The 144,179-nt window shown below is 38.4% G+C and overlaps 1 protein-coding gene across 1 annotated transcript; it reads right to left on the reverse strand.

Moving 5' to 3' along the window:
• Window positions 1-56,816: 56,816 nt before the first annotated feature.
• On the reverse strand, window positions 56,817-91,072 carry LOC124170113 (oocyte zinc finger protein XlCOF6-like). Its single transcript, XM_046548794.1, has 10 exons — window positions 90,787-91,072; window positions 90,366-90,543; window positions 87,032-87,169; window positions 79,368-79,454; window positions 77,738-77,881; window positions 72,648-72,744; window positions 70,858-71,079; window positions 66,892-67,204; window positions 62,489-62,825; window positions 56,817-57,580 (listed from the first exon to the last, which is right to left on the reverse strand). Exons 2-10 carry the CDS (start codon window positions 90,498-90,500, stop codon window positions 56,867-56,869), a joined length of 2,187 nt encoding a protein of 728 aa, XP_046404750.1. The 5' UTR covers window positions 90,501-90,543; window positions 90,787-91,072; the 3' UTR covers window positions 56,817-56,866.
• Between the last annotated feature and the right edge of the window lie 53,107 nt (window positions 91,073-144,179).

Below are 144,179 nucleotides of genomic sequence, written 5' to 3' on the forward strand. Positions count from 1 at the left end.
TATCAGCTATCATGCTACCTGCTAGCATCCTGCGTCGTATCAGCGCTCAAAGCCTCGCTCCAAGGTCACCTCACTTGCGGCGACGGGAATCAGAACGACGTCACACGGAGTTTTCCCAGCATTCCTACATAGCCGTCGCGTTTTCGCGCGCTTGAAAATTTTCACTTTTCGTTTAATCGCGAAAAATAGGTATCGTCATTCAAAAATCTAGGATCGTTAAATGCGCACTCCAGGAGTAATAATCTTTCCATTTAGGCAATAAAAAATAATAGGAAACCATCCTATTATCGTCCGCGCAAACTGCAGCTGACGCAGAAATCATAACACCGACAAGACAAGGTATTGGACAGGAATTATTTAATTAGGCAGCAAAAGAAGATGTTAACTAACGTGAAAGCAAAAAGAGATGAGTCAAATAGCGCGACGTAAAACTACAATTCTACTTGAAGTACTATTAGTGTATCGTAGCAATGGTGTTCCTTCCCCGACCGCTGGAAACCACTAAAGTATCAGGGGTAAGGTTTGTTGCAATTTTTAATTTTAGTAATTTTCAAAGAGATTCCAAAAAAAGGCAAAACTTTTTCCGAAAAAAACCGAACATCACGTAGCTACCCAGTTCCTTCCAAATGAATGGCGACTTACGTTCCCTTGCATGGTGCTGCCATCATACGGCATTCGGTGAAGTAATAAGTTCGCTGAAACCATATAGCGATAATGGCAGAGCAAGATGTCAACAATATGTCGTTTGGGTTTTAGCCTTTACTGTCAACAATGAACATTGTCTCCCGATATTGAATGAAATAGACTTAGGACCGATCATCAGTATCTTTAGTGTAAGTTTACCATGCTGTGTCTTAAGCAAGGGCGTACCCAGGATCAAAGCTAGAGGGGGTTGCAAGCCATGATCTAGGGAGGGGAGGAAACCAAGTTATGACATTAGTTTATGAGTTAATTTCCTTGAAAAAATAGTTATATTTTAGTTACATATCTTATGCTAATACATATCATTTTTCGTTGGTTCAAAGACAATTTGTTGAATACCTTCGTTTCAATTCAGTACTGATTTTGCTCAAAGACTTTTTCAATTTTTTGCTACTAAGGGGGGGGGGGGCAGCCCTGCCTCCTCTGCCCCTCGCTGGGTACGCCCATGGTCTGAAGAAATTTGATACGAAATTTTGGCTATAAAAAACCCAAGAGAAAAGTGGCCTATTCCCGCTAGCTTACCTACAATGGCCAACGGCTTTGCGTGACCACCAATGATTTTAATAGTTTAATACTTAGACAACTGAATAAATACAATAACTTTCGTTAAATAAGTACACACACCCGCCAGATTTTCAGTAAAGGAACACCAGTGTATGCAAGATGGTGCTGTAAATTTGAGGACACTCTCCAACTGGTTAAACTAAATAGCAGTGAACTAAACTGAAAGATTTTTGGGATGAGAAAATAAAAGAAAAGTTCTATTTCGCACTCGTCCGACCGCACCTAGAATATGCAGCGATGTCATATGGGATACGGTACAGAAAGACTTAATTCGCGAACTGAATAAAATACAAAGGAAGACTGCGATGTAAGTCAAGAACTGCTGCGGGCGTACAGACAGCGTTACTCAGATGTTAAGCGAATTGGGCTGGGAGCCGTTGGAGACTCGGAGGCTGCGCGCTAGGCTTAGATTGCTTGAACAATTGAGAATGGATATCTTTAAGAGCGACACGGAGAACATAATATTAGAGCCACACTATATTTCCAGGTCCGATAGAAGCGATAAATTAAGAGAGATGTTTTGCAGAACGGATAAATATGGGAATTCGTTTTTCCCCCGAACCATAAAGGGCTTTAATAAATGTTTGGCGTAATTTCGTTAGATAATTTCCTTATTTTACGTGGAAAAGGCTGGTGTCATAACACCCCTGCCAAACCCCTATTGATGCATAACGTTAAATATAAACTTTTAGGCATTGTCGTCGCGTCAATTTTTGGATGAGCTTTCCTCTGAGAAAGCTAGCAACATCTGTCGGGAAACGTTGCATTCACCCAAAAATGGACGCGACGCAAAAGATATAACGAAGAATTGTCCCATTGTTTCGGCTTGCGGGGTATTATGTACACTCGAATTGAAAAATATCGCAACGAATTGCGATAGCGGCTCCACTTTCACCGCAGTTCGGAAATGGAGTTTTATTATTTTCAGAAGAATCTTTAGGAGGAAAATTTGTATAACATTCCCATCTCCGTAATATATTTAGCGCAACAACATTCCAGGAGAATTACCACGAGGTATATAGAAGAGAAAAAGTCAAGACTAACACTAAAATAGGGAAGCAAAAAGTGATAGAGGAGGTGGATGAATTCGGTTATTTGGGAAGCAAGATAATTAGCGACGGGAGAAGCAAGAAAGAAATTATCAGCAGAATAGCCCAGGCGAAGAGAACATTCCACCAAAAGAGAGACCTGCTTACAGCGGGAAACTTAAATATGGAAGTAAAGAAACAATTTATAAGAACCTACATTTGGAGTGTGCTCCTATACGGAAGTGAGGCATGGACAATGACCGCAGCGGAGAAAGCAAGGATAGAGGCTTTCGAAATGTGGTGCTACAGAAGAATGATGAAAATCAAATGGATCGACCGAGTTAGTATGGAGGAAGTCCTAAGAAGAGTAGGAGAGATGAGAAGCCTCATGATAACCTCAATAAGAAGACGGAACAATATATAAGATAAACCTTGAGACATGATGGCCTGATGAAGACAATTGCAGAGGCGCCGACTCCATGGGGCCTTTAGGGGGCCCGAGCCCCCTCAAAATTCGTAATGGGTGTTAGGAAAAATGTGTCAGGCTTGTCGATATTCCCCGGAGTGTCCAGATATCGAGATTCGATTTGTCAGAGTTTCCAATGTTGATCATATGACTCTTCTAAAATGCTTAAAAAACTTAAAACTCACTACTTATAAAATTTTCCGGGGCAAGATCCCCGGTTTGGGCCCCCCCAATATTTTTTGTAAGTCGGCATCCCTGGATAATTGTCATGGGAAGACGGCAAGAATGAAAAAGGTTAGATGGATGTGAAAGAGAAGAAATGCGTGGGTGTGGAAAGATAAGCTGATAAAACAATTGAGTGTATGGCTGCGTCAAAACAATCCTAGGAATTTTACGGAGGCTTCCGCGGTGAGTTGATTGGTGATGGTTTTCCGGGTTTACACCGCGTTGATTCATGTTTTGCGGACGACAGTTTCGGGCGCCTTCCCGCTCCCGTCTTCGGGTCCAAATGATTTGCAGATCTGTCATCCTTATTTATTTACAGCTAGTCAGGCGGATGTGGATTTTTTTGTTGTTGTTTTTTTTCCGCAAAACATTAATCAACGCAGTATAAACCCGGAAAACCATCACCAATCCTAGGATTATTGACCGGTGATGATGATGTCAAATGTTTAATACTACATGAATAAATGTGCAGCTCATGGTATATTAAAAAATATCCGCTGCCAGAACTTTTACTTTCTCTCGTAAAACGGCCCATCCGTTCAGTTATATTTTCTTTCGATTAACAATTTAGTCTCGTGATGGGACGTGAAGAACGCACAACATATTAAACGTCTTCGGCGAATCCACGGCAAATAGTATAACGTCATGTTACAATTTCGTTGGATTTTGTGATGCTAGGAGGCTGGTTCTCTCCCGTGCACTGAATTAAGAAAACAGCGGACTATTCCGTATTGCTAACAAAATATTTCAACGCGGAAAAACAAAATTTTCTATGAAAGTCATGAAATTGATGTTGAATAGCAGGCTTCCGTGAATTGAACAGTAGAAACTAATTATGAAAAAAATGTCGACTCCAAGAATCGAACCTGAGACTATCGGTCATAGCTCATGCCTTAACCACCTGGCTACATACCAAGGTTAGTTTGGAAGCTGTTTCTAAGGGCATACATTGCACATCATTTTGACGCCGACATTAAGAGACAGTCTTTGAGCCGTACAGTCAGAGGAGGCAGTTTGCTTTGAGTACCAACCTTTCTGGTTTTCACCGACCCCATCAGTAAAGTGGGGCTCGTGGGTGTCCACGTATTATCGAAAACGACATAGTTCTTAATAGTTAATAATGCATTCTCGTTCATGTGACTCAACGAAACGGCAATACCTGATATCGGATTATCTCCTCAACATCCACCACGGAATACCACAGAAAGATTTCTTCTGAGAGAAAAATAGATTCGACTGGCTGATTAGATGGCCTATGCATATCGAGACGGTCAGAAGACGTCCACGTTTATCTAATTAATTTACTAGTGGCCATTAAGAAGGGCCCTTAACAATCACAGTCTCGTCCTTGGATACCTGAAAACAAAACAACAGTCCTTGGCAACAATACAAATTATTATAAATCATTATAATTATCATTGGAAGCCTTCCTTTGGATACTCCTTCATATGCCTCAGCGAAACGAAAATACCTGATCATCTCCTCAGCATTCCCCCTTGGGAACAGGGGCGCAGCTAGGAATAAAGGCTGAGAGGGGGTTTAAGGTGCAACTAATACCAGCGTGTGTGGGGGTTTAGAATACCCACCAGGATAAGCGGTAGGTGCGAGATTAAAAAATTGCGGAATTTTAAATATATATGGTTCACAATGGTGAGTTTTACGACTTTCTGAGGGATATTGTTTTATTAATCCTTACACTATTCTATTAGCAATATCAATCCAATTAAGTAAAATGGATTAAACTTATAAATTTCTCTGAGCTCTTGGGGGGAGGGGGTTTAACCCCAAACCCCGCCCCCCCTTGCTGCGTCACTACTTCGGAAGACCACAGAAAGAATTCTTCTGAGAGAACAAGACATTGGACTAGCCAGGGGTGCCGACTTACAAAAAATATTGGGGGGGGTCCAAACCGAGGACCTTGCCCTGGTAAATTTTATAAGTAGTGAATTTTAAGTTTTTCAAGCATTTTAGAAGTGTCATATGATCAACATTAAAACCCTGATAACTCGAATCTCGATATCTGGACACTCCGGGGAAAATTGACTAGCCTGACACATTTTTTCCTCACATCTGTAACGAGTTTTTGGGGGGGCTCGGGCCCCCTAAATGCCCCATGGAGTCGGCGCCACTGGGACTAGCAGATTCAATGGGTTACGAATGTATAGGTGGATAAGTCAGAAGCTATCCACGGTTATCTAATTAATTTATTGGTGATTATTAACACTTTGAGTTCCGGCTGCTAATTTTTAAGCCCTACTGAAAAATCCAGCCATTTTTACTAAATTCGTACATTTTTTAAAACATTAGTATCAAAAACATATTTATATCGAGTTGTATTTCAGTAAAAATGGACTTTTCTCTTCTTTATGAATGAGTTGAATAACATTTATTGCTAATTTTTAAATATATACTTTAACAATGAAAATCTACAGTTTTTTTTTAATAAAAAAAGTCGCAACATATGATGTACCGCCATAACATGCATAATACGTTTTTTATAACGCTCAATTTTAACTATTTAAAACTTGGATGTCATAAAAAAGCATTGTTCCAAGCAAAGCATTATAAATCCTGGATGACAAAATGGGTCACTGCACCGTCAACGAACGGTTCTTTCCGCAAAAGAGTTTTCTCACAAAGTGGCCCAAGATAAGGATGCCGGTAGCTACAGAGGACTTTTCGTCCTCAAGACATTAAGAGTACTCTTTTTCCATGGAAATTTGAAATTCATTTGAAATTCCCTCATCTCTTAGGACTTGTTTACACGGAACAGCGACCCAAACGAGTTAATGTCTAAATGAACGAATGTGCGTGAATGGACACGAAAGTGCATCGCATGGATAACCACACAACTTTTGTGAATGCATTATTAGAAGATAGAACTCTTATATTTTGGTCCATTCATTCGGAGAAGTGCTTTTTTTCTCAGACGACGTGAAAAAATATCCTTTGTTTACCGTGTTACTATGGTAGATGCGACCACGAGAAGAAAATATAGAAAATAGACTGAAAAAGAGATATATTTAAAATGTCATTCTCTCCTCGTACAATTAATGATAACTACGGTGTCTCGATCAATAAAATGAATGGCAAAATGAATCGCTAGGACGACTCGTTGAATGTTTATCCATTTTTATACCCTTGAATGGATATGTTACGTGAATAAATAGCCGTTGATATGGTTTTCGCTTTGCGTGATTAGTGTTATATTTTGTGTTGATACCTACGTAATATTTTTATGACCGTGTGGTGTGCATGTGGATACGTCTTGAATGCTGGATATCAGCGATTGGTCCAATAATAAAAAATAAAAACTGATTAGGCTTGGATCGCGTGGATATTCCGTCAAAACCTTAGAGTAGACAAAAGACAACTTTCCTTGAATGTCCTTCATCTCGTTCCTTAGAAAGAAATACCGTCAATATAGGATATCTACCTATTTTTCCACAAAGCGATAGCGGAGATACAAATTTGGCAGAGATACTTTCTTTTCTACAATAGTACACAGCGTATAAGGCCGTCATTGGAAGTGATAATGAGGAAGTGTTGAGAGAAGCAGGAAACAATGGAAGTATTTTAAAAAAACCTTAAGAAGAAGACGGGATAATTTCATCTGCCACACCATCTACATCTGGATATACGTACTACCCCGCAGGGCCAACTGAAAGGCGTGTGGCAGAGGGTGTTAGGACACCAGCCATTCACGCATAAAAAGGAAATGCTTTAACGAAATAACGACTAGCATTTATTAAAGTCCTTTATTGCTCGGGGGAAAAACGAATTCGCATATCTATCCGTTCGGCAAAATATCTCTCTTAATTTATCGATTCTATCAGAGCTTGAAATATAGTGGGGCTCTAATAATTATTATGTTCTCCGTATCGCACTTAAAGATATCCATTCTCAATTCTTCAAGCAATCTAAGCCTGACGCGCAGCCTCCGAGTCACCAGCGGCTCCCAGCCTAATTCGCTCAACATCTGAATAACGCTGTCTGAACGCCCGTATCAGCTTTTTGACGAACCGCGCAGCCTTCCTTTGTAATTTATTCAGTTCGCGAATTAATTCTTTCTCCACCGTATCCCATATGATATCGCTGCATATTCTAGATGCAGTCGGACGAGTGCGAAATAGCACCTTTCTTTTATTTTCTCATCCAAAAATCTTCCCACAATACGCTTGACGAATCCTGATGAAGACAATCGTCAAAGTACAAAAAAATGGAAAAGACGTGAAAATGAAGTCCCCGAATGAGTTACATAAGGCAAGTAATTAAGAGAAAGAAAAGGGGAATAAATACGTGAATGTGAATTGAATTGTTATTAGTGAAGTAAGCGCAGAGGAGATTAGAGGCAAAATAATCTTTGGATCTTCTTCACAACGATACCTAGCATATGAATGATCATTGATGATGATAATATCATGATAATTATTGAGGAATTCAGAATAATTCTTCATCCTTCTGTATTCTCTAAGGGAAATGTTGAAGAATGAATCAGAAATCACTCTGATAACATCTTTCATTAGGACTATTCTTTTCGTTATCCAATTCTACGTTCAAATACCAATAAAAATCATTTCTCGTTACGGCGTCTAAATTTTGGGATTCTATCCCTGAGGGCTTAAAACAGAAAGGCTTCAGTCATGCATTGAAATATAAATTACTCCAGCCTCTAAGCAATACAGAGGTACAACATTAACCTCTGCTTAACACTAGGAGGACGGGAGTTTCGCGCTACCTAGAAGGACGGCTAGGGGTCATTTGACCCCTAAAATGTATTTTGGAATAAAACGCCTAATTTTCAACCAATATTCAGTTTAATCGTATTAATTGTTGAATCAGTTCATTAAAAACACAATTTAACATTATTAAATATTATTTCCATCGTCAAAAGTTAATAACAATTATTTTAAAGAATCATGAATTAAACCGTAATCTAGTAGTCGATTGCAAATCTAATAATGAAAATATATACACTCAATACAAAAGTTGTGTTACATGTTTGAACAATAGGGGTACTGGGTTTACAAAATTTGCATAAATTTTTTTAAAACTTATTACTTTGTTATAAATCTCAGACAGACAGTATTTTTTCAGCGCTGTTTCCACAAAATATATTTTTGCGCTGAATGCGTTCATTGGACGATTTATAAATCTACACACTAACCCACAAGCCGCTTAAAAGCGTGTGGCAGAGGGTGTTACCACACCAGGCATTTGCACTTGAAAAGGAATTTGGAAAATGGAAAGGAAATTGGTGCAATGATTCAATTTGATGGTATTTGGCACCTTTTTCTTTTTTGTGCCCGTGGAATTATGGCTGTTGGATTTGGAGACGTGTAAATAAATTGATACGTACTATCCATCATATCTACTCCCACTTTGTTTTTATTATGAAATAGGATGGTCTCTGGTATTCTTTTATTCGTTTCGGAAATAGTGTCGTCTAAGATCATGCTGCTGAGTGAAAGTGCATTATTGTTCTAGTTTGCCTGATTCTACCTAAGAGTATGGCCTAAGGTAATATTGAACACTCGCGTTGAATGGATTACATGGCTATTTTAGGGGTCATGGATATTTTCGCATCACGGCTGTTTTTTTCAGATCGTCCATGCAAGAGAAGTTTTCCATTTTTTTATGACTTTCTGCCTGCTGGATGGATGGAAAATAATTGTTACAAGTTACATTTATTCCTGAATTCTTGTATGTTACGGTCACTTTAGTAGCTATTTATTTCCCCAACGCTTGATTTGATGGCCAATAATCATCTTTGCCACAATATGGAAATTCATTTAGGGTGTATTTTCATTTCACATCTGTCAAAACCCAGTACTCGATTCCAAATCTGTCTGGTTTATTCGGAATTTACCTCATAAAAGGACAGCTGCATTTTGTTGGATAGAGCTGTGCATTTGCTATCATGCCAAAGTCGCCATCAGATTCACTATCTTGGACTTCGTCGCTTCCATCACACGCAGATGTTGAAGGATTGGTCAGAATGTCCTTGAACTGATGTTTACAATTCACTTCCAGACTGATCTTCAATATTCCCTACAGCTATTTGAATCGCGACGATTCTCTTCTCTTGATATATTTCTCGACTTCTTACTTTCTTCCTCGACTCACTACTGATATGCATGCAAAAAAATCTACAAACGGAAGCGCATTATGGTAGAATCCTCTCCAGTTGCATTGGAGGTATAGAGAGCTGGAGAGCAATAGAAATTCATACAAAAGGACAAAATTTTCATAAGTAACGCTAATTGCCATTCGAAAGGCAGGGACTCAACCGCCAACCGTTTCCTGATTCGTATCTTCCATGAAATTGCAGTAATGCTTCTTTTTCGACCTACGTGCGGATTGCAAGGGTAGAATTTACAGTAGAATTTTAGTCCACCCAATTCCTCCGCTCTCTCAGAAAGAGACAGGATTTTTCCCCAAGACACAGCGTGCAGTCAACCCGCCCCAAACCCCGACGGGGTCAGGCGGCACTAATGCTGGACACACGGCAAAGGGGCTAGGTCAAGTGACAGTGCCGTCAGGCCAGAAAAATGAAAGTTATGCGTAAACCTGATGAGTCGATATTGAAAATAATGTCTCTAAGAGCTCTGAATCTTGGACGACGGAAAAAAAATTCTTGGGATACGTGGCGATTTTCCAGTGTGGGTAATACAATATCATTGAACAATAAATAAAACAAAATTAAATTATCATAATTACATGAATTTATGCAAATCAAGGATTGAAAAGGTTTTATTTCCCTTTGCTGCCCAAAAAATATCGGAAGATTGTGCACAACAAGTCGCTATGCCTAAGTTTTCGAATACAGATAGGAGCCCTCGGGACGAAACTGGCATTGAACCGGGTACTTCCATATTCAAAATGAAGTAAATCATCTACCACACTAGCCTCTTGCTGATTATATTATATACATGGCACTAAAGTGCCCACGGGCAAGAAAATAGCGCGAAAACCAGTTGTGGGTCAAATGACCCCTAGCCGTCCTTCTAGGTATAACACGTCATAAAAATTTAAAACAAAACATTATTGTTGAATTTTCACTAATTTATCAAAATATAGACCAAAATGAACAAAGTCAAGAAGTTTCAAAATTAAAAAAAATATTTTAATAAGAGAAAAATAAATTTGAATTCTGAAAATGGGTCAAATGACCCCTGCCGTCCTTCTAGTGTTAACAAAACACAACCTACAGATCTCATACGTGCGGCTAAACTACAATCTTTGCTTCTTTGTTATCTTATTTTAATTTATTCATCGTACTGTTATATCGTTATTACTTCTATGGGTTCTTACGAGAGTTCTCAGAGCTTAATTAAAATAAAATATTTAAATAACAATGCCTACTTAGTTCAATTCGATGTGCACTCCTCAGAGTAAGGATTGGGGTAGAGGGCGCTTTCAGGCTGCGCAGTAGCAGATTCTTGTAGTCAACATGGTTACCACGTGATCGTGGGAAGTAGTGCGGGAATCCCTTGTGGGAAGAATTGTGGGAAGTGTGGGATGTATATGCTGTATATGCGGGATCTTGACTACATGCGCAGTAGCCAAAGTGCACTCTCCCCCATCCTTACTCTGAGGTGCACTCTTACGTCGCTAAACAACGAATGTCTGTTTATTTTAAACGTAATAACTTGCATGGCAACAAAGGAAAATGACAAAAATAAAATAAAAAACAATAAAATAACTAAACCAACCCATATAAAAATATAATTATCTCGCCACACTTGGATTTGATTGTTCGTGCATGTACCTAATGATCTTTTTGGTGAGGCTATCATTGTAAATTGAGCTTTACTTCAAGGGTGATGGCCGGAGCATAAATAATATATTCTATATTCTATTCTATGCTGAAAAGATCTCATCAAAATCGCTATCATCTGTCTAGAGACTGCTTTTTGTCTTCGAGAACTTTCAGAGTCGTTAGATCGAAGGAGTTGGTTTGGACTTGGAGTGAATTGGCACAAAAGAAAAGTGAAAGTGCGACGCATCGAAAGATATATGAGCAGAGCGAGAAAGCGATGAAATGGAAGTCGAATGGAACGCCTATTATACTAATAAGCACATCGACAGCACCTCTTTTTTTACCGACTATACCACGAATTAAGCTTGGAGTGGGGCATAGACAGGGTTTATTCCGTCTCGACTTTAGGTGGCATTTGAACTTCCTTCATCTCGTTTTATTAGAAATAAATAGCGTCAGAAAGGAAACCAATTTCCCCCCATGGCGATAGCGGTGGCACGGATTTCTTTAGATACTTTTTTCCTCAATAGTCGATAGGATATAAGGCCCTCGCTGATATCAGATTGTAGCAGTCGCTTACGGATATGACACTCGAAAGAATATATAATTGATAAGCATCACTAGAGGATTAACTGATCTATATTAAGGTGGCTGATGCATGTTATTACTTCTATGGGTTCTTACGAGAGTTCTCAGAGCTTAATTAAAATAAAATATTTAAATAACAATGCCTACTTAGTTCAATTCGATGTGCACTCTTATGTCGCTAAACAACGAATGTCTGTTTATTTTAAACGTAATAACTTGCATAGCAACAAAGGAAAATGACCAATATGAAATAAAAAACGATAAAATAATGAAAGAAAACCATATAAAAATATAATTATCACGCCACACTTGTGTTTGATTGTTTGTATATGTACCTAATGATCTTTTTGGTGAGGCTATCATTGTAAATTGAGTTTTACTTCAAGGGTGATGGCTGGAGCATAAATAATATATTCTATATTCTATTCTATGCTGAAAGGATCTCATCAATATCGCTATTATCATTCTGGAGACTGCTTTTCGACTTCCAACACTTTCAGAGTCGAGAATGCGAAGCAGTGGGTTTGAAATAGGAGTGAATTGGCACGAAAGAAAAGTGAAAGTGCGACGCATCGAAAGATATATGAGCAGGGCGAGAAAGCGATGAAATGGAAGTCGAATAGAACGCCTATTATACTAATAAATACATCGACAGTACCTATTTTTTTACCGACTATACCACGAATTAGGCTTGGAGTGGGGCATAGACAGGGCATATTCCGTCTCGACTTTACGTGGCATTTGAACATCCTTCATCTCGTTTTATTAGAAAGAAATAGCGTCAGAATGGAAACCAATTTCCCCCCATGGCGATAGCGGTGGCACGGATTTCTTTAGATACTTTTTTCCTCAATAGTTGATAGGATATAAGGCCCTCGCTGACATCAGATTGTAGCAGTCGCTTACGGATATGACACTCGAAAGAATATATAATTGATAAGCATCACTAGAGGATTAACTGATCTATATTAAGATGGCTGATGCATGAAGGAAGCCGATTGGAAGGTTCTGCAGTAAATAAACGAACTGAATAAAAATGAAATAGTCTGCAAAACAGTAAGGCAGTAAATAAACGGCGTGTAAAGAGTTGTTTGGGAAGAAAATTGCATAATAAATATTATAATTCTATCAACAGTTGGAAATCAATCGCAATTCTACACTCTTATCGACTTGAGTAGCGAACACAGAAGAAAGTCAATGGGCGCAAAAGAAATTTTGAGCTTCCTTAACTTTTGTCGTATTGAGCAATAATCAAGCCACATGAATTTATTTTATTTTTACTGATTTTAAACATATACAAGACAAACACATCCTATGATATAAAAAATGTTACAATTGTGGTTCTGCAATGTTAGGCAAAGCGGGCGGACAGGTAACGGGAGGGGGTTTGCCATAGGACTACTGATGGTTGGTGGTTGGGTATAAGGAAAGAGGAAAAGGAATAAGCCTGTGTTTTATAGACTTAGAAAGGCTTTCGATAGGGTAATTTGGAAGAAACTGATGGAAATTATGAAGATGAAGAAAGTAGACAAGAAGGAAAGACGACTGATAAGTGAATAGGGTGGTTTCCTATTATTTTTTAATTGCCTAAATCGAAAGATTATTACTCCTGGAGTACGTATTTCACGCTCTTAGAATTTCGAATGACGATATATATTTTTCGCGATTAAACGAAAAGTGTAAAATTTTCAAGCGCGCAAAAACGCGACGGCTAAGTATGAATGATGGGAAAAGTCCGTGTGACGTATTTCTGGTTCCAGCTGTCGCCGCGTGAGGTGACCTTGGGGCGAGTTTTTGAGCGCTGATACGATGCAGGATGCTAGCAGGCAGCGCTTGGCTTAAATGTGGATTATTATTCCCCTATCAAACGAAGGAAACTTTCCGACCTTAGGCAGTTTCAATAGGTGATTATTAAGAGATGTTTCCCTGAGCTCTGTGCCTCATGCACGCATTGGTAATCTCAGACGGTGTAAAACTCCCATCTACTCATATAGAAACTAGGTCCCTGTGACGTCTCGTGGAGTGGCATCGCACGGGCGCCAATCTGGCCTTTTTCAAATGCGGTTAAAATTGACCATTGCCATTCGTCTAAACTGGGATTTCTAAAACCAAATAATTGGTACCTATGTTATGAATACATTAATGGTGGGTAAGGAATAGCAATCAATGCCTTTATATCGTTTTCTTTTGATGAAGGAAACTACTCTATTGTCTGATCAAGTCATGATTATCCATGATGACAGTTTCTTTGTGGAGGTTCGTTGGTTTGCAGTGCAGAATTGTATTTTGTCATGGTGCGAGGCAGACGTCACAGGTATCCACGGTGACCGCTCCTGAGACAAATGCTGGGAGGGGCACACACTGACGGGGGGGTTAAAATTTTTGAATATTTTGTGTATTTTAGCGAGTTTTTCAGGTAATCTAGAGTCTACTAATACACACAACAATCGCTAACACCAAAACACTATGAATCACTAACTCTATTAAATCAACTACAACTAGGCCTATTCACATAAAAACAATTTACACATAGGTAATAAATCAACTGGTCACCAAAACAAGGTATTCTGCAACACACCAAGATTATACGGCCGCTGGCCGGCGCGGCGATGTCATCTCACTAGATACGTCGCTCTGCGCATGCTCCGACGGCGTCCCAAGACTCCCACAAGGCACATGCTTAGACGCTTTATAGCACCAGCAGCCCCCAACACTACCACTATATAATATATAACTGCATGTTAATATGGATTGTGACGTTCCGGTCAGCGCCCCACGGTAACAAATTAAAACTTCTCGCGATATTTTTTCGTGTTTTTCCTATTGTTTCGATGTATGCGATTGAAAAAAACACTTAGGTTAATTAGATGTATAATTATACTTGAATGCGTATTTATTTTTTTCCCTTTTCAAATCTTTGGGAGGGGCGGCGTCCGAGAGTCCTTATACAGGCAAGCCGCCACTGGGTATCCGTCCACTTTACGCACAGCAACACGGGGCGAGGCACCTTTTTAGCACTGCTATTTTACCGACAAGCACACGGACACGGCTCGCGTCGAATTGTGCAATGCGAACACCTCGTAGCGAGCGACCCCGGTACCCACAGTCCGAGGCAAAGACGAGTGTTCGCAGCGAGACTGTGGATAGCGGCCTAACGGCGAAGGACCATCACCACATCACAGCGGAGAGAAAGGAATTCGTGGCTGGAGTCGAAGAAGTGGAATTGAAAGCAAACAAGAAATTATCATCACATTTAGGTGCGACTCGTTGGACGATTCATTAGACTAAGTTACCGTAGGGATAACAGCGTAATCTTCCCTCATAGTTCACATGTACGGGAAGGGTTGCGACCTCGATGTTGGATTAAGATAATAATTAGGTGCAGTAGCTTAAGTAATACGTCTGTTCTACCTTTAAATTCTTACATGATCTGAGTTCAGACCGGTTTTAAGCCAGGTCGGTTTCTATCCCCAATTTAATATCAGTTATTAGTACGAAAGGACCATAATTGAAAAATATTTTTTATGTTTTGAATTTAATTACTATTTTGGCAGAAAAGTGCTATGGATTTAGAATTCATCTATGTAGGTTAATTTCCTACAAATAGTACTTGTATTTAAATGATATTATTTTAAGATTTTTAGGAGGAAGGGAAATTCCTGTAGATATACGGTGTTTCATTAATGTGAAAATAGTTGTATTTGATATACCTAAAAATAAAAATATTAATTGTCTGATGTCAGAGGTTAGTTTAAATTGAAAATATTAGTTTTGGAGACTAATGATGAATATAATTATTTACATTTCTTTTTATTAAAGCTTATTTTTCTGAGAAAAAAGATATTTGTGATGCATTAGCATGACACTATGAATAGCTTACTTAACTTACAGCCTTTTAAATAAACCTATCCCTCTTGTAACCTCCCACTGCGACCTAGGTGTGATCTTTGATGACAAATTAAAATTTCATGATCACATTTCTCTGATCGTGAAGAGAGCAATGGCCATTGTTATGGTATGCTATATCGACTAACAGACCTTCACGACCCTACCGTTTTAAGAACAGTTTTTTTTCGGATGCATTCTCCCCATACTAGAATACTGCTCACCAGTTTGGTAGGCCTGCCCCACTACTATAAGCATGCTCAACCGCCCTGTAAACTTCTTTCTTGCTGTTGCCCGCCATCGAATCCCCACACTCAGATATTACGCCCGTAACGCTATCCTTTCCTCCCTCAGGATATCTAAAATAAAAAGCCGCCGTGTCTTATCTGAACTCATGTTTCTGCGTAGAATCTTTAGCGGTTCTCTGCGGACAAACGAAATTCTCCCTCTTTTCCGTTTTCATATTCCTCCTCGCCCCTTACAAAACGACTCTCTGCTTCACATTCCGCGATTCCGTCTTTCCATCTCTCAACGCTCTCCGTTCTACCTAATCCCCTCCTTGTTTAACTCCATAGCTTCAAAAATCCCTTCCGTGGACCTTTTTTCCTCTGCTACTAGTTACGAATCCACCTCAAAATGCCATCTGAATAATTTACAATTGTCTAATCAATAGTGCCACTTCTTATGTTTAAAAATTTTGTTTTCTGTTAATTTTTACTTTTTGTGCTATTTTTTGTTATCTTTGAGGTATTATTTATTTAATGAACAGCCTATTTAGAGGCCTTTGTGCCGTTTTTGGTGATGAAATAAATAAATAAATGCTTCCCTAAAATATATATCGTAGTTTGTGTTCGACGCAGAATCTCAGAATGCGGAATAACAGTTTAGATATGGACCCAACGGTGTAGCTCGACTTTGCGTAAAGTTTCTGACATAAAAAACATTAAAAGAGGACCGAAAAAATCCTGCCCACAAAACGTGAGACAATACAGCGGCAAGCCACAATTAATTCCAGTTCTCTCTCCAATGCAGTGGTTCCTTCTACACAAAACTATAGCAAATGAGAGGCAGGCACAAGCATACCACAATTAATTCCATGTCGCCCATGACCTACTGTTATACCATTTCTTGTAATTGACAGATGATTCTCATCAGTAGACTATAGGGGGGGGATCGGCGGATGTAATACCCCCCTCCAAAACCCTCGGAGAAATCAAAAAATTGTATTAAAATCAGTTCTGGATTCAATACATAATAATTGTATCTAATTCAAGTTAAATTTTAAGTGCCACAATGATGTAAAATGCATTTTCAAGCTGTTAATTTTCAAAACTTTTCCTGAAATACCCGTTTCCTGGGGGGGGGGGGCTGTATCCCCCAATAACCCCCTCTCCTGTCCCCCCAAAGCTAATTCCTATAGTTACGCCACTGATTCTCGCGATTGTGCCATGGCAACCAACAAATAAACAACCGGCAGCCCAGCAAGGTCAACTTGGGTTCATAGCACGCAGGAAACGAATCTATTAAATGGCGGAATGAAATAGGAAGACGTTCTGCCACTCTGTTATTACACTGGAGAATAATAAAATACGTTACTGTGACATCTAATAAAGCATAGCGTAAACAAAAAAAATCCTATCCATTTTAAGAGAAATCTCCAAGTGAAAATCAGCGTTGGTGTCCAGACAAAAGGTCTGTTCACACCATACATTAACACGAACGAGTTCATAAATGTCTGTTTGCGTGAATGACTTTCGTGGACCGGAACGGAACATAAATACTAATGCACGAACCAAATTAGAACAGGTACTATTTTCAGTACATGCGTTCGCACAAGTTAAACGGTGTATTTCGTGTTAATTCACACATTCATGCATGCAAACATTAACTCGAGCATGTAAATTTATTGTGTGAACAGGCCTTGAGAAGAAATTCCCTGAACCTTTTTTAATTTTTCATAACTAAGCAACAACAATGAAACTGTGACATGGATTAAACTGAAACTGTAACAGCTGACAAGTCAAGAACGATGCTTACAGGGGAAAAAATAATTTCTGATATTAGGAGTGCCATCTCTCGGAAATTCTAAGGAATTATCGAACGACCCTCGCATTTGTAATCCATAACTCATTTTTTAGTTGCAAGATTTCGTTTCGTAACTAAGTCATTTAACTTTAAATGAGAAAAATCATATGTAATATACAGTAAAACCTCTATGTAGTGAACCTTTTTACATTGAATTTGAATTAAAAGAGATCACATCGTTTTCTCCCGAATCATGGTAAAAATCACGTGACAGCGCTCGCTTTTTGTAATTTTTAGATGATAAATATATGTTCACTAATACATGCATGTTTGTTTAAACACATAAATATAATTGTTAAGAAGCCAGTAGTGCCTTTCATTTCCGAGGGATATGAAAAAAATGGTGTCTATCACCGAAACCTCTCTATAGTGAACCTCCAAACATCAAATTGCCCAAATTGTGGTCCCTCCATTACGATGTAAGGAGGTTTTACTGTATGTAGATGTGATACATTGGTAAACAAACCAACATCATAATTTTATATCCGTATTATTGACACGCTATCCCCGTTCAGTTGAACAAATCATTCCAATCTGTAAAATCTGGTTTAGATAAACAACAGAAAACGCCTTAGGTTTAAATACTTCTCAGACTTCGAAACTACGAAACTTTCTTCGTGTTGATAAAATATTTAAAAATTAATTTAATGTGCGTAATGTTAGTAATCAATTAAAGTGCAATGCACATTTTTTCATATTTCATTTCTTTCTCAATTTTTCGGATGAAATACAAATATTGTACAAACGCCCAAAATTTCAAAATCGAAAACTGAGGGTTTACGAGGCTCTATCTTTTAATTTTCGCCTGAATTCGAGGAATTTGCCGTTGAAATGGATGAGGAGGATTAAACCGTGATGCATCGCACGTGAAAATAATAATAGTTATAGTGGCACCGATATAGGGGAAAGGAAAATGTGAATTGTGAGATGAAGTGCTCCAAAAAGCCATAGCGAATTCTGCGTGTCCATTTCACACCATTCATCCTTGAACCAAACCACCTTGATCCACTTCCTCTTTCTTAAACGATCGCTGATAATTTCTCTCTTAATTTTAAAGAATGAACCGAGTTTTCATCTCGGGAAGTGACCGTCTCATAGCAACTCATTCGAAAAGTACAATTTCTTCAGCTCAACGGAATCATAGGGTAGTTTCCTTCAACAAAGAAAACGAAAGGCATTGATTGCGATTCGACAGCCACCATTAGTGTATTCATAATATACAAGTTATTTGGTTTTAGAAATCCCACTTTAGACGAATGGCAATGGTCAATTTTAACCTCATTTGAAAAAGGCCAGATTGGCGCCCATGCGATGCCACTCCACGTGACGTCACAGGGACCTAGTTTCTATACGAGAGGATAGGAGTTTTACATCGTCTGAGCTTACCAATGCATGCACGAGGCACAGAGCTCAGTGAAACATCTCTTAATAATCAAACATTAAAACTGCCTATGGTCGGAAAGTTTCCTCCGTTTGATAAGGTATTTATAAACCTTATTTAAGCCAAGCGCTACCAGCTAGCATGGTACTCTGCTACCTGCTAGCATTCTGCGTCGTATCAGCGCTCAGAGCCTCGACCCATGGTCACCTCACAATGCGGCATCGGGAACCAGAATGACGTCACACGGGCTTTTCCCATCATTCATTATCGATTGAGTTGCAAACATCATGATCTAGGGATATCATTATATTTTCAAAATCGAGTGTATCTGGCTATTTATTGAGTAATGTCCATAATATGAGTAGAGATTTTTATCAACAGAAATTTGACAGTAGCAAGGACAAATTACAACCTGTGCCTCTTCCCCTGCTTATTTCCACTCTTTGAATAAACTTGCTTGGAAATAAATGTGTTGACCCAGATTGAGTCATTAATTTTAAAAAAATTAGTCGCTAAAAATTCTGTGTTAATTTTTTTTATTACTATATCTATTATGTTGATGTTATCACTTGACCTTTCACAAAATAAAAAAAAAATACAATTAGCTCAAATTCGATTCCCCCCTATAAGTTCAGGGCATCAAATGCGCGTGAAGTAATCCTACTCAGCTACGGAGCCAAATACACATTCCGTGTTCACGGTGAGTCCAAATTTGAATCTAAAGAGGGGGAACAACCTCGCCACGGAGCCCAAATGAAACTGTCCATACGGCCAAAACGTGTGCGTGGACGTGAGTTTCCTCAGTGTATTCCATCTGCTTGGGCTATTGCGCCTGTAGTTTGACTCCTGTCTCGCTATCCCAAACGCCCCCGCGTCCGTCCTCGTCGGCTCTTGTCGGCGTACTGGTGAGAGATGCAGGCTACCTCATGTGCCAACCTTCCAAGTTTTTACCGACCCTACCACATCAGTTAAGTGGGGCTAGTGGGTGCCTACATACTTTTGAAAACGATAGTGCCATCATATGCTCCGGAAAAATTTTTTTTCGCAGAAACTTGAATCTCCAACTTCAAATTGCTGCCGTGAAAAATAATCTGCATTGCCACTTAGCCAACTCACTCACTGATTTCAGTAGTGTTTCATTACGAACTTTCCCAAGTCTCAAAGTGCCGTGAAGGCTAAGGATGCAGGTTGCTTCATGAGCCAGCCTTCCAATTTTTTAACCAACCCGGCCCCATCAGTTAAGTGGGTCTTGTAAATGTCTACATTTTACTGAAAACAATGGAGCAATCAGGTAACACGAAAAATAACGTGATGGACAAGAATAACTGTCTCGAATATTTCCCAAATTCTTCTTGAAATGAGATTTTGTTTCGAATGACGATATCCGTGGAATACAAAATGAATTTTCGTCATGAAAAATTTTATAACGAGAGCAGCAGGGCCGTCTTAAGGTCATCGTATGCATTTTCAAAGTCGTAGGCCCTCCCCCAATTCATTTTTAATATTTTTCGAAAATGCACCCACAGTTCTTTGCGATTTGAAATCTAAATGAACTTTCCGCATTGTTAATTATTCTATGCAAACTCTATGCAGTGATGACGTAGTGATTCCGGTGTTACATCATGCGCTTCGCATACGTTGTTTATTATCAAACGTGTGCTTCTTTCTTCTTAAAAAATTTAAAGTAAGTTTCCTTTTCTAAACTCAAATCGATAAAAACGTATCTTCGGTCAGGGATGGGACAAACACGACTATCCTCCCTGGCATTACTTTCATTTGAAAAGGATTTGATGAGGGAAATGACATTGGAGGACGTCATATGGGACTTTGCTAAGACAGAGAGCCGAAAAGTTATCATACTGTAATTTACAGATCTACAGCACTGCAGCTTGACTTGCTCAGGTGCTCATCTCACACGGTTATATATATAGTTACTTTAATACAAACATTATTAAATTTTACAGGCATGCTGAACTTATTTTCACTTTATGTTCTGGCTTTCGTAGGACCTTGAAAAGTCCGTAGGCCCTAGGCTCAGTGTCTACTGTGCCTAATTGATGAAGCGGCCGTGGGAAGCAGTGGTCAATATTCGTTAAAGAGGGTAAGAAAAATATGTTCCTGCCATCTTATGTCTCAGAAACAAATTCATCGGAGAGGTTCGAATCATCCGACTTCATATTGCTATATCCTCTAATTAACCGCCAAACCAACATACTGTGTGTACTCATATAGTGTCTCATTACGAGCTTTCCTAAGTCATGCAAGGGAAGGAACCAGTTCTCTCTTGTTTATGGAGAAAACTGACTTATAATACACAGTGGCATCATTTGCAGTTAACTTTTAATTTCTTTCTATTACGTAAATATTCAGTTGAAAACGTTCTCCTAATGTTTAAGTCATCGTGGTTACTAAGACGACCTTACGTATTGTTGAGGGCGAATGAGCGAGTTGTGCGCCCATTCGGCCCATTTCAATGACATTTTGAGTGTTTTTTTTTTGCTTTTTTAGCAACTTATGGACCCAATACTAGAACAAACGTGACAGAAATAAGTTCCCACCCCCCTAATTACCCGCTTAATTAATTGTCACCAACTTAACTTAATTGTCTCAACTTAACACCAAGCCAACATACGCACTGATTCATATAGTGTCTCATTACGAGCTTTCCTAAGTCATGCAAGGGAAGGAACCAGTTCTCTCTTATTTATGAAGAAAACTGACTTTTAACACACAGTGGCATCATTTGCAGTTATGTTGCGGCGGATATTTGATACGTACGAGGGGCATATGGAAAAATAGCGTTCAAACAGCGTTTTACGTTCGATGCGATATCTAATCACGAGGAGAATATTTTTTCCATTTAGAATGTCTACCAAACAACACACGATGAAAGAGTACAACAAGGCCGTAACCAAAGGGGGGGACTAAGGGGGATTGATCCCCCCCCCCCGAAATGAAAAAAATTAAATAGATACTTTATGCTCGCTTGGTGCTCACACGACGATATTATATAGTGGTGCAGGGACATCTAGTAGTCCAATGCGACTTAAATCAATAGTTATCTAAGCGAATTTGTTGGTGCAGTGTGTGTAGTTGTAGTGCAGTGCGTGAAATAACAGTGTTGTGAATTAGTAGAGAGGTGAGTGACTTATGAGCCTCCTGAGGGACCGCAGAATTGACATCGACACCGAGGAGTTAATTCATTTGGTCGCTGCAAAAAAAGATAGAAGGTTAAGTTCAATTTTATTATAATGTTTTTATATTTTCCTGTAAGGGTTTATAATAAATTTGTATATTTCACCGTGTACGATATTTTATTTATGCTATAAAAATAATTTTATGTTTGTCTACTATTCAATAAACCCCCCGAAAATATTTTCTGGCTACGGCCTTTGAGTACAATAAACAGAAGTCAAATAAATAGTTCTTAAGATAAGATACCACAAATCTTCGGTCAGTATCCTCCACTTCGATCTGATTTCTGAAGTCCGTAATACGAGACAAAATATCTTAGCCTACAATTACGTAATCGATCAAACTTCCTCCCACCGCTGTCTAAAAAATCGATTCTTTTAAACCAATAACACTGATTTATAGCAAAAGCGTGAATCAACTGTGGCTGATTAAATCAATCAATCGCTGTTCAGACTGCTTTCACACTCTCCGTCATAGCCAACGCGTGCTTGCCCATTGCTAATTCGTGGGTTGAACTCTCGCAGCTATATGAACTATTGTTTCGGCCTGCGACTCGATCAAGTAAAAAGTGAACTCTGTTTTTTTACATTGCGCAAAACCATGATACCAAACAGATAAATAAATTCAGAAAATATCGATGAGTTCATCGTCTATATCATTTCTACTGTATAGATACCTTTTTCTCAACTTATACGCAACCAAACTCAACAAATGAGGTACCAAAATGCATATAATTTTTCAGAAATCATGCGACGGCATATCTTACTTCCTAAATATTGCTATTGTTACCTAAAATTGGTTTTTAAATAATTTAAAAAAAAGAAAAAAACTGTAAATATTCCTGGCGTTAACGTCAAACAAACTGATACATTTGTTCACTTGCAACAATATCTCGCATTCTTCAAATAACTTTTACCAAAATGCGGCTGATTCCACATTCAAGTCTCCTGTTGATACATAAGTATGAGTCATCGTGTGCGTTTAACAGAGGATAGTGTAATTACTTCCAATGTTGTGTTTAAAGAGGTCCTCTGACCTCAATTTGTACATGAACATTCCAATTAAATTTGTTCATAAGACCCTGCCTTTTTTCCTGCATTTTAAAATTAGCAACGCGCCTATCCCTCTGTGGACCTGCATTGAAAAGAGTGGGGAAGCCCGCTCGTGTTATTTACACCAACAGCATTGATTACAGAGGTTTACAAACAGAGTGGGGAAATGAATCCGATTCGATTTGAAAGCATGATGAATCCGTTGTGTGCAAGTATATATATCAGTAGTTTGGGGTGCAGCAATTTTTATAGTGAAAGCGTTGCAGTCGCCGAATGCAGCACTACGCAAACACTAACTTCCCTATCGTGTTTCGATTGTCGCATGTCCTTTCCCCTCGGCGTCGCATTAACCCATTGGTGCACAAAGTTATTTTTCTCAAATATTCATTTCAAAAGTAATTCTTCCGGTTAATGAGGTTCATTTTAACTTATTTCTGAAATTTTTAAAATCGATAATTTAAATAATACAGCCCCTCCGATATATCGGACCAGGGTCGCAGCTAAGAATTAAGGCTAGGGGGGGGGGGGGGGGTTTCAGGCGCAACTAATACTAGGGTGGCTTGGGGTTATTGCATAGCTGCCAGGGTAAGCGGGAGGTGCGGAGGCCTTCCGCCGGAAAAAATTAAGATAAATGGTTCAAAAATGGTAATTTTTACCTCTGAGGGATATTTTATTAATCCTCACACTATTCTATGAGGAATATTAATCCAATTAAGTAATATAGATTAAACTTAAAAATTTCTGTGAGCTCTGGGGGGGGGGGGGTTTATCCCCCAAACCCCCCCCCTCTCGCTGCGACACTGTATCGGACTGTCAGTTTTCAGGCTTGATTACAGATCCAAAATAGTGCGGGAAAACTTGATAATATAGAAAATATAAAAAGATCAACCTTTAGGAAGAAAAATGAGATAAAATTTTTCAACATACTACTGAGCAAAATACTACAGTAAAAAATTTACCCCGTGCGGGTGACTGAAAATTCTTTCTATGCCATTCCTCATATGAATGCTTCTCAAGTCGATGAATTCAAAGAGTCAACTAAAGTATTAGCGGGCGGTGAAGAGATAGACATCCATTTGAACTTAACGTAGTATCAAAATGTAATGCAAGCCAATTGGACCCCAGAAAAAAATTAAATACGCGCCCCCTACACATCGGACGCTGTTCACTATTGGGTTAAGTTACTCATTGGCCAGATAATAATCGGCACGGTATCCATTGGCGATGGGCGTCCCGATTGCCGTGTGAACAGCTGACTGTCATTACGTTTCTGCATGGTCAAAATGGTTGCTTCGATTGTAATTCATCATCAATTTGAAAGAAGTTCATTGCCCAAAGTGCATACTCTTGAAAAATGTTCGGAAGCGGTGCAGAAAATTTACTGCTCGCCGTCTCATCGTTCACGAAATTCAGTGGAATAGGGTGGTTTCCTAATATTTTTTTACTTTGCCTAAATCCAAAGTTTATTACTCCTGGAACACGCATTTCACGCTTTTAAGTTTTTTTAATGACGACATCTATTTTTCGCGATTAAATGAAAAGTGAAAAATTTCAAGCGCGCGAAAAAACGCGACGGCTGTGTATGAATGATGGGAAAAGTCCGTGTGACGTATTTCTGGTTCCAGCTGTCGGCCTATTAGGTGACCTTGGTGCGAGGCTTTGAGCGCTGATACGACACAGGCTACCAGCAGGTAGCAGAGTACCCTGCTAGCAGGTAGCGCTTGTATTAAATTAGGATTATTAATACCCTATCAAACGAAGAAAACTTTCCGACCTTAGGCAATTTTAATGGGTGATTATTAAGAGATGTTTCCCTGAGCTCTGTGCCTCATGCATGCATTGGTAATCTCAATGTAAAACTCCTATCTACTCGTATAGAAACTAGGTCCCTGTGACGTCACGGAGTGGCATAGCATGGGCGCCAATCTGGCCTATTTCAAATGAGGATAGAATTAGCCATTAAAATTCGTCTAAACTGGGATTTATAAAACCAAATAACTTGTAAATTATGAATACACTAATGTTGGGTAACGTATCGCAATCAATGCCTTTCGTTTTCTTTGATGACGGAAACTACCTTATTCTCAAATCATCGGGCAAAATCATTGGTTTACGTCTTCTGTGTCAGAAAGTGTGTCCTGCTGATCTATTTCATGGCCAAGGATACAAAAGTCCACCACGCGAGGCACTATGCGACTCCAAGAAAAGTTCTTAAGGGTAATCCAGAAGGAATACTGCGGAATTTTGACAAAAGGCGTTCGATTGCGCCAATCCACAAGGTGTGATTTCCACAAGGGACAAGGATGTGGTCGTGTTAAATTTCAAGGTACTTTAGTGAGCCTCCAAAAGGCCCTAAGTACACGAGACTCAAGCCAGGTGACCAAATTAGAACTTATGTAGTATTAGCAGCATGTGCAACAACACGCAATAGCAATGCCTTGGAAGGAATAGTATGACAAATATTCTCTTAAATATGACGACCTTTTTTTAGTTGTATATATATTCGGTGGCTTGCTGGATAAATTTTCTTTTGCAAAGGCATAGGAAAGACTCCATCAAACATTATTCACGGGATAATTAAGATATTAAAACAAACTTCTTCATTGGATTGGGATTTTTATAAACTCAAACTAAAAAATAGACAAATACCCGCAATGGAAGATCATTCATCGGATGAAAACAATATAACAAATTCTATTCTCTGATAGATATACTATGAAATCAGACACTCATTTCTTATTCGCAAGATGCTGATTCGCAACTCAGTCTTTTGAACTTCAAAGGACAAACCTTTCACAGAAAGGCACAAATTATAGATATATGTAAAGCGTTACTCATTTCTATTATCTAAATATTGGTTCGTAACTAAGTCTATCGAACTTAAAACGGCACAAAATGTACGTCACAGAGGTAGGTGTAATAAAGTTATAAGCAAATTAGCATCATTATTTTATGAATGCATTATTAATAAAAAATTCCCGCGCATGAAATAAGTTGAGAATAAAAAATCATTTCAACCTAAAGGTAGGTATTATAAAAAAACAACAGAAAACGCTCACGGTAAATATTTACCAGATTTCTAAATAACGTGGCCACCATCATAATAATTATAGTCTTGACATGCCATGCATAATGTATACACATATAATACTTATCTATTCGCAAACAAAATATTCACTATCATTTTTCCTGTTTCTATGAAGAAATTCCTGAATAGTTTTGTGTGTTGTATACTGATGCATGGATATGATTGCGGACACTAAGACCGATATGGTTAACATAAGTAACCAAATTTAAACTTGCTGGAATTTAATTTTTGAGGCTATAAGTGCAAGAAAAAGGTGGACCTAAAGAAAACTAACTGAGCAAATACCAAATGACGTCCAATTTGTAACATAATTTATAAAAAAATATGAAAATGAGAATGTATTTGATTTAACGCAATCACCGCCTAAAAAAGTGGACGAAGCTAAAAATCTCAGAACCGTTTTCATTGCGATAGTAACCAAAGCAAAGGTATCCATGGGCCACAAAACAAAAAAATAAATATCTAAACAAATTAATAAAGAGCATTGTTGTACGATAAATACGGGAGTATATACGCATATCCCAACTGAAAGCACAATTCATCTGTCACTCACACAGGCAATACATCACGACAAAGAATATTATAGAAGAATTTAACTATTAAAAAAACAAATGACGATTGTGAACTTCGTACGTAAAAGTTTTTGCGGTATGACTTATGTGCACTTCGAACTATAGAAAGAAAAATGAAGAAATGTTTGAAAATGAAGTTATGTTTGCAGTCATGGCATCTACTCCAAAACAACCTTTAAAAGAACACACAAAGACCTAAACCCACCATTCTTTGGAACCAGCAAAGCTTCTCGAAAGACTAAAATCCAGTCGATTAACTGTGAAGGTCAGCGTTTCTTTATCACAGAGGTGTAAGCAACCAAGTTAGAATCATTTGAATCGCATTTTCAACCATATTTAGCAGAACATTGTGTTTTCTTTTCTTATTATGCAGGCAATCAAAGGGGGCAAGTCGTGCGGAATTTATATAACGAATATTTGAGGCAGAGCCCTGAAGAAATTAGGATTCGTCAACCGTATTGTGGGAAGATTTTATCGGATGAGAAAGTAAAAGAAAGGTGCTATTTCCGTCTCGTACGACCGAACCTTGAATATGCAGCGAGCGTATGGGATCCCGTGCAGAAAGACTTAATCCGCGAACTGAATGAAATACAAAGGAAGGCTGCGCGGTTCGTAAAAAAACTGCTACGGGCGTACAGACAGTGTTACCCAGATGTTAAGTGAATTAGGCTGGGAGCCGCTGAAGACTCGGAGGCTGCGCGCTAGGCTTAGATTGCTTGAACAATTGAGAATGGATATCTTTTAGAGCGACACGGAGAACATAATATTAGAGCCACACTATATTTCCAGCTCCGGTAGAAACGATAAAATTAAGAGAGATATTTTGCCGAAAATATAGGTATGAGAGTTCTCTTATCTTCCGAACCACTAAGGAGTTTAATAAATGCCAGTCGCAATTTTGTTTGATCACTTAATTTTAAATTTAAGCGGCTGGTGTCCTAACACCCTCTGCCACCCGCATTTTTAGCATAACAGCAGAGAAAATAATAGTTTAAGAGAAAGCAAAATTCATCTGCCACTTACTCAGGCCACACCTCTTCATTAAGAGTACTATAGAAGAAATAATTCGTAGAGAAAAAAATGACGTTTGAGAATTCCATACGTAAAAGTGTTTGCAATAGATGTGAGATTCAAACCCAACAATAAAACGAAAGAAATGTTTGAAAATGCAGTTAAGTTTGGAGTCATGTCTGCACCAACAAGGTCGACCTTCAAAAGAAGTAGGACATAAACCAACCAGTCTTTCGAACCGGCAAAGCTTTGCGAAAGACTAAAATTCAAGCCAAGACATCTGAAGGTCATCGTCTCTCTATTTCGTAAAGTAGTAAGCAGACAAGTTATCTTCATTCCATCGTACTCTCAACCGTATATTTTGCTGAACATTATGTTGACTTTTTTATTGCGGAGGCAATTAACTCCAAATCTGGATTTTGCGACGCAAGAATGCCCGTTTGAATGACTTCGTAAAAATATAAAGTAACGGTAGGTGTCTCGTAGGGTAAATGAAAACAGCTGAATAGGTTGTTTGGGAGTTAACCTTGTATATCTATGGCAAGGATCTCCTAATGACAAAGAATTCTTTAACTTATTTAATAACAGAATTCATTCGGAAGAAGTATAAGTTATGTTAGGAGTCTTTACCATGATTTTAAACATACAATAGAGATCGAAGCAAGAACATATGAAAAGGTAATTCCTTTGCAAAGAAGGGAGTTCATTAAAGGCTAATGAGTAGGTTTTCAGTAAATGCAAACTAGACAAGACTATTTAAATTACTTTATCACTATTCAAAATTTCATCGAATAAAAGAAGGCGAATCAATAAGTAGCATTGAGGCATAAACGTGTTAAATGTCACCAAGGAAACAATCCACTGTTCCCAAATAATAACAACGGCGAAATGAATAAAGCCAATCCTTCACCAAGTGCAAACACACCCAGAAGATCACTCATAAAGCCCATTCATAAGACGCTAATATCAATGACGAATACTCAAGTGTAGATCAAGTTATAGAAGCCACTAAGTGGTAAAATGATTAATTTTGAAACAAATTAACTATGCAATGGGAAATTGTAAAAAAAACCGTCACCTCCATCTTGAGATCTACACAAAAAAAAACCTAAACGCATAAAACGATCTATCGATCTTATTTATTATTTTCCCTGTTATAGTTTCTAATAATTCCATTTACGGAGGAACAAGCCAAAGAAAAATAAAATCTTCAGTTCGTAGACAAAAGAATACAATCCCGTGCAAATAAAAAACAATTGCTTCAATTTCAAGTAAATATTAGCACACCATTGGCAACTTTTTCGCATATAACATAATGAAGCATTGTGTAATAGTTAAAAATAAATGAAATCCACTTACCATTTCTCCCCTCAGGATCTCTCTTCGACGTAATATAATTCCCAGAAATTCCACTCGTATAACTGACACTGCACTATTTTCACACGGAAACAATTTACTGGAAATAATAACAAATAGACACATATTAACATAATGCTATCATCAAGCAAAATCCAAGAGTACAAGATCCGAATGATTAAATATTATCGCAGCAACGTCCGCCTATTGTGAACACGGAAAAGTTTATATCGGAAAGTAAAAATTAGTGAAAAATGATAGTTAATCCACGTAATTATTCATTTTAATTCTTATTAATTGCAACAGTCGTGTGATTCACCGGTAAAGAAGAGAAAGTTAGCGAAGAAAACTTGAGAAGTCTTTTGTCGGTTGAATTCAAACGAAATATCCGAATTACTACGATAAATTTAAGCGATCACAACTGCTTTCCGACGACACAAAGGAGAGAGACGTCTACTTCAAATATCAACGCGAAATATATTTTGTAATGAGTCAAGTGAGATCTCATCATAATGTCTCGTGACTGAAAACATCTGGGTGTAGCAGTCGGCGGTCAAATGGGGCAGCCTTGCGAGAATTCCATCACGTCGGTGACAAGCCCCATAAAAACTCGGAATACTCTTGCGGCAATATCTTCGAAGACGAGAATGGTAGATAATAACAATCGCTTAAACCAAACCATGGGGGACGAATTCCTTCACGTAAGCTATTCTCAAAACCTCTTAAAGAAATCACCGTAGTAGTAAGAACGTTTACCCTTGTGGAGAAGTAGTTCGTAAGCAATTCACATATTATCGCAATCAGGACTAATTAATCAGAATCCGCCTTAGCGAAAATAAGATCGCAATATAACGAATGGATCGCTGCAACGGACAATTTACGAACATCTGATGTGCGAAACATTCTGACGACATTACTGAAAGTATATCACTAGACATGGAAGTCAATTTATGAACAATTCAGACGTATCTCCTTTTGCAATAGCAATCGAACTCGTGAAAGCGAATAGGCGGTGAATGTAAGGGAAAAATTGGAAATCGAAAAAAGAAAATATATCCCCAATAAAGTCCTATCGTTTGGCAGGAACCATGGAAACACACAAATCACTGGCGAATAAATCACGAATACGCTACCTTCAAACCTTTGAGGTTCTTTGCCAAGGGTAATAAAAATAATCATAGGCGGGATAAATCACAATAAAGCAAAGAAAATCACGAATTATCATAAGCACTAATAAAAGCAGATTCACTGATATCTTAAACACTAAAATGATATAGCAATGACATGAAAAACACGGGGACACTAAAAACTTATTAATGGCTTGCTTACTTACGTCTTAACTCCACGGCGGTCAGCAGAAAACTGAGAAGGATTGGAGCTCCGAGGCTGCGATTCGTCACCTGAGTGAAGGACATTTATGACGTCACGAAAATTTGAGTCTCATTTATTTCGAGAAAAATATAAAATTAGAGTACCAGTGTTCAGCAAATAAGTGATATTCAATTTAAATTAATTTTTAAATGTAATATTTTTGAATAAATTTATTTTATATAAGTTGAAAAACTATTACGCCACTTTTTGATCAACGATTTCGAACACCGATTGGCTTTTGTTTTCCTGACGTCACGTCTGCTTTCCTTGTGTGGCGCAACAAGTTGGGTATATTCAGTGTCTGTGCCCAATTTGACTCTCCGACGGTTTTTAAATGCTCTTTTCAACTCCTCATTCCAATTTCAAATCCTCCCCACCTCCTGGCTACATCAACGGACAACTGTTTCTAACTCCATTGACATCTGTATTACGACCCAATGGATGCACGCATGCAGCGACGTGACTATTCTTCGTGCACGCAGAGTTTGCTGGAGAAATTTAAAAACAGTGAAATAGCGTGCGCATGAGAGGTCAGAGTTGGAAGAAAACCTGGTGCAAAGAGCGGCTTGGTGGGACGACATTAACGTGATTGGCAGTGTTTGGGTCCGTGAGTAAAATATTATTATTAATGTGTATTATCATTATAATTGCCATCGTATAATATGCATTCCATTGCTTGATTCGTCGTTTTTTGGCAGATTTCCATCAAAACACATCAATACGGTCAACTGATGGAATCTTATGATTCAATTTGCTGCACTTTTTCACTCGACAACTCATCACAAATATCTGGCCGCCCTGCGTTTTATCAGCGGGAAAATCGTTTTCCCTCCGAACGGTATTTCTTTCTTAAGGCACATTTAAACGGTACATTAACACGTACGAGTTAATGCGTGAATGCTTGAACGAATTCGGTCGACATGAACGGAACATGTACGAATGAATGAACCAAATAAGAACAAGTTCTATTATCTAAACATGCATTCGTTTAAGTTTGGGTGTTTACACGTGACATTTTCGTGTTTATTCACGCGTTCAAATACACTCAGACATTAACGACTCTAAATGGTTCATGTCCCGTGTAAACAGGATGTAATTGTCGTTCTCTTGTGTGCATTTTTTTCAGGTAAGTAAATACTTCATCGCCGTTTTTCCGGAAAATAATGCTGAGGTTGATCTGCTTTACTGCCTACAGAGAATTGGGAGTACGGAATGAGCTGTTCAAGTGGTATATCCTCTCCATGTTTACGTCTCTCCATAGCAACCTTCCGTTTGAGGCAGCCATTGAGTGAGCGATGACAATATAATTATATTCTCGTAATCTCCCTCAAATATAGTTCCACGCCCCACCGCAATTGCTCAATGGCGCCCTATGAGCTGCTATGTCAATAGTCATCCCTCATTAATATCCCATAAACTTATCGAGTTGCATTGTATGGATTAACGAAATTGTTTTTCACAATTCAGTCCCATAATATATTACAAGTACTTTATTCAATTTATCGGATTACCTTCCTGAATCTCAGCAATATTTATTCCACGTAAAACATGTACTCACTTATTAACATTTTAGATTACCATTACTTTGTTTAATCATCTTATGAATATATTTCTAGCAAGTGATGTAGATAACGATAATCCAGCTACCGGTGTCGTGCAAGGTCTAATACTTATGTCTACATCCAAAAACCTTTCTAATGCTGTATTTATTCTTTGGTGTGATTTTGCAGTGACACTGTACCAATCGTTTTCCTGGGCATTGATCCTGGTGTTCGTCTGGGCTGCTGTCAAAGATATGAGAAATAAGCAAGGATGGTGTCGGCATTTGGTACGAATATGGCATCGGAGCAGAAATTCTCGGGAAGTAATTGTTAACACGTGAGTAAAAAAATGGAATTTTTATTTGATATTGCAATCTACACAGGGGTGGTTCCATCAAGTGACGCCAAAATCAGTTGATTTTATTCTTAATATCTTAGGCGGAAAGAGTTGCAAACCTGTATGTCAATAAACGTCATAAACTCTAATAATTCAGACCGAGAAATTACATATCAAGAGGGGGTTTTCCTCAATTAAGGCATAGCAACAGGTGATCCGCGTGTTGACAAAAAGTGCTATCAAAAAATAAAAAAAATTAACATTGCGCATTTGCGACTTCGTTTCATTGACCAAACAGAAATAAAACAAAACTTTTAAAGAAGCGAATAATAAAATGAAATAACGCCCCCGGATTGGCTCGAACCACCAACCTTTCGCTTGAGAGCTGAACGCACTAGCCGATTTCGCCACGGAGGGGATGCAGGAAGAGGATTTCTATTGGTCTAATAATAAGGTTTTGTTTAGGTGATACCTTACTTTCGCTTGATTAAAATTAGATAGAAAATATAGTGTCCCTAAAAATTTTCCTAGAATTTCAGAAGGGGTAAATACCATGACTTTTTTCGTATATAGTCCCGTTCACACTAAACGTTAGTATAAATCAGTAAGTCAGTGGTAAGAAGTGGATTTTATAGTATAATTATGCTACACATTGGCGATAAAGAATTCTAAATACACTCATTGTGGTTAATAAAACAAATAAAATTTTATTCCCACAAGCAAGAGTATAGATAAATATAATATAATTAGTTTTTAAAATGAAAATTATCCTTACTTGCTTATTTATTTGTATTTGGAGCCATCGGACACTTTCCACAAGAAATAAGCCATCTCATAAGTTCCGATAATCGTTTGATACTTCCTTCCGTAACTTATTTAATGTTAACCCAACAAGCTACACAATACAACACAATCACCACAAGGTGCTTCCGCACGTACACCATAGAACACACTTGACACTATATGCACCATGCGCTAATCCAGTGATTTCCATATTCGCAATATTTTATAAATCCACATTCACCAATGCACTTATTCACTTTGCACCACGAAAGATTAACATCTTATAAAAGTGTAAAACACTTCCTTCATTTTATCAGAACACGGGAATAATTTCTTCACTAGACAGAAAAGGAACACTCGGGAATAGAAGTCAACACTCTCGTCACACGATAACCCAGCAACTGAACGATATTCAGAGTCGCTTCGCATAGTCGATGCGATATTTTTTCTCTGAATTGCGTCATGCCGAAGGCATAAAGACTCACGATCTCTTCCTACGGTTTGTACGTGACCACAGTTCACTGCAATTTAAGCCCGCAAGCGTTGAATAAAATGCGGCCAGCCGAACGGCAGTGATTCCATCATGTTAACCGCGAGAGTGAATAAAATTAGCGATCATTCACGATGACGTCTTACGGGATCTTCAGTGATTCTTTGGGTATGTGTAATGCTAATCTACGCACCTCAGTGATTGTAATCTATTCTAGGGTTAACATTTACCTCATGTTTAGTAAAGTTTCGAAATATCTATGCTTAAAACTTCGAAATAATAGTGAATAATGGAATAAATAGCATTCGACATTCTCATTAGAACCATTCCTGCACATTTGCATGCCTATAAGCTCCCCACAAACAAACACAAATTCGAAATCGCAGGCGTAATGCCGCTTTCATGCAGAGAATATAAAATTTACGAACGGATTTTTCTTGGACGACACAGCGAGCTGAACGACTGAGGCTATTCACGATGTCTACGTATACAGAATCCAGAGAAATCTTTCCCTTTGAGTTCATTGGCAAATAAGTTTCCATACGGAGCGAAGGATAAAATGTCAGACCTCGCTGCGGCATGCGATAGCGTAGACTCAAATTCAAAAGCATAAATGAGAGACAAGGACTCATATATACAAACAATTGAACAGCGATCGCCACATTTCGCCATCAGATGTAGCGTATAGCTTTAACCCCTTCGATTAATTTTCCGAATATCCCACATAGCACTAAATATCTTCTAGATGTCTAGAAAATATCTTCAATGTCTTGGATACTTTAAATAATATGTCCTACTTTATCACGCCTAGAATATTCTTGTGTCGCACAGTAGGGACCAGGGAGTTCGCACTTCACCTACCACCCTAGAAATATTAAAACACGTTTAATTTGATTCATAAAAGAAAAAAAATTATTAATTTTCATATTTGTGGGGGGGTCCAGGAGTCCGAACCCCCCCTGAAATATAAAAGCATATTTACTTTGCTTCATAAAAAAGAGAAAAAAATGAAAAATCATCAAATTTTATATTTCGTTGGGGAGGGGTCCCTTCGACTAACTGCCCCCCCCCCCCGAAATCCGAAATATGAAAACACATTCACTTTGCCTCATAAAAGGAAAATTTGTAAAAGTCATCAATTTTTATATTTCGGGGGGCCCAGTGGGTCCGGACCCCCCCCCCCCAATTATAAAAACATAAATTTTAAAAAAATTAATTTGAAATTTTAGGAGGGGAAGTGGGGGGGAACCGGACCCCCCAGACCCACCCACTCGCTATTCCTCTAATTGAGGCTCTGTAATACACACAATAAAACGATCATAATGATTAACTGTGCTTAAAATTCTTGCCTAATTTTAAACCATCTGGGTGAGGGGTACGTGCCCCCTTGCCCCCCATAAATCCTCCTATGTTGGCCGGGATCATTAGCGAATCATTTACCCTGAATTTTCCCAATGGATCCAATTTGAATATGAATGTCTAGAAAATATCTTTTCAAAGATATCTCGTAGATATAGGAAAATCGGACATTTAGATATCTACAAATATCTAGAAGATATCTCAAGATATTTTCTAGACATCTTTAAGATATTTTTTGCCATGTGGGATCGTGCTGCTATTATATATTTATTTTTTTCTGTGGTTCTCTTTCAAATGGTATTTAATGGAATGATATTTTGTAATTTGTAATAAACGTATAACCGTGAAATAAAATGTGATCATTAAACATGGAGAACACAGATATCGCTACTCGAATGAAATCATTTTAATCCTTCCAATGCATGTGATGCTTCATGAAATATGAAGTTATTTATGTATGCTATGAATCATAGGCGGATCCAGGGGAGGGGGCACGGGGGCACGTGCCCCCCCCCCCCAGACCCTTAAAAATATGATAGATTTTTAATACGGTCCCATTATAATTTCGTTCGTTTTGTATAACAAGGTATCCTTGTGCCCCCCCCTGAACAAAATCCTGGATCCGCCCCTGCTATGAATGTTTTAACGCTTTTAAGTTTCTAAATAATTATATTTTCCTCAAAATACTGCTAAACTTATGAAAATCCGATGAAGAAATACACTCGAGATGGCATCACAAGTTCATGACGAGCTAAACTCTTCATTACTGCGCAAAGGGGTGTAATACTTTTTTTTAAATTTAGCGAAACGGTCATTTTTCCACTATCATTGATGCGATCATTGGAGCGTTCATTTTAGCCTGTCCCTCGAATAGGATTGAAAAAAATGATAGATTCATTCAGGCTTTCGTAAAAAAACCACAAGAATGGAAGGATTATAAAAACTCTGCGAAAGAAATCCCGAAATAATAAATTTTCACCTGCGAACATCAGTGGCCTCCATTTCAATCGTAAACTCATTGACGATTTTTTTTCGCGATAACTCCGCGTGGACTCATTTTAGGAGGAAAGAAACTTTTTAATGATTAATTATATTAACCATAAAACAGTAGCGCCGACTACATGGGGCCTTTAGGGGGCCCGAGCCCCCCCAAAAATTCGTTATAGATATGAGGAAAAAATGTGTCAGGCTTGTCGATATTCTCCGGGGTGTCCAGATATCGAGATTCGAGTGATCAGGGTTCTAATGTTGATCATATGACTCTTCTAAAAACCTTAAAAAACTTAAAACCCACTACTTATTAAATTTACCGGGGAAATGTCCCCGGTTTGGGTCTTCCCAATATTTTTTTTAAGTCGGCACCCCTGCCATAAAAAACCTTCATCAATTTAATCACCGCGGAAGCCTCCGTAAAAGTTAACTCATTGCTACGCCACGGCGAACTTTCCACTTTCAAAATTGCCATAAAAAGTGTTTTTGGTTCTCTTGGATATAACACAATTACTAATAACACTTATTTTTTACAGAGCGCGAACCGGGACAGATTGATTGTTAAATGTAAGCAACAGATGGACCAATCGGATAGATATTGTGGAGTGTATTTATTGAAAAACAGCGATTGCAATGGTGTATACGTGTTGCAGACAGGAATAAGTTTTGAAATCAGGAAGAAAGAACATTTAAGTCCTTACAAAAATAACAACGACGAAAAAAGTAATTTCGCTAAGCATTTAATTTGAAACTGCCATAGGAACGATTTTAATATGAATATTTTAAATTGGTCTCTAAACAGAGTAGTTAGAAATTTTAAAAATTATTGAAATTCAGGACAGTACTCTTATGAATGAATATAATTGAATATATATATATATGAATGAATTACCCATCCTTTTCACTTATTCTGGCGTCCGTTATAAAATCACGTAACTAGGGAACAAGAATAAGATAAACAAATCATAATTTGCGCCTGAATATGATGTGATAATAGGGTTGTTCAAGCCTATCAAAACGGTCTAAAAAAACGAATGTATATCACTTCTGATGTAATTTCATTTTGATTGGGATGAATGACAGATGCGTTGAAAAAGTAATGATGGAATTATTAGCAATCAAAATTCGAACAATTTTAAACGCCGCCAAAAACGGTCGGCCATCTTGAAATAGAGGTGATGACGACACAAGCCTGTACGGCTGGCCTGTACCCTCGATCGCTCGATGCCAAGCTGAGTACTCTGCATGCCGACTGGACATTTGCCAAGGTTATTCCTTATTTTGAAATGGCCTATGTTGTGCATGAAGCTTCCGGATGGATCAAGGCGACATGAAATCCATTCTTCAAGTTAGGCAGGCAATGTATGTAGCGTTGACAGGAATTGAAAGTTTTGTATTGCTGCATTTGCTAGGAAACTACGTGCAGTGAACTTTCATTGTGCTTCTAGTGCAAGTGAACACAATTTGTGCCCTTAATGTACCCCTAAGTGAATGATTGCATATAGACGATGAAGTAAAGAGTGAAGTGAGTTGTGAATGTAACTGCTTCGACGAAATTATTTATTTCTTCCATGCTAGTTCAATCAACCCTATACATTTCGATCTAAGGTATCTAACTATTGCCTAGGGGATATTTTTCATATTTGAGCTAGTTGTGCTTTAGGGATACATCGAACGCATATTAATTTTCAATCGTTTGTTCGCTTCTAAGTTCCGTTTGATTTTATTACCTATTCATTTTGAGCATTCACGAGTGTTTATATTTCACGAATTTCGTTGCGCTGTTGTTTGTTTTTGTTTTGGTCATATTTTGGTTACGGTAAGAGTACGGGTAAGAGTAATAGTGAAATTCGAAGTTTTTTGATGTTACAATAACCGGTTTAGCTATTTGTTTCAGCCTATTCATTTCATTGTCCTCGAAATGTCAATGTGAAATAACGTAAACTGATTCTAAGTCGTTAGTGAGAAGTGAGGTGTGGAGAATCTTTCGAACTTCAAGGAGTGCAAATTCTTTTAGCGTGTGCATAGTGATTGGAAAACCGATTATCATGTTTTATTAGTGTTTTATATTTATTGTGAGTCAAGTTTTTCATTGAATCAGTTGATTCGGAATATATTCGAATAATTCGTATCAAAAAGACAACTCGTGAAATGTGTACGTTGTAGTGCTATTTATGATATGATGAGCAATAAATATGTACAAGTAAGGGTAATTTTGCTTATTATTACTCTTATGAAAGGATAAATTTGGATTTTCTTTAAACATTGATCTGGCGGCAGACGCTGGAGATCTTGAAAAAAAGTGGAATAACCCTGCTGAGCCACTTAAACAACACTGCAGTAGGGCATCTACAGGCTTGTGACGTCACACATCAATTCAAGATGGAAGTAGGGCTTTTTGGCGTAACGTAAAATTTGTCACTGTTTAAAGCCTTCTCTAAACATGTACAATTAAGAAAATAGCATAATATTATTGTCATTGCTCCTTCTGAAGCACGATCTTTCGATTTCTTAAATAAAAAAAATATGGTGAACAACCCTATTCATTGAAACCCGGGTCGTGCTCTCTAACTAAGAAGAGGTATGAGTAATGGGGCGGTTTCCTATTATTTTTTTATTGCCTAAATCGAATGATCATTACACCTGGAGTACGTATTTTACGCTTTTAGATTTTGGAATGACGATATCTATTTTTCGCGAGTACACGAAAAGTGAAAATTTTCAAGCGCGCGAAAACGCGACGGCTAAGTAGGAATGCCGGGAAAAACTCCGCGTGACGTCGTTCTGCTTCCCGCTGCCACAAGTGAGGTGACCTTGGGGCGAGGCTCTGAGTGCTGATACGACGCAGTATCCTAGCAGAGTACCCAGCTAGCAGGTAGCGCTTGGCTTAAATGAGGATTATTAATACCATATCAAACGAAGGAAACTTTCCGACCTTAGACAGTTTAAATAGGTGATTATTAAGAGATGTTTCCCTGAGCTCTGTGCCTCATGCATGCATTGGTAATCTCAGACGATGTAAAACTCCTATCCTCTCGTGTAGAAACTAGGTCCCTGTGACGTCAAGTGGAGTGGAATCGCATGGGCGCCAATCTGGCCTTTTTCAAATGAGGTTAAAATTGACCATTAACATTCGTCTAAACTGGGATTTCTAAAAGCAAATTATTTGTATATTATGAATACACTAATGGTGGGTAACGGATCGCAATCAATGCCTTTCGTTTTCTCTGATGATGGAAACTACCCTATTGTTTAATATCCAAGAAAACTTATGATGGAATACCACAAAGTTAATCAAGACCCTACAAACACAAAAAGGATCAAATCTGTATTTTAGGGAGATTTCATAATACATCAAATCTAGATTTCCAAATCCTTTTTAAATACGGATTAAATCTGTTTCCGAAGTTTCTGTGCCACTAGCGGCGCTAGCGTCGGTGACGTAATTTTGCAAAATGGCCGAAACATTAGTGATGAAGTGTGAAAGTGTGTTTTGTTATTGTTACTAAACGACTAGATTTGACCGACACGAGCTGCATGTGGTTTATTTGCTCCATTGCCTGTTATATTTTTCCTTAATATCCATCGATTGCATAAGTATCGTATTTGCACCTCACAGTAACCTGGATCTTCCGTATGTAGTGAACTTTATCATTCAATATACATGTATAGTTTTTTAAAAACCATATTCCATTACGTTGGTGCACATTTATCTATTACGTTGGTTCATTATGAGCTTCATTTTATGACTGTATCGTAATGTTTCAATTTGTAAAGTGCCTCTGAAAATAGTAACGAGGGATGGTCTTGGCAACAAAAACGACGAGGAGAAATTTTTCGTTTCTCAATGTTATTCAGTGGGCTTATTGAACCCTGAAGTCTGAACTCCGTTTCCATAATTCCCTTCAGATTCCTTCTTTTGAACCTGGTTTCTCCATTAACTTTATTCATACTAAGCCCATGGTTGAACTGTGCTTTTAGTGTCCTCAGGTATGTTAACTTCAATGGCTTTGTTATTATGTACCTGCTTTCTAACTGAACCTTGCAATATAAAAATTTTATCTTTCTCTCCCTAAAAATTCACTAGAGTGACCGTTATTGGGCCCATGGTTGAACTGTGACTTCAATGGGCTCACTTATATTGACTTAAATGGCTTTGTTTTTATGAATCTGCTTTCTATCTTAACCTTGTATTATAAGCATTTAACTCTGCCGTGAGTGTCGTCATGTTTGTTGATTTCAATGCCTTTGTTTTTATTGATCTGCTTTCTCCCTGAACTAGTACTTTAAAAATTTATTTTATATTGACTGCAAAGCCTTTCACTTTATCCACCTGCCACTTTTCTATGTAGTATATTGTGTTTATCTTTCCTCCCTTTCTGGCTGCGGCAGGCCAGTGCAAGGGACAGGAGGAGGCAAATGATGCTCAACATCAATTAGATTCATAGTAATTTGGAATTCATAGGGGTAATCGCACCAGTGAATGTCCACTTTAGAAGTTAAATTACAAATTTTGATTTTAGACGAATGAAATGTCGTCTAATTGCCCCAGTATAGAATTTTCTTAGTCTTGAAGGTTCATGTGTGAAATTAATACCTTTCTTCTCGGTGTAAATGGATAACGATCAAAAGTACAGCGATGAAAGGAAATACTCGTAAAAAACCCAATGAATGTCCACAAAATCCAGTGAATGGCCACAGGTAGTACCAATGAAAGTCCAAGCCAATGAAAATCATCACTAAGTCATGAACTAAATCATTTTATTCAGAAGTTCAAACAGCTTCGATTAGTATTCAACAATTATATCATTCCAACTTTAAAATTTCCACTCAAGATTAATTTTAAAATTATTAAATAATTTAAAAAACATGATATTATTATATTATGATAAGTATTGATACATAAGTTTGCTGAATGAAATCTGGATATTGTCAATAATTATTTTTTTGTTTTTTGGTGGCTATTTCTTGCTGAATGTTCTTACATGATCTTTTAGTGCTCTTCGGCTGTTTCGGTTCGGGGAGATGGAGAACGGAATTTTCGACATTCTCTTTATCCTCTAGCATTTTAATTTTCAAAGCTAGAGCTTCTGCTCGGGCCTGCAATTTCCTTTTCGTTTGTTGGTCCTTTTCCTTTCTCTTGGCTGTGCGCTCTTCTTGGAGAATTCTTTTCCTCTCTTTTTCGTCAGCCTCTTTTTGCATTTCCTCTTCTCTTAGTTCTTTAAACTGTTTTGATGTTATAGCATATATGGGTTTATTCTTTGCTTTTCTTTTTCGGTCACTTGTAGCAATGCGTGGGAAACTCAGGTGTTTGCTCCAAATTGTCTCATACTCTTTTTTCTTGAAAGTTACCTGATTCGAACGAGATTCTAAAGGGGTTAGTTCTTCTTCTGAGGTCTCATAAGTGTCTATTTCGGGTGAATCTGGACACGGGACATTGAAATTCTGAGGCTGATGTCGACCATTTTTCAAATTGTATTCGACGGGGGCCACGTCATTGTCGGTATAACATTCATCATTTGAGGTATTTGGAACCGCCGAAAGTAAGGAGTCTTGGTTCTTTTCTGGAAAACCCTCGAAGATCACTTGTGTCGGGTTTTCCTCAATTATGAGGGTCTCAAGCACACCTGTCTTACATGAAAGAGATATCTCGCCGTTATTCTGGAGATTCTCATAATTTTCAATTGGGATACTATTAAGGCTATCAAAAATCGTGTCATCATAAGTCGAAGACCTGGTTGTGGGGTCATCAATGGGTTGCTCCTGTGGGCGGGTAATTTCAGTTAAACTATTCGTCTTGTGTTTGAATCTCTTCCAGATGTTGTACAAAACTGTTTGGGATGGAGGATTTTTCCCTGATTTTTCAGCATTTTGAAATAGTTGTAAAATATCTGGTGGGATGTCGGCTTCAATTTCTTTAAAGACTGAGGTTCCCTCACCAGCACTATCAATTGAATTTTGGTCAGGTGCATAAGCAATTGTTCTGTGTCTGTTCGACATACACTTGGAGTAATCTGGACGGTTTGGATTGAACGGAAAAATACCACAAGTTTCAAATGATTTTCTTATGAGATCGGGTTTCATTGCTGAATCATAGGCTATCTTGAATAATGGAGCGAAATTTATTTTGGTAATTGGTTTTGTGGACTCTTGGGTGTGTTTTATCACCGTTTCTTTCCTAGCTTTCTTGAGGGGTCGGAATATGCCAACATCACATGGCTGCATAATATGAGAGGCGTTCGCTGGCAAGCAGAATAAAATAATTTTGTTTTTCACACAAAAATCATGTAAGTCTAAGTTTATGTGCGAACTATGGCCATCAAACAGCAACAGAACAGGGAATTTCACCCCCTTTGCTTCTGGCTCAGGTTTGAAGGCATTCGCAATGAACTCATAAAAAGTAGCACTGGTCATCCATCCACTATCACTTTTTCCAATAACAAAATTTTCAGGCATTGATGCGGCTATATCTCGAGGGATTTTCTTGAAGGATATACCACCATCGGAGATATGTCTTGTCCAGACGCGGAAAAGGTACAAAGAGCCGTGATGGACTTTTTCTCTTGACCCGATTCAATTGCATAGATATTTCTTGTCCCCTTTTCCGCTAAGACTTTGCCAGATTTTGGGCACAGCTGGACTCCCGTTTCATCTAAATTAAGAATGCGCTCAGGATCGGATAGAATATCGTCGCAGCCCTCTTCCACTAGGAACGATTTTAATTCGAAAAACCACGTCCTTAATGTTTCCTCAGTAACAGCTGCACGAGCTTTTGATAGTATTTGTGCATACCTGAAGCTTATTTGGGGATGTCGTTTAAGAAAAAGCTTCATCCATTTCACTCCTGGTCGGTCATTCGTGAATGGATTTTGTCGTCCAGTATCTTGCATAATCCTTTGCACCGCATCTTTCACATCGTTAGTACGTACTGGGTAGCCTATTTTAGCTTTTTCTAATATCCACTTTTCAATTCTTGACTCCTCTTGGTCCGTTAAAATACTTGGGGTCCCATTTTTCTATGGCTGGGCACCTTTTCATTTATTTTATTGAGAAGTGTCGACTTCGGAACTGCATATTGCTTGGCAGCCTTATTTGCACTCAGTGATCCCGCCCGTACTGCTGCCACTGCATTTTCCAATTCTTTTTCGGTATATCGAAATCTTGAGTAGGGCCTTTTCTTATTAACTGCTTCCGCCATGCTACAGAAAGCGAAAATATTCTAAATTAAGATCCAGAAGTTCGGTGGTAAACAATCATATCTACCCCCAGAAAATCGGGACATTCACTGGTTTTCTACGCGTTCCAGTAAATGAACGAAATGGACATTTACTGGTATTTCCGCTTATAGCCGATACCATTAAGGTGTCTGCCAAATTTTAAATGTAATAATTATATATTTTTAAGATTAAACATACCTGAATGAGCTTCAAGTAGCAAGCAATCAAATACAAACAACGCTATCACCTAGTAACCAGCGTAAATATTTTGGCGAAGAAAATACTTGGTAACCTCTTGTCCACTCTTGTCTTTATCGACTTTTCAAATGCCTCTCGATCATTGAAATGCCACGCACTTGTTTTGGAGATCAAAATAATGTTGTTATAAACTTCCAGACGTTCAAAAACAGAATGAGAATATATTGGGTAATATTATAAGAAACCAATTTACCCAATTACTACGAGAAATAAACGTGTAAATCTTTTTGCATAGAAGATTCACTTCAGCCGGACATTCATTGGTGCATGGACAAAGACTGGTGCGATTACCCTATATAATGTTAATAAAAATACTTGTGATTTTTTAATAAAGCATCAATTACTCTATCTCATGTTTTTAATCCATATTATTAACCTTTTTCCTCAAGTCAGTGTATTATTGCGAAGTGGTTACTTAATGTATTTTTCCACCTAAAAATCTATGACATTGATAAGGGCACATTAAAAGCTAATTGAATTAATAAATTATTAATTTCACTTTAATTTGAAATGCTTGGAATTTGTATGTGATATAAATAGATATTTGTACCTTTTTAATAAAATATCAATTATTATGAGTCATGTTTTCTCAATCTCAAAATAAACAATCTTTTTCCTTTAAGTCAGTTTATTATTGCATAGTGGTTAGTTAATTTTTAAAGATTTTGCTTATTGGGTGCTTGATATTATAATTCTTGTTGGAGTTAAGGGGTGAATAGGTAGAGATCTTATTGTGGTGGTCAGAGGGTTTTCCCTTTAGGGAAGCTTCCTCAATATTTTTCATTAATTGTAACGCAAAGGTTCCTTGACAAAAGTTCAAATGAAAAGCAGTACTATAATGTATCCCTGGAAAATCTAGATACTGGAATCTGTATTTAATCCCTGAAAAATCTGTAGCGTGGGGCGAGATATTTCATGTATTAAATCTGGTAATAATATGAGAAAAAGAGGACATAGCAACACCTTTGCAACAGATTAAATCTAGATATTATTGAGATTTCGTGGATTTCAAAATACGAGTTTTATACAGATTTAGTCCTTTCTGTGTTTGTAGGGGAGTTGGTGAATTTTGTTGAGTGTTATTGCACAAGTGGCCAAATATTGGCCTTTACTTTTGAATTCAGCACCTTTTCTAATAATTGGACTGAAAATAAAATCGGTGGAAAGTGTATTTGCTTTCAAGTCGAGACACTACCAAATCAGTAAACTCCCGTGGCTAATTGTTATCTGGTCGGGCGGCTGCCACTATGCTATATCCCATCCATAAAGGAAAAGGCGCAAGTTCGCGATAGATTTTTCTTCTGAAATATATAGCAAAGATTTAGGTCTTTCTTGGCAAACAAACAAACTTCTTCATTGGATTGGGATCACTATGCTACTTCATGAAAAAGATAGTAAAAAAATAGAAAACGTTTCACTGTTTAATTATTTATTATATGAAAAACTCATTAAAATCAATATATTTTTACGCATAATTCTTAAGATACGTTAATTCTTTCAGAAATTATGCTTAAAAATTTATAGAAAACAAGATTATCGACTCACTAGCGAAAGTAAAAGACTCGATTTTTGCGTAAATTCCGATTGGAATTTTTTCTATTATTTCTTCTTATTTTTTAACGGCTTCTGGTGTTTTTATGGGGGAACCAAATATTTAAATAGCGATAGTTCCTTAATCTTTACACAATATATTATCAGACTAAACCATTTTTGCTTTCCAAAAAAAAATGAGAAAATTTACGGTTTTGTGAAGGTTTTTTTTTTTATTTCCGCCACCACTGTTAACCGTAGAGGGGTGGATTGGCATGATCTATGGTAAAAAATATTTACATTTTGGCCAAAAATTATAATTGTATTTCGTATATACGTATATTAGGGCGATATAGTAACTTTACTTTTCTGATGCTGTCAACGTCCAAGCCTCGCTTCCATAGAGAAACATACTCTATATGTAGCATCTAATTAATTGTTTCCGTAATCCTATTTAGTATCGCCGTAGGCTTCATCAATTAGGCACATTAGGAAGGGCGGCTTCATCAATTAGGCACAGTAGGCACTGTGCCTATAGGGCCTACGAAAGCCAGAACATAAAGTGAAAACAAGTTCAGCATGCCAGTAAAATTTAATAATGTTTGTATTATAGTAACTGTATATAACCGATTTCGTGCTTTCCCGGCGAATGGACTTGGTGAAGAGTTCTCGGGATCGCCACCGGGTCAGGAACTCCATATCTGTCAACGTTTCGATGTCCTCATGAGGCTCATTCACAGCCCTGAGGACGATGACCAAGTCGGACATCGAATCGTTGGCAGATATGGAGTTCCTGACCCGGTGGCGATCCCGAGAACTCTTCACCAAATGTATATAACCGTGTGAGATGAGCACCTGAGCAAGTCAAGCTGCAGTGCCGTAGATCTGTAAATTACAGTTTGTTAACTTTTCGGCTCTTTGTCTTAGAGAAGTCACGTATGACGTCCTCAAATGTCATTTCCCTCATCAAATCCTTTTCAGTAGAAAGTAATGCCAGGGAGGATAGTCGTGTTTGTCCCATCCTTGACCGAAGATACGTTTTTATCGATTTGAGTTCAGAAAAGGAAACTTACTTTAAATTTTTTTAAGAAGAAAGAAGCACTCGATTAACAATAAACAACGAATGCGAAGCGCATGATGTAACACCGGAATTACAACATCATCACTGCATTGAGTCTGCATAGAATAATTAAAAATGCGGAAAGTTCATTTAGATTTCAAATCGCAAAGAAGTGCGAGTGCATTTTCGAAAAATATTAAAAATGAAGTCGGGGAGGGCCTACGACTTTGAAAGTGCCTACGATGACCTTAAGACGGCCCTGGCCGTATCTAATATAAAAACTTCTTTTAATTTCTGTGAACGCTTCGAATAATTCCCTTCATACCTTCTGGGTGTACCTTTCCTCGAAATATCGCAGCAAAGGAACGGTTAGATCAGAATACGAGGGCCGTTTCTTTTTTAAACCTCCGATAATTCAGCAAAAACAGAATACAAGCGACATGCGGGTACTGCGCAGATAGGGAAACTGCACGTCCTCCGCACCACTCGTTCAAGTCATTTCCGACCGTAAGTTGTTAGTTTGATGTTACTATAGCAACCTAATTAACCCTTTGCGCTGTATTGACGAGCGTATATCGTCATCGAATTTTAATAATTTTAGCACTATTTAGAGGAACAATATAATTATTTTGAAAGCTAAAAAATTTTAAAACGTGCGTAGTATGTATAAATAATTAGTACTCCATGCAAAATGATGCATTGGATTGGATTTAAATGATTTTATTCAAATAGCGATAGCTGAGTTCTTCATGTTTAATGATTGCATTTTATTCGACGTGGTTCTACGTTTATTACAAATTACAAAATATCATTCCGTAAACTACCATTTGAAAAAGAACCACAGGAAAAACTAAATAGGGAATAGGAGCACGATATAAGGAAAATTATTCATCGAAATGGAAGGGGTTATAAGTACACTGCATCGATTGAATCTCCCGCCAGGCGTGCACTGCGGAGAGACAGAAAACTCAGCAAATGGCTTCAGCGTTGACTTCCCTTGGCCTTTTTGCAATACTTTCCCGATTTGATTTCGGCGGAAAGTCTTTTTAATTAATCTCCTGTGCTAGGCTATCAGAGACGGATACGGCCCGATCGCTCGAGTTCGAAAATATCCCTCGGAAATTTGTAAAACTCACCATTTTGAACCATCTTTTATATTATTTCTACTGTATAGATACCTTTTTCTCAACATATACGCAACCAAACTCTACAAATGAGGTAGCAAGATGCACAGAATTTATCAGAGAACATGCGACAGCATATCTTACTTCCTATGTAATCCTATTGTTTCCTAAAATTGGTTTTTAAATAATTAAAAAAACAAAAACAAAGCAAAAACCGGTAAATATTCCTGAAGTTAACGGCGCACAAACTGGTACATTTGTTCATTTGCAACAATATCTCGCATTCTTCAAATAGCTTTTATCAAAATGCGGCTGATTCCACATTCAAATCTCCTGTTGATACGTAAGTATGAGTCATCATTTGCGTTTAAAAGAGGATAGTGTAATTACTTCCAATGCTGTGTTTAAAGAGGTCCTCTGACCTCAATTTGTACGTGAACATTACAATTAAAGTAAATACCTCATATACAGACTGTCCCAAGGGTCGTGTGTCATTTTTGACCCCTAATATTAGTAACTTTACATCGAGCAATATTCATCAAAAGACTCTGCCTTTTTATTCTACATTTTAAAATTAGCAACGTGCCTATCCCTCTGTGGACCTGCATTGAAAAGAGCGGGGGAAGCCCGCTGGGAGCGGGCGCATCACGCTCGTAGTTACTTTAATATAAACATTATTAAATTTTAATGGCATGCTGAAGTTATTTTCACTTTATGTTCTTGCTTTCGTAGGCCCTTGAATAGTCCGTAGGCTCTAGGCACAGTGTCTACTGTGCACAATTGATAAAGCGGCCCTGACCTGGCCGGAAACCGGTAGGTTCTGGGTTCGTGTCCCAGTCAGGTAGCAATTTTAAACCTCTGGTATCTGGCTTTTCCATACACCACAGCACCGTTGTCCTAGTACTTTTTCTATTACAACCAGCGTGATGCGCCCGCTCCCAGCGGGTTTCCCCCGCTCTTTTCAATGCAGGTCCACAGAGGGATAGGCGCGTTGCTAATTTTAAAATGTAGAAAAAAAAGGCAGGATCTTATGTACAAATTTAATTGGAATGTTCATGAAGAAATTGAGGTCATAGGACCTCTTTAAACACAACATTGGAAGTAATTACACTATCCTCTGTTAATACTTGTTTAGCGTTTTCCTTAATATTTACAAAAATATTTTGAAAAGATCTTATCCTAGAGAATGCTGCATAAAGTTGGCCATGAGAGAATACAGGGTCAGACAGGAATTAAGCCAGCTCTTTGCAAAGTCTGACCCTGAGCCTTGTTAATAGTCATCGCGTAGGAAACCTTAATGGGAAATTGTCTGCGAGTCAAATTAAAAGGCATGGTGGGATCCGACGGCGTTAACTGTATTCTTGGGATGAGGACAATCTTGCCGGAATCAATATATTTTTTTTTAATCGATAATTTTTTTAATTTATTAAAACCAATTTAACACTAGAATGCCAGGCCATTATTATATGAATAAAAAAAAGGGCCGCAAAGTATTATGGACGATTACTTATGAAATGTTGACAGCCTCATAAATATCTGTTAATTAAGGATACCTGCTATAATACTATAGGAGATATTTGATGGTATCGATCTTCTATATTATTTCTTTTATAGATACCTTTTTCTCGCAACCAAACTCTACAAATGAGGTACCAAAATGCACAGAATTTATCAAAGAACATGCGACGGCATATCTTACTTCCTAAATATTGCTATTGTTTCCTAAAATATGTTGTTAAATAATAAAAAAAACAAAAACCGGTAAATATTCCTGACGTTAACGGCGCACAAACTGATACATTTGTTCATTTGCAACAATATCTCGCATTCTTTAAATAACTTTCATCAAAATGCGGCTGATTCCACATTCAAGTCTCCTGTTGATACGTAAGTATGAGTTGTGTGCGTTTAACAGAGGATAGTGTAATTACTTCCAATGTTGTGTTTAAAGAGGTCCTCTGACCTCAATTTGTACATGAACATTCCAATTAAATTTGTACATAAGTACCTGCCTATATTTTCTACATTTTAAAATTAGAAACGTGCCTATCCCTCTGTGGACATGCATTGAAAAGAGCGGGGGAAGCCCGCGCTGGGAGCAGGCGCAGCACGCTCGTTTATCTTAAAATTCCGCAATGTATATTAATCTCGCACTTACCGCTTATCCTGGTGGGTATTCCATACCCCCGGTATTACAATAGATTCCGGTTGATTGGAACATATCGGGACTTGTGCAATATCCTGTATATGGGTATAAACAAACGTTGAAATGATAGATAGAAGACTAAATAATGTTTATAATGCTACATAAGTTTGTTAAACTATTAATTTGATAAATAAATCAGCGAGTTTTGTTGATTTATTATCATTTTCAATAATTATAACAATTTAGTTAAAAATACTTTTCACTGCCTCGGGCGACGCTGAATGATTGTCTTTTACAAATTCCTATTGAAGAAAAGTCCTATCCTCTTGTGGATAGTATAACAACAAGAGCTTTCAAAATAGGGCAAGTACAGGAACATTTGTGAAAAAAAAGAGTAAATCAAAATAGGAAAATATAAAAAATAGTATTCTGAAAACAAAAAAGTTTAATTTCGTCGCGAGTGTAGAGTCTATATCGCCGACTCATGTCCCAATAAAGCGGCATGCTGTCCCAATTTAGCGGAGAATACTCTGGGATATTCCTCTATTGGGTCCTGTTCTTCAAGATCTGCCCCAATTAAGCGGCTGCCCCAAGTAACCACTGGACCCATTAAACGGAATCTACTGTAGTTAAACCTATACCCCCCCAACCAGCCTTAATTCCTAGCTGCGTCCCTGCTCCGCACCACGAGAAAGAAGAGTCTCTTGGGTCTCAGCACGTACAGCAGTCATGCTAAGACGAAAACTCCGCCGTCTCAAAAGATTGAAGTAGTTATTCTTATTATTTTTTTAATATCATTTAGCAACACCTGTGACTCAGTTATTACATACACAAAAGTCCGTTGTCAAAAAATATTCCACGAATATCCCATAATGATTGGCAACAGGGGCGCAGCGTTTTAAGGCAAGGTGGGGGTTTCAGGCAAACCTAATACTGGGGTGCATTGGGGTGCAGCATACCCTCCAGGGTAATCCGGAATTGCGGGGGGCCCTCCGCCAGAAAAAATTTAAGATAAATGGTTCAAAATGTTGAGTTTTACGGCCTTCTGAGGGATATTTTGTTAATCCTCACACTATTTTCTAAGCGATAGAAATCCAATTGAGTAAAATAGATTTAACTTAAAAATTTCTCTTAGCTCTGGGGTGGGAGGGGTTATCCCCCTGGTTCGCAATATCCCTGGGACGAAATAGGAATATATGGGGATCAAAATGGGATATTCCTGGAATATCCTCTGCTGTGAGGGTCGGTGGAATAGCGTGGACAAAACCGATCTTCTTTGGGATGGACTTTCCGCCTGAATGCTCTATACAACAAGGGGGGAGATATCTTCGGTCCTTAAAAAGGGCCTTTAGCGATCGAGAAGGCACACGTAGGGATGAAGAATATTTTTGAATTAGTCTTTAGGAGAAGAAATGGATTGCCGAATAAAAAGTGTAGGGTGCCATTAAAAAAGACATACCGCTGTTCATATCTTTGTAAATAACAAAGCTACAAGGAAGGCAATCATGCTGATTAATGTCCCCCTGACGGCTTACGAACATTTGCTCGACAACATTTTTGAATTTGCATCTGGACAAAAAGTTATTTCGGGTGGTCAAGATAAATGGGAGACACTGTATTAGGCTAGACAAAATATATAAAACAGAAAGAAAATGCTTAAGTTCAATACTGAATATAAGATGGGGAACAGAGGATTATGACAACGAAAGAATATATAAAAAAGCTGGGATTCAAAACATACAATTACTAATAAGAGAACATTGCAAAACATACTATGAAGAACTAAAAAATAATGACGAAATAACAATCAAAAACTTAGCAACAACTAAAAATGGTACTCGGGACAAACATACAAGGTCCTGTTTGCAGATATAGGCCGGGGTAGCCATAAAAAAGGGAAATAAAGGAAGATGGAACATTGCAAAAAATCGGTGTGACAGCAGAGAAAAGCTGTTTTTAACAGTAAGACACACAGAAAAGACATTCAGGCCTGAGGATGGAGTACGACTCGTACCTCAAAACGTCGGCAGCCATGAAGGAGATAACCGCGTGGAGCACGAGAACAGCCTTCACTACCAGCACACGTCGGGGAAGCATCAGACCTTTTCTCTCATGAACACATTGTCAAAACAGAAAAATATTTAAGTATTGCCTACATTTACATGAAACAATAGGTGTTATAAGATAATTTTCTGTCCCAATTTTTACGTCATAAAATCCACGCTGATAATTGTTTACCGGTTTAGTGCCGTGTCGACCCATTTTTGGTGGATGAAAATTTCGAGTACGTTCCAGCAAATCCCGTATTTGGGTCCATATGATCTGAAAAGCAGCAATTCTTTGTATACAGGGTGTCCCATTTATCTTGACCAACCGAAATAACTTTTTGTCCAGATGCAAATTCAAAAATGTGTCAAGCAAATGTTCATTAGCCGTCAGGGGGACATTAATCAGCATGATTGCCTTCCTTGTAGCTTTCTTATTTACAAAGATATGAACAGGACGAGTTATAGGAGAGAAAATGAATTGCCGAATAGAAAATATAGGGTGCCATTTTAAAAAGACATACCGCTGTTCATATCTTAGTAAATAACAAAGCTACAAGGGAGGCAATCATGCTGATTAATGTCCCCCCGACGGCTAATGAACATTAGAACACCCTTTATTAGGCTAGTGAGGCACACGCTGATTTTCTGGGTTTGAATTCCATAGTTGGAAGAGCTGTTAGAAAGATGAATTAGGTAGAGGATAGCAGTCCTTCCCATTAAAAAAACCTGTGCTCCCAAGAAGCAATAACACATTAAATGCTATTAATTTCAGCTGTGCAATGAAAAATAAATCATTTTCTACAGCATATTAAAAACAAATGATACACAATGTAAGTACATAATATGTGAAAGGATTTCGGGTAGGTAACAGAAAAAATGATTCCTATACGTACACATTCGAAATACTTGTTTATTTAGCAATCACCAACTTCACAATATAATTTTCCACACGCAGGACTGTAAAAAACACACACACCACACATTTGACAAAGAGATGAAAAAATATACATTGATTTCTCACAAGGCAATGAATGGCTTTTGAAATCCATTATCACTCTTTCATTTGACTAGCAGCATAGAATTCTCGCTAAAAACAGTGTTACCCTGGAAACCGAATAAACAGCACTTCAGAAATTTGGGATACCTTAAAATTTTACTTCGATATTAAGCACTGTCTGCCCATTACGAGTCCATAAAACACTTGGCTTCATTGACTTACACACATTTTTATAAGTTTAAGAGATTTGAGGGACAGTTACACGATGGAGCCATACATGCTCTAGAGCAGCCAAGCTCTGTTTAATCGAAATACAGTAAACTCTTGATTATACGAAGCAGGATTTTACGAAGTTTTCGATTATACGAAGTGATATTGCGAAAAGCCTATGGAAAATACATGGCGCTATTCGATTATACGAAGTTTCGATTTTACGAAATATTTTGAAATTACGAAACTCGATTTTACGAAGTGCCAATTTTCCGGTCCCACTGACTTCATATAATCGAGAGTTTACTGTATACTGAACAACAAAAGAATTTTGAGTGCGATTAGAGTAGAGATACAATTTCAGATTGAATGTGAGTGAAATGAACGGACTATTACATGCTGGGAGGAACATTTAATGCTATTAAGTAATCTGTGAAATAACTTAACCCCTTTACTGGGGAGCGCATCTCTAGACCTGCACCGAGGACGTTCGTGAAACGGGGAGCACGTCTGAAGACGCACTATAGAAAAAGATTTTTCCTTCACTGGGCAAAGCGTCTAGAAACGCAATTCTTTCTTGCCTATGCTCTGCATGGGTCTGACATCTAGCGTGATTTTTTTTAAAACTTGGTTCTCATATCTGCAGATTGCACACATTTTTTTAAATTTGAGAGATTTGAGGGATAGTTACATGACGGAGGCATACATGCTCTAGAGCAGCCAATCTCTGTTTAATCGAAATGTATTGAACAACAAAAAAGAATTTTGAGTGCGATAAGTGTACAGATACAATGGACTATTACATGCTGGGAAGAAGATGTTAAGCTATAAAGTAATCCGTGAAATAACTTAAGAGACAACATACGTTACCAATTTTAAAGATTATGTAGCGTGGAATAAATCTACAAGGTCCTTTCAAAGGCCGTTTTACACGGGGGCACGGAATCCCGCAGGTTAGAACTGCATTAATTTCTAAAATGGCGTGCAACTGTGCAAATGCATGAACGAAATTAGAACAGGGGCTATTTTTCCATCTCGCATCCACGCATTCTCGCATGTGTTCTAGCAATTCACCGCTTTTTCACAACGCAATTTTGACGGTGCCTTCGTACGTACGTCAGATTGTGCAAGTACGTGCCCCTGTGAAAAATGGGCTTCACAAAATGGTTTTCATTTTGATAACCAAAGACTTCCTCTGTAATCATTCATATCCCATTCAAATTAAATACGTTTTAAATAAAGCTCAAAAAAAAAAACAAATATATTATACCCTTTGGAAAAAAATTCCTTGGGTTGTAACACTACTCTCTCCAGTATAAGAACGACTTTATTTTTACACCTAATAATTTAAAAATAAACTAAAAAAAAACATGCGAGCTTTGCTCGTGACAAAGCGCAATAAACAGCAGCAATACTCAGGTGACATCTATGAATTTTACTGCGAAAGTCTACGTTCGAAGCTTTCTTTTTTCTGATTTTAACACTAGGTACATAATAGTCACCTGTGAGCCAACCGCAGTTCTATGACAATGGTAAGAAAAATTAGGGGTGGTCTCCAACACCCATTGTTATAGTTGGTAGGGCAGTCACTTTGAGATTGAAATAATTAGAATATCGAAGAAGAGGATAGTGTTCATTTAAAGGAAAAATATCTGTGAACAGTTGCATTTCAGCTTCTTTGAATTACAGTCTTTAGTTACAAAATCAAAGAAAAAAGCACATGAAATAAACAGGGTCGTGGTGACCACGTGCATTCAAAACCTTTCACGCCAACTTTCCAATCACCGTTTATGTCTGAATATAGTCCCCCCCTTTTTTTCAAAAATGCCTTTGGTAAAAGTAAAGGGGGGGACTATATTCAAAGGCATCTTTTTAACTTTTCCCGAAAGTGAAGTTTCAAAATTAGGGGGGGGGGGGGGGACTAAATTCAGAGGGGGACTTTATTCGGAGAAATACAGTAATTAAAAAACTACCAAACCCCACGCTACTTTTCAAATTAACTCAGCCAGGTTCAACAATATTTTTTCAATAAATCCAATTGCCTATTATGGGAACTGGAATTTCACGCTCGTTAATTCATGGTCCATATTTTCATAAAATGGCTTTAACGCACCACTCACAAAGCCAGTATGCTGCTATCAGTATTTATATAAATAATTAAATAAACTATTAGTATTTCTTTGGTCAGTTAAGTCAAGCATCAACTCCTAAAGGAAAAAACCATAGGCACATTTCAATTTTATAATTCTGCTTTGGTATCGTAAAGTTAGGCCACTTTCATTCAAAATAAATACTTATAATCTCTATTTGGCTTCAGGAACATGATTGCCCATTGTTTCAGGTGGTGACCTAGATTGATTTTCATTCACCCTGGTATTCATTCTATGACTTCCCCTCCCTAGACGCCACGCAACACTCACCCTGACTATCAGCTTGCACAAGTGCCGACGCAAAATTTATAGAGGATATATATATTTAAAAGAGGATATCATATCGTTCAGTATAATTTTTCCATCATAGGGAGCAACACTTTTGCTGGAAATATTGGTAATACCCACAATATTTTCTTTGAAGCAATAAAACAATTAAAATCGTATTTAAATGTATCATTTCCAGATTAAAAAAATAACGTTAACATTACTATTTCCATTAGTTTTTTCCATAAAGTGATAAAGTCTGAACGGGTTTTCGCTACAGTACTGACAAAGAGCAAAGAAATATGGGAAACATGTAGGTGTGTTGCGGGAAGATATCACAAGTTTTACAGGATACTTAAAAATTTTAATTTCAAATTTTTAACAAATGAAGGATTATTTTTTAAAAAAAAAGGGTGAAAAAATGTACCAGGCATCACAAATCATAAGATCACGTCGTTAAAATAATAATAAAAAAATATAAATTTTTGCCTAAAATTCAGCCATAATTTTCTTCAACAAACGGTCAGCACGGAATGTGTTAATTTTAATAATGAATCGCTTTCACCAAGTTATGCCTCAATCAATTTAGTAAATTTGTTATTTTGACCATCGGAGGTCAAAAAATCAACAATACAAATCCATTAATTGACATGGTTACGGTTTTCGGTCATGAGGAAACCGGAAATAACACTTTTATTTAAGAAAATTTGACCGTTGACCCAGTAAGGTCACAGTCAAGAAGAATAGGAAATGGGTTACCAACAAACGTGTCGATCCATGGGTTTTAAAGGCTACCCACATCAGTTTTGCACTTCATTTAACAGTACTGTTGATTTTTTGACCTTTTTTGAATATTAATGTGAAAGCAAAAAGTTCTTCTATTTAATTTTTAACACTTTCGAGACGGAGGAGTTTTTGTCTTAGCATGACTGCTGTACTGAGCCCCAAGAGACTCTTCTTTCTCGTGGTACGGAGCATTTTTGGAGGGCATTCGTTAAGAAGGTTCTCGCTGAACCTTTTACGACCCCTCCACGCAGGGACTCCGCATTATCTCGGACTCCGAGAGTATTTGTGCTCCCTCCTTACCGAGTTTACGACCATACCTGCTGCATTGGTTCGCTGTCAACTTATGTATTGCTTATGTGTATTTAGCACATGGATAATTGTTGCTTAAACGTAAATTGCAGACTTTGAAATGAATTCCTCTTTCTAAGGCCAATATTAACGCATTTAATGCAGCAACAATTTCCATGTTGATTTTTATACATAACTCCAGATATAAGTTAATACTTATCGTAGAATTTTGTTTAAAAATTTTAAAAGCTGCTCAAAAGACAAATAATTCAATTCTTAGTTTATTTTTTATGAGAAATGAACAAATATTTATTTCGAAAACTGACTGGATACACCATTGTATGACCGCTGTCCCGTACTGCTGAGAGGAGTTATAAAAGACGAAGGGTCCGGATACCTGCTCCCGGATTCCGAGGGTAAATCCTAAACCCCGCAGGGTTGGATCCCGAGACAAAGACGACGTAAACCCGTGACCGTCCTAAAAGGGGGAGAGCTAGAAAACGTACTTATACGGCTTTCATTCTCATGGCCAGGAAAATCTCACACATATATATACGGCCGTCTCCCAGATCAGGAAACGTCCACATGTATATATACATTTATAGTAGGGAAAAGGTTAAGAATTTACTAAAATTAGTGGTCAAAAATGACCTAAAAATGACTTGGGCAACCTTTAAATCCCATGGATCGACACCTTTGTTGGTAACCTATTTCCTATTCTTATTGACTGTGACCTTACTGAGTCAATGGTCTTAATTTTCGTGAATAAAAGTGTTATTTCCGGTTTCCTCATGTCCAAAAACCGTAACCGTGTCAGTTAATGGAACCGCATTGTTGATTTCTTGACCTCTGAAGGTCAAAATAACGAATTTACTAAATTTATTGTTTAAGGCCCAACTTGGTGAAAGCGATTCATTATTAAAATTAAAAAGAAGAACTCTGACAGTCTGCGTACTATTCGCTGTCGTCTGAAGTGCCAGATGATCGGTCCCCAACTCCCCCACCCCCTCCCCCGTGCTTCTTCTTCATGTGGTCCAGGTAGTAATACTTGTTCACCGTCTTCAAGTTGCACTGCTTGCAGCTGAACGTCTCGCGATTGCCCGAGTGCAGCTTGCGGTGAGTGCTTAGATTGCTTGCTTTGTTGAAGGCCTTCCCGCACACCTCACACTTAAAAGGCTTCAGATCCGTGTGCGTTATCTCGTGCGCCTTCAGGATCGCATTCAGGCGAAACGCCTTTGGGCACAGGCCGCACTTGAACGGTCTCTCCTCCGCCCCGGATCTGTGGTCGTTGCGCACGTGGTTCGTGAGGCACGCCTTCGTCTTGTACCGCTTGTCGCACTGAGCGCACGAAAACCCCTTGCCGCTCGAGTGCGTTTCCATGTGCTTTTGGAGGGAGCCCTTGGTCGTGAAGGTCTTTGCGCACGTGTCGCAGCTGAAGGGCCGTTCTCTGGCGTGGACCGCCCTCATGTGATGGATCAGGTTGGACGAGACCGAGAAGTGCTTACCGCACACACGGCATTCGTGTGGTTTGACTCCGGTGTGGGATCGGGTGTGGAGTCGGAGGTCACTCTTCGTCTTGAACGCCTTGGGACAAGAGGCACACTGGAACGCCCTCTCCCCCGTGTGGATCAGAACGTGACTGTCCCTCAGCGTCTCCAGCGTGAACTCCTGTCGAATGAAAATCCACAAGAATACTTGATTACACTATATTCAGTAAATTGGAACGTTACCAAAATGGTGAGACTGTTACGCAGAGCTGCATACTACAGCTGTAAAGTACACTCGCGTTAATACTAACAACGTTATTACGAATTCCTCGTTATTACGAGGTTCTCGTTATTTCGAAGTGGCTACTTATGACGGTGATTGGAACAATACAAATCGGAATTGATCACTTGGTAGAGAAATAGGGCAATCATCACGTGACGGTTCCTCAGCCTCTCCAGCAGAAACTCCTGTAGAATAAAAATCCACAAGAATACTTGATTACACGACACTCCGTAAATTGGGGCGACACCAAAATGGTGAGACTGTTACGTAGTGCTGCATACTAAAGCTGAACGGTAGACTCTCGTTAATACTGACAACGTTATTACGAATTCCTCGTTATTACGAAGTCGCTTCTAATGACGAAAGGAAAGAAAAAAAATTTCAAGATACAGAAATAATATGCCATGCCAACAATTACTGGGACCGTGTCGTAAAGGAGGCAGTGGAAATCAGACTTGAGAAGAGAAAAATGAACAGAGACGCCGGCTTCCATCTGAGCAATGCGTGGAAAACAGCCCTGAAAATAAACTGAAGGGGGAGAGGACACGCATTGGCCCGACCGTCGACCAATCAGAGCCCACCTGAACCCAATGCAAAGGTATATAAGAAGGACACATTTTGGCTAATCCATTCACCCTGAATACGATGGCAGACTTAGCCTTCGAAACTTCAGTGCAGAAAAACCCTGGGACCTGAAAACATACTAAAGCTGTACAGTAGACTCTCGTTAATATTAAGTCATTACGAATGCCTCGTTATTACGAAGTCGCTTCTAATGACGAAAGGAAAGAAAAAAAAAACATTTCTAGATACAGAAATCCTCCCCGTAGAGGTTCCAAATTTTAGTTTTAAGGTTTTCGCAGCGATTAGATGCACTATTATAATTCATTTTCGGGTGTACGTCTGCGTGCTTAATATTTAACTCAACGTTTCGTTCCACTTACTGGGAACGTCGTCAGGAGAGTGAAAATATAAATATCTATCGTACCGTTGGAAAAACTGGTCCATTGTTGTCAGGGTATTTAAAAAAGTAATCAGGAACGACGGACCGGATTGCTCGCATCCTTGGAAAAGCCAACGTTGAAACCAGGTTTGGCACGTTGAGGAAGATCATAGACCTACTTCCATCCGTCATTGATGCTATTCCCCCATTACAAATGGAAGGCATATATGAGATTCCGTGTTCATGTGGGTCTAGTTACATCGGACAGACCATACGGAAGATAGTGACAAGGCTGAAAGAGCATGAAAGGGCGCTGAAGGCAAGGCAATGGGAAACTTCAGCTGTCGCCGATCATTTTATGTCGGGGCCAGGACACAAGATCCTCCTGGATGAGGCCAAATCCATTGCAAGAAAATCTGCATATTATCCACGGCTTATTAGAGAGGCGATAGAAATTTCTAAACGACCTATGAATTTTAACAGGGATGGTGGATATAATTTAAGCCATGTGTGGAAGAGATACATTTCGAAAATTTAATAACAATATTCCACTTTTCATCTTCCTTTTTATAGTAGATGTTTAAAGAAGTTGGCTTTTATTTTATTTTTATTTACTTTTTTAAATACCCTGACAACAATGGACCAGTTTTTCCAACGGTACGATAGATGTTTATATTTTCATTCTCCTGACGACGTTCCCAGTAAGTGGAACGAAACGTTGAGTTAAATATTAAGCACGCAGACGTACACCCGAAAATGAATTCTAATAGTGCATCTAATCGCTGCGAAAACCTTAAAACTAAAATTCCAGAGAAAGTAATTAAATTCTTCAGATACCCAAGAGTCAATACAACAGCCATTCTTCACATCACAGGATTATTCCATTTTTAGTAAATTTCATGCATTGTACAGCTATTTTGATTGATTTAACATTACTTTTAATTTTTGTGAATGACAAATTTAGCCATTAAAACTTGTTTTTGTCGAGTTTATCTAACTAATGAAAGCAGTGTTTCGAAGCACAGATTCCTCCTTAAATGGCGGTTTTCACACACACGTCAGATAACCTGTGCTTTATTTTGGCCTTCCCAATGCCTCGATTGGCATTTTTTGAGGAGGTATAAAAAAGTATACAATAAAACCTCTTTACATCGCAATGGAGGGGACCAAAATTTGGGCAATTTGACGAATGGAGGTTCTCTATAGAGAGGTTTTAGTGATGGGCACCATTTTATCATATCCTTCACATATGAAAAGCACTAATGTCTTTCAAACCATTATACAGTAGATTCCGTTCAATGGGTCCACCGGTTACTTGGGGCAGCTGCTTAATTGGGGCAGATCTTGAAGGACAGAATCCAATAGAGGAATATCCTCAGAATACAATTTTTTTAAATATTTTCCTCCTTTGATTTACCCTTATTTTTCACAAATGTTCCTACTGTTGCCCTATTTTGAAAGCTGTTATTTTTATACTATGCACAAGAGGATAGGACTTTTCTAGTTTTCTAGACTTTTCTCTAATACGACTTAGAAAAAGACATTAATTCAGCGTCGCCCGAGGATGTGAAAAATATTTTTAACGAAATTGTTGTAATTCTTAAAAATGACAATAAATTAGCTAAACTCGCTGATTTATTAATCAAATTAACAGTTTAATAAACTTATGTTGCATTATAAACATTCTTTAGTCTTCTTACTATCATTTCAACGTTTTTTTACGGCCATATACAGGATAGTTCGCCTAATTGGGGCAGCCGCTTAATTCGGGCAAAGTGCACAAATCCTGATATGTCCCAATTAAACGGAATGTACTGTATTTATGAGTTTAAACAGACATGCATGCATCAGTGAACATATACATATATATTATTGAATAATTACAGAAAGCGAACGCTATCGCATGATTTTAACCATGATTCGAGTGAAAAGGATGTGATCTCTCTCAATTCAACAGTAACTTAAAATGATTAGGACAGTTGGATACGTTTTTTCTTATTCACTCTTAGGTATGCTCTCATATTGAACAAAATGGCCACAACTAATGATTAACGTGAAAATTATAGCATATTTTAAGGTGTATAAGAAAAATAAGGGTGAAACATTTATTGCTGAAAATGTCATTCCAAGCACGTTATCAAAGCTGCATTAATGGTCTCTAGTTGTCTCGGTACGATTTGCGGAGGTAGTTAACGTGTCTCGGGGGTGTCTCCTTGGTTTGATAAGTGGAGGATTTTACGAGATATAGAGGTTCACCACAGAGAGGTTTGCCTATAAATTTACATGTAAATCCAACGGGACCGTACAGGACTCGAACTTCATCTGAGAAAATGCATGGCAGTATGTTTCTTGCGGAATTCGTCCAACTCTAACCATGTTTATGCAGTGGATGGTATTAACATAAAGACAACAGACAAAGTGAAATACCTGGGAGTTACAATAACCTCGAACCTCACGTGGGGAACACATAAAGAATATTTGCGGCACAGCCCTGAAGAAATTAGGATTCGTCAAGCGTATTGTGGGAAGATTTTCGGATGAGAAAGTGAAAGAAAGGTGCTATTTTGCTCTCGTCTGACCGCACCTTGAATATGCAGTGAGCTTATGGGATCCGGTGCAGAAAGACTTAATCCACGAACTGAATATAATACAAAGGAAGGCTGCGCATTTCGTCAAAAACTGCTACGGGCGTACAGACAGTGTTATTCAGATGTTAAGCGAATTAGGCTGGGAGCCGTTGGAGACTCGGAGGCTGCGCGCTAGGCTTAGATTGCTTGAACAATTGAGAATGGATATCTTTAAGAGCGACACAGAGAACATAATATTAGAGCCACACTACATTTCCAGATCCGATAGAAGCGATAAATTAAGAGAGATGTTTTGCCCAACGGATAGATATGGGAATTTGTTTTTCCCCCGAACCATAAAGGACTTCAATAAACGCTACTACCAACCTCGTTAGAGTACAGGCGGTCCCCGAGTTTCGTACACAATGCGTTCCCAAAAACTTGTACGAAAGTCGAATGTACGAAAGTCGAACCAATGACTTCCATATTAATTAGAGGTTACGTTCCAAAAGAGCGGAATATACTTACTAAAACCTTTTTTTTCTCAGAATTCATTTCAATTGACTTAATTTTAATAATATGTTAATAAAACTCCTCAAATCATCTAATTTCTTTCGAAAATATGCAGAAAATGCAAATAAAAGTTTAAAAAACAAGAACTCCGTTGGCTATCGAGTGAAACTTACTTACTTATCGAGTGAAGTAAAGTGTGGAATAAAACGTAGTTATTTTATTTCATTCAAGTTTGAATTACTCTAATTTATAGGAAATATACAATTAGAAGAAGTAAAAAATTTACAATATGCTGACATTTCAATAACATGATAAAATTCTCAAAAAGATGATGCGATGAGTCCAAGAGACTCACCTTGCCCGCATTAGGGTTAAGATATCCAAGACATTGAAGATATTTTCCAGTTATCCAGAAGATATTTTGTGCTATGTGGGCTGGTGATGTGTCAAATAGTACCTTAGTAATACATGATCATCTCGAATACGTACTCCAGGAATAATACGATATCGTATTACTCACAATAAGCAGAAATAAGCACATTTGAATCCCAGCGCCGCCAGATTTATTAATAGAAGCACAAATAGTAATTAATAAACACGGACAACTTTGCTAATCTTACAACAAAACAGAGTAGCCAGAGGCAAATACGTACTGAATGAATTAATAATTTAGCAAATAGTTTGAACTATCACTAATCAAAACTGAATAGTTGTCAACTAATAAAATAAAATGTGTGACTCCTTTCGTTCGTATTAGGGTTAATGAACAAGCATTGCGCTTACCTTTGGGCAATGGGGACACTTGTACGTGACTCCACTGTGTAGCTTCATGTGGATACGCAAGGCATTCATCGTGTTGTACTCCTTCCCGCAGTCTGCGCACTTGAAGTCGCGCAGGTCTTCGTGCGTTGCGCGGTGACACTTGAGGTGGTCCGCCCGCTTGAACTTCTGCGCGCAAACATCGCAGCTGAAACTCCTCTCCTCCGAGTGAACGGACAGCACGTGGGCGCGCAAGTTGTCCTTCTGCGAGAACCGCGCCGGACAACGGGTGCACGCAAAGGGCTTCAATCCCTTGTGGACAGCATCAACGTGCAGCCGCATCGTACGCTTGCGGGTAAACCTTTGAAGCAAATGAATCATCAAATGAGATAGGGCATTGGTAAATGAGATTTACAATAGAGTGGTTTCCTATAATGTATTTTTTATTGCCTAGATCGAAAGATTATTACTCCTACAGTACTCATTTCATGATATTAGATTTTTAAATGATGATATCTATTTTTCGCGATTAAATGAAAAGTGAAAATTTTCAAGCGCACGAAAACGCAAAGGCTAAGTATGAATGCTGGGAAAAGACCGTGTGAAATCATTCATATTCAGGCTGCTGCCATGTGAGGCCACCTTGGTGCGAGGCTATGAGCATCGATACGACGAAGGCTGCTAGCAGGTAGCAGAGTACACTGCTATCTGGTAGCGCTTGAATTAAATAAGGATTATTAATACCTTATCAAACGAAGAAAACTTTCCAACCATAGGCAGTTTTAATGGGTGATTATTAAGAGATGTTTCCCTGAGCTCTGTGCCTCATGCATGAATTAGTAATCTCAGACGATGTAAAACTCCCATCTACTCGTATGGAATCTAGGTCCTTGTGACGTCACGTGGAGTGGCATCGCATGGGCGCCAATCTGGCCTTTTTAAAATGAGGTTAAAATTCAACGTTAACATTCGTCTAAACTGGGATTTGTGAAACCAAATAATTTGTATTATATGAATACACTAATCGTGGGTAGGGAATCGCAATCAATGCCTTTCGTTTTCTTTTGATGAAGGAAACTACCCTACCGACTGATCGAGTCATCATTATCCATGATGACAGTTTCGTTGTGGAGGTTCGTTGGTTTGCAGTGCAGAATTGTGTCTTGTATTGGGACGATGCAGACCTCACAGGTATCCACAGTGGCGGCTCTTGAGTCAAACGCTGGGAGAGGCACACTCCACCGGGGGGTTGACATTTTTGAATATTTTGTGTATTTTCATGAGTTTTTCAGTCAAACTAGAGACCACTAATACAGAAAACAATCACTAACACTAAAACACTAACTAACTCGATTTAATCAGCTACAACTAGGCCTATTCACATTAAAACAACTCATGCATGCATTGGTAATCTCAGACGATGTAAAACTGCTATCTACTCGTGTAGAAACTAGGTCCCTGTGACGTCACGTGGAGTGGCATTGCATGGGTGCCAATCTGGCCTTTTTCTAATGAGGTTAAAATTGACCATTTAACATTCGTCTAAACTGGGATTTCTAAAACCAAATAATTTGTACATTATGAATGCACTAATGGTGGGTAACGAATCGCAATCAATGCCTTTCCTTTTCTTTGATGAAGGAAACTGCCCTATTAACTTCTTTTCCGTTCTTTTCTCGATAACCCATGATTCTGCTCCATAAATAAGGATAGGTCTTGTTATGGTCTTATAAATTCTCAGTTTGGTTCCGATGGATAACATATTTGATGTGAGCAGTTAGTCATGGTCAATAGCAAAGGAGAAAATGAGTCCTATCAATATAAATTCATATCGATATATGTATTTTCATTAGGAATCGTTACCCTCCAAAATTATTTACATGTGTGCATTGAGCTTTTCTTTCTTACCAAATTATTAAAATTTATATTCTCGTAACTAAATAAATAAGTCAGAAAAAGGGCTGTGTATCGAATGCACGCCTGGATCGATAATAACTTCGGATGTAATATTTGTGACCTCTGTGATAAGGATAAAATTCTTAAATTTCATATAAAGAAAGTATCAGCGCTCATTGCCTCGCCCCAAGGTCACCTAACTTGCAGCAGCGGGAACCAGAACGACGTCACATGGAGATTTGCCGGCATTCACGCTTACCCGTTGCGTTTTTGCGCGCTTGAAAATTTTCACTTTTCATTCAATCGCGAAAAACAGATATGGTCATTTGAAAATCTGAAAGTGTGAAATACGTACTCCAGGAGTAATAATCTTTGTATTTAGGCAATAAAAAAATAATAGGAAACCACCCTAATGTTAGAGAGGTCATTCTGGAACCTTTGTAAGTGAGATACCTCTAAGAGCAAGAAAAAAGTGACGGTCCCTTGAACTATGAATTATCAAGGTTTGACTGTAGATGGTTTAACACATTTTACTTCGACATTCGACAAAAAAAGACATTCATTCAGCGTCGCCGGAGGCTGTGAAAAATATTTTAAACTAAATTGTTATATCTCTTAAAAATGATAATAAATTAACTAAACTCACTGATTTATTAATCAAATTAATATTTCAATAAACTGGTGTTGCATTGTAAATATTCTTTAGTCTTCTTTCTACCATTACAAAGTTTTTTATGCCAAGAGAGTTCGCCTAATTGGGGCAGCCGCTTAGTTGGGGCAAAGTGCACAAGTTCCAACATGTCCCAATTAACCGGAATCTACTGTATTATAAATAAACAATTACATTAGAGAACTTAGGTAGGACTTGCACATATGCTTGTACTATGGGGAATTCTATTCCAATGTACTATTCAGTATCCTTTTCTGGGGCACTTCCCATCATGCAACAAATATTTTTAAAATACAAAAAAGAGCTGTTCGTCTAATGGCTAAAGAGCCCTACAATGCCCCATGCCGACCTATTTTTAGAAAACTAAATATTCTCCCTATTCCTTGTATCTATATTCTATCTGCTGTTATCTACATCCATAGAAACCTGTCATCTTTTTCTAAAAATCGAGACCCTCACCAACATTTCACAAGAAGCCATAATGACTTGCATGTAGATTATGCCCCGACCACAAAATGTTTACATGGATTGAGAAGGATGGGAATTCTTCTCCACAATCATCTACCATTATCTTTTAAATCGCTGAATGACAAATCTTTTAAAAGACAAGTGAAAGATCTTCTGCTTAATAAGCTGTATTACAATGTCAATGAGTTTTTTGCTGATCCCTTGTAATGTTTACTTTGATTTAATGTTAATTATTGTTTTGGTGTTGGAATGCTGTCTGCTTTGTAAATAGTTTCTACTATTATTATTCTTGACGTGCCTTATATTGTGTACAAACCTTGTAACTCAATCGCTGGGCAAATAAATATATTATTATTATTATTATTATGCATTTAATCCATGTAGGTGGCGGAGGATGTTATCAGGAAGTGTTAATCGTCGTTGAGAATAAGGCACCTGAATGGGATCCCCTTTGGAGTGCATGGATGATCGCATCTGTTCACCTCGAGAACGTCTTCGACTCACAACGTCTTCACGAATGTCTTACACAATGTCTGTCATACCCTTTTTCTGAACTGACGGCGGGTGACGATGCTTTGGATATCTCTACGCGATGCTTGAGGCAAAAATACTCGGATCTCGGAACAAGTAATAGAAAGCAGACTACATTAAACTAATTTTTTAAAGAGAATTCCAACTTTAGAATATAAAAATCTGCTTGTAATAAACTTTAACACTAGAACCGCCGAACTTTCCAAGCCCACCAAAACTGTGGCATGGGACGTTTTTGTCCCATTGACAAAATACGTTGATCCTGTCATGTTTAAGTATAATTGACGGTTTTTTTGTGGTTTGTGTGAACAAAATACGTGTTTAGGTAATGTTTAAAACGTTTTATTAAGTATAACTAGGAATACAGTAAACTTATTTTGATGTGTTTGTTGCAATCTCAGACCTGCAGACGTACCGGGCAGAGGTGATGCGGCCGGCACTGCGTGAGTAGGCGGCCGGCGCAGTGCACAGATTATTCCCTTCTGCGCTTCTAACTGGCAGAATAACGATATCTGTGCATCGATCCACTTCGTAATAAACTGTAATTACGCTAAATACAAAATAAGTGTAGAAAAAAAACTGAAATTGTATGTTTTCCCCACATGGAACAAAAAAGTCCCATCCTGCGGTTCAAGGTAAATCGTCGTTTTTCTCGCAAACCGAACATCACACAATATTTTCGATACAGTTCGAAAGAGCATAAAAAAAGAGTAAAATCCAGTTACTTTCAAATGGATTAAACCTGTAGTGCATGAATGGGAAACATTTGCAAAGGGCGATGGGACAAAAAAAGTCCCGTCCGTGGTTCTAATCTTAATAAATAAATAAAAAGAAAGGAAAGTGACTTGGAGAGACCTCTTACCGTTTTCCGCACTCTTCACATTCGAAGGGACTCTCCTTTGTGCCTTTTGCATGCACATGCTTCGCGTGGAGCCTCACCTCGCATGCCGTGCTGAACTTGCGTCCACACTCGGAGCACGCAAAGTTGCGCAGGTTGAGGTGTAACCGCATGATGTGCGATTTGAGGTTAGCTTTCTGCTTGAAGACCCTCTTGCAGTGATCGCAAATGAACCTCAGGTGCGTCTTGTATACGTGCTTGGTCAAATCCTTGCGGCTAGAGAACACGCAGTCACAATCTGCGCAAGGGAAGCTGCCAACACCTCCTGGGCCACCTGCTGAATGAATAGATTGTCATTTGTTAGTAACAAAAAAACTGTTGGATTTTAACAGTTGCCATAGGACTTTCTACAGTTACTGCTGAATTTTAATAGTTACTGTTGGATTTTAACAGTTACTGTTGGATTTTAACAATTACTGTTGGATTGTCTACAGTTACTGTTGAATTTTAACAATTACTGATGAATTTTAACAATTACTGTTGGATTTTAACAGTTACTGTTGGATTTTAACAGTTACTGTTGGATTTTAACAATTGCCATAGGACTTTCTACAGTTACTGTTGAATTTTAATAGTTACTGTTGGATTTTAATAGTTACTGTTAGATTTTAACAGTTACTGTTGGATTTTAAAAGTAACTGTTGGATTTTCAACAGTTCCAGTTGGATTTTAACAGTTACTGTTGGATTTTAACAATTGCCTTGGGACTTCCTACAGTTACTGTTGAATTTTAATAGTTACTGTTGGATTTCAATAGTTACTGTTAGATTTTAACAGTTACCGTTGGATTTTAACAATTACTGTTGGATATTAACAGTTTCTGTTGAATTTTAACAGTTAATGTTGGATTTTCTACAGTTACTGTTGGATTTTCTCCAGTTACTGTTGGATTTTCTCCAGTTAGTGTTGGATTTTCAACAGTTCCTGTTGGATTTCAACAAATTCTGTTGGACTTCAGTAGTTACTGCTGGGTTTCATCAGTCACTTTTGGATTTTCTACAGTTACTGATGGATTCAACTGCGGTCCCACTTAACTGTTGAAATTTTCAACAGTTTTTAAACAGTTTTTTCGTTAAGGGTAATTAGGGATGCGTTGAATCTGCAATTTTCACGAATACAATCCAAAATCAAATCTTTGAGGGATTTGAATCAAGTCTTTGACTCCATATCCACGGAATTCTTAAAAATTCACCGAGAGCATGAATGTACAAGGGCGTATTGAAAAGTAAGTTGAATTGAAACTAGAAGCTTTTACGTGGCAGAAGGGCTCCATATTAATAATGAAAAACACTTTGTTACTTCCACAAAATTCACAGAGATTCCATTTTAGTACCGGTTTCAGCTATTACACCATTTTCAAATACCTAGAATAAAATTTTATACATACAGTGAGTCCTCGTCTATTTGTCACTTACCATTCCTGAAAAATGTGACGATAAGCGAAATGACGTTAATCGAAGCATAATATCCCATAAGAAACAATGTAAAAAGTGAATATCAGCTCCTAGACCTCACAATTCCTAGGCGAAAAAAATATTATCGTGTCATATCTGGGGCACTTTTTTACGGTGGGAATGCCGAACTATTGCATAAATATGAGTTCCTGTCTTCATCGATGGCAATTGCAGTGGTGACGTAAATCTTTCTCCATTTTTGTATCTTCCCGCATTTGCTTTTCGGCTTCGCTATGGTGGTCGCCCGGGCGAGCGTCGCCTGGGCATCATCATCGCTGAAACATCGTCACAGTTACAGGAACCAAAATTATTTTGAGCTCGGCGAAAAAAGTGGCGACAAAAACTCAGAGTTCTACTCGGAAAAATTCCTTGAAATCACTTTTTAGGTTCCTGAAAACCATTATGTCAAGTAAAACCTTGCGTACCTACCTAAGAATTTATTCTGCAGAAATTTTTGCTAAAACCGTAATTGCAATTAAGAATAAGCACACCGTTTTACACTTTATTTAGACTGACTGTATTACCACACACAAAACGAACAACCTGCAACGCCCGCCGCTTCGCCTTTTTTTTCGTGCGAAATTTAAAATACTTGACGTTATCGCGAAGCGAAGGTGCGATAAACGAATGACGGTCTCAAAATTTTCGTGACGTTATCGCGAAATGACGTTAAACGGGGTGACGTAGAACGAGGACTCACTGTATGTAGCTATGAAGAGATTAGTGGATAGGAGAGAGAAATGGAGAGCTGCGTCAAACCAATCTTAGGATTGTTGACTAATGATGATGATGATAATAACATATTGTTTGTTTTAGGTAAATTATGAACACTGCAAGACATTTAAGTGAAAGTTTGGCTTATCCGTGATTTTCCGATTATCCGTGCGTCCTCTCCCATCATTAGCCCGGATAATCCAGAGTTTACTGTAGTTTTATCTGTACAGTAAAACCTCTTTACATCGTAATGGAAGGGACCATAATTTGGGCAATTTGATGTATGGAGGTTCACTATAGAGAGGTTTTAGTGATAGGCACCATTTTTTCATATCCTTTGAATGTGAATATATGAAAGGCACTCCTGTCTTTTAAACCATTATATTTATGTGATTAAACACACATGCATGCATCGGTGAACATATACATACAAATATATATTTGAATAATTAAAGAAAGCGAGCGCTATCGCATGATTTTAACCATGATTCGAGAGAAAACCATGTGATCTCTCTCAATTCAACAGTCAATTAAAATGATTTGGACAGTTGGATATGTTTTTTTCTTATTTACTGTTAGGTATGCTCTCATATTGAACAAAATGGCCAAACTAATGATTAACCTTAAAATTACAGCATAATAAAGGTCTACAATAAGAAAAAAAGAGTGAAACATTTATTGCTGAAAATATCATTCCATGCACGTAATCACGGCTGCATTAATTTGTTGTCTTGGCATGATTTGTGGAGGTAGTTAGGCCGTCTCGGAGGTATCTCCTCGGTATGATAAGTGGAGGTGTTACTGTATTTGTTAAGATTGTACAAGATTCAATATGTATTTTTTGTATTTGGCTGCTACTTTTGTATCTATGTGTGCTGCCCCCTTGTGGATGTATCTGTAAGCGGTGTTTGTGGCGCCTCCATGCGGTGGCATCAGTGCATTAAGTGCAGTTCAGTTTGTGGTGTAAAATCTGACGTGTGCAGTTGTTGTTTCAAGCGTTCCTTAAGATTCCCTGCAATTGGCACAGTATTCAAAAAGTTGATTTTATATAAGAGGCATTAAATTCAACAGTATTTTGTTGGGATGGTGCTGGGACCACACAAAGACGTTTCACTGTACCCAAAAACAAAAAGGAGTTCATAAGTGACATTCCAGCGTTCAGAGTGCAGTAGACTCAAAAGTTAGATACATACGTGTGGTTTTTTTGAAACCAGGCCTTACATGGAGTATTAATAATATGAGTAAAACCATGTTATCGCCGCTAAAAAGATCCCTTACTGGCTAATAAAGCTCTCATTGAGTCTGGGAAGCACTCTAAAATAACAGAATAAGTGCATAAATAATAATATATTGTTTGTTTTACATAAATTAAGAATATTACAAGACATTTGAGTGAAAGATTGGGTTATCAATGTTTTCAAATTATTTGTGCCGCGTATCCCCATCTTTAGATAATATATCTATATTATCCATGCATCTATTTGTTGCCCTTAATAGTCCTAAATTTCTTAAGTCTGATGACGACCTAAACTCGTCATTGTGTGATTTGGCATCAGAAGTTCATGACAAGATATACTCGTCATTGCAGCGCAAGGGCAGCTATAATTTTGTTATAATGAATACTTCATTATTCCGAATATTTCGTTATACTGGCGTTCCTTATAAAGACATTTCACTGTACCAAAAAAAAAAAAAAAAAAAAAGGAGTTCATGAGTGACATTCCAGCGTTCTGAGTTCAGAGTGCAGTAGACTCAAAGATACCTTTTGATTTCTGGTTGGAAGGCCTCGCCACTCCAGTTTTTCTCCCACCAGCCTCCTCATCAATCCTCCCCTCCCCTCCCAACGGAGACTTCTCGCGTTTCCTCTTCGCTCCACGCTGCGCCTCTTCCTTAGATGGCAGCACTGCTTTGCCGCCTGCACCCGCATCGCCTTTAGAATGAGATCGCAACGCTATGCTGGGAGAGGGAGTGGCCGCGTAAGCGTCTGCAAACGAAAAGAAAACGGACATAGCGCTCAACAATTTCATTCACACACTCAATCACAAGTGTTTCACCCTGTCGCATTTACTCGACCAACTTAGAATTACAACCTATTTCAGCATTGAAAAACACTTTGTGACTTTCACCATTTGTACATAAACATAGTTGCGAATTGTCTGTATGTTAACGGCGGTCTGCAACGAGTGACTCTTTTGTATTTCTTTTCATTTTTTCTTTTCTTTCATGAATCTAATGTCATGCTGAACTTGTAAAAGTTGTACAATAATTTTCTCATGTGCCACAAGGCCCACAAAATAAACGAATTTATTATTATTATTATAAATACCAATGAAAAATAAAATGCGGACAGGTTAATATGCATATACGCTTGGGTGGATGTTGACAGCAGCAGAGAAGTCAAGAGTGGAAGCAACCGGAATATGGTGATAATGAAGAATGAAGGCAAAATAGATATAAAGGGAGGGAAAGTGGGGCACTTGAAAAATAACAACAATTTCATAATTAAGTACAACAAAAATTTATTCATACTTACAGCTTGGAATACAAGCATAGAAGTAAGGAAACAATTCATCAGATGCTACATATGGCAGGGGCGCAGCTAGGAATTAAGGCTGGGGGGGGAGGTGGTTAAGGTGCAACTAATACCGTGATGTGTGGGGGTATGAAATACCCACCAGGATAAGCAGTAGGTGCGAGATTAATGAATTGAGGAAATTTAAAGATAAACGGTTCAAAACATGGTGAGTTTTTCGGCTTTCTGAGGGATATTTTATTAATCCTTACACTATTCAATCAGTAATATCAATCCAATTGAGTAAAATGGATTCAACTTTAAAATTTCTCTGAGCTCTGGGGGGGAGGTGAGGTTTTATCCCCCAAAATACCCCCTTGCTGCGCCACTGACATATGGAGCATGTTTCTCTATGAAAGTGAGGCTTGGACGTTGACAACAGCAGAGAAGTCCAGAGTGGAAGCATTTGAAATGCGGTGCTACCGAAGAATGATGAAGATAAAATGGATTGACAGTGTAGGTAACGAGAAAGTGCTAAGAAGACTGGGAGAAGAGAGAAGCCTCCTAAAAACCTTGAGCTGAAGACCTTAGTTGGCGGCATTTTGAGGCACGATGGCCTGATTAAAACAATCTTAGAAGGGCAAGGGATGGCCCCGCATGAGTTATTTAGGACAGGTTATTATAAATGATACGTAAAAGAAAAGAAATATTTAGCTATTCAATAATATTCAATAGTGCATCTATTCATCGGACACTACTTACTATACTACGCAGTTCATGAGTCCACTGCCATCATTCATTGAAATTCTTTCACGGCTCATTTACGGTTGAGTGGAAACCATGAAATACGTTATATGGGAAATTTCGTTATACGGGACGGAAAATAATTTCGATATAATGAATGCCTCATTATACTGAATACTTCGTTATACTGGAGTTCGTTATAAAGACATTTCACTATACCCAAATAAAAAAAGGAGTTCATTAGTGACATTCCAGGGTTCTGAGTTCAGAGACCATCATTCTTTGGTTGTACACACCGGTGGCTGAAGCGACACTGTTTTCCCCTCCAGTTGAGTCTGCGGGCTGAGTCTCTTCATCGGAGGCATCCCGTTGCGAAGAACTTTCATCCGCTGACTGAAAACAAAACAAACAACTAAGAGAAAGAACCTTTAGGCCCGTATTCTTGGTCGACCCTGTAGGGCGAACCAACCCTGGATACGTCATCAGCCCCTTACATAAACCGATCTCGTCCTACATAAGTCACATCAAGCCCTACTGCTCAAGGCTGTTTTTGGAACTAAACAGGCCCTACTTGATGTAGGGTACCCGAACCAGCCCTACACCCTACAAAAACATGCCGGCCAAAGTTCGTCTGCAGATCACTTCGATTTAAGAATTCACGTTACAATGGATATTACGGGAGACGAGATCACACGAACCATATTAAATTGTACAGTTACACAATAGGGTAGTTTCCTTCATCAAAGAAAACGATAGGCATTGATTGCGATTCGTTACCCACCATTAGTGTATTCATAATACACAAATTATTTGGTTTTAGAAATACCGGTTTAGACGAATGGCAAGGGTCAAATTTTATCCTCATTTGAAAAAGGCCAGATTGGCGCCCATGCGATTCCACTCCGCGTGACGTCACAGGGACCTAGTTTCTACACGAGAGGATAGGAGTTATACATCGTCTGAGGTTACCAATGCATGCATGAGGCACAGAGCTCAGGGAAACATGTCTTAATAATCACTTAATTAAACTGGCTAAGGTCGGAAAGTTTTCTTCGTTTGATAAGGTATTAATAAACCTTTTTTAAGCCAAGCGCTACCATTCAGCAAGGTACTCAGCTATCCGCCAGCATCCTGCGTCCTATCAGCGCTCAGAGCCTCGATCAAGGTCACTTCACAAGGAGAGAGGGGGAACCAGAAATGCGTCGCACGGACTTTCCTACTTACGCGTCGCGTTTTTGCGCGCTTGAAAATTTTCACTTTTCATTTAATCGCGAAAAATAGATATCGTCATTTAAAAATCTAAAAGCGCGAAATACGTACTCCAGGAGTAATAATCTTTCGTTTTAGGCAATAAAAAAATAATAGGAAACCACCCTATTGAAAGGTACTACCACATTATACCCATCCAGTGAAATAAATAATAAAATTGGCTAAAGTATAATAAGTTAAATATATTGGTATACATCACCTTGTTTCTGTGGATATATACATTAATATTTATCACCTTTTGCACTTGGTACGCTTTTGAGAAACCAATATCGTTTACATACAACCATAAAAAACATATGTTGATGTAGACTTTCCCGGGGTGGTGCAGCATGCGTAGCAAGGTTTTCGGGTTAACCTCCGCATCGTTTCATCTTCATGACGACAGTGGATGTTATCGCTATTTCGATATCTTCTCTTATGAGTCCGGGAAAGTAATGCTTTTCACTGTCGATAATTTTTGCACTTTCAAAGTCCACATTCTGTGTTGGTCCTTCCCACTTTCAAAAGGGAGGACAGCTACTCGCTCTCAAACACTTGGAAGAGATACTTACCCAAACGGACCAATCAGAACGCTCCTAGCCCAAACCCAGGTCTATATAAGACGGGCAAAAACCTGCATCAATTACTTTGTACCTGAAGACGCCAGCTGCAAAGCCGGCGAAAGTGTCGTCTTGAAGATGAATCGACGCGGAGGTCAACCCGAAAACCTTGCTATGCATAGAAAACATAGTTTCATGACAAGATGAGTCTACTTTTGACTTGATATGAGAGTATTTGCAGTGATAATTAATGTACCGACACGACATGGCAGACAGCACCGATTGCTTGTTTACCTTGAACCGTTGCCCTAACAATGCACCCTAAATTATTGGACGTTTTTTTTTAGTTTCATAGTTAGGTCACATTACGCAACCAGAATGGAAAACTGGTGCTATGCCATCATCTACATCATTTCAGAGAACTTGACTGTTTTCAACGGGAAAAAACATCTTTAAATGCATGACTACTATCTTTAGAGATATTTTAAACTATAAATGTTTATATAAATAAGGTTTTCTAAGGCTAACAACAGGAATGTCTAAGGTTTATTGTAAATTCGATACCTAACACCTATGCTACCGGGAACACATCTTCCCAACGATAAAATGGTCTCAAATAGTGAAAATTAATTAGTGCAAAAACCCCTAGGAACTAGACCCTTGCACTTAGCGAGGGTTGATTGTATAAAAGTGAAGCAGGCTTCCCACTGTATCTAAATCATAAGATTCACGTTTTTTTCCAGGTTTTCACAGTCTAAATGTCGTCAAATTCATGGGGTGTCGATTAAGCCATTTTTGGCAGAAATATTGATCACTTAAACAACCACTGGCTGCACACGTTTACCAAAATTTTAACAAACGTGACAGATGCTGTAAATGCAAATGCAGCAATGAAAGTGCTATCTCTCCTGATGTCGCATATTGTTCGCAAAATTCCGGGCCGGCTAAAGGGTGTGTAGTGAGTGGGAAAATTAGAGGGACCAGGTTGCCCCAGAAGTTGAGACGTGTCTGAATTTTCGAATCACTTCTTAAAAAAAAAAAAAAACACACTCCTATACATCTACATTCACTTCGCACTACTCAAAAATTACAAAATACAAAAGGGTAGGTTTCCTTCCTCAAAGTAAACGAAAGGCATTGATTGCGATTCGTTACCCACCATTAGTGTATTCATAGCATACAAGTTATTTCGTTTTAGAAATACCGGTTTAGACGAATGGCAATGGACAAATTTTATCCTCATTTGAAAAGGGCCAGATTGGCGCCCATGCGATGCCACTCCACGTGACGTCATAGGGTCCTAGTTTCTATACAAGAAGATTAGCGTTGATACGACGCAGGCTGCTAGCGGGTTGCTGAGTACCCTGCTGGCTGGTAGCGCTTGGCTTAAATAAGGATTATTAATACCTTATCAAACGAGGAAAACTTTCCGACCTTAGCCAGTTTTAATAAGTGATTATTAAGACATGTTTCCCTGAGCACTGCGCCTCATGCATGCATTGGTAACCTCAGACGATGCATAACTCCTATCCTCTCGTGTAGAAACTAGGTCCCTGTGACGTCATGCGGAGTGGAATCGCATGGGCGCCAATTTGGCCTTTTTCAAATGAGGATAAAATTTGACCCATGCCATTCGTCTAAACCGGTATTTCAAAAACCAAATAATTTGTGTACTATGAATGCACTAATGGTGGGTAACGAATCGCAATCAATGCCTTTCGTTTTCTTTTAATGAAGGAAACTACCCTTTTCATCTGGATCACCTATTTTAAAGTATAATAGATCGAAATTTATATTTTTCATTTTCGAATGATATTTGAAGTCTGATGATAATAAAAATGTGCAGAGAGCGAGTTTTCCGGTGAAAAAAAAGTTTCTTATAACTACGTGCAGAGAGCAGTTTTTTTAATGTAACTTTTTTCATAGACTAACAAGCGTCTGCGTCAATAATAAAAATTTAGACACATTCGCATTTGTATAGCCCAGTTTCATCAACGCAACCCTTGAGAAGGTTGAAACTTGCTTGGCATAAGCTGCCACGGCATCCAGGCAGACTTGACAAGTTGCGTTCGGCCGCCACCGTGCACCTGCCTGGCTGCTCTGGTATGTAAGGCCGCAATTAACACGAATAGGGCAAACTAAGGGCAGTAACTCGGCAAAATCTATAGGAAATTACCATAATATACTATATTTTTCGAATTAAGACCCTCCCCCCCCCTAAATCGCATTTGAGCGAGGGTCAGGGGTTCACCTAGGGGTCTCAAATTTTTCAGGCCTTATTTTTGATCGGTCCCACAACTTTTTTTCACTGGGCTAGATGGATTTGAAAAAAAATTGATTTGAAAAAAAAATGGATTTTTTCCGATCCGCCCTAGTATACAGTATAATACAGTGTACAGTTGGGCTTATTGTTGTTTTTTTCAATTGCCTTTTCAGTGCAGTCCCCACGACGGATTACCCTCTCGGATATGTGGAGTGTGCATGGAGAAACTGGCCGACTTCAAGACGTTCAAGAAAACGTGCATCATCTCACGCATCAAGCTGCTGCAGTTGCAGATGAACGTTGGGCTGATTGTGAGTGCATGTCACTGCTTTCCATGCCTCAGCTGCGGAAAGTGTGCATCGGAAAGCCCATCAGGAGTTAGGGCTAAGAATGCTACTCATGTACACTTGAGGACCTCAAATCTGGAATCCTGAAACCCAGAAAACCAGAAATCCAGAATGGCTCACGGCTTACTTGGCTACACAATAGGGTGGTTTCCTATTATTTTTTTATTGCCTTAATCGAAAGATTATTACTCCTGGAGTACGTATTTCACGCTTTTAGATTTTTAAAAGACTATATCTATTTTTCGCGATTAAATGAAAAGTGAACATTTTCAAGCGCACGAAAACGCGACGCATAAGTAGGAATGATGGGAAATCGCTCCGTCTGGCTCCCGCTGCCGCCCTGCGAGGTGACCTTGAAGCGAGGTGAAGCGCTGATACGATGCAGGCTGCTAGCGGGTAACTGAGTACCCTGTTGGCTGGTAGCGCTTGGCTTAAATAAGGATTATTAATACCTTATCAAACGAGGAAAACTTTCCGACCTTAGCCAGTTTTAATAGGTGATTATTAAGACATGTTTCCCTGAGCTCTGTGCCTCATGCATGCATTGGTAACCTCAGACGATGTATAACTCCTATCCTCTCGTATAGAAACTAGGTCCCTGTGACGTCACGTGGAGTGGCATTGTATGGGCGCCAATCTGGCCCTTTTCAAATGAGGATAAAAATGGACCATTGCCATTCGTCTATACCGGATTTGTCAAACGAAATAATTTGTATATTATGAATGCACTAATGGTGGGTAACGAATCGCAATCAATGCCTTTTGTTTCCTTTGATGAAGGAAACTACCCTATTCTTAAATTTTAATGACGGCAATGCCTCAGATATATAGAGATCCCACCTGTTAGAAGGAATAAGAATCGATGGAATCTGAATCGAGTATCGGGAATTGATTTGAAGGAATTGGACTTGGAATCGGAATCGAAAAAAAGCGGAATCGACTCATCCCTTGCCCTGATACACATTTACCTCTGGTTCACTCTCCACAGCCTCGCTGCATTCCAAATCGTCAGGCGTGGATTCTTCTCCAGACGACGGTTCCTCCACTTTGATCCCCACGTCTGCTGCATTAGGCAACAATCCCACGTCACCCTTCTCTGTCTTCACACAAAACTGAAAAAGATTCCATCCATCGCACATTAGCGGGGAGCTAAAATAATTGAGTTTACTGCATTGCAAGCTATCAAGCACACAGACCAATTCAGGTGTGCAACCAAACAAAGCAGATAATTCCACACATGATTCCGCATTTTCGTGGGAAATTTCACAAAATTCCAGGTTAATCTTGCGTGATTATGGCATTAGATAAAAAATTTTAAAACACCCAAATGTTACTTCAAAATTTTAAAATGATATTTTACTCATGTATTTACCAGGACAAGGGATTTGTTAGTTAACACATATTGTCTATGAATATTGTGTGTTTACTGCAATGAATAAGAATATTAAAACATCGAAAATTACTTCAATATTTAAAAAATAATATTATACTTATGTATTTACCACGACAATGGATTGGTTAGTTAACGCATATTGTATACAAATATTATGTATTTACTTTAAGTATCATGCGTTTAAGAATTTTGAAACACCCATATTTACTTCAATACTTTTTTAAAATATTCATATTTATGAATCTACAAGGACAATGTATAGGTTTGTTAACACAAAAAACTGTATATACATCTTACAATATTACTGCAATGAACAAGAATTTTAAAATACCCATATTTACTTCAATGCTTTTCAATAATGTTATATTTAAATTCATTTACAAGCACAAGAAATAGGTTAGTTAGCACACAGCATATTTAAAATTTAAATTCATTCATTGCAAACCAAGAAACTGCTTTGCCCCTTAGCAAAAAAACGGTTGGATTTTAACAATTACTGTTGGATTTTAACAGTTACCGTTGCATTTCAACAGTTACCGTTGGATTTTAACATTTACTGTTGGATTTTCTACAGTTACTGTTGGATTTTAACTGTTACTGTTGGATTTTCTACAGTTGCTGTTCGATTTTAACAGTTACTGTTGGATTTTCTACAGTTACTGTTGGATTTTAACAGTAAGTGTTGGATTTTCCACAGTTTTTTGTTGGATTTCAACAATTACTGTTAGACTTCAGCAGTCACTGTTGGGTTTCATTAGTCACTGTTGGATTTTCTATGGTTACTGTTGAGTTTCAACAGTTACTGTTCAGTTTCAACAGTTACTGTTGGATTCAACAGTGGTCCCAAATAACTGTTGAAAATTTCAAGTTTTTTTTAAACAGTTTTTTCACTAAGGGTAATGTTAGAAATTTAATACCTCTGAAGGTTTCCTGGTTCCAACGCTAAACTCTGGAGAAATAAACGATAAGAATTTGAGGGAAAATAGAACGCGGATCACATCCAAATTTGTAGGATTTGCATGAGCCGCATTTTTCTCACTGGCATTTCCAGGAAAAAGGCGTGAGGCTTAAATAGGATAACTCATGTCTCATACCACAGGGATGAAAAATTCACCCACAATTCCCGATTTCCCCAGTTGCCGGACACCCTAAGTGAATCTATTTCCAGATGAATAGGGATGAACGCAACAAAAAGCACCACTCACCTCACTCAGAACGCTTTCACTCAATTTCCGCCCATCAGTCTCATCTTCATCAAACAGCATCACATCATCATCAATTGGTTCCTTGATCTGAAAGTATGCACAAATAATAATAATATACATACTACATACATTGAAAGCTTATAAAAATGATTCCCTAAAACTAAAGTACAGTACACACTCGATTATCGTAGTGGGCTAATGATGAGGAGAAATGGCACAAATATTCGGAAAACACGGATAACCCAAACTTTCACCTTAATGTCTAGTTATGTTCATGATTTACTTAAAACATACAATATTTTATTATTCATGCAGTTATTCTGTTATTTTAGAGTGCTTCCCAGACTCAATGAGAGCTTCCTTCGCCAGTTCGCGAACTTTTTAGCAGCGACAACAAGGTTTTACTCGTATTATTAATCCTCCATGTAAGTCCTGGTTTCGAAAACCACGCAACCGTGGCTGCGTGATCACGGATAGAGAAAAGTAGTCAGCACGAATGCTTAAAAACAACTGCTTGACGTCGGAAACTACACTGTCAGGCACCACGCCATGTAGTTGCATCTCACACAAGTTGCCCGGGTTGTAACTGCTGCGGGACGTGTATCCGTGATCACGGAGCGCGGTCGTGCACTGAGAGGCTTGGAAAACAGGAATACAGTGCTCCCGTGAATGCAGCTAGGGTGCAATCGCTTCCGTTTTACGAAGGGGATTCTAACAGAAATAAAAAGCCTGGTGTACCCTAGTATCAATGAAGTAATGCCAATGATTTTGTGTCTTGTTTTATTTTTTTTATAGAGATTAGTAACGAGGAAGTCCTAAGAAGAGTGGGAGAGAAGAGAAGCCTCATGAAAACCTTAACGAGAAGACGGAACAACCTTATAGGCCACATCTTGAGACATTATGGCCTGATGAAGACAATCGTCGAGGGACAAGTGGAAGGCAAGGACGGAAAAGGAAGACCTCGAGCAAAATATACGGAACAAGTAAAGAAGGATGTGAAAGAGAAGAAATATGTAGGTGTGAAAAGATTAGCTGATAGGAGAATAGAGTGGAGAGCTGCGTCAAACCAATCCTAGGATTGTTGACCAGTGATGATGATGGTGATAGAGATTGTGGAAAATATTAAGCGAGAGTGAAATAAATGCACGGATAATCTGCAACACGGATAAAGCGCAGCCGGATATTCGGGAGTGTGCTGTATTCGGCTTTAGTCTCCCGGGTAAAGAACGTCCTGCCGAATATTTTCATCGTTAGCGGCAAAAGGGTTAAACACGTTTTATTCCTATTAAGCGTCGGCTCAACGGAACATTTAGCCCTTAACCATTGATGTGAAATATTTGATACACTACCAGTGACGTGCGGTCTGGGAGACCGCAATAAAACAAAAATTCGTAAAACATTGCAAAGTCATTTTTATTGCTTAGTTTACTGTTTCTTAGACTTCTCAAGACTCGTATTCGAGTAATTCGCGTAAAGTTTCAGTCATTTGCCGAGGTCCCCAAGCGTCGCAAGACCATCTTCCGCTCGTTTGTGCAGCCTAGCCCAAGAAAATGTACAAGGTGAAAGGACAGGCATCTTCAGAAGCCAAGCTGACTGCATATGCTTCACTATGCGAGTACTGAGCACCAGTATTTACTGCAATGCTTGTGAAAAAACCGTGAGTATCAATACAACTTTTGAATCTGATGACTTCAGTAATCATAATTATTATCTTAAGAATTTTTTAGCATTCCCGAATAAGTCAAAATTGTTAGATAAATCTTTTACTGTACATAGTGTGTGTTTTTAATTATAATTCTTTATAAAAATACAAAGACCTTATTTTGAGCTATGCTGATAAATTAACTTTAAAAGTACCGTATAAGCTTGTGTAAGAGGCGCACCCCTATTTTGAGGATCGAAGCTATAAAGAAAAAAAATTTTGGGACATTTTTTTATCCTATCGTGCGGTGTTGCAGACCTGTATGCCTGGAATTTCGACAGTTATCGAAATGTCCTCTTTCAGTACTATTTGAAAGAGTAAATTTTGATAACTGCGGCGGCATAAGAGGGAGTAGAAAGAGTTCCGATCCTCTCTTTGCATACGCCATCGCTCTACGTTGCTTGTCCTACTCACGAACAATTTTGTTTAAAAGCTCTCGCAGGAGTATTGCAATAGAATTGCAGCCGTGGAAAATTTTAAGGCAAAACACGACAGGAAAATGGCATGAGCTTTCCCAAGAGATTGAACAACAATCGGGGCAATCTCAGTGCCGTAGGATAATAACCACGTTGTAGATTTAAGGCGCCTTGCACACGCACCGATTTTGGACGGCCGGTAAAATATCGGCCGTCCACATTCCAATAGTGAACAATGGGAGAGCATTGGAGCTTGCACACGTACCGACCACACGCCGGCACCGGCAAAATGCCGGTTAGCTGCCGGCTATTGTCACTGTGGATCGCCGACGCCGGCTCAAAAACTTAGCAACGTATCGTTTGACCGGTAAAAATCCGACGTGTGTGCAAGCATCGCTTCGCCGGTAAAATACCGGCCAATATTTCACCGGCCGTCCAAAATCGGTGTGTGTGCAAGGGGCCTAACGGAACTACACTCGGCTCTCCATCAGCTAATGCCTCTGCCGTTTTTTTCCTTTCCGAGACTCTAGAGGAAAATATCAAGTTACAGGGGAACAATGGAAACGTGTTTCATCCCTACCCCATTCCACCAACTGACCTTTTTCGGTCTACCAGGTTCAATTCCCCGAGTTTCTGGAGGTCAAATGCTACGTGAGTCACCTTCTGAGCTCGAAGATACCTCGATATCTTTCAGCAATTGTATGACACGCACGAGGTTCTAAAAAGAATTAGACCTAACGCGACGTATATCTTACAGCATTTAAGGTTTTTGAGCTCTAATTGATTGACACAAAGATTTATAGCTAAAATAAGGCTATTAATATTCAACATAGTCCAAACAGCACAATTTCGGAAGAAACAAGCGTAGCATAAGCGCATTCAAACAAGACGAGACGGACTGGAAACTCAGGCAACGCAAACTGCATATATCACATTGCTGCGCCTTCGCCCCTTCGCTTTAAAGGCAACGACGTCACATGCAAGATCGGACGTGTTCTTCCCTTGCTCCTTCGCTCGTAGCTTTAAATACGGAGGGGAGGGAGCCCTCTTCCCCTCGACCTCTCCTTCAGCGCTCTTCACTTATAAGCATTTCCGATTTCTTCTATCCACCATTAAGTCCAACAATGAGCACACTCGTTCGAATTTTTTCAACCGCAGGTTTTGACACCAATATTACTATATGCAGTATAAATGCCGCGGGATGCCCACTCGTGGCAATAAATTTAGCGCGCGCTCCGGAGCGAATCACCCCATGCGATCTTTTCAATGTTCACCTCTGGGGTACCGACGTGACGGCGCGATGCTTGCAAGAAATTCAAACAGGAGGATTTCAAAAATACGTCACTAAGGGAGAAACTCCCCTGCCTGCCGCTTGATTTTGACCTAGGGTTTCAGATGACTGACTCACGCTGAAAACCAAGGCCACTCAGTTCCCCTTGGACTTGCGACCGGTGAAGGGGAGGGGGGGAAGATAAGAAGTTTGTGTAAGAGGCGCACCCCCATTTTCGGCTGCAATATCTGGGAAAAAAGGTGCGCCTCTTACACGCGCTTATACGGTAATTCTCAAAATAATTTATCTTTCTCACTATTTTTCAAGATATCATCGGACAAAAAGTCACATGTGAAACAGCACATTGACAGCTCATCGCATCTGTCTCAAGTGAAATTAAAGGAAACCGTGAGCTTGCAGAGTTTACGACAGAGCCAACTATCGTTTGCAGCCACCGGCGATGAGTTTGCTTTGGACTTGTGCGAGCTATTTGTGGGTACCCGACCGTTTTCCCGAATCGTTTATTCCGACGACCTATTTCCCGAAAGAATTTTTTCCCGTATCGTAACGCGTCCTCTTTCCCGAAAGCTTTTTTCCCAAAACCCTTTTCTCCGAAACATTTTTTACCGAACACCTTATTTCCCGATTGTATAAAAATGAGTTCATATTTTTCATAACCAAATATATTCATACACAAGATACATCATTTTTTTAGAAAATTATATTGTGCGCGATAGCTCTAAGAAATTCAAGAAAATTCCTATCGTTCTTGTAATCTTCATATTCTTCTACAACCGATTTCAGCCTCTCGTGCATGTCGTACCATTTCTTTTTAGACTTCCGGGTGGTTTTTCCCGACTGGTAACCTAAAGCGGTTATTCCAACCTTCAGATGCATTATTTGTTGTTGCATAACCTGCTTTTGTAGCTCGAAAGTTGTTTCAACGTCTTTAACTGGAACAAACGTTAAAGCTGCCATCATATGAACTGTCGTTTTAAGGGTTCTATCTGTTGGGTCATTGTAAGGGACTTGGAGTCCCACTTGTTGGATTTTACGATAAATAGCTTGTTTTTTATACAATCGGGAAATAAGGTGTTCGGTAAAAAATGTTTTGGAGAAAGGGGTTTCGAGAAATAAGCTTTCGGGAAAAAGGTTATTCGGGAAAAATGGATCCGGAAAAAACAATTCGGAAAAAGATAGGGAATCCTGCGAAAAATCCACAGAGAAAAAATCATTCGCCTTGACCGGGATTCGAACCCAGATCCCTCGATTTCCGGCCGAGTGCTTTAGCCAGTTAAGCTACCGAGGCATCAATCTCCCCTGTGGAAATTTGTGGACTATACCGGACAAGGTGGTATGGACTGCTGAGCATATTATGCGACGAGCAGTGCAAATCATGCGCACGGCGCCACAGCCGGAGAGTAAAGTCCGAACTTTGAACACATATAGGTGCTCTCTCTTTGACGAATTTAAGTATACCGGGACTAGCCACGGTGATAACTTTTACGGGAGTCACCCGCAATGCACAATTGTGCATTGCGGGTGACTCCCGTTGTTTTTACCCTTGACGAGGTCCCTTGTTACGGCCATTGCAGTGTTTCTTTCCCCTCTCGACGGGTGTCGAGAAATCTCGAAGGCGTGAGACTTCTCGACTCTCGCCGTGCTGAGATTCTCGTCCCGACAATGCCGAGAAATGAAATTCTCGTCTCGACCGTCGAGAATCTCGGGTGGTCTCGAGAGTCTTGCACAGCCCTACACACGGCCCACTGGTTGAAGTTATCCCTAAGGGGGTCCCCCCCCCAAGATTTTTTAGTGGGACTACAGTCCTCCAGGGGGGGCTAGACATCCTAACTATGACTGTGCTTGAATATAGCTAAAAGTAAAACAAAAAAGTTAGGGGGGCCCTAGCACCCCCCCCCCGTTGAAATTTTATGGGGAACCACGACCCTTTCGGGGGGACCAGGACCCCTCCAGATACAGCTGTGCTTGAAAATAACAAAATCTACATAAAAAATTAGGGGCTACAATCTACATATAAAAATTACCCTACAAATTTTTATAGGCGGCCGGGTCCCCTGAGACTCCCTAGCTACTCCGATGTCGCAGACACAACTATATTTATAACCGAGATCTAAGGGGGTCCCGCCCCCCAAATAATAGGAAACCAACATTAATTAATTGGTTTACAGTTGAGGAGGACCTCAAATCCGGAAAGCCTGGGACAAAAAAGGGTTTTTGGATTTCCGTTTTTTCTGGATTTCTGGTCTTGAGGGCCTTCCCAAAGGTATCTCCCATTTTTAATGACTCCTCATTGTGCGACAGATCCACAGAGAAAAAATCATTCGCCTTGACCGGGATTCGAACCCGGATCCCCCGATTTCCGGTCGAGTGCTTTAGCCAGTTAAGCTACCGAGGCATCATTCTTCCCTGTGGATATTTGCAGACACTACCGGACAAGATGTTGCTGGACTGCTGAGCATATGATGCCACAAGCAGTCCAAATCGTGCACACAGCGCCACAGCCGGAGAGCAGGCCCGGCATTTGTGCATTGCGGGTGACTCCCGTAAAAGTTATCACCACGGCTAGTCCTGGTATACTTTAAAACAACTCCTCTTTGATTTGAAGTAGGCCGGGCGAATTCTCCATTTCTCATCCGTTATATAATCAAGGAGAGTGAAGCTGTTTCATCACTCGTATTATTCCATAGCAAAGGGTGTTCATGAAGTCATTGATGTATGTTGATGTATATGACATATATGTAGATGCAATAGGGTAGTTTCCTTCATCAAAGAAAACGAAAGGCATTGATTGCGATTCGTTACCCACCATTAGTGTATTCATAATACACAAATTATTTGGTTTTTGAAATACCGGTTTAGACGAATGGCAATAGTCAATTTTATCCTCATTTGAAAAAGGCTAGATTGGCGCCCATGCGATGCCACTCCACGTTATGTCACAGGGACCTAGTTTCTAAACGAGTGGATAGGAGTTATACATCGTCTGAGGTTACCAATGCATGCATGAGGCACAGAGCTCAGGGAAACATGTCATAATAATCACCTATTAAAACTGGCTAAGGTCGGAAAGTTTTCTTCGTTTGATAAGGTATTAATAGACCTTTTTTAAGCCAAGCGCTACCAGCCAGCAAGGTACTCAGCTACCTGCTAGCATCCTGCGTCCTATCAGCGCTCAGAGCCTCGATCAAGGTCACCTCACAAGGCGGGAGGGGGAACCAGAAATGCGTCGCACGGACTTTCTCCCATTATTCCTACTTACGCGTCGCGTTTTCGCGCGCTTGAAATTTTTCACTTTCAATTTAATCGCGAAAAATAGATATCATCTTTTAAAAATCTAATAGTGTGAAATACGTACTCCAGGAGTAATAATCTTTCTATTTAGGCAGTAAAAAAATAATAGGAAACCACCCTATTATGTAGCAAAGTAAGCCATGAGCCATTCTGGATTTCTGGTTTTCAGGGTTTCAGGATTCCAGATTTGAGAATTTAATTATGAATTGACCAAGAGGGTTACGTGGAAAGTAGGCTTAAACATTAGGGTTCAGAGAACCCTAAACGGTTTTTCTAGGAGATTCCAATTTTTCACATGGCGCATGTCTCAACGCCGAAATCCAAGATTGAAAATTTGACCACCTCTACAATGGAAAGTCGAAATCGTTTATTCCTCGGAATTGTTTCGGTTTATGAAAATTCCGAGATAGCCAAAAAATCAAACAAAAAATCTAGTATCTTATGTTTCAAGGAATTTGGCCTCCGATGATTGCAAGTTGGTCAAAAAAATTCTTAACTTAGTGCTATAAGAAAAGCAAGGGGCACTTTCAAAAATCATAAAAAAGACTAAATATCAATTCATCTCAATGACAACCATATCAAAAAATCAACCAAAAAATCTAGTTTTCGTCCAGGGAATCTCAGTTTCCTCAGACATTTATAAATACCGAAAAAAACCTAAAATGTTTTAGTCCCATAAGGCTCCCATGTTAATTCAAGTTGATATATCTCAAAAACTGATTTAAAGATTTCAGATTTTTCCTCCCGATGAATTTTTTTTTACTTTTACGTCCAATATTCCATATACCCACACATATCACAGTTTGGGCTGCTAATTTGTATCAATCACCCAATCAGTGAATTAGTTTCTAGCTATATAGGGACTCAAGTGTACACGAGTAGCATTCTTAGCCCTAACTGCTGATGGGCTTCCCGATGCACACTCTCCGCAGCTGAAGCGTTGAAAGCAGCGACATGCACTCACAATCAGCCCAACGTTCATCTGCAACTGCAGCAGCTTAATGCGTGAGATGATGCACGTTTTCTTGAACGCCTTGAAGTCGGCCAGTTTCTCCATGCACGCTCCACATATCCGAGAGGGTAATCCGTCGTGGGGACTGCACTGAAAAGGCAATTGAAAAAAACAACAATAAGCCCAACCGTACACTGTATTATACTGTATACTAGGGCGGATCGGAAAAATCAATTTTTTTCAAATCCATCGGGCCCAATGAAAAAAAGTTGTGGGACCGATCAAAAATAAGGCCTGAAAAATTTGAGACCTCTACATGAAACCCTGTCTCTCGCTCAAATGCAATTTAGGGGGGGAGGGTCGAAATTCGAAAAATAAAGTATTTTATGGTCATTCCCTATAGATTTCGCCGAGTTACTGTCCTTCAGAACAAAACTTTCGTGCATTTTGACGTATCTGCCACCGTTTAGCCACAAAATACATTTCAGTCCGCGTCCGCGAAGAAAATATTCCAACGCCCACGCAGCGTCGCAGATACAAGAGTCGCAGGCCGATCCCTTCCCCTCCCTGCTCGCTTCTACCCCTCCGATGCCTCGAATGCAGCAAAATTCATCCCGTACATGCTGCTAGGAGGGCGTTCATCTTTGATAATATAAATCAGAAGATGGTAGAAGGTGATGAAGGAAGCGTAGTGAGACGACTTGTCCCTTATTAGGCGCCTCGTCAGGGTTAAACAAATCGATGTTACCAACTTTTAGAGAAGAGATGAAATGTTTTTAGATCCGAGAACGCAGGAAAGGAGCCTACGCTCCATGAAAAGGCCTCTGGAGTGGCTATAAAGGTGTGCGAACTATGGTGACGCTTCCCTTCCATTATGTGTGTGACTAAATGGATGAAGCAACAACAATGAGCCTAACCGTACACTGTATTAACCTTTTCCCTACTATATACATACGTATATATACGTGTGGACGTTTCCTGACCCGGGAGACGATGGGCGTATATATATATATATATGTGTGAGATTTTCCCGGCCAGGAGATCGAAAACCGTATACATACGTTTTCTAGCTCCCCCCCCTTTTAGGACGGTCCTGGGTTTACGACGTCTTTGTCTCGGGACCCAACTCTTCGGGGTTTAGGATTAACCCTCGGAATCCGGGAGCAGGTACCCGGACCCTTCGTCTTTTAGAACCCCTCTATGAGGTACGGTCATTCAATTTTTTATACAGTCAATTTTCGAAATAAATATTTGTTCATTTCTCAAGAAATTTACACTAAGAATTGAATTATTTGTCTTTTGAGCAGCGTTTACAATTTTTAAACGAAATTCTACGACAAATATTAACTTAAATCTCGAGTTATGTATAAACATCAACATGGAAATTGCTGCTGAGTTAAATGCGTTAATAATGGCCTTAGAAATTTGTTTAAAACTTGACAATGCTCAGATAAAAATGAAAAATTCAATACAAAGTCTGTAATTTACGTGCAAGCAACAATTATCCATTTGCTAAATACATATAAGCAATACATAAGTTGACCGTGAACCAATGCCGCAGGTATGGTCGTAAACCCGGAAAGGAGGGAGCACAACTACTCTTGGAGTCCGAGATAATGCGAAGCCCCTGCGTGGAGGGGCCGAAAAAGGTTCAGCGATACCCTTCTTAACATATGCCCTCCAAAAATGCTCCATACCACGAGAAAGAAGAGTCTCTTGGGGCTCAGTACAGCAGTCATGCTAAGACGAAAACTCCGCCGTCTCGAAAGGGTTAAACAGCTCAATAATACAATCGTTTTCTCTCAAATCATGGTAAAAATCACGCGATAGCACTCCCTCTGTGATATCATTAAATACCGTATTCCTCCGAATGTAGTCCCCCTCTGAATATAGTCCCCCCACCCCCATAATTTTGAGGCTTGAGTTTCAGGAAAAATAAAAAAAATGGCTTTGAATATAGCCCTTTAACTTTTATCACGGGAATTTTTGGAAAAAAAGGGGGGACTATATTCAGACATATACAGTAATAAATATATGTTCTCTACTGCATTCATGAATTTTTTTAACGCAAAAATATAATGGTTTAAAAGAGTGAATAGTGCATTTCATTTCCGAAGGATATGAAAAAATGGTGCCCATCACTGAAACCTCTCTATAGTGAACCTCCATACATCAAATTGCCCAAATTTTGGTCCCCTCCATTACGATGTAAAGAGGTTTTACTGTACATGCTCAAGAATCCTATAAATAGGGTAGTTTCCTTCGAAGTCTCGAATATAGCATGTTACGTCTTGTAGACATTCTGAGAGCTTCAGAGACATCTCTGAGACTTCTCTGAGATGTCACTGTGTCCAAAAAAATGGTCTCTGAGATGTCTCACGGGAGGTCTCTGAGATGTCTTATGAGAGTTTGTACTGTGGTGTGTTTCAAAATTAAGGCAAAAAAATAATTGAATGCAAATTATACAGTTATGGCCTACTTATCTCGATCATTTTTAGCGACAAATTTTGTGATGGATGACCTTTTGAAAATAAGAAATCTGAATTAAATGTCGTGATTTTAATAATCAAAACTGCATAATTGCACAAAAAAATATATATGGAAAGCACTGATGGCGTTTAAATGAGTTTTTTTTAGATTCCTGAACGTCTCACGACTACATCTCTGAAACATTTGCGAAATTCGAGACCGTAGTGAGACGTCTCTGAGAGGTTATTTGCTATGTGGGCAGTAGAAAAAAAACTTTTGTTATACTGAAAAATATTATATTTTAGTCATTTATCCTGAATTTTCCCAATGGATCCAATTTGAATATGAATGCCTAGAAAATGTCCCCTCAAAGATATAAAGAAAAGCGGACATTCAGATATCTACAAAATATCTAGAAGATGTCTAGAAGATATAACAAGATATTTTCCAGACATTAGCTGAAGACATTCTACATATTTTGTAGACATCTAGAAGATATTTTGTGCTATGAGGGACACATCCCGCGGGTCTATAGTTGCACTTTAAAACTCCCCTGTAGCCTTAATTCCTAGCTGCGCCCCTGGTGTTGAGTGAGTAAAATACCTTACAAACTATTGTAAACAGCGACATATCATCGTAATGTGTTTGCAGTTGCCACACCGTTGCCTAGGTAAGCACATCGAGAATCCATCCTCATCCAAGCTTTCGCGATACTTTCTTCCCATGTTTTATTACACTTCCATAGCACTTTTCTCACATTTTACATTACCAGGTGCTTCCCCACAGTCACGACAACCAACCAGTTTATATACTAGAACATCCAAACCTCACAAATTAGTGTTACAGATAAGCTTTCATAATCAATAGCACTCCTTACCTGAATTTCGACGAGTTCACCCATGATACTCCAAACGAGAAATCCATTAGTTCCTCGAGGATTGAATACGTCGATGGTCCAATCGCCTGGATTGAGGCATAGTCTGCAGAGACGAGCCAGATCATCTTTAAGCATCTTGCTGCGATCTTCGGGGGTAATTCCGGTTTGCTCGACACGGCTAAATAAAAAAAAACGGAAAAAATATCAGTAACTCATTACGGACGCGAGTGAAACAAAATGTACATTTATACAACGGCTAAAAAAGATGTCTTGGTAGAGCTGTCAACTGGACAATTGCGTACACCGAAATGAATTGGGTCATGAAACGTTACTATTCTCCTCAAGACAAGAACAATTTTTAGAATAATCCAGTCAACAGTCGAAGAAAATATTATATCACCATAATGTTCATTATACTCACCGTGGCTGCCAGCTTTCCGTTCTCGAGTTTTATTCAGGGTGAACTGTACATCAACAGGTTGCCAGGCAGATCCATGTATGAGCGAATTATATGGCAAAATAATAACATCTAACAACTATCATGGTTGCGAACACGACATATATTCGCTTAAATATTATATATCGGTGGTGATTGAGCTTCCACTGATTCGAGAACAACGTTAAATGCTTGCAACAACCAGCAACACATGCGAAATATTATTTTTAAACCTCCACCGACTTTACGTTTGTCATGTTTTTGTGCATATCGTGCAGTCCGAAAGTTAGCGCTGCATACAATGACCCGTGCCCGGGAGTATATAAATCTGCGTGTTGCTTCAAAACCAACGCAAACTCTTTCCCATTGCAGAAATGAGACGCGCTCATAAAATACCCAAAATACACGAGTTCATTAAGTCACAACCTGTGAGACGTCAGGACTCCCTTTCACGTACGTAACCCGCTTACAAAGATACTATGGGATTACCCTGTACAATTTAAACGCTTCAAAAGCTATACAGACTTCCAAAAGAAATATTAATTCGCTAATTCCTAATTCTTTCCTATGTAGCTTTTATTTCAAATCAGTATTATTATTATTGTCAAACGTGTTTATCGTGAATTAGACCATATAAGAACTAGACCCGCCATTCCCCACCCCTACCCATGTCTCGCCGTTGGCAGCGACGAAAAAATATTGTGGCAGTAAAATGAAGACAAAGCCCTTTTTTAACTTCCGCAGATTTTTTTCTTATCTCGTTAGCGATCTAGCATCATTCGGAGCATCGTTATAAAAACATGAAATCTTGCACAAAAGTTGTAAACGGGGGGAATTTTAGAGAGGAAAAGGGTCATGGTGTAAAGAATTTGCCGGTCGTCCACGAAGTAATGCGGCAACGCCTTTGCATATAGTAATTTTTAAACGGTCAATTATGCGATGCAAATTGAACTGCGCGCTAGCGCTACTAAAAAGGGATGTCAACAAATCAGCATTCATATTACTTAGTTATTTCATAAATGCATAATTTTTTACTTAGCAGACAGCTCTCGTGTTATTTATATTTTGCGATGGTGGGAAAAGGTCTAGCGCCGGCTTTGCAAGTGTCACCTAAGATTTACGTACGCTACGGAAAATTCTGGGAATAAATAATACCTATTAACATATGTATAATTAGAAAGAAAGAGAGGATTGGATTAAAATAATTTTAAAGATAAATTTGCTTTAAAACAATCAATTATATTTAATTCATTGAATAACTTAATAAATATATTCTTGTAATTTTGTACGTATGCACTTACCGAGTTTTCAATGAAATTTTTTAAAACTATTTATGACATGATTTAATTTTTTTTATTTTTGTCATAATGCGTAACAAAAGAGGATGCAAATTCAAAGATCATCTAAGAAGTGAATCTCATTTATTAAAAAAATCCAGGAGCGATTACTTTGTCTAATGTGTGAAATGTAACGGGTAATTTTCTATTTTTCACGGCAGAAGGAATGATATTTCGAAGCACTTGGAGACGCAGGAGCATAAAAGATATTTAAATACTTCTGCATCTTCCTCCAAAATACAGAAATTCATGATAAAAACGAAGAAAAGAAACTAGCATCAGCAGAAGGATGTCTTTCCATGCCATTTTTCATAGTCATTCCTTCAGATCTAAGGCCTGTATATCACAAATTATCAAATCGGTTTTGCAGCGCACATGATACATAACGCCGTTCAAACAGCTGCTGTTTTGTTGCCCGTAGATGTGGAAAATATTGTCATTAAAACATATATCTATTTCTACATTACACTGTGCGTCTTCAAATGCTGAAAGAATTTTGTGAAACTGCGGAAGTCGCATGTATAAGAAAATACTTGGTTACTGTAAAACGCGCTAGTTACCTCTTTCGTCAGCTGTAGATAGAATTTTTAAATTATATCACACCATGAATTCCTAGTTTCTATATCAGGCTTAATGTCCTAGAATTGTAGAAGAGAGTTTTGAAAAAGAATCCTCAAATTAAGCTAGAGTTTAAAAACAATCAATCACCTTTTTTTAAAATGCTATTGAAATTATTGAGGGTGATAAAATTTTGGTAATCGGAGAAGCGAATGAAGTTTAAAATATCTGCATCAAAAGCGGTCAGAAAGTCAAAGCGGTCGATTAAAATCTCTATGACCTTTTACCCCCATTATGACTTTCGGAGGTCAAAATAAATTGTTGTACGGATGAAGGAACTGCGTAACCGACTTTGGGACCCTTCAAAACCTATGGTTTGACACGTTGATTGTCATGATGGCCAGACATTTAACTCTATGGCCTTTGACCCCCATTGAGACCTCGGTGGTAAAAAAATCAACAATACGGACCTATTAACTGAAAATCGACTTTGGCACCCTTCAAAACATATGGTTCGAAACCTGGGTGTCACGATGGCCGGACGTTTACCTCTATGGCCTTTGACCTCCATATTAACCTTGGAGGTCAATTAGTGAATAATACGGATATTTGGACAATACCAATGACTTGGGTGCCCTATAAAATCCATGGATCGATACCTTTGTTGGTATGCTATTCTTTTTGCCACCCTTATGACCTTGACGGTGACCTTACTGGGTCAACGGTTGAATTTTCGTAAATGAAAGTCTTTTTTTCGGGTTTCTTGCGTCCGAAAACCCAAGAATTGACATTTTGGTCAATGAAATTCAGATATTTTTCAATCTCGATTTTTTTAACATTGAAACCCCATAAGGCAAATTAAAATTTTTGGTTTGGACCCACATTGTGAGGTCAAAAGGTCAAAATTGTAAAATTTTGCTTAAACTCAACAAAACTTTCCCCATAAGTGTGCCAATTTTCATGAATATTGCTCGATGCAAAGTTACTAAAATTACGGGTTAAAAATGACACACGACCGTTGGGACAGTCTTAATATTCATTTTCTAGGAATGTCACGGTTAGGTTAATCTACTAATAATAAGTAATATTTCTAAAATAATTTTGCCTTTTTATGGACCCCTCCCTTCATCCTTTGTGACATATCGTGGGATTTTGCTCCACGCCTTCTTTCTAATCTCACATAGGATTTTACAAAATGCGTATTTTCAGTGTAAATACGTTAATCTAGACTTCATTGTGTTGGGTTTATAAATAAAACGATTTGTTTAATTATTTTTATTGGAGATTACTGAGATCGCAATATACTGGTTTTTGCGGAAAAAAATACGTGATACTTGCCAGAACCCCTTCTTTTTACCAAGAGGGGGTGAATCCATGGTCTAGGGGGAGAAAAGCCATGGTATAGGGGGGGAAGCCATGATCTAGGAGGGGGGGGCAAGCCAAGTTGTGACATTTTAGCATGGAAAAGATGAATGAAACCAACATTATAAGAACATTATACCAGCGCTTTATTAGTTTATGAGATTATTTCATTGAAAAAATAGTTTTATTTCAGTTACTTAACTTAGACTAATACATATCATTTTTCGTTGGTTTGAAGAAAATTTGTTGAATACTTTCGTTTCAATTCAGTACTGATTTTGCTTAAAGACTTTTGCGATTTTTGCTTCTAGGGGGACAACTGCTCCCCCTGCCCTTTGCTGGGTACGCCCATGTTTACATATGACATTCTTAATCAATTTATTTAATACGATCGCTTCTCGCTTTATCTTGATTTATTTAGCTTTTTGCGCACAGCCAAGGCTATAAAATGCCTTAGTTCATCGTAAAAATATATTTATTAAGTGTATCATCATTTTGCGTGCCCAATATCGTCACTTTTCAGCGACTTTGCAGCGGATGAGCGTTAAAATATCTCAAGCGCGCATACGGAATATCGTCTGCAGTCCCAACCGCGACGTCACGATCCATCATCCCACTCACTTCCCCGCCGTGCGATGTTGGCCACAGCGTTCTGCCCGAACGGCAGGTCTACTTACTTAAATGGTCTAAGGTTCGGAGCAATAGCGAAGGCGGAATTTTGAAATGGAAGGGGGAGGGGGCAGAGGCGGATTTAGGGGGCGTCCGGCGGCACGTGTCCCCCCCCCCCCCCAGACGCTTAAAAATGGTCAAGATTTTTAATACGGTTGTCATGGCATTCGTTTTGTCATGCATATTACGGAGCCTTAATCATTCAATTTCATGTTGACAACGTCCATATATTGATAGAGAGAATATCTCGTAAAGTAATTGTCGTATGCTGTTTTAAATCTCAAATATAAGAATACCCTTTGCATGCCAGGTCCTTGTCCCCCCAGAGAAATTCTGGATCCGGCCTTGGAGGGGGGGGGGCTTCTGGAAGATTACGGGGCCTTTCCGGGGTGTGTGGAAAACACCCCATGACAACGGAGGGGTCTGGGGATTTTTGATGCTGACAACGTGATTTTTAGGTCTCAAAAACAGTAATTTTGCACGAGTATTTGTTTAAAATAAAGTATTCTTTTATTAATTAAGGCCATCTTACTCGTTTTTGGCGCCTCTTTTAGCGGTTCTGGGGGGGTTGTAACCCGGAAACCCCCCCCCTTGGCTAATCTACTGATTCGGGGGTCCTCCCTCGGAAAAGTATAAGAAATTTGGTTTTGGACGCCCCCCCCCCCCCCAAACGAAATTCCTGGCTACGCCACTGAATGTCTGAATGAAGAGAGCTCTTCCTTCGCCGTCACATATCTTTCCCGATATCATCTTTCCAATCTCTTTACTTATGATTACTAACACGGGTCCGAGCGAGAGACCCCAATGAAGATGCATGCACAAATACCCGAGCTCAGCGCGCCGAAAATAACCTTACCTTTCGCATTTGCTTGAGCCCTCTCACTCATACCTCTCATGACACGAACTTGGGAGAAGCAAAGAAGAACTAGTGTCTGGGACTTTCCGTCTAGTGTAAAAGATGATGTAGTTGTATACAGTGAAGTTTACGACCTTAGCGATAGATTAGCCTTAGATTAGATAGAAATGGTAAATATGATGAAATGATAAATTGGTAGAATGATTAGATAGTAATGTCATTTTTTCCACGATCAATAAGAGATTATAACGGCAGCAATAGAACTCGTAAATAGATTGCATGACTTGTAGTGTAGCCTACTCACCTATGTAAAACTTAATGCATGTTTCTTAATTCAATTATTATTTCTAACAGCATATAGTAGTATAGTTTGTTATTATGCGGGACGTTTTTTGGACGGTGTGGTGTGCATGTGGGAGTCCAAATGCATGCTGGTGATTGATCACCCCATGCCAAACACCCTAGAGGTGGCTCGCAGGGTATTATGTAGATTTAGATTAGCATTACAAAAGACCTCGTTGCCGTAAATGACTGGCGCAGTACTTGGGAGTTAGAATTAAATCTTGAAAAGAGTATGGTGATGAATTTTTGGGAAAAGGATATATCTTCAAGAAGGAGCAACACCGCTAACTGGATTCCACTACCAAATACCGAATTCGTTAAATACTTGGGGGTCACCATTACCCGGGATCTTTCGTGGGGTAAGCACATGCGTGAATTATGCGGGAAAGCTAACCGTAAACTTGGATTTGTAAAAAGAATTCTCGGTAAATGCCCAGAACAGGTGAAAGAAATAAGCTACCTGACTTTAGTGAGGCCTCACTTGGAATATGCTGCTAGCGTGTGGGACCCTTACGAGGTAGGACTAATAGTCAAGAATCAATCGAGTACAGCGCAGGGCGGCCAGATTTGTGATGGATTGTAACGACAAAAAGTGCAGCGTTTCAAGTATGTTACACGAGTTAGGATGGGAATCTTTACAGGAGCGAAGATCGAAGTATGGGCTTAACTTACTTAAGAAACTCGAAGAGGATATTTTCTCAGACGACGTGAAGCATATCCTTCGTTTACCATCGTACCATAGTAGACGCGATCATGACAAAAAATAAAAGAAATAGACTGCAAAACAGAGAGATTTAAAATGTCATTCTTCCCTCGTACTATTGAGGATAGCAAGGTTGTCTCAATTGATAGGATTAATGGCGTCGCTCGCTAGGATCACTCATTGCATGTTTTTTCGTAGTTCTAACCTTGCATGTATTTGATCTAAGAATTACTAACCATTAGCAATTTTTGTGTGGATAAGCATGTATATTTTTCTAGTGTGAGTAATATTTCTATGACCGTGTGGTGTGCATGTGGCGGTCCTCTTGCATGCTGCATGTTGGTGATTGGTCACCCCCTGCCAAACACCCTAGAGGTGGCTCGCAGGGTATTATGTAGATGTAGATGTGTAATACGAAATGATCATCCATGTATTCCATCAGAGCTGCTTAACACTTTGAGTGCCGGCTGCTAAATTTAAAGCCCTACAGAAAAAATCCAGCCATTTTTTCTATATTCCTAAATTTTTTTAAAACATTAGCATCAAAAATATATGTATATCGATGTGCATTTCAATAAAAATGAACTTTGCTCTTCTTTATGAATGAGTTGAAAAACATTTATTGCTAATTTTTAAATACATAATTCAACAATGAAAACATACTGTTTTTGAAAAATAAAAAAATTGCAACATATGATGTACCGCCATAACATGCATAACAATATTTTTAATACGCTCAATTTGAACTATTTAAAGCATGGAAAAAATAAAAAAGCATTGTTCCAAGCAAAGCATTATAAATCCTGGATGACAAAAAGGGTCAATGCACCCTCAACGAACGGCCCAAAGAATTTTCACACTAAGTGGCCTAAGATGAGGATGCCGGTAGCTACAGAGGACTTTTCGTCCTCAAGTAAACATTAAATGAACTCTTTTTCCATCGAGCAGTTGATTTTTGAAAAAAAAAACAGAACCCCTAAGCAGTAAACCGGAAAAGTACCACGGGCGAAATATTACGGCTTCACGCATACAAAGCCAATTAAATGGAAAGACGTAATATTACGTCCATGGCAATCCTCAGAAGGATTAGCAGGACGTAATATTACGTCCATGGCACGCAAAGTGTTAAGGAAATCGGACGCGGTTGAGTCGAAGTATTCGCCTCGCTCTTTCGAGCGTCCATGCCTGGATACATTCAACTCTGGTACTTGTGAGAGCACCTCCCTACTTCCACAGACGCACGCTGGTTGGGGTCGTCTCGAAGGGCGGTCCATGGGATGGGCGATGGGCTTTGTTATGGGGAGGTGGGGAAGGATTCAAGTTGCCTCGTCTTGAAAGAGCACGGCCGAGATGACGATCGGAGGTGTTCGGAAAACATCGGCATAGTTCGCATTAACGTCATGTCATCTCTCTCCTCTGCTGCCTCCCTAACCCCTCTATGACTCTCCAATGCAGTGGCGCAGCAAGTGAAGGGGGGGGGGTGCGGGGGATAAACCCCCCCCCCACCTCACAGAGCTCAGAGAAATTTGTAAGTTGAATCAATTTTATTCAATTGAATTGATATTACCAATAAAATAGTGTAAGGATTAATAAAATATCCCTCAGAAAGCCGTAAAAATCACCATTTTGGAACCAATTATCCTGAAATTCCGCAAATTTCTAATTGCTACTAAACATAGAAGAACCACAATTATAACTTTTTTATATCATAAGATGGCATTGTCTTACATGTGCGGGTAATAAATTTAATTAAAAATTTCTTAAACTCTGAACGTGACTTTTGTTACTATTTTTACTAGTATTAGATGGGTACTATTTTTTATCAGGATAAAAGTAAAGGTAATAATTAAAGGTATCTTTTGCGCCCCCTCCTCGAGTTTTTTTCTGCATCCGCTACTGTCTGCGTATGTCATTTGTTATTTTTCGTAAATTCCGAGTCAGGAAATACAATTTGAAGGTCATAATGCATAGGCAAGGGCCATCGCTACACACATGGTCATCAACTTTTTGGTCGCCACATTAACTTCGAATGCTATTTTTAGTTCAGAAGAATATTTTAAGAATTTAAATTGCGTAAAAGTGCACAAAACAACATATTTATTGTGCGTTTGACTCGAGATCATAAGATTGTATGCTTCCAGGCCGATCTTTAGCATCCGACGCTTTTTGCCTTTCATTTGTCTTCGCAACACAGAGAGCTGTGAAGGGCAAAATTTGATGGTGGGGCAGGAGGTCTCTTGGCGTCGACGCAACGCATAGCTGTGAAGGCACCCTCCGTCGCACTCTGGCAAGACGAGGCAACTTATCTTATCTCCATCCCCTTCGACCTCACCTCCAGTCCCCAACCTGCGTGCAACAGCGGAAGGGGGAGCTAACCTTGGAAGTTACTCTCAGACATCAGAGTCTAATGGGACCCGGGAACAGACGATCAAAGAGGAGAGGCGAATACTGAGACTCAACAGCGTCCGACTTCCTCTAGTTGCTCTAGCGAAATGCTATAGACCATGACGTGTTCAACTAGAGGGGAAGTCTCAGATAGTTGTTCTTTGCTTCTCCCAGCATCTTGTCATGAGAGTTATGAGTTGAGGAGTCACGAAAGGGAAAGTTCTTTTCGTCATGGTGAGATAATATACATGTCATGGGCGTACCCAGCGAGGGGCAGGGGGGAGGCAAAAATCGCAAAAGTCTCTAAGCCAAATCAGTATTTCATTCAAACGAAATCATCCAAAAAAATTTCTTTAAACCCACAAAAAATTATAGCTCTGTTCGCGTCGCTGCCACTTCTGCACTTTCCCGCACCTTTCTGCCACTTTTGCGTTCGCGTCGCGGAAGTTGCAAGTGACGAACGCTGTTCGCGTCGCGGGTGCAGGTTCAAAAGGTGCAACTTTTATCTGCACCTTTTGCACCAGCTTCGGAGGTGGAGCAAAAGGTGCAACTTCAGGAATCATGGGTAATAGCAGACGAAAACCGGCGGAAAACAAATGGCCATGATAGAAAATTGGAAGGTATTTCATTTTGACGTTACTTCTTCGGAAATAAAACATCTGATGTTTGAAATACATCTCACTGGGTGAAATATTATTAATAATAATTTTTTCAAGTGGTTAAATAGTAAACAAAAGCGAACTTATAATATGTAGTCAAATGAAATGGACGTTTCTCATTAAACGTAGCAAAATTGCTTATTCAAATGAAAAATACCTTAGTTTTAGCATAGTAACCTATCAATAAACAATTTTCTAAAACGATTTGTTCGCGTCGTCGACTAAACATTTACTATAACTCCCACGGAGGACTGATGCCAATCCAATAGAAATTTTTAAAGTCGTACCGTAAGCATAAGTATATTCTTTTCTCGTGAATGAAACAGTATCGTGAGTGGATCCATGTAGTGTTGTTCAAATGACAGCTATACCATTGTAGACAAGCACAACAAATTACTCTTCGGTGAGGATGGAGTAGTATTTGTCGTTGTGGTAGGTGATATTGTGATTCATAAAAATGTTTTTTTTTGCCACAACTGACACTTAGAATTATGACTTCGAATAATATGACGTCTTTCACACCACCAACCTCCTCAATGAAATGCACTGATATTCCGTTAGTTCGATTCATGAATGTTAATTAATCTTTCCGCAGTATTGAACGAGTTTTTCATTATTTTTCACCATGATTTCTACGAAACAGATGGTCGTTTACAACGATAAAAATACTATTTCAGATTCTAGATAGGGGCAAAGAGTTCTTCGACGATCTTGGGAATACAGAGGTAATACTTATAATATATACGACCCTGCCAGGCCATTGAACCAACGAACCACTTGGCAGCCACAAATATCCTTTCATTCATATGGGCAGTATAGGTACGAAGGAAATGCCAGACACATAAATATTCGGACAATGCCTTCCAAAAGACCAAAATTGCCTTAGGTCATTACACTTAAGAATTTCATTACGGACCTCTTCGTGTTCCCGAAAAATTCGAACGAGATTAGCAAAATTGTTAGTCACGAGTCCTTTTAAAAAAAGTTGTTAAGTAATTTTCCCTATCTACTGGAAGCAATCGAGTAAAGGAATTAATGCGTAATAAAAATGTAATAGCCTTTAATAAAAACAACTAGCATAACTAAAAGCATATATGAAGTGAAAAGGCAATGTTTACATCTAAATGGTAACTTTAGCTCATTGACACCTTTCTCACACCAATTAATAAACTTAGGTCTAGGATATCGATATCAAATGTGCCATAATTGCAAAAGCTTAAAACCTTATTCTTAATAAAGGAAGACGTACTAGGCATTTGCAACGCAATGCCAATACAATCAAATTGAGCATGAGAATGACGATTGAACAGCCCTTCTCATTAACAGCACTTCTTCATAGCCATTGCGCATTACGAGTGGGCATTACGGCACGGAGATAGATCATACTAGAAACCCAATAAATTTCCAGGTACGACAAAAACGATAAAATAGGAGAGATATTTAGGCGAACGGATAGGCGCAGGAATTCGTTATCTCCCCCGCACGACAAAGGACTTTAATAAATGCGAGACGTAATTTCGTTACAACATTTCCTTTATATATGAATACGGCGGGTGTCCTGACATCCCCCACCACACGCCTATTGAGGCAGTTTTCGGGGTAGTATGCAGATGAAGATGACCTCCGTAAAATTTTTACCAACAAAACGGCCTACTACATGTGCATTGTGCACAGTAGTGTATTTCTTTGTCAAAGAATGAGCAAAAACCGCCGTTTTTGAGTCTTGAAAATCACAAATATCTTTTATCGCCGAATCTCCCTTCGGCAGGGGGGAATTCTCCAGACCCCCCGGTTCCCCCGTTTGGTCCAAACTTAGATCCACCTCAGGCGTATCACGGCAGGTTTTGCAATAGAAAATCGTTTCTTTTCTTTGTTTGAGTTTGGCGGCACGGGCGTACTCAGCGGGGGGGGGGGGGGGGGCAGAAGGGTACAGAATTAAATTCAGTACAAAACGAAAGTTTTGAACAATTTTTCTTTAAATACAAGAATAGTGATATTAGCGTAAAACATGTAATTGAAATTAAAATATTTTTTTTTCGAGCAAATAATTTTTTTATAAACTAATAAGGCGCTTTTATAATATTCTTTAAATTTTGGTTCCCTAAGTATTTCTCTGTAACAACTTGAACGACCGTGGCTTACCCCCGTTCTAGTTTCGATCCTGGGTACGCCCTTGTGTGGCGGAATATATTTAAAAAAAACTAAACGCACAAAAAATTAAAATATATGTACAGAACTAACTAAATAAGAAACGAAATTATGGAGAGAAGAAAGAACCGCACGGAAAGTTGGCTCGAAGCGCGTCACAAGACGGTATTGTTTAAACTATTAAAATGAAAATACGAATATTCCAACGTACCTTAATCTGTATAAAACTCTCATTGTGCAGTAAATCGATACTGGAACCACTTCTTGTCAGTAAGCGGGCACAAAAAAAAACTCGAGGGAGGGGGGATGGGGGCGCAAAATATTTCTTGAGCTACCTTTACTTTTTATCGGCATGAAAAATAAGTGACATGCAAAGTTTGAGAAAGTTTCATTTAAGCTTATTTTACGCGTATACAAGATAATGCTATCTTATGATCTAAAAATGTAAAAATTGTGGTTGTGCAATGTTAAGCAATGCAGGTTGCCCCGCAAGGAGGGGCGCACGCACCCCCATATGTATCCGCCACTGCTTCTTGTTCAGCCAAGCACTAAATTTTTTCGATATTTTATTAACATAAAAGAGTTTTTTCTTCTTATTCTCGTTTCTTTTCTGCGCACCGCTTTCGTAAACGCGTTTCATATTAACACTTCAAAGAGCATAAAACCCTCTCACTTACCAAACCAACATCCAATGTGAACTACTAAGGATTTCGCGATATTTGCGAGGAAAAAAAAGAAAGAATATTTGTGCTATGCGCGCGCAACTTTCCCCTCCAATAACGCTTCCTTCCCTTCTTCCAGTCCTGGGAGAACTACTTGGCACTTATGCCAACGCTTAATTGGAAAATCAGACACATGAGATTTTAAGTATATTCAGACATCGTAATCTGATATTTTTTTCTTGATGAATTAATTGTGGTATCGACAACCCAGAAACACCGGCGGGGAAATCGGTTTTCGCTGCGGAACTGGAGACTTAAGGAAGAGCGGTCGAGGGGAAATAATGGAGTGTCACGTGGTCCGCAGTAGTCACCAAAATATACTGATACATATATGCACGATCGCACTTGCAGTTGCCACCGTGATCTCATCTCACGAGGGAGATTCACAAGAACTCGTCGTCGTATGCGTGGGACAGGAAAAAGACAAGTGTCGCGATCAGCGCTCCAGCGCATGCCGGCTGCTTCATGATATACGCGAGCGCTGTGGGGGCCCCAGAAGCTCGGCGCCCCCTCAGTCCTCTGGATGACAGTTCTCTACACAACTCCCTCATAGCGTTGTGAGGATTATGCACTATGTAGTGAATTATTATCGACAATTCCAGAGGACTCTTGGGGGCCCCCTGAGCTCGGGGCGATCGCCGACCAGCCAGACCGCCCCTGAGCAGGCAGATTCCGCTTGGGAACATCATTCTGAGCCTTTAGAGTAGTGGGATAGCGAGATTTTCACTGGCGAGAGCAAGTACAACATATTCCGATCCGATGGTCATCAAATGGTGTGGCGTCCGAACAATACTGAGCTCGACCCCCAAGACCTTGAAAGCAACAGTGAAACATGGGGTTGGTCACGTGATGGTGTGAGGGGGTGCATGGGATCGTCTGGAGGTACTATGCCAAAACTGCAATGACTCAGGAAGTTTCATCGAAAGTACCCGAGTATATAACTTAGGGCGTAAATAATTGAAACAGCTTTTCAACTCTAAGTTAAATAAGTATTTTTAACTGAGTACTGAGTTTCAGACGCATAACACACCAAAGGGCAAGCTAAGAAAGAATATTCGATACTATAAACTTGGCTGCTAAATTATAATTCCCAGTAACTCCTTCAACCACACGTTTACTCAACGAAATAACACAAAAAAACAACTAAAATAAAAGAATTTTCAGTCGAATTGCCGCTACAATATTTTAAATCACCACTTTTAGTATTGGAGACATTCATAAACATCCCCAAGCCACATCTAGCTAGAAATTACATCCAGATAATTACAGCGTGAAAGGATACATACGTTACTGTTTTTCGTGGAGGTGAAATTGTCTCTTCCGATCGCCCGAATCCACTTGATCTCCAACTCGAGATATTTTGGAAAGCTAAAATCTTTAACTTTGGGTCCACTCCGTCTGGTAATTTGCACTTTTTGAAAGGGGTCATTTACCGCAAGGTCTAAATCTAAACTGAAGCAGAATTTGTTTGTTAGTACTGAAAAATGGGACAGAGAAACAAATTTACATTTCAAAATGACACAAAACTCAAGGCAAAGGATACAATGCTGTGGATCGTGTATAAGACACCCAATACAGTCAACACCCCTCCACAATCACCTGACCTCAATCCGATAGAGCATCTGTAAAGTATTCTGGAGATACAAATAAAGTAAAGGAAATATAAAACACGAATGACCTCAAGATTAGCTTGTCAGAAGAATGGGAAAAAAATACCCACTATTGTCACATCAAAATTGGTCCATTCAATGTCAAATCGTCTTCAGGCAGTCTTGAAAACCAAAAGGAATGCCACGAAATACTAATTATTATTGCGTAAAGTGTGCCTTATGACTTCATTTTATATTAAAAATTCACGTGTCCGAATACTTTTTTGTGCGACACATATGAAGTTATTTTTCTATTTTATTTCAAGTTTCGAAAGGTTATTATTGATTGCCGTTGCCGCAGTGCATGCATAAATAAAGATCGTCTATAGTACACACTGAGAATCATTTCAAGCCCAAGACATAAGCGCAACACAGGGAAAAATGAAAATTATTTTAGCTGGAAACAAGAGATGTCCAAATGCTTTTTGCAGCCATTGTATGCGGACCAATCCCTGCACACATCCCAATTTTTCTTCTGAATGCAGCTGGAGATTCATTGAAGAAATCCAAGTGCGTAGCAGCAGCACTACCTGTTCTGAGAAGTCAGGAGAGAGCCCGCAGTGAAAAAAACGAAATAAAAAAAACATGACTTGTAAAACACAAACGCATTTTCTGCGCGCAGCGGAAAAAACCTTTCACTCTCCATGAGACTCCTTACCCATGCTTACCCATGGTGGAATACGTCATAAGTCTCAGTAAATTATATCAACTTGAGGAAAGACTACGCAGTCGAGTGGCAGTATTCGCCTATTCATTACTTTAAAAAGACCGGGCAAATGTTTGAAAAATGACATGTCCGAAATACATTTTGCATCATTTTGTCACTTAAAATTTAACTTAAAGTAGATGTAGTCATTATAAGTCAAAACTAGACAATATCTTAAAATACTTTTTTTTTGTTTATCTGAGGCTTTGGGGGGGGATCTATTCCCCTCATCCCCACATAGTTACGCCACTGCAACATAAAGAAAATGAAATTTTTAGCTGGAAACGAGAGATGTCCGAATACTTTTTGAACCCACTGTAGTGCTGGGATCCACTGATAGTACTTGGATGGGTGACCGCCTGGGAGCACCGGGTGCTGTTGGTATTCCTTTTTAATTTTTTTCCATACCCTAAGGAGAACGAATTACACTCTTCCGTCGAAATTTATGCGTAGAAGGGTTTGCATAACATCTTAAGGTCGTTGCGATAGTCTTGTTAGTGTAACTGACCTCTTAGATAAACTCGGATGGGAATCTCTGTCGGACCGTAGATTGAAAAATAGACTAAACCTTTTAGATAAATTCAAGAGCAGTGTCTTTTCTGACGAAGTAACCATATCTTACGGACGCCAACATACTACAGTAGATCAGATGACATAAATGAAATAAGAGAGATAGATTGCAGAACAGACAGATTCCGAATGTCATTTTTTCCACGATCAATAAGAGATTATAACGGCAGCAATAGAACTCGTAAATAGATTGCATGACTTGTAGTGTAGCCTACTAACCTATGTAAAACTCAATGCATGTTTCTTAGTTCAATTATTATTTCTAACAGCATATAGTAGTATAGTTTGTTAGTATACGGGACGTTTTTTGGACGGTGTGGTGTGCATGTGGGAGTCCAAATGCATGCTGGTGATTGATCACCCCCTGCCAAACACCCTAGAGGTGGCTCGCAGGGTATTATGTAGATGTAGATGTACATCCAAACGCATGGCTGCAAGTCCCATATGTGTGAGAAGTTTGAGTTTTATTTATTGTAAAGCTTAGCAATCTTCATTGCAAAAACGTCCCTCTCGCCCGCAGGGTATTACCTACTCCCCGGACCCAAGTCTTGACACCCCACCAAATTTGATGCTAATTGGAGTTAAGGCTCATTAACCGAAAGGAGAGGGCGCGCGGACAAATGAAACATTTGTAATAGGGTAGTTTCCTTCATCAAAGAAAACGAAAGGCATTGATTGCGATTCGTTACCCACCATTAGTGTATTCATAATACACAAATTATTTGGTTTTTGAAATACCGGTTTAGACGAATGGCAAGGGTCAAATTTTATCCTCATTTGAAAAAGGCCAGATTGGCGCCCATGCGATTCCACTCCACGTGACGTCACAGGGACCTAGTTTCTATACGAGAGGATAGGAGTTATACATCGTCTGAGGTTACCAATGCATGCATGAAGCACAGAGCTCAGGGAAACATGTCTTAATAATCACCTATTAAAACTGGCTAAGGTCGGAAAGTTTTCTTCGTTTGATAAGGTATTAATAAACCTTTTTTAAGCCAAGCGCTACCAGTCAGCAAGGTACTCAGCTACCCGCTTGCATCCTGCGTCCTATCAGCGCTCAGAGCCTCGGTCAAGGTCACCCCACAAGGCGGGAGGGGGAACCAGAAATGCGTCGCACGGACTTTTTCCCATCATTCCTACTAACGCGTCGCGTTTTCGCGCGCTTGAAATTTTCCACTTTTCATTTAATCGCGAAAAATAGATATCGTCATATAAAAATCTTTAAAGCGTGAAATACGTACTCCAGGAGTAATAATCTTTCGATTTAGCAAAAAAAATAATAGGAAACGTATGTATTGCGTATATATCTTTTGTGCCGCAATGTCAAGAAGAGATAACAAAACCAAGCTGACACTTATTAAAAATCTCGACGTTCATGATTACGGTACGAGAAGCCGATATAATTTTGCGGTGATACATCGCAATCTATCAATATTATTTAATACTGGCCCTGTCACTATGAGTTGCAGGATTTACGATGCTCTACCAACTGCTCTGAAATATGAGAAAGTACCAAGCAAGTTTAGAGCCAAATTGAAGCAGCACCTTTTAGGTAATATTTTCTATTCTGTTGATGAATATCTAAATTCCTGAATGTATAAGAGAGAGAACGTGGTACTTTTTGCTCTATGTAGTATCACCCGACGTTTCAAAATTTATTTTCTATAGTTATATTTGACTAGCCGTTAGCCTGATAGTTTATGTTGATATGGGAAGAACTTTTGTTCAAGGATGAACATAAGTGATCTTTTTCAAACTGGGACAAAGGACTCTTACCAAAACATTAAGATCATTGTGACCTTCGGATTTTTATTATGGTACTTTCGCATATTTTACTCAATTCTAGCAAAATATTTATATAGATTATTCAATCTGTCCGTAACAATACAACACGAGGTAATAGCTAATTCACTACGAACTATGTAGTATATTGCATAACTTAAATCAGGTTTAAAATCTCATAATATACAACAAATTACGGATTAAATCAATAACACTTTTCTTAGAATTAATTCTGACGAATATAATTCAACAATAACGGCCGTCTCCTCTTCGAATGCTTTATTTTCTGTTTTCTTTCCTCCTATCCCACTTCGTTGCTGCTTTGCCTTCTTATTTTTCTAACCAGCTTTTAATCAACTTGCGTTCACACACGCATGAACTACCGCCAACCATGGTCGGAAAACGGTGGTCAGAATCCCAACCACGGTTAACGGGAACTTGCGTTCACACCTCGTTTTATAACCATGGTCGGGGCTAACCGGCGTAAAAAGAACGTAGTGTGAACAGGGCATAAGCATCTCTATTGTAATCAACTATTAAAACTGCCTATGGTCGGAAAGTTTCCTTCGTTTGATAGGGGAATAATAATCCTTATTCAAGCCAAGCGCTACCTGCTTTCAGGGTACTATGCTAACTGCTAGCAGCGTATATCGTAGCGGCGATCATAGCCTCGCCCCAAGGTCACCTCACTTACGGTTGCGGGAACCAGAACGACGTCACACGGAGATTTTCCTGCATTCCTACTTAGCCATGGCGTTTTCGTACGCTTGAAAATTTTCACTTTTCATTTAATCGCGAAAACTAGATACCGTCATTTAAAAATCTAAAAGCGTGAAATACGTACTCCAGGAGAAATAACCTGTCAATTTGGGCAATATAAAAATAATAGGAAACCACCCTATTTCCGTTACATAACGCGGCATTCAACGGCGGCGAGTGTCTCTCTCGTATAATCACCCATGAGCCGCAGAAGCCTAATAGTCGAGAAGAATTCGGTTATGTTTACAAATTATATCGTTTTTTTATTCGGTAAATAATTATTCCTCTTTATAACTTTCATTAAAAGTTGAATAAATAATATTTATGAAATTAAGTGAAATTGATTAAACTTAAAAATTTCTGTGATCTGAGTTTTTCCCCTCAAAAACTGCACTAAAATCGCTGAGCAAATGTTCATATCCCCAGTATTTTTTTATTACCCATTTGTTTTAATGCCATTGTATACGGCTGCTATTAACTATTTTTAACCAGAGCCATATTTTATGCATTTTTATTTACTCCATTAATAATAATATCTTGAATATACAAAAATCTATTACATATACAACAATCGTGGTTGCCTAGTGATACTGATGCAATAGGGTGGTTTCCCATTATTTTTTTATTGCCCAAATCGAAAGATTATTGCTCCTGGAGCACGCATTTCACGCTTATAGATTTTAATACGACGATGAATGAAAATGAAATGTGAAAATTTTCAAGCGCGTGAAAACGCGACGGCAAAGTATGAATTCTGGAAAAAGCCAGTGAGACGTCATTCTGGTTCCCGGTGCCGCAAGTGAGGTGACCTTGGGGCGAGGATTTGAGCACTGATACGACGCAGGATGCCAGAAGGTAGCAGAGTACCCAGCTACCACGTAGCGCTTGGCTTAATTATGGATTATCAATACCTTATCAAACGAAGGAAACTTTCCAACCATAGGCAGTTTTAATGCGTGATTATTAAGACATTTTTCTCTGACCTCTGTGCCTCATGCATGCATTGGTAATCTCAGACTCGTATAGAAATTAGGTTCCCTTGACGTCACGTGGATCGTATGGGCGCCAATCTGGCCGTTTTCAAATGAGGTTTAAAATTGACCATTAACATTCGTCTACACTGGGATTTGTAAAACCAAATGATTAGAACATAATGAATACACTATTTGTGGGTAACGAAACGCAATCAATGCCTTTATTTCGTTTTCTTTGATGAAGGAAACTACCCTATTGTTGGACGGAGGATTGAGTTATTCAATTGGCCGTCCTCATGCCTCGACTATGACATCTACAAAGTGAACTGAAATTGAAAACTGCGTTCTAAATACTGAAGCTGATGTCTGCTAATAGCTGATTCAAGAGACTAATGCTCAGTAAAATATCCGTGTAGCAGGGGTAGAGGGGTCCGGATTGTTGCCTCACCTGAGCCAGGTAAAATAAACCATAAGTCAAGTGAAGACTATTGATTTTTTGCAAGTTTTGTGATGGTAGACTAGTTTCAGATCACCGGCATCATGGGACGATTTCCAAGATTTTGAGTGATAACCTTAGTTTTTTTTCGCTTACCTCCATAATTATGTCCATTACTTAATGTGTACTCCAGACCTTAGTACTTACATTTATTGATAGCAACGACAACTCCCTCGTTCAAACTAAATTATACATACCATAATTCAAACAAAAATAGTCACCACCTCATGCAAACTCATTCACACATAATCATGGCGTTTCGTTCGTACTAAAAAGCACTCATGACACTAAATTAAATACTCTCGTTCAGACTTAATTATAAACTCTCAGACACAAAAAAATAACTCCTATCACTTAAATACCACATCTCCTCAACCATACTTTACAACATGCTCACATCACACTAAATTAAGTACACTCATTCAAACCAATAAATATATAAAATCATCTTCCAAATTGCATTCACGCTAAAAGTATATATATTTATACTGTGATCTCACTAACCTACGTATACATATTCACACTTTATTTAATCCCATTCACACTAATTAATAACACACATCGCCGTAAATTACATACACTAAAATATAAAATATCACGTCAATCATTTAAATTCAGTGATTTACAATTAACCATACATTCTAATACATACATAGCAACACTATCATCACCATGAATTACATGCTCTGATTCGTACTAACAAATACAATGTCTTGTTGCAAACTTTCGTACATTCACATTCACACTACATTATTTACATTCATAACAAACCTTTAAGAAAAATCTACATTGGTTGAGGCTAACGAAGAAAATAAAAACACTAACTTTTGAAATTTATTTCAAAGAGAAACGCAAAAAAATTTTATTCGATAGAACAAGTAAAATACAATGAAATTTACCATGTCTACAAATTAAACAATGAAAAAACGTTTCCTTAAATTATGAAATATAATATGTAAGTACCTGAGAATTTTTATTTCTCACTCAAACAAATGAAATTGGCAGATTTTGAAAGTTATACATGGAAGCACATTTTATATAAATATATTCTATTCGAAACAGCAAGACCTAAACTATAAAAATACAAATTTTCCGCCGAGCAGATTTAGAAAATGGATTTAAAAAAATTATTATCTCCCTTGTTATACATAAATACAAATTTTTAAATTAGATATTGGCGCATCATTGAATTATATTGATAAAAACAAGAAAAACACTGACTATTGAATGATATCAAGTACAATGTTTTTTTCGGCGAGCATAATCAGTAAAAAGTAGAAAATTTTTAATTATTTATTACTCAATTAAACATATAATTTAAGTGGACGATTACTACAATAAATTATGGCTATTTAATTGAACATAATATGATGTAAAATCAAACAGAAAAATATACATGCAATGATTCTGTAAGCCTTGCATAGTATAAATGGGTATTTTTAAATTTTTTTCGCCGAAGCTAATTAAGTACAGAAACTCTCAAAGTGAAATATTATAGTAATTCATTCAATTTTATTGGAATTTTTAAGGTTTACATTAAAAAATGGTTGGACATTGAATTGAAGTACATTAAGTGACGGGCTAATTTAACAAGAGGAATAAAAAATTATTAACCGAATGAAATTAAATTGAAAAAACTGAACCACTTACAATTGTGTACAATAGAAATAAATGCGTACACACTCCGATACAAAAGTCACCAACTGCATTAGCCAGCGGAAAGTCACGCGTATAGAAAATAGTTCACCGGTTTTTACATTTTGAAACCATCAATGTAGTTTGCAAGCAATCAAAGAATTCGGCAAGTTCTGTGAAAGAAAAATTAGCAGGAAAAACTGCCGAGCAAAATTTCGAAAGTTTGTTTTGAATCACCATGGCAACCTCGTTGAAACATGACTGTCCGCTGTTACACCCCCTCTCCACGTTGAGGACGCAGTTGGATTTGAGGGGGACATGCACTACACTACCATCTACTATCTACGCTACCCAAGTTCTACGATAAAAAAAACAAGCACTACCAACTTCAGCCATCCCATAAAATGGCTTCCTCCAATGAAAACTAAATGGCACTTTCATTCACACCAAATATATTAAACCTTCATTCACACATTACGTTACACTAGGTCATTCGCAATATAAACATCGCACCAATATTCACACACATATATCGATAATAAACGCTTAATTATAATAAACAATTACTTCTCATTCACACTCAATAATTATTGATACTCAATAATTATTATAATAAAACCTCACTCACACTATAAAGTTACGAACTAAAATCGCACTCACATTAATATCTCATTCACACGAATAAAATACCTCATTCAGACTACATAATATACCCTTATTCATTCGAAAAAAATATATACCTCGAATTCACACGAAATAGCATACGTCATTCACACTACATAACATACACCTATCACACTAAATAATATAACCTCATCCACACGAAATAGTATACCTAACACACATCATATAATATACCACATTCACACGAAGTAACATACTCATTCAGACTAAATAATATACCGTCATTCACACGATATAGCATACACCATTCACATCATATCAAATTCCACATTCACGCGAAAAACATACCTCATTTACACATAATAAGATCCGTCATTCACACGAAATGGGATACCTAATACACATCATAAAACATTCCACATTCACGGGAAAAAACATACTTCATTCACGCGAAATAACACAACCTCACTCACACTATAAAGTTACGAACTAAAATCGCACTCACATTAATATATCATTCACACGAATAAAATACCTCATTCAGACTACATAATATACCCTTATTCAATCGAAAAAAATATACTTCATTCACACGAAATAGCATACCTAATACACATCATATAACTTTCCACATTCACGCGAAATAACAGGCCTCATTCACTAGAAATAGCACACCTCATTCATACGAAATAATGCGCTTCACAGAAAGTAACAACGCCATTCGCAATTGATAACACACACACTCATTCACCATTAAGCACGTTCTCTATCGCACACATACTCAATCACTCTCATTTACATATATAATACTAAATACCATTCTCACATTCACACTTGATCTAATTCACTCATTAAAACACAAATTTAAATCAAATTCATCAAAAAATACAAAATGGCACGTATACAATCGAAATAGACACAAATATGCGAAACAAAATATAATCTAAATCTTCAGACTTCGGATCACCGCCATTCTTCATATCTTGAATCTTCAACTGGGTCATCTGTTCCCATGGTGTCTTCATCTCTTGACTCTTCAGTTCTTCAGTTATCAATCTACACAATTCGTTTCCTTCTTCATAATTGCTGAGTTCCTGAGTCACTTCAATTGGTCAATGTAGAGGCATTCCACGTTTATTTCATCCATAAAGCTGCTTCTTCAATGTCCAACATTGCAAGCTGCCTCTTTCTCCCCCTGCTGATAAAACAGATTATCTTTTGTACTCATCCATGAGAAATAAAGGTAACCTTGTACGGTGCAAAGGTTATTATTCTTGAAATAAACAAATGGTAAAGAATAAGAATATAATTGAAAAAAAGAAGAATTTGACTCACATGATTAAGTTCTATAAATAACGGAATTGGATGTCAAAATTGAAAAAAACTTATTCCGGGTAGTTCTGAATATTAGGTTCCTGCTTAAAATTTATGTTATCTAAAAATATTAATTGTATCATCATTGAACACACAAGCAAAACGGAGTCAAGGGTAAAAAAATTAACGAAAACCATTTGAAGAAAACTAATTTTCAACTAATAGGGCTCGCAGGATATCTTTTAGGAAGCGTAAAAAAATATTCTCAGGATTAAATAGAAATGGATTGTACAATGATAGGGGAAATTTCAGCTATAATATTCAAGATTGCGCCATCCCTTTAGGGTTCATATAGTGAAGTAGAAAATAAAATTGACGCATGCAAGGATTAACTGACATTTTTAAAGTTTGAAAAAATACATAATTTGCAATTTTCAAAGTACTATACCACAAAAAATGTAGTGTACCTATTGGAAAAATTAAGATTGACTGATACACAGTGGTAAAATATGATAATGAATGCATTCTCATGATAATATTACAAAAAAATCAAAGTGCACCGAAAAGACGCACAAAACAAAAGAATGTGAACATCGCGATACTTCCAAATTTACCTGTAGTCACGTAGATTGCGCAATAGTCAATTGAAGCAAATAAGATTTTGTGCACGAAAAATCATTTCTTCCTTAGAACACAAGGCATAAATCCTCATCTTGGATGAAACGGATAAGAAAAATACGACTTTTATTCAAATTAATATTAATTTTTATCGTCCAACTACTGTGTAATTATTAATTTTATTAGTTACAAATCTCTGATTACCATTATCAATGCACGTAAACATTTAGATTTTGCCAACAATTTGTTGGTGTGTCAGGCGTTGTTAAATATTTTCCTGTCCAATTTTTTACGAAATAATATTAAATTTCATAAGTTATTTAGAGTTACATCGTATCTGCTCCCGTATTGTGATTTCAAATATTGATAGAGATATCCCATTTTTATATATTAAATTATGTCCATTTATGGCACCATTAAAGAGTTTTGAGGCCAAATGAAGCTACAACGAAATTTCATCTCAACCTCAACAAAAAATCTATCTATGAGTACCTCAAATTATTTATTCCGATAACAACTACACCTTTCGGTCAGGCACTCCAAAGAATTCAATTCTCCAGATCAAATGACAATCACGTACACATTTTTTGTCATTCTAATTTCACAAAGCTGGAAGTAATACTCGTACGACTGGACAACAATTGATAACTTTCTGCCGAAAACGGATTACTTTGATAAAACGGAGGAGGAACGGCTATAACATCACGTGCGACAATGGTTTTGTGAAAATTATTCTTTTCTTTTAATTTATGAAACATCGAAGGGAAAATTTAAAGAAAACAGAAGAGCATGCAGCGAACTTGATGAGCTATTTGTAAAAGCTGCCGATCTTATTTTTAAAAAGTATGGGAAAATCCTGAGAAAAAATAGAGCATTTTAATGAAACTGCGTACTTTTCATCGTTCAATACTAAATTTCAGCGGGAATTGATTCAGCTGACAGAGTTATTACCAAACTTATATTGGGCTGAATTTCGGACATCCACCCTGGCTGAATGAAAAATACTGAAATTAACGGTAACCGTAAGGGATACTATAGAAGAGTTGGAGAGATCTGAATAATGATTTGATTTTTTTCAAATAGTAATACTTCATTAATTAATTCTCCTTTCCATGCAATCTAAAAGAAACAACGAAAATTGAGGAAATTATTAGGTCTCCAAATAAAAATCCGTTATTGCCTGGAGCTATTTACGTGTCGTTACTAAGGTCCAATCAAAGCAGATAAATTGCAATGTACCACAACGAACAAGTCTAACAAAAATAATATTACTGCATTTAACGAGAACAAAAGTATCTTGTTTCACTTTTTTTAAAGACGTTCACATAGCACACTTTTAAAATAAATAACGGACACACAGAAAAAGGCGTAATAGAATGATTTTCTTACCTTTTGGCGTGATGTCAGTACGGTATCTCATTCCGGATTAGCGCCATTTTTCCACCAGCTTACTCCATGATCATCCGCGATGACTTGTAGCTGATGAGAGAGAAAAGGGAATTGAATTAATCTCCGTGTAAAATTGAAAATTGAAAAGGTGTGTAAAAGTGATTTAAAGTCATTTCCAATGAATAGTTAGTTTGAGTAGCCAACAGGATAAGTGTTATCTACGCGTACAAACGTACTCAAATATATATATACAAAAAAGAAAAATTATATTCCGAAAAATAAAAACTTTTGGAATTTTTTTAGGAAAGGGTCGATTTCATAAATAAGGAATGGAAATAAATCACCAATATGAATAAATGATTGCACAGATTAATGCAGAGGTTGAGCATTCAAAAAAGGCTTCAAAACATTTTAAAAAACTGATCATGACGTATACGTGTGACCCGAGGAAAAAAGATCTTTAAACAAATGGAATTCATTTAAATGCATTATTAAGCTCAGAAAATATAAGATGCCACATGCCATAGGCGCAGAAAAGATGAATAGGGTATTCAAAATGATGTAATATGCATTATGGATTTATAAAAATATACTATTACTATACTATACTATACTATACTATACCATACTATACTATACTATACTATACTATACTATACTATACTATACTATACTATACTATACTATACTATACTATACTATACTATACTATACTATACTATACTATAGAAGAGTTGGAGAGATCCGATCGATCGGAAGAAAGATTTAATTTTTTTTAAATATTAATACTTCATTAATTAATTCTCCTTTCCCTGCACTCTAAAAGAAACGACAAAAATTGAGGAAATGATCAGGACTCAGAATAAAAATCCGTTATTGCTTGCAGCACTTAAAGTCTCGTTCCAAAGGCAGCAGATCAATTGCAATATACCACCACGAGCAAGTCCAAGAAAAATAATATCACTGCATTTAACGAGAATAAAAGTATATAGTTTCACTTTTTAAAAGATTTTCACACAGCATACTTTTGAAATAATTAACGGACACACAGAAACAGGCGTGATGGAACGATTTTCTTACCTTTCGGCGTGATGTCAGTACGGTATCACATTCCAGATTAGCGCCATTTTTTCACCAGCTTTCTCCATGATCATCCGCGATGACTTGTAGCTGATGAGAGAGAAAAGGGAATTGAATTAATCTCCCTGTTAAATGGAAAAGGTGTGTAAAAGTGATTTAAAGTCATTTCCAATGAATAGTTAGTTTGAGTAGCCAACAGGATAAGTGTTATCTACGCATACAAAGGTATTCAGATATATATGCAAAAAAAAAAAAAGTTATATTCCGAAAAATAAAAACTTGTGGAATTTTTTTTAGGAAAGGGTCGATTTCATAAATAAGGAATGGAAATAAATCACGAATATGGATTAAAGATTGCAGAGATTAATGCAGAGATTGAACATTCAAAAAAGGCTTCAAAAAATTTTAAAAACTGGTCATGACGTATATGTGTGACCCTAGGATAAATGATCTTTACACAAAAGGAATTCATTTAAATGCATTATTAGGCTCAGAAAATATAAGATGTCACATGTCATAGACGCAGAAACAGCTAGGGGTGAATAGGATATTCAAAATGGTATAATATGCATTACGAATTTTTAAAAATATAAACTCAACTGGATACATTAAAAAAACATTAAAATAAATTGAAAATTGTAATAGGTTGTCGAGAACTCATATTGAGTACAGCTGCATATCATTTAGTACTGTTAGCGTCTATTTTTTGGGGCAATCATGTTTAATTGGCACTCAACTGAGAAAATAGAGATAGATTGAATGTGAATTGCATTACAAATTGAGGATCTTAATAGTTCATGGGAGAAATTATAAATACTACTCGTTCACACAACATAATAACATTAACCTGACGATGTGATAAAATATAAAAACCAAAACACCATCTAACAGAGAAATAGAGAAATATATTTAAAATTTTATTCTTACCGATTTCCATGAGAAGAAATTCCTTGTTGATTTTTCTTAAGTTCCTTCTTCAGTTAAGTGATGGTCTCAATCTACAGAAGTTTTCATGTCTTCGGCCACGGGAATATCCTCAGCCTATGAAGAGAGCGGGTTAGTACATACAAGGATAATGAAAAACCCTTCCCCCAAGGAATCGCATACGCCCCACTACAGTGCATGGGAAATCACCGTGACGCAAGGAGGAAATTACCACTTTTCCATCCAAGTGATACAGTTTCATCCCCTCACACTGCAATGGTTTACGGCGCATGCAAAACCCTGGTTCGACACAAAAAAACTAAAATTAACGCAAGCTAAAAATCCTAGCCTTACTCGACGCAATGATCACGGCACTAAAGGCCCAAAAGCTAACCTAGTTTTGAAGCTGGGGTCCTCTTCACGTGAATTTCTGATGACCTAGACCCTGGGGAGAGAGGGAGAGAATACATACAAGGAAAATAAATGACCCTTCCCCCAAGGAATCGCATACGCCCCACTGCAATGCACGGGAAGTCACCGTGACGCAAGGAGGAAATTACCACTTTTCCATCCAAGTGATACAGTTTCATCCCCTCACACTGCAATGGTTTACGGCGCATGCAAAACCTTGGTTCGACACAAAAAAAAACTAAAATTAACGCAAGCTAAAAATCCTAGCCTTACTCGACGCAATGATCACGGCCCTAAAGGCCCAAAAGCTAACCTAGTTTTGAAGCTGGGGTCCTCTTCACGTGAAGTTCTGATGACCTAGACCCTGGGGAGAGAGGGAGAGAATACATACAAGGAAAATAAATGACCCTTCCCCCAAGGAATCGCATAAGCCCCACTACAATGCACGGGAAGTCACCGTGACGCAAGGAGGAAATTACCACTTTTCCATCCAAGTGACACAGTTTCATCCCCGTACACTGCAATGGTTTACAGCGCATGCAAAACCTTGGTTCGACACAAAAAACTAAAATTAACGCAAGCTAAAAATCCTAGCCTTACTCGACGCAATGATCTAGGCCCTAAAGGCACAAAAGCTAACCTAGTTTTGAAGCTGGGGTCCTCTTCACGTGAAGTTCTGATGACCTAGACCCTGGGGAGAGAGGGAGAGAATACATACAAGGAAAATAAGTGACCCTTCCCCCAAGGAATCACATACGCCCCACTACAATGCACGGGAAGTCACCGTGACGCAAGGAGGAAATGACCACTTTTCCATCCAAGCGAAACAGTTTCATCCCCTTACACTGCAATGGTTTACGGCGCATGCAAAACCTTGGTTCGACACAAAAAAAACTAAAATTAACGCAAGCTAAAAATCCTAGCCTTACTCGACGCAATGATCACGGCCCTAAAGGCCCAAATCCCAATCCAATTCCTTCGTTTTCTTCTTCACGATGTCCTCTTCTTTTGTTGTCTTTTTTCTTCTCCTCCTAAATGTGGAGGACACACGAATGACTCCAATCCATTCGCCGTTCGTACGATAAAATCGCAATTTTCGCTCAATCGCGCAACGCATTCGGATAAAACGCAATGTACGCACGCAATTCGTATCGCTTTTTTTCTTCGAGATCTAATCGTTGTATTCTCTCTTCCATCCTGTAACAGAGCCGATTAGTGCACATCAACATGAAATATAAGTATACACGTCACCCAAAAATGCATCTCAAATAAAAAAAAAACATATTCACGCACTAAAAGTTACTCAACGCGGTACCTTTATCCGTGTCAACATAAGTTTTGTATTTTAGGCCTTGTTTGTTTTACACTTTGGTACCTTTTTGGATTTTTGGCGCCCATTTTAGATGTGAATTTTTTTCACCATGTTCATTTGCGAACTTTATGTTCACGAGAATTCTCATAACAAGACCCATTTACTCTGTGTCTATAACCATGTCATAACCTCATCGGATCCGATTTTAACCAAGAGCTGAATTCAACTCGTACCTCATAATACCAGCTGGTCCCTCTTATAACAAATATCAAAGAGAGATATTTTATGTTACCATCATACCGCGGTACATATCAATTATTTTATATTATACTATGCTATTATTTTTGTATTTTAGGCCTTGATTGATTTGCACTTCTGTACCTTTTGGTTTTTTTGGCGCCTTTTGTAAACGTGAATAAATGTGTATAAAATACACATTCGATGTCACCCAAGAAATACATTACAAAACAAAACAAAGACACCATAATCACACACAAAAATATGCTTAACCTTTATATACCTTTATGCCTGCCTACTTAGGTTTTGTATTTTAGGCCTATTATATTTGCAACTTTTGATACCTTTTGTATTTATGGCACCTTTTTAATATTTCACTCTTTTCACCATGTGTGAACTTTCCGTCCACGAGAATTCTCATAATAAGACCCATTCACCATATGGGTCCATAACCATATAATAACCTCATTGGATCCGATTGTTAACCAAGAGCTGAATTCAACTCATACCTCATAATACCAAGTCGTCCCTCTTGAATTACACTCATTAAAGAGAGAGACTTCATTTTACCATCATACCGCGGTACATATATCATTGTGCTAATTAGCTTTCCTTCCGATGAATTCTGTTGGAAAAGACACAGTATATTACCAGCATGAATCAGAAATCACTGAATTGTAATAAAAAAACCTCAGCAATGTGCAACCTCCTGCTCATCACAGAAAACCATCTACTTCATAGGAGATCCATCAGCCGCAAACACGCCTTCCGTTGTCATAGAAACATCTTGTATCATCTGGATAATGTCAGCTTCCTTATTGCTTAAGATAACCGCACCATCTTCTTACTTCTGGTAAACGGCTGTCTTTGTTCACCCTGAAATAAATAAAAATGATATTGTAATTTTGAAGTTTATTTTTTAACATATCGGTGAATATCAATTTTAATCAATACATTTGAGTTATATGCCAAATGTTTATTGCCATTTCATGCTAGTTATGCACATATCAATTTGTTTTCAATATTTGTTATCTGTTCTCGTTATTTTAATCAACCAATTAGATTGCTGTAATCCATCAAACGACGGAAAAAGTTAGGACAATGAAGGATGTTTTCAACGCCCCCTTGAATAAATATTTCATCTGTTTCTGATTAAAATTAAATTTTCGACAAAACCTTTGATGAAATGCGGTAATAAAAGATTAATAGCACATATTTTTACAATTGTTGTGAAAGGTTTCTCAGGAGAAAATAAAGGTTTAATCTAAGATTTGTAAAAAAACAAGATATTACCGTAAGTATTTAAAGTGAGACACACGGGCGTGTATGCCGCGAGATGTAATGGTAAATTGCACAGACGCACAGTGAATCGCTAGAATCGTTTAAAAGCGTGCTAAATCCTCGAAATCGATTGTTTTGAAGTGAGTGTAAATTGAGTGTAAAAATAGCTAAATTCGTCATCATGCATTGGTTTCGTTTATAGTGTTATTGAAAAAGGATGTTATACCATCTTAATTAACACTCCTTCGCCTCCCATTTGAAGGGTTTTTTAAGATTTTTTTCATCGTTCATCATTTAAATTAGTTAATTTACTTAAACACATCTGAGTAACACTGTATGTACGCCCGTAGCAGTCTTTTTGACTACCCGCGCAGCCTTCCTTTGTATCTTATTCAGTTCGCGGATTAAGTATTTCTGCACCGGATAACATTTGATATTGCTGCATATTCAAGGTGCCGTCGGACGAGAGCGAAATAGCACCTTTCTTTTACTTTCCCATCCGAAAATCTTCCCACAATACGCTTGACGAATTCTAATTTCTTCAGGCCATGCCGCAAATATTCTTTATACGTGTTCCCCACGTGAGGTTCGAGGTTGTCTTAACTCCCAGGTACTTCACTTCGTCTGTTGCCTTTATGTTAATGACATCCACAGCATGCACATGGTTGGAGTTGGACGAATTTCGCAAGAAATGTACCGCCATGCATTTGCTCAGATTAAGTTCGAGTCCTCACTCTTCACTCCACAAATAAACGTTGTTCGGAAAAATCTTCTACCACAAATCTTCTAGAATTTAATAAATTAATTACAGTAATTTTTAATGTTTTACAGACCATAGAAATAGCTTTAATTTTCCCTGAGAAATCTTCCACAACCACAGTGAAAAAAATTGTATTCCTTATTAGTATATAGCATACAAGACAGTATACTATTTATGTTTCATTTATTACGTGTCGTCAAAGCTTTGAAAATGGAATGATAGGTAATAAAGATTCATAATTTTTTGCAATGGGAAGATGAATTACACGTCGACTATTATAAATTGCCTCCGGTAATTTCTTGATTAAAGGTTTCTTAGCTCACGGTGATTAAAGAGAGACACCCGGGTTTGTGCCGCGTGATGTAAATGGTAAATGGCCCCCAGACGCACAGTGGACTAGAATCGTTTAAAAAGCTTGCCAAAACCTCAAAATCGATTGTTTTGTGCTAGGAAGTTGAAACTTCGCATACATATTCTCAAATAAATTGTGCGTTCTAGATTATTTCTTTACTGTGTTTTCACGCTAACAATATATGTGAGGTCAAAGTTGAACAAATTTAGCGAAAAACGACCACCCTCGATTTTTTCTGAAAATTGCCAAATTCATCCTCGTGCAGTGGTTTCTTGAATATTGATTGAAGATTGTAGATTTAAGAGATATATACCGGTGTATGCCGCGTGATGTAAATGGTAAATGGCCCCCAGACGCACAGTGGGCTAGAATCGATTAAAAAGCAGGCCAAAACCTCGAAATCGATGCAAAACCTTATTATGCGATCGCTGGGCACTGCAAGAGGTGCACTGAAAGGTTTTCTTTCTTTGAGTGCATTCCATACACTACATACTACGGAGAATGGACTTGGATCGTTTGCTTAAAGCAGGGAAACGGATTCTTATAATGACAAAAAAAACTCCATTTCTAGGCAAGGGCCTTCGAATATCTAGGGCCTCCACTTCCTAACCTCTCATACATATTTAAAGGCCTGCTAACAACTGTCGTTCTTATAGTAATGTACCAAATACCAATTCAGGAGTAAAGGCATTCGAAATATTGTGCAGCTTAAGAATGAAGACGGCACAACATATTGACCTAGTAAGTAACGAGGAGGTGAGAAGAAAAGTTGGAGAACATAGAAATCTTATAAAAAAAACCCTCAGACGCATCAATATGTACGATGTCCTTGTGAAGACAACTGTGGAATGACGATTGAAAGGATTGAAAAGCAAAGGACGGCCGAGAATGAATTACAAAAGACAAGTAAGACTAATACGACACCCGAACACGCTCTCCAAATACCAATCTGTAAACATGTACAAACAACAAAGCATGATGAATCACCAACAAGATCAAAAAAGAGGATATTACGCAGGGGGTAAAGAAATTGTGGGTCATTCATGGATGACTACTTTGAGGAAGGTTGAACACATAGCAACGGCGAGAAGGAGGGCAAGTCTGTAACTCTGTTTTCTCCCGAAAATGGGAGAGAGGAGATTCGTGAAGCGCCTTTCGCGAGAGTTTTCGTCCGCCCCAAGTCTCTAGCGCGAAGAAAAGAGACAATTTATCGCCTGGGAGAGTTCTAGCCTCCCGACCCAAGTCTGTAAGCCCCCAAAAGCACCTTCCGGCACCCCAGACGGAAGTCAAAATCCTCGCCAAAGTTAAAGGTTTCAAACAGAGACTCGTCCGAGAAGCTATTGAAATATCCAAGGAAAATAAGAACAATTATAACAGGAATACCGGCCAGCTTAAGGTTGGATGGCGATATTTGGTGGAACTTGTTCGCAGGAAACATAATGAAATACACTTTTGTATGTTCCACAAGAGTTTTTAATCCCGACCTAGGTTTCGGCAGTACACACTGTCATTATCAAGGTGAATATACAAACATTTTGCGAGCTTATATAGCTTAGGGAGAGGGGGGTTAAGGCAGGGAGGAGGTGGTGATGGTGGGAGGGGAAAGCTAACGAGGAATAGTTTCCTCAAGGTCAGTAGGTTTACTTGCCGAGTCCAGCAGAACTGATAATAAAGGGGAGGAGTTGGAGGGGTACAAAAGGTCGTTAACCACCCTTACATTTTTGTTTCGACATGCTCTTAAAATTTCCAACTGCTCAAGAAAATCCATCTTTTTACCTTTACACACATTGTGGAGAACCTTGACATTGAAATCACTGCTATGGTTGCAGTCTAACAGATGTTTGGCAAAATTAGAGGTTGAATCGCCTCTTACCCAACACTTCATATGTTCATTTGTCCTAGTTTTTATGGCACGTCCGGTCTGACCAATATACACAGAATTACAATTAGGCTTATTGCAATACAATTTATACACACCGCTTTGGTCCTTGTCAATAAATTTTGGTTTTGAGTTAAATAAAAAATTGCCAACAGTTGTCATATTATAAAATGTTAATCTTAATTTATCTTTCGGGAACATACTAGTCACTCGATAAGATAGGGGGCCAAGGAATGGTATTTTCCCCCAAGATGTTTCAGGTCTATCACTGTTATGAGATGTTGAGGGTAACGTTGTGACGGTTTTCATTGCGTGCTTTTTAAGTTTCTTATTAAGGATTTTGTCAATGGTAACAGATTTATACCCGTTTTGAACAGCAATTAACTTAATAGTGGATAGTTCTTTTTTAAAATTTTCATTTGACATGGGAATAGCGACCAAGCGGTGTATTAAGGAGTGAAATGCCGACATTTTATGCGTGTGATGATGGCACGGATGATGGACTACCGAAAACCCATAAAGAAAATGTTCCTGTGCGACCAATAGTATCACATGTCACTGCCCCTACACACAAACTTGCCACAAAATTAAATATTATCTTAAGAGATTTATCTGGTTTTAAATCTAAAAGGAGTATCATCAATTCTGTTGACCTTACCGAGAAATTATCTCATTTGACTGTTCCGCCCAATGGCAAACTGATATCCTTCGATGTCTCTAGTCTGTTTACCTATGTACCCGCTAAAGAAGCCACTCGCATTGCAGTGGATTTGGTTAAAGCCCGCTCCGGTGATACCAGATTATCTGTTGAACTGAACATGCTTTTAAATCTATGTATTTCACAAAACTATTTTATTTTTGACAACAAATTCTATAAATCAAATCATGGTTTGGCTATGGGATCACCAATTTCACCTGTATTAGCAGAGATTTTTATGGACTTCTTGGAAGATAATCTTTTTAAATCCAATGACGTGTTAATAAAAAATGTTAGTTACTGGTATCGTTATGTTGACGACATTTTATGCTTGTGGACTGGTAGTTTCCGACAACTAGACAGATTTTTAGACCTCTTGAATAGCCTTCACGATTCCATTCATTTCTCTATGGAAATTGGGGGCAATACGCTGAATTTTTTAGACTTGACCATAGATATTAACTCCGGTACACATGATTTTTCAATTTTTAGGAAGCCTACTTACAGTGATGTTGTCATACCCAACGATTCGTGCCATCATCACACGCATAAAATGTCGGCATTTCACTCCTTAATACACCGCTTGGTCGCTATTCCCATGTCAAATGAAAATTTTAAAAAAGAACTATCCACTATTAAGTTAATTGCTGTTCAAAACGGGTATAAATCTGTTACCATTGACAAAATCCTTAATAAGAAACTTAAAAAGCACGCAATGAAAACCGTCACAACGTTACCCTCAACATCTCATAACAGTGATAGACCTGAAACATCTTGGGGGAAAATACCATTCCTTGGCCCCCTATCTTATCGAGTGACTAGTATGTTCCCGAAAGATAAATTAAGATTAACATTTTATAATATGACAACTGTTGGCAATTTTTTATTTAACTCAAAACCAAAATTTATTGACAAGGACCAAAGCGGTGTGTATAAATTGTATTGCAATAAGCCTAATTGTAATTCTGTGTATATTGGTCAGACCGGACGTGCCATAAAAACTAGGACAAATGAACATATGAAGTGTTGGGTAAGAGGCGATTCAACCTCTAATTTTGCCAAACATCTGTTAGACTGCAACCATAGCAGTGATTTCAATGTCAAGGTTCTCCACAATGTGTGTAAAGGTAAAAAGATGGATTTTCTTGAGCAGTTGGAAATTTTAAGAGCATGTCGAAACAAAAATGTAAGGGTGGTTAACGACCTTTTGTACCCCTCCAACTCCTCCCCTTTATTATCAGTTCTGCTGGACTCGGCAAGTAAACCTACTGACCTTGAGGAAACTATTCCTCGTTAGCTTTCCCCTCCCACCATCACCACCTCCTCCCTGCCTTAACCCCCCTCTCCCTAAGCTATATAAGCTCGCAAAATGTTTGTATATTCACCTTGATAATGACAGTGTGTACTGCCGAAACCTAGGTCGGGATTAAAAACTCTTGTGGAACATACAAAAGTGTATTTCATTATGTTTCCAGGAATACCGGCATTAAAATTAGCCGTACTTGGCAACCCGTAATAAGAAAAAACAAGCAGCAACCCACTCCCCCAACCTCCGGCTCCCCTCCCCCCCACCAACTGACGCAGATACCTATACGAAAGATTTTAAATTCTCATCTCTTCATAATCTCTTGAAAAAGCGACCAGAATCTGTCGTGAAACGTTGGGGCCACCCGAAGAATTGACGCGTCGACATAGCCAAAAAGTTTCTAATCATAACGACGAGCCCCCAAGAATGTTTTTATGAAGGATTGCGACGCCTCCATGGGGAGGAATTCCGACAGCGATCGAAGGAATTTGACAAACTGCGAACCAAGAAGTCATCGCTTGCGTGCCAACAGTCTTTTTTTCTACTACGTTGCCGAGACCAGCAGATCCTGCTAACTTTTCTGAGACTGCAACACCACCTTCGCTCTCGACGCACACCCCGGATTCTTCACAATGCCAGCAAGCAATTACTACGAGCAGCTATTCAAGGGACCCGCCGTGAACTGGACCACGTCGGCAAGGAGCTTTCCAATATACACATCATTCTCGCCAATGCCATGAAGAGAGAAGATTTCGAGAGGCCCGACAGGACAGCAGGGCTATTCAGTAACTGTTTACGCGGTCGCGAAGACGAAAGATTTCGTGACGGGATCGCGAAAATCACATTGTTGCTATTCTGTAAGCCATTTCGAACATTCCGCCACGTAAGTTTCGTGCTTCAGTTTACGCGACGAGAGTTGTCAACGAAAACTCAGTTTCCGCCGCGTAAACAGCAGACCGCGATAGACGACGGGGCCACATGCCGTTAATATATGTCATGTATTTGCTTTGCCATGTAAACAGCGGTGTTCATTGTAGTTGTGGACGTAATTTCATTTCGTGCAAGTAATATTTTTGCATATTTAACTGTTAATTTCATGAATTTTAAATTATTCTTGTCTTGTATATGCTTCTCATATTCTCTTTTCGGAATTCTCTAATCTATTGGAGTTGGAGGTGTTGTTATCTATCATTGAGGAAATGTTTTATATTTTTCATATTTATCGTTATCGCCCGCTTAATTGAATATCTCAACAGTACTCGATTTATTTTCAACCGTTTATCAAAGTGAATACTTAAGTTGAAAATGTGTCGTCGCATCTTGCTTTTAAGCCGTGTTTACAAGACATTTTCCCGTCGTCTGTTTCACTATGAGTGTAGATGATGTATGAGCGTAGATATTTTAAATGCTTTGTTCTACTTTTCCCCGGGACGGTTACAAAGTTAGGAAGATATTTGCTGGTTAAGAGGAAACGTATGTGTTCCATTCATGAATTTGCTGCTGCGAGTCATCTTTGTGGCGTTAGTCAGTGCTTTCCCACTTCGGAATGCAGTGTTATTCTATGAATACTAGTGTATATGCAAAAGGAGTATGTAGCGGGATTCAAGAACTTAGGATAAAGTGCAAATGCTACTTTCAATATCCACTAAGAAGGTAAACAACTCGTAGTATGATCATAAGATTATTTTGTTTCTTCTGGTTTGAAAGGGCTCATGTTCAACATCAATGCTAAAATAACATGAATGAATACTGCGCTCTACAGTCTGTATATACAGTTGTATAAGATATTTTTGGATGATGAAGTTGGAGGGACATAACTAGCAGAAAGACAGCTCCTCTGCTGATCAATATTTTTACTCAGGCTGGCGATGTATAAATATTCACAATTATTGCCGTATAGTGGATGTATATTTTTTTTCTACGTTGTGATGGCTATTGTTTTAACTAATCAAATACAAGATATTGACACTGAAAGGATATAACTGATACGTGAATCGATTTTGTGTGTTTATTTTAGGTCCTTTTCGCAAATCAAATGTGCAGCTGCTGTGGCTGAAGGTTACCATGTCTAAACTGTGGATAGGTAGATGCTTGTATGACAGATAGACGTTTGTGGGCATGTTATTTATGTACATAGCATAGTGGGTACAAGTTAAATTATTTTACCAAGTAGTCATCATTGAGTATACTACTGTTTTCAGTGTCATCTGTCTTGTGACAAAATAGGACTGTAAGTATTTCTTGATATAAGAGATTTGTTTTGTTCAAAATGGTTAGTATATACATTGGGGTCGACATATGTCGTTTTTGTGATATCTATCATACAGGATGTTTCCTTTCGATTATGCCTATGAGTCCATGGCATGACTATGATTATTATGGAAGAGAGAGCGAGAGTATTTATTCAATGGCCATTAGTGTGATGGTCCCTATTAAAGAATTGAGGCAAGTCAATCATCTTATTTATATTGATTGTGGATAGTGGTGAGAGGATATTGTCTGAGAGCCGGATACCTGTTTGTGCCTGCTGCAGTATCATGATTGTATGAAGGAATTGACTCCCACATTCTAGCCACTCAGAACCCTAGCTAAGGGATTTATGCTTTTATGTGAAATGACTCATTGTAAATCTATGAAATAAGACAGCCAATTACTTCTTAATGTGCTATAGATATATATTGTTCCTTATAACATTTTGAGACCATTTATTGTTTCTGAGATTACAATTTTAATGTTCTCATAAGGTGAGGTGAGGCTAACCTATTTTCATTTGAATGTGTATCGTTAATTTATGTAACGATCGAATCTGATTGAAAATTATTGGTGTGAGAGCCCTAGAAATACTTAGGAGGAGGAGAGAGATGAAAGAGACAGTCTTGTGTGAGGGAACTAATGAATGTATATGACCCTTTTGTATTAACATAAGAAGTATTTCTGGGAAAATATTGGATAAAGATTTAGCTTGGAAGCTAATAAATATTTTATGTCCCCACATGATTCCAGCTCAAAGAGCTCTAGTAGTACGAATGCATTTGAAGGTATATTACTAAACCACATCAACCACTATCCCTATATAAGTTAGTGAAAATTGTACACGGAATACCTACCTAAATCTAGATATATTGTGCACTGCAATTTTATGGGCATGGCAGCTACTGGTAGTGACAATAATTTGGGACTTGGCCATCCCTCTGTCAGCAGAGAAGTTGAGGAGGTTACAGAAGCATAGAATTCTCCTCCCATATTGACCAAAGATATATAATTCCCATCAATAGAAAATGAGCAGAGTAGAGTAAAATAAAATTAAGCATGAATTGCTGCTGATGAAGATGCCCATGAATTTTTAGAACAAATTGTGATGAGCCCATTACTGTTTACATAGCATTTTCCAACAAATTTATACTGTTGGAGAATAATCAAACCAACATTGTAATTTTTTTAAATAATTTATCATGGATTAGACCTTGACTCTGAAAATTATTCTCGTGAGTGTTTCTAAATCATCATTACCTCACATGCTAGTCCTTCTCAAATTAATTGGTGATAGTTGAAGTATTCCTACAAATAGGCCTAACACAGTTATTAGGTATTTATGCATTCACAATAAAGGATCCAGTTCCTTTCGTTAAATTTCCTGCATTATAATATGGCATGATGTAAGTAACCGATTAATGGAGATGTTGCTCTGGTTGTTCATCAACTTTACCTAGGCTGTTTCCATTAGTATGGGATCAGAAACGTAGCATTGATAAGAATTTGGTGATAATGCCACTCTTCTATTCATATTACAAACTTTTACCAAATTACAGCTCCCCACCCCCTGTAATTTAATGATTCATATTCGCTATATCATGAAACCCATTCTACATCCACAGCTTATGTCTCTCGTAACTACTCTCATTCCATATGCTATGAAAACCCACTCAGAAGCATATTAATAACATGCTTGTGAAACAAGCTCTTAAACAATTTGAAACGTGATGGTAACTGATACCACCTCCTGAACAACGGTTGCATTTCGTTATTCTTTATAGTTACTAAATAATTACAGGTAAGCTCAAAGGAAATAAAGTAAGAGAGTATCATTTCTAAGTCATTCCTATTTTATTTAACAGTAATTTGCAAGCATCAATTTTTCCAGATTATCAGTTATGTCGATACATATATGGAATCAATCAGCCATGCATAGGGAAATGAAATGTACTTGGGAGAGTGGATATCATTGTTCGTTGTTTGGTATAAATTTGGAAAAATAATCATCTGGTACATAATTTAGCATACATTATATGATATTAATAATATATTGGAAGTAATGACCTTGATTTTTAAAAATTAAACTCCTTGCATCGAAAAGAAAGAATAATTTTTATATCATATCTGTATCCTTGAGCACCGAATATATTAAAAACAGTGTAATGAATGATAGGTGGCTTAGGTAACCTACACCACCACTGGCCCCAGACTGGAATACTATGTGGCAGGCCAAGTACCCCTGAAACTTATTAAACTGAAGCCCATAAGCAACTTATGAAGTCTATTGAGAGGTGCATGGGGGTTCTTAACTCTAGGTTCAGATGATTGCTGTGACATTGAGTGCTGGAGTGTACACCAAAAAAATCAGGACTGATAGTTAATTCTTGTGTTGTACTTCATAATATGTGTGTAGGGGCTGGTTTTCCCTTCCCAGACGAGGCTGATTATTATGGAGATCCCAGCTCTTGCAGAGTCCCTAATTCTTGGAAGAGGCATATTAAACAAGGCCAGAACTATTAAGCAAGTGATTATTAACAGATTACCTAATGCATTGGTAAATTACCAATTGATAAACTACCATTGCTTTTGTTGGTGGTCAAACTACAGTTTTCCACCTTAAAATTAATCATGGGATCCCTCGTAGAAGGGACACCCTATAGTTGCCACCAACCTCATCAGAATGGTCTAAAATGAGAAAAAAAATATTATGAATGGGTCATGTTTCATCCATTATTTTTTCATGCATTTTTCTGTTACTTGTATAAGACATATAATTTCTTTCACTAGGTAGAAATTTCCCTTAACAATTATCACTGCTTGGGTCTCCTAACCTTCTTGATTGTGAGGTACTTCAGGATAAAAGTAGAACAGTCATCACTATAGCTCAGTTTATATCAATTGCCACCCATTCAGGCTGTGCTTCCTTTTTCTTAGGAACGGTAGTAAGAAAGTGATATTTTTAGGTGTGCTAATGACTTTAGATGCTGCAAATTTGCTACCTATATAATATTATAGCGTGATTGATTTTTAAGAATCCAAAATTATGAGGTAGAAACTCCTTCACTTGACTTTGTACATAATTTTAAAATTCCCAAGGTATCTCTTAAATTGAAACTACTACAAAATGAAGAATTTGAATTTATTCAATAAAAATATGAACTTAATGTCACTTCTATTCTAAAAAGTTAGGTGTACTTATATACGTTAGCGACAAATGTTGAAGCGCATTTCGTCAGTACCATAACTCTTAAATGTTAATGCCAGGATACAAATTGTGAACATTGAAGTCAGGGTTGCAACGTAACGATAGGCAGTCCGTTGTAAATAGATTCTTATTTTTATCTATTTTGAGGGGTTTAGTTCTTCACCTTATTTTCCGTCTTCTTAGCACTCTGTTACCAGCTCTTATCCCGTAAAGTTATCCTTTATTATCTACAGTCTTCCAATAATTAAGCAAACTATTCTTAGGACATCGCTTGCGGTTGATAATAATTTTCAAAACATTTTACCACACTCATGAGGACTGTTTACATTACTATTTTCATTGCCTATAACTAATTATCCGGCCAATTCTGCGATAAACGATATGACGAAACTGACTACTTCAATTCAAATACTTGTATTATCATTAAAATGGGTCCATCAAAGCAAAGGCATACCTAAAATCTGGCATAAGCAAATGCATAATAACGCCAATTTCCTCTCATTTACAAGTTTTTATCCCAATTACTCACTGTAATCTTAGGTGGCTAATCGCATACATATTTCCAACGCACTCACCTTCAACATTAATATACACGTTGAGCTCTCACTTATATTTAAAAGTATACAACATACTTTTCATTAATCAACGTTATAATTCATAATAGCATTGCACTTACCAGCTGAATCTCGCTCTATTTTTGTTTGTCGAGGACAATTGCATGCCGATTTTCTCTGATTGGCTCGCAGTGACGTAGTGCAGGAAAACTTCGGGTATCTTCGACTTCCCCACTACCGCGGAGGGGAAGGCACGAAAATGTTTTCGTGAAGCCTACTGAATAGCAAATTACGCGTCTTCGAATGTTTACGCGGCGTAACCACGTAAACGGAATCTTTCGTCTTCGCGACCGCGTAAAGAGTTACTGAATAGCCCTGCAGGACGGCATCACGCATGATCGCGGTGGCAGAGACTACGAGGGAGAAGCAGAAGAGGAGGAAATTCACAACATTACGAAATTCGCAGAAACCACACAATCCACAATGTGGGGCACAGGTCATCGTCCAACCGAGTCTTAGAGAACGGAGAAAGAGTCAACCTCCCGACGGCAGCGCCACGTACGGCTAATATTGGCACTGCTTCCATTTTCTAATTGCCGTTTTCTCGCAATTAGCTAGGAATTTATGAGAAGTAACTGATGAAATCCTGTAGTCCACCAAAAGGGTTGACTCTTTCTGTGGATTTGTGTTGATTACATGCTTAGGAATTGATTAAATCTAGTAGTCTACCAAAAAGTTTGACTCTTTCTGTGGCATTGTTTTTATTACATAAGAAGTGATTGATGAAATCTAGTGGTCTACCAAAAAAGGTTGACTCTTTCTGTGGATTTGTTTGGAATACATAAGAACTAATTGATAAAATATAATTGTCTACCAAAAAGGCAGACTCTTTCTGTGGATTTGCTTATTTGCACGTAGCTCTTTAGTTATCCGTTTTGGCGCTGATACCGGGCAGTTGACTCTTTCTCCATTCGGAACGACTCATCGTCAACCTCTCAAAACACCCCCTGGACCCTGCCGCCCAGTCGATCCTACAAAAAGGATTCAATTACGCGCTGACGCCAAAGAAAATTCCAGTGGAAGAAATCATTAGCGGAGTAGAGAGCGCGATTGGTCACCTACCACCCAGCGAGGCTGAGATGGTTCGACAAGACGCCTGACGAATTCTCAGAATGAATAAGAAAAACCAGAAGCATAATACCACCATTTATTTATTTAAGTAAGTTTCACATACAGCCGCAACGCCAGTTTACAGTGAAATTTGTAACAATGACATGAATTAGACACAATTCAAAAACAACATAAAAACAAACAAAGAATTAACCAGAAGGGATGTATAGCATTCAATTAGCAGACATATGGGTCATAGCTTGTGCGGTGAATTTTTTGCGTGACAGTAAAAAGGATCTATGGACGGAGGGAGCGAATTTAGAAGGGAGGAGAGGCGATATGAGGGTGAGCGCTTGGTCAGGGAAATTCCGGGAAAATTAAGCAGATGTAGTAGGGAGAGGGAGAGCGGGTGGAAAGAGTCGGTATTCTAAAATTTAACAGAGAGAGAAGTTCAGGGCAGTCAAAAGTCGAGTTCAAGATGTTGTGTAGATAGTTGAAGTCCGTTTTAAGTCTGAGATTCTGAAGATTAGACAAGGAAAGAGAAGACAATACAGCATCAGAGGACATATTATGTAAATGAGGGACTCTATGCCTAACCATTTTGGCAAAGAAATGGAACTTTTTCCCCCCTGTTTCAAGTTGCGCTGGAACAATAAGTGAACCTTGAATTTCTAATGTGTAGCAGTGGACTTTTAAACCCTGCAGGAAGATTTAAACGCAGTTCATTTTAAACTTAGTTTGATGCTATCATGGTGATTTTTGGTTTCTTTGTATTTTGTATCCGATCCATGTCAATCCGGCCCTACTTACATCATTTCAAGTGCTACTCCCCATATTTTGTGTGTTAACTTGTGATGCAATCGCCCATGCACCATGGCAGAGAAAGAAGCCCTTCGAAAATGACAATATCGTGATTTTGCCAGCAGACAAAGGCAACGCGACGGTCGACCTAGAGAAAGAAGAATATGATAAGAAGATGGAAGAAGAACTACTTGCGGAAGGACCTTATCAAAAGATCGACAGAGACCCAACCTCCCGATACAGAAGGATAGTGACAGAAATAATAAAGACTTGTGTACCGGATCCCGCCGAAAGAAGAAGAAGAATCAGCCCACAGGATCCGAAAACTCCTTTTTATCTACGGCCTGCCAAAAATTCATAAGGAAGAAGTGCCCCTTAGGTCCATTGTCAACGCCATTGACTCACCAACATATAAATTAGCGAAATACCTGGCACCGATTTTACAGCCCGCAGTAGAAGAGGCGAAATCATACGTGAAAAACTCTCAACATTTTCTTCGGATTATTAGTGGCATCAAGGTCAACAAAGAAGACATCCCAGTCAGCTTTGATGTTACGCTGATTTACACAAATATTCCTTGTGACGAGGCGGTTAAATGTCATCCAAGACAGATTCGGAGAAAACATCGCCAAGCAGGTAGAGATTTTCCTCAAGAGCACTTTCTTCCGTTGGAGGAATAATTTTTATCAACAGGCGTCTGGAGCAGCGATGGGTTCCCCTCTTTCCCCAGCAATTGCAAACATATTCATGGAACAGCAATTCAGAGCGCCGCCCACAAGCCCAAGATTTGGGTCAGATATATCGACGACACTTTTATAATTTGGACGCACGGCAAGGAAAAGCTTCAAGAATTCTATACATATTTTAACTGGATCAACGAAAACATAAAGTTTACAACGGAGGTGGAGGAAGACGGAAAACTTCCATTCCTGGACGTTCTCGTGGAAAAGAAGACGGATGGAACATTGGGACATACATTGTATCGAAAACCAGCAGCAACAAATTGGTACCTGCACGCTTTATCTCACGATCACCCAGCCCAAATAAATGGAGTGGTCAACGCCTTGATTCACTACGCTCCTACACGATAAGTGACCAGGACAACTTTGCCGAAGAGAGACGGAAACTAGAGGCCATTCTACGGGGAAATGGATTCAACGACAGAGGTATCTCTCGCACTCTTAGTAAAGTAATAAAAAAAAAAGGAAATGAAAAACAACACCGCAGAAGCCGCGAACTCAGCCATAAACGACCTCAGCGACTAGAAGAAAGCCTTCCTGCCATACATTAAGGGGACGACTGACGTAATAGGTAATATCCTACGAAAATTCCAGATAAGGACAATCTTCTCGCCTCACATACAGATAAAAACATCTTTCAAAACCGTCAAGGATAGAACTCCACTACAAGTGGAAGGGGTTTACCGAATTCCTTGCCAGACCTGCGGGAAAAACTACATCGGCGAAACAGGCAGGTCGGTCAAAACACGCCTAGAAGAGCACGCGAGAGCGATTCGACCGGGGCAATCAACAAAGTCCGCGGTAGCCGAACACGCAGCCCTGGGCCACACCATCGACCTCAAGGAAGCGAAAACCATTGCCAAAGTAAAAAGGTTTTAAACAGAGACTCGTCAGAGAAGCCATTGAAACATCCAAGGAAGAAAAGAACAATTTTAACAGGGATTAAAATTAGCCGTACTTGGCAACCCGTAGTGAGAAAAAAACAAGAAGCAACCCACTCCCCCAACCTCCGGCTCCCCTCCCCCACCTATAAACACACAGATACCTATATAAAAGATTTTAAATTCTCATCTCTTGATAATCCCTTGAAAAAGCGACCAGCGTCTTTCGGGAAACGTTGGGGCCACCCAAAGAATTGTCGCGGCGACATAGCCGAAAAAGTTTTTATTCATAATGACGATCAGCCGCGAAAGTGTTAACGAAGAAGCAATATATACCTAGTTAATGAAACACAAGATATGCCCTTATTGTTAAAAGAAACTTATTCCATTACAATGTGACAGAGTTTCGCCATTTCATTGGTTTGTGAGATCGCGCATCGGTTCCGCTGTCAACACAATACACAAGCAATAATAAGTACTTCATTAATAAATGAATATCAGCAAACTAAATACTAGCACACACCTTAAATATTAAGTGAAACATTAGCAAATAAAATTTAAAAAAATGGAAATCAAATCTTGACAGCTTGAAAAATGGAGGAAAGACACTTAAAATGCATGGAAAAGAATGCATCATGCAAGAACCGAACTATAATTTCAGATCAGTCGGAAACAAGACAATGCGAGAGATAGTTCGCCCAAGAGATATGGATAGGAATTTGATTTCCTGCGCACAATTAATTAGTTGATAGATAAACTAGACAAGCGTCGTAACACCCACAACACACACTTAAATCTCTCCTCTAGGATAATGTCTATTAAAAGCCTTGTCATCCCCTGCCATAAGCCTGATGCATCTTGCGGAGTAAAATGTATACGAAGACTATCAAAGAAACTTTTAAATTAGACTTGGAGAACGCTCTAACCGCCATATTTGTCGATTTCATCTACATCTACGTACTACCCCGAAATCCTCATATAAAATGCGTGGCATGGGATGTTACGACAACAGCCGTTTACGTATAAAAAGCAAATCCTCAAACAACATTACGAATACCATTTTTTTTTTTTAACTTTAATGGTTCGAGAAGATATCAATAAAATGAATGGTGAAAATCGTTAGGACGACTCATTAAATGTTAATCCATTTTTATACCCTTGAATGGATATGCTACGTGAATAAATAGCCGTCGATATGGTTTTCGCTTTGCGTGATTGGTGTTTCATTTTGTGTTGATACCTACGTAATATTTTTATGACTGTGTGGTGTGCATGTGGAGATGTCTTGAATGCTGGATATCAGCGATTGGTCCAATAATAAAAAACACATACTAATTAGGCTTGGATCGCGTGGATATTCCGTCAAAACCTTAGAGTAGACAAAATACAACTTTTCTTGAATGTCCTTCATCTCGTTCCTTAGAAAGAAATACCGTCAAAATGGGATATCTACCTATTTTTCCACAGAGCGATAGCGGAGATACAAATTTTGCAGAGATACTTCGTTTTCCACAATAGTACGCAGCGTATAAGGTCGCCATAGGAAGTGATAATGAGGAAGTGTTGAGAGAAGTTGGAAACAAAAGAAGTCTTTTAAAAACCTTAAGAAGAAGACGGGATAATTTCATCTGCCACACCATCTACATCTGCATATACGTACTACCCCGCAAGCCAACTGAAAGGCGTGTGGTAGAGGGTGTTAGGACACCAGCCATTTACACATAAAAAGGAAATGCTTTAACGAAATTACGACTAGCATTTATAAAGGTCCTTTACGGTTCGGGGGAAAAACGAATTCGCATATCTATCCGTTCGGCAAAGTATCTCTCTTAACTTATCGCGACGTGAAAATGAAGTCCCCGAATGAGTTACATAAGGCAAGTAATTAAGAGAAAGAAAAAGTGAATAAATACTTGAATGTGAATTGAATTGTTATTAGTGAAGTAAGCGCAGAGGAGATTAGAGGCAAAATAATCTTTGGATCTTCTTCACAACGATACCTAGCATATGAATGATCATTGATGATGATAATATCATGATAATTATTGAGGAATTCAGAATAATTCTTCATCCTTCTGTATTCTCTAAGGGAAATGTTGAAGAATGAATCAGAAATCACTCTGATAACATCTTTCATTAGGACTATTCTTTTCGTTATCCAATTCTACGTTCAAATACCAATAAAAATCATTTCTCGTTACGGCGTCTAAATTTTGGGATTCTATCCCTGAGGGCTTAAAACAGAAAGGCTCCGGTCATGCATTTAAATATAAATTACTCCAGCCTCTAAGAAATACAGAGGTACAACATTAACCTCTGCTTAACAAAACACAACCTACAGATCTCATACGTGCGGCTAAACTACAATCTTTGCTTCTTTTTTATCTTATTTTAATTTATTTATCGTACTGTTATATCGTTATTACTTCTATGGGTTCTTACGAGAGTTCTCAGAGCTTAATTAAAATAAAATATTTAAATAACAATGCCTACTTACCTTTACTTGTATGTACCTAATGATCTTTTTGGTTAGGCTATCATTGTAAATTGAGCTTTACTTCAAGGGTGATGGCCGGAGCATAAATAATATATTCTATATTCTATTCTATGCTGAAAAGATCTCATCAATATCGCTATCATCTGTCTAGAGACTGCTTTTCGTCTTCGAGAACTTTCAGAGTCGTTAGATCGAAGGAGTTGGTTTGGACTTGGAGTGAATTGGCACGAAAGAAAAGTGAAAGTGCGACGCATCGAAAGATATATGAGCAGGGCGAGAAAGCGATGAAATGGAAGTCGAATAGAACGCCTATTATACTAATAAGTACATCGACAGCACCTCTTTTTTTACCGACTATACCACGTATTAGGCTTGGAGTGGGGCATAGACAGGGCATATTCCGTCTCGACTTTACGTGGCATTTGAACTCTCTTCATCTCGTTTTAATAGAAAGAAATAGCGTCAGAAAGGAAACCAATTTCCCCCCATGGCGATAGCGGTGGCACGGATTTTTTTAGATACTTTTTTCCTCAATAGTCGATAGGATATAAGGCCCTCGCTGAGATCAGATTGTAGCAGTCGCTTACGGATATGACACTCGAAAGAATATATAATTGATAAGCATCACTAGAGGATTAACTGATCTATATCATGGTGGCTGATGCATGAAGGAAGCCGATTTGAAGGTTCTGCAGTAAATAAACGAGAAGAATAACAAGGAAATAGTCTGCAAAACAGTAAGGCAGTAAATAAACGGCGTGTAAAGAGTTGTTTGGGAAGAAAATTGCAGAATAAATATTATAATCCTATCAACAATTGGAAATCAATCGCAATTCTACACTCTTATCGACTTGAGTAGCGAACACAGAAGAAAGTCAATGGGCGCAAAGGAAATTTTGAGCTTCCTTAACTTTTATCGTATTGAGCAATAATCAAGCCACATGAATTTATTTTATTTTAACTGATTGTACACATATACAAGACAAACACATCTTATGATATAAAAAAGTTACAATTGTGGTTCTGCAATGTTAGGCAAAGCGGGCGGCCAGGTAACGGGGGGGGGGGGTTTGCTGTAGGACTACTGAGGATGGTTGGTGAGATATATATGGAAAGAGGAAAAGGAATAAGTCCGTGTTTTATTGACTTGGAAAAGGCTTTCGATAGGGTAATTTGGAAGAAACTGATGGAAATTATGAAGATGAAGAAAGTAGACTAGAAGGACAGACGACTGATAAGTGAATAGGGTGGTATCCTATTATTTTTTAATTGCCTAAAACGAAAGATTATTACTCCTGGAGTACGCATTTCACGCTCTTAGAATTTCGAATGACGATATATATTTTTCGCGATTAAACGAAAAGTGTAAAATTTTCAAGCGCGCAAAAACGCGACGGCTAAGTATTAATGATGGGATAAGTCCGTGTGACGTATTTCTGGTTCCAGCTGTCGCCGCGTGAGGTGACCTTGGGGCGAGTTTTTGAGCGCTGATACGATGCAGGATGCTAGCAGGCAGCGCTTGGCTTAAATATGGATTATTATTCCCCTATCAAACGAAGGAAACTTTCCGACCTTAAGCAGTTTCAATAGGTGATTATTAAGAGATGTTTCCCTGAGCTCTGTGCCTCATGCACGCATTGGTAATCTCAGACGGTGTAAAACTCCCATCTACTCGTATAGAAACTAGGTCCCTGTGACGTCTCGTGGAGTGGCATCGCACGGGCGCCAATCTGGCCTTTTTCAAATGCGGTTAAATTTTGACCATTGCCATTCGTCTAAACTGGAATTTGTAAAACCAAATAATTGGTACCTATGTTATGAATACACTAATGGTGGGTAAGGAATAGCAATCAATGCCTTTATATCGTTTTCTTTTGATGAAGGAAACTACTCTATTGTCTGATCAAGTCATGATTATCCATGATGACAGTTTCTTTGTGGAGGTTCGTTGGTTTGCAGTGCAGAATTGTATTTTGTCATGGTGCGAGGCAGACGTCACAGGTATCCACGGTGACCGCTCCTGAGACAAATGCTGGGAGGGGCACACACTGACGGGGGGGTTTTTGAATATTTTGTGTATTTTAGCGAGTTTTTCAGGTAATCTAGAGTCTACTAATACACACAACAATCGCTAACACCAAAACACTATGAATCACTAACTCTATTAAATCAACTACAACTAGGCCTATTCACATAAAAACAATTTACACATAGGTAATAAATCAACTGGTCACCAAAACAAGGTATTCTGCAACACACCAAGATTATACGGCCGCTGGCCGGCGCGGCGATGTCATCTCACTAGATACGTCGCTCTGCGCATGCTCCCACGGCGTTCTAAGACTTCCACAAGGCACAAGCTTAGACTCGTCATAGCATCAGCAGCCCCCACCACTACCACTATATAATATATAACTGCATGTTAATATGGATTGGGACGTTCCGGTCAGCGCCCCACGGCAACAAATTAAAACTTCTCGCGATATTTTTTCGTGTTTTTCCTACTTTTTCGATGTATGCGATCGAAAAAAACACTTAGGTTAATTAGATGTATAATTATACTTGAATGGGTATATATATTTTTTTTCCTTTTTTCAAATCTTCGGGAGGGGCGGCGTCCGTGAGTCCTTATTCAGGCAAGCCGCTACTGGGTATCCGTCCACTTTACGCACAGCACGGGGCGAGGCACCTTTTTAGCACTGCTTTTTAACCGACAAGCACACGGACATTCTAAGACTTCCACAAGGCACAAGCTTAGACTCGTCATAGCATCAGCAGCCCCCACCACTACCACTATATCATATAACTGCATGTTAATATGGATTGGGACGTTCTGGCCAGAGCCCCACGGCTACAAATACGAACTTCTCGCGATATTTTTGCGTGTTTTTCCAATTGTTTCGATGCATTCGATTGAAAAGACACTTTGGTTAATTATATGTATGATTACATTTGAATGCGTATTTATTTTTTTTTCCTTTTTCAAATCTTTCGGAGGGGCGGCGTCCGAGAGTCCTCATTTGGGCAAGCCGCCACTGGGTATCCGTCCACTTTACGTACAGCAACACGAGGCGAGGCACCTTTGAGCACTGCTATTTTACCGACAAGCACACGGACACGGCTCGCGTCGAATTGTGCGACGCGAACGCCTCGTAGCGAGCGACCCCGGTACCCAGATTCCGAGGCAAAGACGAGCATTCGCCACGGGGCGTTCGCAGCGAGAGTGTGGATAGCGGCCTAACGGCGAAGGACCATCACCACATCACAGCGGAGAGAAAGGAATTCGTGGCTGAAGAAGTGGAATTGAAAGTAAACAAGAAACTATCATCACATTTAGGTGCTATTCGTGGGACGATTCATTAGACTAAGTTATCTTCGGGATAACAGCGTAATCTTCCCTCAGAGTTCACATTTACGGGAAGGGTTGCGACCTCGATGTTGGATTAAGATAATAATTAGGTGCAGTAGCTTAATTAATAGGTCTGTTCTACCTTTAAATTCTTACATGATCTGAGTTCAGACCGGTTTTAAGCCAGGTCGCTTTCTATCCCCAATTTAATATCAGTTATTAGTACGGAAGGACCATAATTGAAAAATATTTTTTATGTTTATTTAATTACTATTTTGGCAGAAAAGTGCTATGGATTTAGAATTCATCTATGTAGGTTAATTTCCTACAAATAGTACTTGTATTTAAATGATATTATTTTAAGATTTTTAGGAGGAAGGGAAATTCCTGTAGATATACGGTGTTTCATTAATGTGAAAATAGTTGTATTTGATATACCTAAAAATAAAAATATTAATTGTCTGATGTCAGAGGTTAGTTTAAATTGAAAATATTAGTTTTGGAGACTAATGATGAGTATAATTATTTACATTTCTTTTTATTAAAGCTTATTTTTATGAGAAAAAAATATATTTGTGAGTATGGTAACTAAAAAAATGAATGACCCCTATTTTTTAGGTTTTCATGCACTTTTCGTGATGGGGAGGGAGATTTCGAAAATACTAACTTTTATTTTCGTTTAGTAATTTTTCATCCTATTTTTATAAATATTTAATTTAATTCTTTTAATTAAAGCTTATTTTTCTGAGAAAAAAGATATTTGTGATGCATTAGCATGACACTATGAATAGCTTACTTAACTTACAGCCTTTTAAATAAACCTATCCCTCTTGTAACCTCCCACTGCGACCTAGGTGTGATCTTTGATGACAAATTAAAATTTCATGATCACATTTCTCTGATCGTGAAGAGAGCAATGGCCATTGTTATGGTATGCTATATCGACTAACAGACCTTCACGACCCTACCGCTTTAAGAACAGTTTTTTTTCGGATGTATTCTCCCCATACTAGAATACTGCTCACCAGTTTGGTAGGCCTGCCCCACTACTATAAGCATGCTCAACCGCCCCGTAAACTTCTTTCTTGCTGTTGCCCGCCATCGAATCCCCACACTCATATATTACGCCCGTAACGCTATCCTTTCCTCCCTCAGGATATCTAGCATAAAAAGCCGCCGTGTCTTATCTGAACTCATGTTTCTGCGTAGAATCTTTAGCGGTTCTCTGCGGACAAACGAAATTCTCCCTCTTTTCCGTTTTCATGTTCCTCCTCGCCCCTTACGAAACAACTCTCTGCTTCACATTCCGCGATTCCGTCTTTCCATCTCTCAACGCTCTCCGTTCTACCTAATCCCCTCCTCGTTTAACTCCATAGCTTCAAAAATCCCTTCCCTGGACCTATTTTCCTCTGCCACTAGTTACTAAGCCACCTTAAAATGCCATCTCAATGATTCACCATTGTCTAATCAATAGTGCCCCTTCTTATGTTTAAAAATTTTGTTTTCTGTTAGTTTTTATTTTTTGTGCTATTGTTTGTTATCTTTGAGGTATTATTAATTTAGGAACAGCCAAGGTAGAGGAATTTGTGCCCTTTTTTGTTATGAAATAAATAATTAAATAAATGAATGCTTCCCAGAAATAAATCTCGTAGTTTCCGTTCGACGCAGAATCTCGGAATGAAGAATAACAGTTTTGATATGGTCATTACTCTGTAACTCGACTTTTCCTAAAGTTGCGGGCATAAAAAACATTAAAAAATGGACCGAAAAAAGACTGCCCACAAGACGTAAGACGATATAGTGGCAAGCCACAATTAATTCCAGTTCTCTCTCCAATGCAGTGGTTCCTTCTACACAAACCTATAGCAAATGAGAGGCAGGCACAAGCATACCACAATTAATTCCATGTCGCCCATGACCTACTGTTATACCATTTCTTGTAATTGACAGATGATTCTCATCAGTGGACTATAGGGGGAGATGAGGGGATGTAATACCCCCCCCCAAACCCTCGGAGAAATCAAAAAATTGTATTAAAATCTCTTCTGGATTCAATACATAATAATTGTATCTAATTCAAGTTAAATTTTAAGTGCCACAATGATGTAAAATGCATTTTCAGGCTGTTAACTTTCAAAACTTTTCCTGAAGTACCCGTTTCCTGGGGGGGAGGGGTGTATCCCCCAATAACTCCCCTCCTTCCCCCCCGAAAGCTAATTCCTATAGTTACGCTACTGATTCTCGCGATTGTGCCATGGCAACCAATAAATAAACAACCGGCAGCCCAGCAAGGTCAACTTGGGTTCATAGCACGCAAGTAACGAATCTATTAAATGGCGGAATGAAATAGGAAGACGTTCTGCCACTCTGTTAGTACACTGGAAAATAATAAAATACATTCCTCTGAGATCTAATAAAGCATAGCGTAAACCAAGAAAACCCTTTCCATTTTAAGAGAAATCTTCAAGTGAAAATCAGCGTTGGTGTTCAGACAAAAGGTCTGTTCAAACGATACATTAACACGTACGAGTTAATAAATGTCTGTTTGTGTGAATGACTTTCGTGGACCGGAACGGAAGATAAATACTAATGCACGAACCAAATTAGAACAGGTACTATTTTCAGTACATGCGTTCGCACAAGTTAAACGGTGTATTTTCGTGTTAATTCACACATTCATGCATGCAAACATTAACTCGAGCATGTAAATTTATTGTGTGAACAGGCCTTGAGAAGAAATTCCCTGAACTTTTTTTAATTTTTCATAACTAAGCAACAACAATGAAACTGTGACATGGATTAAACTGAAACTGTAACAGCTGACTAGTCAAGAACGATGCTTACAGGGGAAAAAATAATTTCTGATATTAGGAGTGCCATCTCTCGGAAATTCTAAGGAATTATCGAACGACCCTCGCATTTGTAATCCATAACTCATTTTTTAGTTGCAAGATTTCGGTTCGTAACTAAGTCATTTAACTTTAAATGAGAAAAATCATATGTAATATACAGTAAAACCTCTATGCAGTGAACCTTTTTACATTGAATTTGAATTAAAAGAGATCACATCGTTTTCTCCCGAATCATGGTAAAAATCACGTGATAGCGCTCGCTTTTTGTAATTTTTAGATGATAAATATATGTTCACTAATACATGCATGTTTGTTTAAACACATAAATATAATTGTTAAGAAGCCGGTAGTGCCTTTCATTTCCGAGGGATATGAAAAAAATGGTGCCTATCACTGAAACCTCTCTATAGTGAACCTCCAAACATCAAATTGCCCAAATTGTGGTCCCCTCCATTGCGATGTAAGGAGGTTTTACTGTATGTAGATGTGATACATTGGTAAACAAACCAACATCATAATTTTATATCCGTATTATTGACACGCTATCCCCGTTCAGTTGAACAAATCATTCCAATCTGTAAAATCTGGTTTAGATAAACAACAGAAAACGCCTTAGGTTTAAATACTTCTTAGGCTT

The sequence above is a fragment of the Ischnura elegans genome, chromosome 13 (assembly GCF_921293095.1).
Source record: "Ischnura elegans chromosome 13, ioIscEleg1.1, whole genome shotgun sequence".
Taxonomy (NCBI): Eukaryota; Metazoa; Arthropoda; class Insecta; order Odonata; family Coenagrionidae; genus Ischnura; species Ischnura elegans.

Coding starts and splice junctions, on each gene's coding strand:
- LOC124170113 (XM_046548794.1), bottom strand. CDS start 90,500: ATGCTTAAAGATGATCTGGCTCGTCTCTGCAGACTATGCCTCAATCCA. Junction 87,170..90,365: donor GTGAACTCGTCGAAATTCAG/GTAAGGAGTGCT, acceptor TTGCCTTTTCAG/TGCAGTCCCCACGACGGATT. Junction 62,826..66,891: donor TGTGAAGAGTGCGGAAAACG/GTAAGAGGTCTC, acceptor TTTGCTTCAAAG/GTTTACCCGCAAGCGTACGA.